At 41.5% G+C, this 144179-nt stretch overlaps 5 protein-coding genes across 7 annotated transcripts in view; 2 read left to right on the forward strand and 3 right to left on the reverse strand.

Annotated features, from left to right (window-relative positions):
- Positions 1–13268: 13268 nt before the first annotated feature.
- On the reverse strand, positions 13269–21900 carry buc (bucky ball). Its single transcript, XM_034171483.1, has 6 exons — positions 21885–21900; positions 21606–21758; positions 16100–17605; positions 15799–15900; positions 13410–13499; positions 13269–13336 (listed from the first exon to the last, which is right to left on the reverse strand). Exons 1-6 carry the CDS (start codon positions 21889–21891, stop codon positions 13305–13307), a joined length of 1890 nt encoding a protein of 629 aa, XP_034027374.1. The 5' UTR covers positions 21892–21900; the 3' UTR covers positions 13269–13304.
- Positions 21901–23945: 2045 nt separating this feature from the next.
- On the forward strand, positions 23946–60476 carry kbtbd2 (kelch repeat and BTB (POZ) domain containing 2). Of its 2 annotated transcripts, XR_004559921.1 has the most exons (5): positions 23946–24094; positions 26884–27434; positions 51936–52101; positions 58105–60127; positions 60159–60476. XR_004559921.1 is itself a non-coding variant. In XM_034167711.1 (4 exons), exons 2-4 carry the CDS (start codon positions 27262–27264, stop codon positions 59668–59670), a joined length of 1905 nt encoding a protein of 634 aa, XP_034023602.1. In that variant the 5' UTR covers positions 23946–24094; positions 26884–27261; the 3' UTR covers positions 59671–60476. The 2 variants fall into 2 exon arrangements, 1 of the variants encoding a protein (XP_034023602.1); XM_034167711.1 differs by having other exon boundaries at positions 58105–60476.
- Positions 60477–74981: 14505 nt separating this feature from the next.
- avl9 (AVL9 homolog (S. cerevisiase)) lies at positions 74982–122846 on the reverse strand. The gene is made up of 16 exons (XM_034167704.1): positions 122630–122846; positions 118248–118368; positions 112302–112387; positions 111909–111980; positions 109604–109693; positions 109447–109513; positions 106574–106614; positions 106449–106487; positions 106295–106364; positions 103523–104013; positions 102815–102949; positions 100943–101162; positions 97236–97353; positions 93863–93916; positions 77596–77684; positions 74982–76588 (listed from the first exon to the last, which is right to left on the reverse strand). The coding sequence occupies exons 1-16, from the start codon at positions 122711–122713 to the stop codon at positions 76461–76463; spliced, it is 1905 nt and encodes a 634-aa protein (XP_034023595.1). The 5' UTR covers positions 122714–122846; the 3' UTR covers positions 74982–76460.
- Positions 122847–125785: 2939 nt separating this feature from the next.
- lsm5 (LSM5 homolog, U6 small nuclear RNA and mRNA degradation associated) lies at positions 125786–129659 on the forward strand. The gene is made up of 5 exons (XM_034180524.1): positions 125786–125905; positions 128875–128970; positions 129085–129112; positions 129187–129259; positions 129406–129659. Exons 1-5 carry the CDS (start codon positions 125860–125862, stop codon positions 129436–129438), a joined length of 276 nt encoding a protein of 91 aa, XP_034036415.1. The 5' UTR covers positions 125786–125859; the 3' UTR covers positions 129439–129659.
- Positions 129660–135486: 5827 nt separating this feature from the next.
- psme2 (proteasome activator subunit 2) overlaps positions 135487–144179 on the reverse strand; it is a 14428-nt gene continuing 5735 nt past the window's right edge. Inside the window, exons 4-8 of one of the 2 annotated variants that reach the window (XM_034167714.1) lie at positions 136339–136406; positions 136173–136227; positions 136009–136095; positions 135835–135932; positions 135487–135758 (exon numbers count right to left, since the gene is read on the reverse strand). In XM_034167714.1, the coding sequence (XP_034023605.1) occupies positions 135852–135932; positions 136009–136095; positions 136173–136227; positions 136339–136406 (291 nt within the window). In that variant the 3' untranslated portion in view covers positions 135487–135758; positions 135835–135851. Of the gene's footprint in view, positions 135933–136008; positions 136096–136172; positions 136228–136338; positions 136407–144179 lie in introns of both variants that reach the window. The other variant, XM_034167718.1, reaches the window with a different exon arrangement.

Below are 144179 nucleotides of genomic sequence, written 5' to 3' on the forward strand. Positions count from 1 at the left end.
GGAGAATTTGGCAACAAAATTGAGGTGGACCTCACTTCAGCTGTGTGCATCGGCTCTGACTTAGGAGTTTCCTTTACAACACTCTCATCCATCAGAAGGGTGGTATGTTTTTCAGACACCATCTCATCCACAGTGGGGGTCATCTCCATGTCATCTTCCACCGTTGGAGTTAGAGGGACAACCTTTGCAGGAGCCTCATCTATGATAGCGTCCAACAAGGTCGCTTCAACATGTGTTTCATCATATGCCTCTATGCTGCCATTTTTGATCTCAGACTCTGGGGAACTAAGAGTCTCCATTATCCAGTCAGGGGATTCCATCTTCCTAAGTGCATCCAGGTACTTTGAGTCAAAGGGCAGATGAACCACTTTGAAGTGGATATTCTTGACACTCCTGCTTGTACTCTTATCTTTCTCACTTGTGTCTTCAGCATCACCCTGACCTCGTACCTGGCAGGAGCCTGTGTCAGAGGATGCACTCACAGGGTCCTTTTGGTTCCTGGATGCTCCTGTCGCAAAGCTTTTCTCACTGGTACTAGGTGTTCCAACTAACAGAATATCAGGACATGCTTGGAGAGACTGTTCAGACTGGTCTGCAGGAAGGCACAGCTCATCCTGCAGCACACCTCCCTGAAGGATGGAACTGCACTGCACGTCTTGGGAGAAGCCGTGAGATACTTCTGCATTGTCATGAGAATGCATGAGCTGCAGTCCCACAGGCATAGCACAGCATTCAATCCTCACCTCCTCAGTCTGAATTACAAAGCTACCATTTGGTGTCTTCACACTACTAGAAGGCACCTTATCCTCGACTTCCATATCTCCTTTGGGCACAGCCAAGGCAGGTGAGATTGGCTGACTGGTGGAGACACCAGTTGTGTTGCTGCTGCACACAGGAAATCCAGTTGAGTCCTCCGTGTCTGCACAATTGCCAGCCTTTTGTGTTGCCATCAAAGGCTCAGTCTGAACCTCAGAGCTGGTCATCTCCCGAGCTGGAGTGTTGTGCTGGTAGCGCAACCTTCGGGAATGGTAGGCCATGGTATGGTAATACTGGGGGTTGAGTAGCCGTCTGTAGTCCATCAAATGCAGATGAGTGTGGGGTACCACAAAGCCTGGTGGCTCAATGTATGGGTTTGGCTGGTAGTGGGGCATCACTGGCATACCATAACCTGAACATAAGACAGAATGCGGTTAAGGCTTGTAAATTGTTGTAGACTTAATTGTTAAGTAGACTGGTCAATGACGATGGCAGGAAGCAGTTATGTGTCATCACCCTAATATACATAAAGTTCCGAATTTGTCTTGTGACTTAAGCAATAACTACTTATAACTTTACACATATGCAAGACTTTTAGCAGAGAAAAACCCTTAGACTTCTGGACACCAACTCTACATGTTTTCCTGCTATGTATACAATTAAGCTCAGCCAGGTGTGTCAAATCTCAAAGTATTCAGACATTTAATGCAAATTACAGATGCAACTGTGCTGCACAATACAACCTTCAAGATTATGGAGAAAAAAAAATGAATTCTGTGTACATGTAGATTCTGTCATATGGACTGCTGGGGAAGTGCTCATTTTCAAGCTTTATGACAAAAGAATGCATATCTGCTTGCTCTGTGATTGGAAAAACAATGAGTTGGCCATGTGGAAGACATGCATCCTGCAGAAGCAACACTTAGGAAATGAGCTTCCTTTCTGCCAAAAAAAAAACAAACCTCATTTTAAGTTAGCAGAATCAGAGTTAGTTTGTTTTAATCATGTACACTAGGAGTCATGTCGATTGCCTAATTGCATAAGTCAATCCATATTACCAATTTTTGTCAACAGATCATTAATCATTGTTTTGACAACTAGTATTAAGTCTTACCTGGTATTGGATGCATGTGTCCCACACAGTTTGTGAACTGGGGCAAAGAGAATTTATACTTCTGAACAGAACCACCAAGGTTTCATTTACTTATGTACACGATCATCTGCTCTTGGCATGCCAGTCTCTTGAGAAAACGTCATGTTTAGGCTACAACATGAAAATTTCATGTTAGGAATTTTTACAGGATTTTTTGGGGGGACAAAGCAAAATCCATACAGAAGTTTGCATTAGTTTTGCGTTATCACAGTGAGTTTATTTGCAGATTAGCACTTATCAAACTAAGTTTTAAGTTAACTGTGGCCAACACCATACAGCATTAATGACTTTTCATGCATTTTTTTTTCCCCTTTTTTAGAAGTTCCAACTACCAGCACTCAAACCAGGAAGGAGTATGAGGAGCCTGGCCTTTGGCACCTACCCAGACCAGGATAGCCATAGTAGGGGCTGTAAGACAAGGGTAAGGGCACAGTCATCGGCCACTGCAGGCTCTGCATGTGCAGGTATGGCTGAGGAGGCTGTATGTAGAAGAAGGGCTTGTGGCACGGCTGGTGCTGCTCCTCAGGGCGCACACTTCCACAAGGCCCTGGAGCTTGTTGATGAAGTCCTTGGGCTTGCTGAGCTCCATGCGGTAGGTTTGGCCCTCGAGGGCCCAAGCCAGAAGGATGTTGCATTGTCGATGCAGCTGCTTCCATAACTGGAAAAGAAGAAATTTAAACTATATATATTGACTTTGATGAAAGCAAATTGAATACATTACAAAAAGATAATTATCATGTGCACATACATGTCAAAAGTTCAGAGAAAACTACCACAGACACACCAAAACTTCCATCTCAGTATGATTTAAATAGGAACTGAGTCCAACAATGAGAAGGTTTGTCAAACACTCCACTGATTGGAAACATTTTGGTTGCAGGTGATGAGCCAATTAGTGTTTAATGAGTGTTACTTCCAGCCAATGAAAAGTATTTACCACTGACTCCCTCCCACTGTGCTCCATTAGCTCACCTGAGGCATGCAGACCAAAAAAAAAGAAAAAAAAAAAGAAAAGAAATCTCAGCTTGGGGCAGACTCACATTTATTTTATTCAATATAGCCTGAAATCTGAAAACAGACAAGTGAGAAGCTGATTAATGAAACAGAGTTGCAGCACCTGACTGAGGGTGAAAATACTGTATACTTGGCTCAAAGTGGCACATCTCATCCATTTTACTATCTTTGTGGAACAAAAGGCTCCTTTAATTTGATATCACCTCATTTCAGAGCTAAAGTAAAAAAAAAAAAAAAAAAAAACTTTTCTGAAAGGCAAACCGTAAACTCTGCGTTCTTTATGTTTAGATGCAACATTGCTCCTTTAAGAACAAAGTACAAACTAAATGGGTCCGGTTTGATAGTTCTAAGCAGCTTTTAAAAAATATAAGCACCAACCCATGTTAATCCTTTGACCTCAAAACCTATAAATAACCCACAAATGACTAACTCATCACTGGATCTGTATGGAACAATCCATATATCCACTTCTTAATTTATTAACCACTAATCCACCATGCAGGCCCTGCAGTAAACTAGCGTGTTGCCCGTGGGGATCCATGGGATCTAGATTGGGTAGTGTTTTTGTGGCAAGTGTGGTAATAAATTAAGTAAAGCTTGCATAACGAATTAGAATGGTGTGTGAGTACAGAATGTTTTAGAACCTTAGACCTCAACATTTTTTAGAAGAACTCAACCCTTTTATTTCCTGTTAATTATGCAATTTTTTAAAATTTACTGTCTTTATGTATTTATAAATTGTTTAGGTTCTTGTTATATACACTATCATTTTATTTCTACTTCTATTTTGTCATTTGACTTTTAAATGGATCATAATAGAAATAAGTGTTTTCACTTTCTTGTGTCATCCATGTATTTTTATATTTTTAACGTATGTACAGTCATATTATGTACTTACACTGAACTTAAAGTCACTCACGCTTTTAATATAAAGGTGACTTACCGCCCCCTGCAGGAATGGCGTGAATCCAGAAACAGTGTTGCCAACTCCTCTAAAGAAAAGTAGCTATTAGCTGTCCTAAAAGTCGTTAGAAGTGACGTCATCGTCTTATTTGCATAGTATGTCAAGAGATGCTGTAGGAAAAAAAAAAACGTTGTAGGAGAGACCAGTGACACACTCACACTCTATAAGGAATTTTATTAAGATAATGTTAAAGAATCCATTTTCATTTGTTATTGTACAATTTATTTTTTTTCTCTCTCTTTATTTATAATGATAATACTGCAAATGTGGTCTTGTCCTTTATTCATTTACTGATCAAGTATTTGTTGAAATAAAGTTTTGCGGGGGAAAAACATTGTAGAAGACACCAAAAAGTGAGTAAAAACACTTTAATACTTAGAACTACAAATACTCTTGATTCTTGGTTTGTTTATTTTCCCATTAAAATTGGCCATCACTTCTCAAAAAAAAAAAAAAAAAAAACTTCTCAAGGCCAGGGCTTCTCAAAGTCTGGAGAATAATTAGTCACAGCACAGCAACAGTCTTGATTCAATGCGGGAACAGCTGAGGAGGATTGTAGATATCCCTCCACTCAGTGCTTTGCAATAGGGCTATATCGATACATGCTTTCACTTTTGAGTCACCAAACACCAGAAAAGTCTCTAGCGATGTCAGGAAACGTAGCAATGATTTGTTGCTAGTCGCTTTGGAGAAAAGTCGTCAAGAGGGTTTGGAAAGTCACCAGATTTAACGAGAAAGTTGCCAAGTTGACAACACTGCCCAGAAAATAGTTAGCAGCACGCACACACACAGGCACCACTGCTGTAAGCAAGTGGTTTTAAATTGACAAACGAAGACAGTGGCTGAAGACAGTAAACCACAACAGTTTTCACTCATGTAACCAACAGTCACTAATGGTAATAGCAACATGAGACTTATCTAAACTGTCTAAATGAACTGAGCTACAAAAGCAACTCTATAACACTAACAATACTGTTTAACAAACCACAATAACATTTAAAACCTCAAAACCTGAAAATCCAAAGGTGCATTGCAGCACAGCATCTATTGTTTATTGGTTAACTAAAATTGCTAATTTCTCCAAAAAAAAAAAAGTGTCCTATCAACTTTCCGTTTTTGCAGCGTTGATCCTTGACCCAAAATACATAAGCCCAATGGCAAATGTCAGCGCTCTCTGGTTTTTGCGTGATCAAAGCCATACACATGCACACAGAAGCCACTTGGCTATTATATAATACTATATAAAATAAAAATGGTGATGAAAATATAGAGTGGAGGAGGCAGCATTACATCTGTGCTAAATATACTAAAGTTTATTTTCAAGAATTTAGATTTTATGTCAATGTAAAACCTTTATTATAAGTTCAAACATATGACATATGTTGAGAAGAACAAGCATTTAACAAACTACATATTTTGTTTGACCAATTTATTTGAAAAAATCAGGTGTTGATTGATTTTTAACATGTGCCATTTTTCCACTGAATTCAAGCAAGACTGAAGGCAAACTAAAATCTGTCCAGGGTGCACCCCTAATCTCACCCAGTGACTGTTGGGATAGGCTGAAGCCCCCATACCTTGGAATAAGCAGGTATACAAAAGGTTTTGTTTTGAGCAAATGTGGTGCTCCCAGCCAACACAAAATGTTCATAAACCTCAAACTTCAATATTTAACAGAGTTTTGTCTTTGTCAAGAGAATGTGTGTACACAATTATGCAACTAAATGAACCAAAAAATGCCCACCACTTTATTCAATCATTTATTAGAATGATTAACAACTCGATATTAAAATGCACATTTCAGAAATATTCGGTGACAATATAAAGCCACCTTTCTTTTCAGTAACATTTCTCCATCCATGGAGTGTCATTTCTTGATCTGTTGAATGTCAAGTTATGCAAGAGCAACCACAGCCTCCCAAATGCAGTTGAAAGAGGTGCAGTTCTCCCCCCCCCCCATATTTTAGAAGTGTCCACAAGTTCTCAAAGTTGAAGTCAAATGAAGGGGGTGGTCACATCATTATCCTTTGCTGGCTAATTAAGCAGCGGAGTATTTGGGTGTATGTCCTGCGTAAAACTCATAGCCTTCTTGATTAATGCAGACTTTTCTGGATGACTGCTTGAAGAAAATCTTCTAAAAACTGGCAGCAGGTTTGGAGTTTAAGTCCATCTTTAACCCAGAAATGTCAAGACTAGCAGCCTACACCCGCATCCCTCCTCCACCTTGCTGGCGTCTGGTGCCATTTGTCCATGAATGATAGAGTTACAGGCCCAGGCATCTGGTCCATTCAAAGTTGTTCAGTTCTTTGGCCCATAGTAAGTAACTTTGGCTGCTCCCTTGGTTCACCAGATCAGAGTTGTCTCTGAATGTTGATTTGGCACAAGTTTTACACCAGATGCCCTTTGACAGCTCCACATTATATGGAGGATGGGCAGGGGCAGCCTAGAATCGGGAACCTTCTGCACTGGAGATAAGTGCACTTCACCACCTGTGCTCATTTCATCTGGCCAATTAACCTTTTATTAAAATAAGTTCAGATACTTAGTCTATTTCAACTTGACTTGTTCAATATTGTCATGTTGCGTCCTTCCTTACCTTGGCCCTCAGATTCATGTATACTCCCACCCCAAACTTACAGTACATAAAAAAACCTCATTGCACTGCATCTACAGTGGGGAAAATAAGTATTTCATCCACTGCCAATTTTGCAAGTTTTCCCACTTACAAAGAATGGAGAGGTCTTTAATTTTTAATCATAGGTACACTTCAACTGTGTGACAATCTAAAAACAAAATCACGTGATTAAGTAATTTGCAGTTTATTACATGAAGTATTTGATACAACAGAAAAACAGACCTTAACATTTGTTCGCCATTACGGAGGTCAGATGTTTCCTGTAGTTCTTGACCAATACGTTGCAGTTGTCCTGTCCCCTTTGCAGAAAAGGACACCCAAAGTATGATGTTTTCACCTCCATGGTTCATGGTTGAGACCGTTTTCTTGGGGTTGTTCTCATCCTCCAAACACAGCAAGTAGAGTCTATTTCAAAAAGCTATTTTGGTCTCATCTCACAACATGACCTTCTCCCATGTCTCCTCTGGATCATCCAGATGGTCACTGGTGAACTTCAAACAGGCCTGGACATGTGATGGCTTCAGCAGGGGTACCTTGCTGCCCTGCAGGAATTTAAACCATGACGGTGTCATGTGTTGCTAACGTAATCTTTGCAACTGTGGTCCCAGCTCTCAAGTCATTGACCAGGTCCTCCCATGTAGTTCTGAGCTTTCTCAGAAATCATCCTTACCCCACGAGGTGAGATCTTTCATGGAGCCCCAGACTAACGAAGATTGACAGTCATCTTATGTTTCTTCCATTTTCTAATAATTACGCCAACAGTTGTCTTCTCACCAAGCTGCTTATCTATTGGCCTGTAGTCCATCCCAGCCTTGTGCAGGTCTACAGTTTTGTCCCTGGTGTCCTTCGACACCTCTTTGGTCTTGGTGGTGGATAGATTGAAGGGTGTGGACAGGTGTTGAGTTCAAACAGGTGCAATTAAGACAGGTAAAGAGTACAGAATAGGGCTTCTTGAATAAATAACAGGTCAGAGCCAGAATGCTTGCTGGCTGGAAGGTGATCAAATACTTGTTATACAATAAAATGCAAATTTATTCAAAAATCACAATGTGGTTTCTCTCTGTTGAAGTGTACCTACGATAAAAATTACAGAACTCTTCCTTCTTTGTAGGTGGGAGAACCTGCAAAATCAACAATAAAATGCAAATTGTTCAAAAATCATAATGTGACTGATTTCTCTCTCAGTTGAAGTGTACCTATGATAAAAATTACAGAACTCTTCATTCTTTGAAGGTGGGAAAACCTGCAAAATCGACAGTAGATCAAATACTTATTTTCCCCACTATTAGAATTCAGAGATTGACTAAGATTTGTAAGTTTAGAAACTTACAGAATGGGGTCTTCATACACTTTGTCCTGTAATGATAGCAACAATTGGGAAAACTAACTGGGCTGCTAATCATTTTCCTAATCCAGCACTCTGACTTACTAATTTTATTCATCCACATACATATCTATACACACACACACCACGTTTTGTTCATTTGAAGTAGCCATTCTAAATATTCACTAGAAGTGTATTAAACTGAACCACAGCTGAAGGACAGATGCCCAGGCCCGGATCCACACTGATTTTTCTACGGCTCGTTCGTCATCGGTAAGATTTAAAAAAAAAAAAAAAAAAAAAAAAAACTTGAATAATCCCGAATAGTGCCGAACATGTCCCCGCGGTGATTTTCATGTCAACCTATAGTCCGTAAATTATACGTATTTTTCCGAGTTTGAGTCATACGGACGTACAAATAAAGTTGGATATTTAGGGTTTGGTCTGCAGCAGCTCTGTAATCAACCGTTTCTGCAGCGCGACTCCACTTTGAAGCCGTGAACCACTGAAGCAATGCTTCTATCCACTAGCTCAATGGTTCTTCGATCTCTTCAGAAGCAGCAAGTCCCCTTCTTAACCCCTCTCAAAGCATTAAAATACCGTGAGTCACTTTTGTGTGGATTAAAGTCACTAACTGGGACTCTTGTCGCAGTCAAGAAATGAGAATCGTCCTCCGTTCCGTTGTCACAGCTTCAAACGCTGCGCGGCTCTCTGCTGAGGCAGAGTCCAGTCGGAATAACTTCAAAACGAATTGCCGCTTTAAATAAAATGACACCTCTTTCCAAACATTGTAATACAGACAAGAAACTACAATCGACTAAAATGTTTTTCCTCCCAAAATGAAACGTGTATTTCTTTACAAATTACATCCTGAAGTGAAACACAGCAGCTTAAGAGCTCAGCAATATGGAAAGACATTCATGCCAATAATGTCTGAAAGGAAAAGCTTTTGACAAAAACTACAGATTGTTTATTCCTATTTATGTCCAGAGATCAAGGATTCACCATGTAGAGTTTATGTCGAAAGTTTAAGGATCCAGTGACCAATTTCATATTTACTTTAAGACTCAAAATGTTCCATTTAATCGGCTTATAAACTGCCAAATAAAATCTAAATATACTAAAACAAATACATCACAATTGTGATATGTATACAATTTTGATGTGTACAATTGTGATGTATTTGTTTTAGTATATTTAGTCATGGACATGATAAATATTGTTACCTGCTAGACTTTCTAATTTTGATTGGTATTAATGGATATGTCTTCTGTGACCTGGCTGTATCTCAATATATTAAGAATATATGCAGTCATTTTTTTATTGATTTTATCAATTGAAAAAAAAAAATTATAGATTCAGGTATAATTGAAAGATTTTGGCAATAAATTTGATCCTGTTTACAGTCAATTTTGTTAGTTTTTTTAGGACATTTATACAAATAAGTGTTCACTATGGTCCATGAAGTATAATAAATATATTAAAAGAAGTGTGACAGTGTATGTTGCACATGAATAAAAGAATGAAGACTGTTGAATAACAAGACTCGTACGATTTTTATTTCATCATTGAGCAAAAATGCATCTGTCAGATTTTCCACTCTGGATCCTGCCCTGGATGCCTTCCTAAAAAGTTCAAGGAAATGCAGACAAAACTTGTAGAAACGAGCCCTTTACAGGTCTGAAGACCGTTTGTGCCCGTGCTTATCCCCAGATTCTATAGAGTCAAGCTTAAGTGGATTAAGCATCTTGTCTATGGACACTAGCAACTAGTGGGAATTGAAATCAGTCTACATTTTTTAGTCCAGCTCCTTAACCATTGAACTACAAAAACAACTTATATTAACATACACATCTAAAGGTGCCCTGACATGAACATGTTTTTGATTTACAACCCGTGTCGTGCTGGAGAGTCAACTCATCTTTAATGGGTGCCGACAGGACGCCGGTGTGTGCCATTAATGCACAGAGAATTTTGAAATGTTTAAAAAAAAACCTTTCACTCACAAATGCCGTGCTATGTGGCACGATCTAATCAACACAACATGCAGCTCCTCAAGTGGAGTAAACAAGACGAGTGGTGATCTGGTGCAGATCGCATCAGAGCGCAGCTCGTCTGAAGGATTGTAACAAGTTAAATCCGTTATAAACATAAAAATAAATAGTTTAACAGCCGCACACAAGGAAAAGACATGCAACTGTTTTATCAAGCCCATGACAGTGTAAACAAGTCAAATTATTACCTCTAGATGGCTAAAAATGCTTTCTGCAGCTTGTTGGGCACAAGCATGCACGGCTCTGGCTGCAGCCTCCTCTGTGATTCAGGAAGTGATTAGAGCCATTTTCAACAGCCATCTTCGTCTTTCGGCTGTTCCAGTTGGGGGTCGCCACAGCAGATCAATCGTTTCCATCTCACCCTGTCCTCTGTATCTTCTCTGTCATACCAACCACCTGCATGTCCTCCCTCAGCACATCCATAAACCTTCTCTTTGGCCTCCCTCTTCTCCTCCTTCCTGGTGGCTCCATCCTCAGCATTCTTCTCCCTATATACCCTAGGTCCCTCCTCTGCACGTGTCCAAACCATCTCAATCTCACCTCTCTGACTGTCTCCAAACTGTCCCACCTGAGCCGTCTCTCTGATATGTTCATTCCTAATCTTGTCCATTCTTGTCACTCCCAAAGAGAATCTCAACATCTTCAGCTCTGCCTCCTGTCTTTTTGTTAGTGCCACCGTCTCTAAGCCATACAACATACAAGTAGCTGGTCTCACTACTGTCTTGTAAACTTTCCCCTTCACTCTTGGTGATATTCTTCGGTTACAAATCACTCCTGCCACCTTTCTCCATCCACTCCACCCTGCCTGTACTCTCTTCACCTCTCTACCACACTTTCCATTACTTTGAACAGTTGACCCCAAATATTTAAACTCATCTGCTTTCACCACTTATATTCCTTGTAACTGCACTATTCCACTGGGCTCCCTCCCATTCACACACACATGTACTCAGGCTTGCTTCTACTGACTTTCATTCCCATTCTCTCTAAAGCATATCTCCACCTCTCCAGACTAGACTCAACTTGCTCTCTACTCTCACTACAGATCACAATGTCATCTGCGAACATCATAGTCCATGGGGACTCCTGTCTGATCTCATCTGTCAACCTGTCCATCACCACTGCAAACAAGAAAGGACTCAGCTGATCCTTGGTGTAATCCCACCTCCAGCTTGAATGCGTGTCATTCCAACTGCGCATCTCACCACTGTTACACTATTCTTTTACATGTCCTGCACTACCCTAACATAATTCTCTGCCACTCCAGACTTCCTCATACAATGCCACAACTCTTCTCTTGGCACCCTATCATAAGCTTTTTTGAAGTCCACAAACACAATGCAACTCTTTCTGGCCTTCTCTGTACTTCAACAGTATTGTCAGAGCAAACATTGCATCTGTAGTGCTCTCTCTGCATGAAACCATATGGCTGCTCACAGATCTTTACCTGTTTTCTAAGCCTAGCTTGTACTACTCTTTCCCATAACTTCATGCTGTGGCTGATCAACTTTATGCCTCTGTAGTTACTGCAGCTCTGCACATCACCCTTGTTCTTGAAAATAGGAACCAGTACACTTCGTCTCCACTTCTCAGGCATGCTCTCACTTTCCAAGATTTTATTAAACAATCTGGTTAGAAACTGCCATCTCTCCTAGACATTTCCATGCCTCCACTGGAATGTCATCTGGGCCAACTGCCTTTCCACTCTTCATAGCAGCCCTCATTTCTTCCTTACCAATCTCTTGTGCTTCCTGATTTACTCTCACCACATCATCCAGCCTTTTCTCTCATTCATTTTCTTTATTCATCAGCTTACCTTCTCAGCACACACTCCTCACTTGTCAGAACATTACCATGTGCATCTTTTACCATCCTAACCTACTGCACATCCTTTCCAGCTCTGTCCCTTTGTCTGGCCAATCGGTACAAGTCCTTTTCTCCTTCCTTACTATTCAACTTCTTGTACAGCTCACAATATACCTTTTCCTTCGCTTTTGCCACTTCTCTTTTCGCCTTACACCGCATCTCCTTGTACTCCTGTCTACTTTCTTCATCTCTCCGACTGTCCCAAAACTTTTTCGCCAACCTTTCTCCTTATGCTTTCCTGGACCTCTTCATTCCACCACCAAGTCTCCTTGTCTTCCTTCCACTGTCCAGATGTCACACCCAGTACTGTCCTAGCTGTCTCCCTCACCACATCTACAGTACTTTTCCAGTTGTCCAAAATTGCTTCCCCTCCAACCAGTGCTTCTCTCACCTGCTCGCTAAATTTCACACAGTCTTCCTCCTTCAGCTTCCACCATCTGATCCTTTGTTGAGCTCTCACTCTTCTTCACCTCTCAAGTCATCCTACAAACAACCATCCTATGCTGTCTAACGACACTCTCCTGCTACCACCTTACAGTCTGATTTCTTTTAGCTTGCATCTCCTATAAAGAATGTAGTCCACCTGTGTGCACCTTCCTCTACTCATGTTATCCTGTGCTCCTCCCTTTTCAACGGCCAATTCGCAGGAAAAAAAAAAAAGATTAATCTGCCAAGAAATAATTATTTTATATAGGCAGTGTCCAGCAAAGAGTGCCTGGCAGCCGGTAGAACAAAGAACGGCCTCCAGCTGTGAGCACAGCGGGTGGGATCGTCACCACAGATCGTGCTATTGTGTGAATCAAAAACATGCTTGTGTCAGGGCACCTCAAGATGCCAGCAGCTTTGGGTCATTTACAAGTTTATGGTCCTGCTGCACCTTGTTTGGCCTATAATGAAGTAACAATATTCTGCATTCAGTAGCTTTGAAACAAAGCCTGGTTCTGCTCCCCCCCCCCGAATTCATTGCATACTACAGCCACAAGTGTTCATGTTTTGTGAGCGATTATGTTGGCCTTAGAGCATCTTAAATGCAAAGATGTTTTAAATCTTAATGAGAGCTGCTTTTGTTGGACACATCCACCTCAAACCCCATCGACCTGAATTACTGCGAGTGATGAATTTCAAAATGATACAAGGTTTAAATATGATAATACTTTATTGGACTGACCCCAAACAGTGGCAAATCATCTGCAACAAGCCTTCAGCCCATTTGTGAAATATACCAGTTAGTGCAATTTATACATATGATCTTTTGTAGAATTTTCTTTTAACAGTGTAGTTCACCCAGTGATTTAAATATTCAAAAACTTCAGGCTTGAAACGCAACACCTTTTAGGGGGACCTGAAAGATTAAAAAAAAAAAAAAAAAAATTGAAATACTCATTCAGATCACTGCAGAGAGAATAGTTTTCTTAATGATGTGAAGAATAGTCTTAGTTACTGAATGCTTAGAAGTATTTTACCCAACAGACTTAAATTTTTATAATTAGGGCATTTTACCTACAGCTCAAAATTGTTCAGAAGTCAGTGATGCGACATCAACATCTTGGTTCTCCTCTGACTGTAGAACCTAAACAGTTTTTAGAAGTTATAGTTAGATGACATGTTAAATTCATTGGTGCAGAATAAATAGTGATATTAACCTCTGTCCCAGTGTAAAGTTGGTAGCTCATCATCTTCTATTCCTTCATCTCGTATCCTGTGGTACATCACTTTCCGTTGAGCACTCCTCTCTGGTCCATGTAATAAGACAGCAGGAAAGATTTAAATCTACTAACAAATTTCAATATAAGTATATATGACTGAAATGAAAAGATAAACTCAAGTGAAATTTCACTATTACTGGTGTTACATCTTGTTGGATTTACCAAACAAACTTGGTTTTTCTAAGTCATTTGCTTTAAGGTTATTCACTGAATCAATACCTTCCTAAATAAAATGCATTACATGCAGCTCTAAGAATGTTTTGTATCAAGCTATGTAGCACTTTTGTGAAGAAAAAAAAACTTGACATAACTCAAATCCTAGGTTATTTTGATACAACTGATGCAGAGTATCAGTTACACAACTATTCAAAAGTATTTGAGGTAGTGTGGGCCTTTGCAGGTTTGATTCTTGCATGAATCACATTCAAGTCTTAAATATTAAGACTATGCAAAAAAAAAAAAAAAGTGGCACACCAACAGTCAATACAGCTTTAAGTCTAACTTATTGAAGGTAAATGTTACCCATCACCAACTGGCCTTGTGTGGGAAAAGCAGTGACCAAGTCATCCAAGAAGAATCCAAATCAAAAAAGACGTCCAAACTTTAAAGAGAGCAAAGTTTGGCTCACATTTCCCCACCAACATCTTTATAAATTTAAAGTTAAGTTTAAAATTTAAATTTAAAGTCTTTCAGAAAAATTTTCTGCAGACTGATAACTGAGAAGTTATAGTTTGTCAACATGACGTCCCTACTACAATGGGCGAAAATGAGGACAACTTTACTGGAGAGGTTAGTCCAGGCTCAAAGCCAATTGATGTCTATGTTGGGTCAGAATCGGAGGATTCCGTGTCCAGTGAGCAGGTCGTGGGAAAGGACGCACAGGAGATGACAGAACCTGAAGTTCATCATGCTAGTGCTTCTACTGTCAACGTCCCTTCAGCTGCGTCTGAGGCCGAGCCTGCTATGGATTATTTCAGCCGCCCTAACCGAAACGAGCTGTCTATTTTTTGAAAAACACCCAACACCCTGAATAAGTGATTGTGTTCCCAGAGACTGTCTGCTGTAAGACAAGATAAACTAAACCCACATTACCTTTCTCTCTCTCACACACACACACACTTTGGAGACACAAAAGCTTTTTTTCCCGCTTGTGTGCTTTTGCTTCCGTTTTGTACTATGATCAAGGTGAAATGACAGTGAAAGTGTGTGTTCATGGTGTATAGTATTTGTTCATTGGGGGTTCGGTATGGATGGGTGGGTGTGCGTGTTTGGGGGTGGATTCGTCAGGCCAGTAGTGGGCTGGTGCAAAGGAAAAATGCCAGGGCTGAAATTTGTTCCCAGTCCGACCCTGCCATGACTCCACAGTTTTACACAACCCTACACCAGTCCGGCGAAAATTCATTTTAGGTTTTTTTTTTTTTAATACATACTTGCAATGCAAGATTTTATTCATCCTGCTGAACTATGGCAGTGAAGCTTCAAAACCACAGAAGAGGCGGGCCAAGCTTCCACACCCACCAACTCCTCAGACAGATCGCGCACAATCACCGGCTGCAGCTCCACTGTCAACTCAAGTTCTCCCATGACTGGCATGTTAAAGTCCATTAACTCCTGGAAATAATGCATTCTGACTTTTTCCCCAATGTATCAAATCCATCTGCATGTCCAGACAGTCTGTAATAATGGAGCCAAGCTTCTCCCCCCCCCGCATGCAACTTTCGAACCATTCCTGCATACTAGATACGCAATACAATGCAACTCTGCGCAGGCCCGGTGTGAAAGGGGCTTTAAATGACAGAATTATGAGCCTTGTCCACTGAGAAAACATCAAGCAAGCCAACAAAACCATATTCTGAGAACCATGTACAGTATGCTGTTCGATCAATGCTACAAAGATGCAGTTCTGAAGAGGAAAACTGGTCCAAACCAGTACTTCCAAGGTTCACCCAATGACAGCAAGTGTAATTATGGTTATTCACATCTGAAACCTTGTTAAATACTGCTTCCCGTAAGCCCTGGACTTATTTCATGTCGACCTAGTTGTCAAATTGCTTCATTTCCAGCCACAGTTCCATCAACACATTGCCAGAACAAACAGGTAGACAAACATTTGAACACAAACTTTGCTCATTTGGCTGCAACATTTAGAACATTCTGAACTATTTAGACTGATTTAACAGGCATTTTATGCAGTTGTGGACATCCCAAATTGACTGTCAGTCTTTTGGTCAAGGCTTATATTCAATGTGAGGGGTTTTTTTTTGTTTGTTTTTTTTAAACCAGTTAGTGGAATTTCAAACATGCAATTTGCTGAATTTTATTAGACCTCGTCTTTGAAGAAGGGTCGACTGTCTCCTCCTGGAAATCACGTCACCTTCCCCCCACCTGCTTTGGTCTGATGTGGTCATGTCTTCTCTGCAGAATCTGTCTATAAAGAATTAAAGGCAGCAAAAGAAGTTCTCACAGGACTGAAAATACAAATGCCAAAAACAGTCTCCAGGAGCAGGGTTGGTGACTCCTGGTGTCAAATATGTAACGGATCAAAATGTACAAATATGCCCATAGTTGCCAATTCGCATAACCCACCTTAAGAGGAATTGATCCTCCAAGCCTTTTGAGAAACTTACCATGGCACGTTCTGCATTGCAGCTCATTGCCAGTTATCTCCACAATCTCCCCGTCACCTGGATCTTGGTCTTGCTTATAGAGGCTGTGTACTTCTTCCTGATCAACTGGATCTGAGAGCTCTTTATACTGGCCTTTTTTATATGAAGGTTTAGGCGCATGCCTCTGTGGTAGCGCATGAAGCCTCCGAGGTGCAGAATGCTTCCTCACAACCACTCTGATTGGCAGCTCACTGCTTTGACCATATCGACCTTCCTCTTCAGAGTCCGCATCTTCATTCCTGTACACCTTCGTGTTGTGCACTTTAATGCGACTGGGCCCTTTCGACAAGTTTTTCCCACAGCAGGCGCACATGAACCTCTTTGAACCTACTGGCCACACTTCAACCTCCTCAGTAGGTTGAGGGGACCTGCCGGCATCCTCTGCAAGCCTCCGGCCTGCATACACATGTTTTGGGAAGAAATCCATGTCTTCCAGATCAGTGGAGAACATTTCATCTCTGGAAGAAAGTTCATCCAGAGACGGACTAAGAACACTCAGCCGCTCGTGAGTAGTCTGCATGGGCAGACAGCTGTAACAGTAAGGAGCTGTTGGAGAAGAAAGCCCACCAGCTTGGGAAGCTCCAGCTGTCAGAATACACTCAAAAGGCAGCTTGAGGATCTGATAACAGGGATCTGTGCTCACTTCATCCCAGGATGCCTCTTGATGTTCTGTCCTTAGGCTTTGCACCCCAGTTTTGTCATCCTTGTCTGTTTGACTGCAGGGTAATGAAGGCACCAATGACTGTGTTGACAGGAAAGGATCCAGCCTCTGCTTCCTGAGCTCCGTGCTACATTTGGCAACACTGGATTCTATTACAGAGATATCTGGCTGGATATCCATGGCATCAGCTTTCTCAGGAGAGCAGCAAGGAAGGAACTGTTCATACCCTGCTTGTTCAATACCAGGACACTCTTCATGAACAGAAGAGCTGTCGAGGGGCAACACCTCATCAAATCCTCCTGACCAACACTCATGAGAGCTAAGAGCCTCCAAACTCCTTTGGCTGGACTCACCGTCATACACCGCTGTTGTGGAACCACTGAACGTCACAGCTGAGGATTCCAAGTGGCTGTCCTCAGACAATGAAGGCAAGATGTGAGCCACGCTCTGTTCTTCACTTTTCTTCTCTTCTGGAGAAATCATTTCCGAGGATTGGGAGGCAACACCTGAGTCCAGCTCCCTCTCCATGCCTTGAAGCTCACCTACTCTAATTTTATTGAGGCATTGGATGAGCTTGGTTATGGCATCACTCGGGTCAGTTTGAGCCTCTGAGCAAGCCATCTCTGGACGCCCTTGAGCCTGGGAGTGATGCTGCTGTCGAGGGTTTTCATTCCAGGTAGGAGAGTGGAAACGAGGTTCAAACATTCGCCTGTAATCCATCGGATATAGTGGGGCATGTGGGAAAACAAACCCAGGATACTGCATCAACTGGTATGGGTGTACACAGGGACGACCAATGTTAAAACCTGCAGAATGCAAGAGAGAATATCAAGATCAGAATTAATTTTTTCCCCAAAGTCGAGTCGATTAAATGCAACATGATTTACATGGAATTTTCACATTCTAAACTTGACAAAACAAGGCAGCACACAGACTGGTGCAGTTTTGGTGAAGTGGGTATTGCCTGTGGCAGGCACAGACTGTCCTATTCACAGCTAAGGGGCACATTCATAATGATGGCAACAGGCAAAGGGAACACTGATAGCTGTTTTTTTTTTTTTGTCTGTGAAAACATCACGGGCTCCTACATTCATGTAGTTTGGTCACTTTTCAAAGGAGTCAGACTTGTCAAGTAAATTAATGTACAATGGTTCATTTCAGGTCAGCTTTGTGTATAAATCTCATCATTCCAGGCAATGATAACTATCAAGTGGCTGTTATACGCAAGCTAGAGACAAAACCAAACCAGCTGATTTCAATAGAACAGCATGCAGCCCAAATAAGTTTTCACCGAGCCAGCTGCAGAAATACAAATTCACCACTTCACCAGAAGTGACGTGGCACCAACCTCGAGAATAGGCAGAGTGGACATACTAGAACTTGACTACATTCAGGTCCTTTGTAACCTAGTGACCTGAAGTGCCAGTGAAGCCAAGGCTCATTTACATACGTGCTGCAGCAGCTGTGTGTACATGTCAATTTTCATCTTCAAATTATTTCACAATTTCCTACAAATATGCTGAAAAGTTATTATTCCAGCATACCGTTTGTAGTCACATGACCACTGGGCTATGACATACCACCACCAACATGCATAGCTACTGGGAGATGTAACACCGCTTCAGAATTTACAGTAGCGTTCAGAATAATAGTGCTATGTGACTAAAAAGATTAATCCAGGTTTTGAGTATATTTCTTATTGTTACATGGGAAACAAGGTACCAGTAGATTCTCACAAATCCAACAAGACCAAGCATTCATGATATGCACACCCTTAAGGCTATGAAATTGGGCTATTGGTAAAAAAAAAAAAAAGTAGAAAAGGGGGTGTTCACAATAATAGTGTGGCATTCAGTCAGTGAGTTCATCAATTTTGTGGAACAAACAGGTGTGAATCAGGTGTCCCCTATTTAAGGATGAAGCCAGCACCTGTTGAACATGCTTTTCTCTATGAAAGCCTGAGGAAAATGGGACGTTCAAGACATTGTTCAGAAGAACAGCGTAGTTTGATTAAGAAGTTGATTGGAGAGGGGAAAACTTGTACGCAGGTGCAAAAAATTATAGGCTGTTCTTCTACAATGATCTCCAATGCTTTAAAATGGACAAAAAAAAAAAACGCGTGGAAGAAAATGGAAAACCACCATCAAAATGGATAGAAGAATAACTAGAATGGCAAAGACTCACCCACTGATCAGCTCCAGGATGATCAAAGACAGTCTGGAGTTACATGTAAGTGCTGTGACAGTTAGAAGACGTCTGTGTGAAGCTAATTTATTTGCAAGAATCCCCATCAAAGTCCCTCTGTTAAGTCAAAGACATGTGCAGAAGAGGTTACAATTTGCCAAAGAGCACATCAACTGGCCTAAAGAGAAATAGAGGAATATTTTGTGAACTGATGAGAGTAAAATTGTTCTTTTTGAGTCCAAGGGCCGCAGACAGTTTGAGAGAAGACCCCCAAACTCTGAATTCAAGCCACAGTTCACAGTGAAGACAGTGAAGCATGGTGGTGCAAGCATCATGATATGGGCATGTTTCTCCTACTATGATGTTGGGCCTATACGTATATCGCATACCAGGTATCATGCATCAGTTTGGATATGTCAAAATACTTGAAGACGTCATGTTGCCTTATGCTGAAGAGGACATGCCCTTGAAATGGGTGTTTCAACAAGACAATGACCCCAAGCACACTAGTAAACGAGCAAAATCTTGGTTCCAAACCAACAAAATTAATGCCTCGCAGATGTGAAGAAATCATGAAAAACTGTGGTTATACAACTAAATACTAGTTTAGTGATTCACAGGATTGCTAAAAAAAAGCAGTTTGAACACAGTTTTGAGGTTGTAGCATCGACAGCAGATGTTACTATTATTGTGAACACCCCCTTTTCTTTTTTTTAACTAATAGCCCAATTTCATAGCCTTAAAAGTGCATATCATGAATGCTTGGTCCTGTTGTATTTATGAGAATCTACTGGTACCTTGTTTCCCATGTAACAATAAGAAATACAAGTCTACTCAAAACCTGGATTCATCTTTTTAGTCACATAGCACTACTATTATTCTGAACGCTACTGTAGGTCTCACTTTCACCACTACCAGAAGCTGGGTACTGGTTTGCCATGATTTGTACTGACTGGCCATATCTAGCCTGAAATTTCATCCATTTGACATTTTATACAGGGGCACTGAGCAAGCTGGTGGGACTCTTGATTTTGTTCAAATATGCAAAAACGCACTGGTTTGGCATGTTCTGGTTTGGCACCATGCTCTTTACTCCAGGTTAATAGTTTTACTTCCTTGAGTATTCAAGACGCAAAAAAAAAAACCCACACACCACCACCACACAAGAGTTACTCGGTTAGCAATTCAGTTAGAAGTCTCACTTTCATAAGACTCACTTTATCCCTTTTTAATAAACCTATTTTTTCTTCACATCAGGTTTTCCATCCTGAGATACTGTAAGAGCAAATTCATAGAATGGAAATGCTTTCTCTCTCAATTTGGTGGATCACATGACATTGTACTCGTATATTCTACGAATATAAGAATATACACAAACATTCATTTCTCTTTGATATACTGAATATTCCAGTCGTGTTTTCAGATTTCTTTCACCTTTGTCCAGAAAATATTGAATAATCTTACTTTCACCCTGGCTGGTGTGGCTGTTTCATTTATTTTAGTTGATTTTTCGCAGAGAAGCGCTGTGTAAAAGCAGCACCACAGGTGGGTTAAGAGCCATCTTAATAATATCTTTAATATGATGCAAGCGTGTGAAGCTCTTACTTTTCACCACTGATTATTTCCCGTCTTTAACTTCATAATGAAATTAATTAAGGATCAGACGAGTATCTCGTGTCATGGCAGATATAGTGTATTTGACAAACTGATGGTATTATTTTCCATTTGAACTGGGATGGACAAATTCATTCAAGTCTGTTATATAAATGTGATCCTCTTCTGTATTTGTTTTGACAAATATGGGACTGAGTTTGAATAAATGTAACAGCACAGTAAAAGTGCAGATTTATCCTGAAGCGCTCTTAAAAACAGTGGTCATGCCCACATTGATTTCTGTTGATGTCTAGTTGTGAGACGCTAACTAAGATGGCGACACTCTGGTAACAGCCAGCGAATGAGCGGTACTCCATCTAGTGCAGGGGTGCCCAAGTTCGGTCCTCGAGACCGAACTTGAAGCCAATGAAAGGCTCATTAAAAGCCTGCGAACGAGTCTTTCATTGGATTCAGGAGTGTTGGAGCAGGGAGATAAGAGTGTCAGGAAGGTAGATCTCGAGGACTGAACTTGGGCACCCCAAGGATCCTCTGGTCTCAAGCCAGACGCTTTAACCACTAGACCATCACCTCCCCCAAATAAATTAAATAGAAATCAATAGCTTAATATCACACCACCACTGTGTTTGCAGAACATGGTCTTCATGGACATTATGATATATTTCACCAACAGAGGACATGAAAATCTGCAGGACATAAAAAGCAGATGACTTTGTAATGCAGACATATTAGCAGAATCATCGCTACATAATGTGCAGAGAACCTGTTGACCTCAAAGGACCAGTGAGGCACACCAAAACACAAATCCCTTGTGGCTTGTTTATAAATTAATAAAATATCAAATCACAATGATCCATTTTAGGTGTTATATAAAACAGATTTTTTTTTTCCCCATTCATGCAATGGGAAAAAAAAAGTCTTTCAGCTCATGAAATATTTTTACTATTGCACTCACAAACATTCATTTTGTGTATAAAATTACACACGCATACGAGATTCAAGGGGAAGTACCTCCAGGCAGACCGTAGGGGGCGTATGGGTTGTTGAGCTGCCAGTGCTGGTAGAAATAATAAGGTTGTGAAGGAGGCTGGACGTAGAAAAACGGTCTGGGATGCTGAGGTCGCTGTTGACCGCTTCCAAACGAAGGTGGCGGATTACTTCCTTCTACAGAAAGTCACATTATATATTAACACCAAAAAAAAAAAAAAAACTTTTTGCTTCTCATATCTAATATTAACAAAAGTGCAAACATATCTCTCAGATACTGAAAAACACAAATCAAGTCTTTACCTTCCATTTTCTTACACCTGCTTGCCGAAGTTTCTCAAAACTAAAACACCGCAGGTGGACAACAAACACATAAACAACCTCAAATTACTGACAAAAAAAAATGAAAGGAGGTTTTACAGTCAGTTCCTCATAAAACACGCGCGGCTTGTGCCCGAAATCCACATTATTACTGATGGAAGCGGTGAGTGTTTTCAATCAGCGCTTTAATAAGTCTCACCTGCGGGCGCGCGTGTGGCCTTCAGGTGAAAACGGACAAAACCAGCGGGTCAGTAAGTGTCACAGCAAAATTAAAATAACTAAATAAATAAAACTGAGCTTGTTCTCTAAAATATACAAAGCAGTTAAGTCTGAGAGACACAAAAAGTTAAATTTGGTGAGTAAAGTAATGCTTTGTAGTTGTATTTTGTTGTATATTCAAGTTGCGTTGTTGGGTGCTATATAATAACATTAAATATTGAAAAATGTCATCACCTTACCTTACAATTACCTTACCTTACAATTTTTCAGTGTAGAATATATATAGAATATAGGAAACAAAAATACTTTTCATGGAAAAAAAATGAAAATACATTAAATGTTAATTCGTTGAAATATTTGAGCAAAGGTGTAATTTTGATTTGATTTCTATTTAAAATGTTTTATTAGATATGATCTCCGAAAATGTCTTGAAAATAAGACATTATTAAGGGGAAAAAACATGTTTTGTGAGAAATTAGACAATGCAGGATCTTGATATACTGGGATAAAATTAAGATTGCTGGTCATCTACCAACTTTTGATTTTTGACTTCAGAAATAGGCAATGTGTTTGTGTGTGTGTGTGTGGGGGGGGGGGGTTATATACATAAAAAAAAACCTTAAGAAAACAATAAGATCTGAATTTGTCTTGGCCATGCAATACATTGGTGTCCTGTCCAGGGTGTATGACTACTGGGACAGGCTCCAGCTCCCCCTGCAACCTTTAATTGGAATAAGTGGAGATTTAAAAAAATGAATGAATGAATCTCTGTCTCTTGGCCCTGGGATAGACTGACATTCTTTCCAGGGAATCCCCTACCTTTCGCCCAATGACCATTGGGATAGACTGCAGCCCCCTGTGACTCTTAACTGGAATAAGAAGGTTGAAAAACTTAATGAATAAATTACTCAACTCTTCCCTGAACCAATGGCCATGTCTCCAGAAAGTGTGATCAAATTCACAAACAGACAGAAAAATGTTTACTTCAGCATTCCTCTGTTGGTTGACTGATCTACTAAGATAACTGAATGTCTCAATACGTTTGACACTTTCACCACATTTGGTCCATGGGGCCAAGTAGGTTTTTTGATCCCACTTAAGGGGACTAATCCACACTTCCACTCCAGTCTTAGTATACCATAACCTACACTAAAATGTATTGTGGTCATCCCAAAGTGGCCGCTATTGCCAGTTAGGGCTGAAGTACATGGGATCAACTTTGTAAACGTATTCCACATTATATGTCTGATCATAAAGATTCCAAATAAGTGTAGTTTGGACTATCTGTGACTGTATGGAGTTATGGTGTAAAAACAGCTAAAATTATCACGTCACAGGTCATATGTCATACAATTCAACTGGGAATTTCCCTTGTTTTGCCCATGGGATGGCCACCATACATTTGTGTAGGCCATGGTATGCTGAGGCTGGATTGTAAGTGTTATTTATTCTCCTTAAGTGGTATCAATTCTGTCAAAACTGGCTCCAGGATCATGGACTAATACAGATGCACTTTTGATGGCCAGGTCTGGGAAGTCATTGGAAAGCCTGCATCTTAGTCTTGATCCACAACAGTCATAAACTAAGACACTCCTGCTCGTCATTCAGCTTCTGAGAGGCTGCAGTCAAAGCATCCGTTGATTCTGCACTGATCACAGTCAGCATTATTTGTTGCATCACGTATATTGTAGTTTATTGCTTTGCACAGCTGTTTCTTCGTCACAGTCACCGTGGCGTTGTTGCCACCTGTCCACCAGAGGTCAGTGTTTGACTTTCAGAGTACAGGCCGCTTCGATTATGCGCATGCGCAGTATCCTGAGTTGGCCTGGGGCGCTGATGATGTGCTGAAAGGCTGCCCGCTGTTTAGCGCTTCTATCGCTTCTAAATTCGGCTTTTGGAGCTTGCTTGGCACTTTCTGATGAGAAGGAAAACACCAGCGACGGCTTACTGTGTGGAGTCTGCCAGCAGTTATCGTAAGAGTTGTACAATTCCTTTTGACGAATCGCCTGACTGGAAAAATGGCTCAGTTGTGTAGCTAGTTTACGTTTATTTGTATTAGCTTACGTAGCTATTAGCCTAGCCGCGTCTGTCTTAGCAGCATGACCGTTCTACAGGCTGCACATCTTTGCAGTTTCGGCGTTATTTCAGTACACGTTCTCGTGTTTAACCTGGCGTTGTTAAATGCTTACATTTTGAAGAATAACACTATGATTTATTTGACTGTTATATTACCCCGGAACTGTAGAATGCTGGGAAGCTAATGCTAATTCGCTGGTCGTCTTAAGTTGCCGCGGTTGGCATTGAAGCTTGTGTTGATGGTTACTGGCTAGTCGAGATAGCTACATCAAAGGTAATATTCGAATCACTGATTACAACTAACTGTTGTGTTGAAACTGTTCATTGAAATTAATTTGTAAAGTTAGTGCTGGTAGCTCAACCCACTGTAATGTGTATTTAGCAGCAGGCCGACAGTGTTTAGTTACCTGATGCTGCTCAGTAGCAACAGGTGAATACAACTGTTGTTTGCGTATATACATTTCATAGACCTGTGATTTGTTTTTGGTCGTAAGTTATCGTTATCGTGATAGATAGCTGTGCACCGTTAAGAATTTGGATATAATGATCACCTTTTGTGATGGTGGATGACTGATGGAGCTTCCTTGTTGGTTGGATGGGTAACAGTTTTGGCATTCAAAGTTGGTTGGATCATTTTTAACGCGTATGGGATTAGATCAGTTTGCTTTATCTGATAAGTTTGCTACCTCTCTACCAGAAATAAATACAGTCACCAAGATGGGCTGTTGTTGCAGGTCCAGACTAGTCCCCCCCTAAAAATCTGTCTGCCCTGCCTTCACTGCGCATGCGTCATTAGCAGCAGTTCACCAATTATCACATTGTTTCTGCTTAAAACTGCACTCCAGTCAATTGTTTCTGCTTAAAACTGCACTCCAGTCATCATCTGTCTCAGCAACAGATATCTGAAGCTTTTGTATAGCAATCATTTCCACGTAAATTCAGCATTATTTCATCATAAAAGATGGAAGAAGCGATCAGAGCGCTAGCTGATGTGTTCACTGCGCTTCTGTCATTTCAAAGCGTCAGCGAGTATCGCCTCATTTCTGCTTAAAACTGACTTTAGAATGATTTAAGAGGTTGATTTGCTCTGTGTACGTCTGATCTGTCAGATCTCAGAAGCTAAGCTGTGCGGGACTGGTTAGTACTTGGATGGAAGACCTCTTTGGAACACCAGCAGCTGCATGTGTTTCTCCAGGTAAAACTGGAGTTGCATCAGGAAGGGCATCCGGCGTAAAACTTGTGCCAGCTACCAATGCGGATCTGGTTGTATCCGCTGTGGCGACCCCAAACACAAAATGGGAGTAGCCAAATGGACAACAACCTTGTCATCTGATGGTCAATAATCCCATTAATCCATTTGATCGCTTTGGGTGAAGAGACTGTCTCAGACAAGCTGCTGAGTTCCAAAATGACGCATGCGCAGTGGAGGCAGGGCGGACTGTTCAGTCTGTGACACGAGCAGTGTCGCATGTTGTGTATTCTTACGATTTGGAATTATACAGCTCTTCCAGGAATGTACTAGAGCCTGAGGTATTTGGGGAGCTGATATTAGGGAGCTACTGATATATTGAGAATGCTGATATTAGGGACTGTCAGTGTGTGTGTACACTGAACAGAAATATGAATGCAACAGTTCTGTTTTTGCTCCCATTTTTCATTGGCTGAACTCTAAAGATCTGAAGCATTTTCTATGTACACAAAAGACCTATTTTATTCAAATATTATTCACGAATCTGTCTAAATCTGTGTTAGTGAGCACTTCTCCTTTGAGATAATCCATCCCACCTCACAGGTGTGGCATATCAAGATGTTGATTAGACAGCATGATTATTGCACAGGTGTGCTTTAGGCTGGCCACAATAAAAGGCCACTCTGAATGTGGGCAGAGATGCCGCTGATGACTGCACTATTTTCTACAATACTGTAGTGTTTTTATTGCCCTTAATGTCATTGGTTTAAATGAGTTAATATTCCTTGAATTTCCTTTAAATCTGTGTGATTACGACAGCATGCCATCCACTCCTTGCTGTCAGGCTTGTGGGCTGGTTGCATCCTTGTACCTGGCATGCCTCAGTTTCTGCATTGGAATTTCAGGGTTGACTTGAGCTTGTGGAAAATATGAGCAGCACCTTCATCTTTTACAGCCGATTTGTGGGGTGTTTTAACACCAAAATTTGGAGTAATGAGTTCAATAAACAGATTTCTTTTTCAGTCTTTGGCATAGTGGAAAACCCCAACTTCAGGCATATGGTAAACATTGTGGAGTCGTCGTATGCTATCTGGTGTCACTGTTTAGCATCAATAACAGAAGCATGCTGCTGATTTGATGCTGAATCAGTGACATGGAATCAAATGTGTACAGATTTAGATCCCGATAAAGGTGTAGTGTATAACTCTTGAGTTTTACTAAAGATTTTATATGAATAGCAGTTTTTCATTACTTTAGCTTACACCTGCGGGGCTCATGTAGATTTCAGGTGAAAGTGGACAAAACAAGGTCAATTTTCAGGGCAAAATTAAAAATAAATAAAATGCCATTTGTTCTCAAAAATATACAAAGGAGTAAGACCAAGAGACACAAAATGTGAAGTTTGGTGAGTAAAGTAATACTTTGTAGTTTTATTGAGTTTTAGCTTCCATGTGCATTGTACTTGCTGCTCATCTTTTGTTGTCTTGTGTGTTTCAGACAAGCGTTGATGTGCAGTGTCATGATGATGTCATACTTGCCTTTTTTCTTTGGCCCAGTGCATGACCTTTGACAACGGACCAACGGGGAGCCAATGGGGAAGAGGTCCTAGCCTCATCAAGGACCAAAGCCTCTGGACTCCTGATCAGCACTTTTTACCCACAACATCAAAACACCTCATCTCCAGTGGAAGAAGCATTATTGATTTGTGTACATGGGACAGGACACCTCCACTTGGGCACGTGGAGGTGTTAAAGAGCTCTTTCATTCATTTATCCGTTTTTGGTCTAATTTTCACATTTTCTCCTGGTTGGTTTAAGTCCGGTTCTGCCGGCTGTGTGACTTTCAAAACTGGGGCGTGATTGATGGGATGCAACCATGTCGGATCTCGGTGAGCGCAGGCCAGTCAACACGGACTATGCGGTCTCTCTGCTGGAGCAGCTCAAGTTCTTCTATGAACAGAAATTACTGACTGATGTTGTGCTGCTGGTTGAGGACAAGGAGTTCCCGTGTCACAAGATGGTGCTGGCCACATGCAGCTCCTATTTCAGGTGAGTAGAGCACACTGCTGGGGGCCCGGTTCTGGAAGAATGAATAAGTGTCATAAACATTGCATGATGCTGAATGAATGAATGTCGCAGTAATGTGCAGTTAATCTAATTTATGAAGTGTCAGTCATTGTGATTGTGAATTTTATACACACATACATATGTGTGTGAAATATTCTTATGAGTGTATGTGTTCACACACACACACACACCCACCCCCCGTATATTTACAATGAATAATTCAGCATGTCGCCCAGTGTTGTATACTCTTTATGTAAATGAAGAAAACAAGGAGACTGTGTTTCCGTACTTCCTCAAAGATGGGGCAGTCGCACACTCATATTTGTTACACTAGCTTGTCGTTCTTGAGAAATGTCCAACAAAATTTTTGGGACATTTACTGTTGTGAATGTGACATAGCTGCAACTGTCACTCTGAGAAGAGTACACCTGTACATAGCAGGAGGTCCCACGGGAACTGTCTGCACCCCCACACCATTTCCCATACCTTTTTTGCTCTGTACATGCACGTGTTCCAGAAAAGGTTCTTTCAACTTGACATGTCGTTCATGCTTGTCTCTCATCCCAATCTTTCCCCCGTCGTTCATGCACTCTTTATCTGGTGTGAACATGCAAAGCATTTCCCCTTTGGGGTTCAGACATATCTGAGCACTTCCTCCTAACTGTTAATGCTGCGGTATAATCCAAAACAAGAAGTTTCAGGGTGAAGAAGCGGCCTTTCATAGTTCGAGTCACATTGAATCAAGTGTTCTTTGTGTAGGACCTATCGTCAGATCATTTCTTTTACTTATTGTACTTCAGATTCTTTCCCAAATTGTGATTGTGATTGGTCGCTGTAATAATTTGGTTTGCCCAATTGCCACAGACCAGTAAATTGCCACTTCAGACATGAAAGTCAGTGCCTCACTTTCCCAACTGGCCAAATGTAATTTTCTACTATATATATATATATATATATAATACACACAAGGTCTGTTAGAAAAGTATCGGACCTTTTTATTTTTTTTCAGAAACTATATGGATTTGAATCACGTGCGATTACATCAGACAAGCTTGAACCCTCGTGGACATGCGAGAGTTTTTTCACGCCTGTTGGTTACGTCATTCGCCTGTGGGCTGGCTTTGAGTGAGGAGTGGTCTACTCCTCCCGTCGGAATCTCTTTGTCTGAGAACTTCCTGAGAGACTGACACTTTGCTTGATCAAAATTTTTTCAAAACCTGTGAGGCAGATCGAAGTGGACACCATTCGAGAAATTCAGCTGGTTTTCTGTGAAAATTTTAACGGCTGATGAGAGATTGACTGTTGCTGTCACTTTAAGGACTGCCCACAGAGCAGGACGTCGCGACGCGCCCTGAGCCGCCGCTGTCTGCCTGTTTCAAGCTGAAAGCTTCCAAATTTAAGCCTCTGTTGACCCAGGACGTCGTGACATAACAGAGAACTTTCAGAAGAGGTCGGGATCAGCAGTTTATCCGGATATACCACTGTTAAAGGAGATTTTGTAATGAAAGAAAGTGCAGACGGGTCCGCACGTCGGGACGCAGCCAGCGCCACCACAGGAAAAACACCTCCGTTGGAAGCCTTAAGGACAAGTTGGAACATGTCCAGCTGTTAAACAATTTCTCAGATACTCACTCAACTGAAAGCCATCAAAAGCCGCCTGGTTTTTACAAATGGTTATCAACACGGAGGTGTTTTTCCTGTGCCGCCGCACCGCGCCGGCTGCGTCCCGACGCGCGGACGACGTAACCGACAGGCGTGAAAAAACTCACGCATGCGCACGAGGGTTCAAGGTTGCCTGATGTAATCGCACGTGATTCAAATCCATATAGTTTTTGAAAAAAATAAAAAGGTACGTTAGTTTTATCACAGACCTCATGTGAGTGTATGTATGTGTGTGTGTGTGTGTATATGTGTATATATATATATATATATATATATATATATATATATATATATATATATATATATATATATATATATATATATATATGTATGTATATATATATATATATATATATATATATATATATATATGTATGAGGGCTGTCAATAAAGTATAGGTCCTTTTTATGTTTTTCAAAAACTACAACCCCTGGCAAAAATTATGGAGTCACCGGCCTCGGAGGATGTTCATTCAGTTGTTTAATTTTGTAGAAAAAAAGCAGATCACAGACATGACACAAAACTAAAGTAATTTCAAATGGCAACTTTCTGGCTTTAAGAAACACTATAAGAAATCAAGAAAAAAAGATTGTGGCAGTCAGTAACGGTTAGACCAAGCAGAGGAAAAAAAATATGGACTCACTCAATTCTGAGGAATAAATTATGGAATCACCCTGTAAATTTTCATCCCCAAAACTAACACCTGCATCAAATCACATCTGCTCGTTAGTCTGCATCTAAAAAGGAGTGATCACACCTTGGAGAGCTGTTGCACCAAGTGGACTGACATGAATCATGGCTCCAACACGAGAGATGTCAGTTGAAACAAAGGAGAGGATTATCAAACTCTTAAAAGATGGTAAATCATCACGCAATGTTGCAAAAGATGTTGGTTGTTCACAGTCAGCTGTGTCTAAACTCTGGACCAAATACAAACAACATGGGAAGGTTGTTAAAGGCAAACATACTGGTAGACCAAGGAAGACATCAAAGCGTCAAGACAGTCTGTGACCGAACTGTAAGAAACCGCCTAAAGGAAATGGGATTTACATACAGAAAAGCTAAACGAAAGCCATGATTAACACCTAAACAGAAAAAACAAGGTTACAATGGGCTAAAGAAAAGCAATCGTGGACTGTGGATGATTGGATGAAAGTCATATTCAGTGATGAATCTCGAATCTGCATTGGGCAAGGTGATGATGCTGGAACTTTTGTTTGGTGCCGTTCCAATGAGATTTATAAAGATGACTGCCTGAAGAGAACATGTAAATTTCCACAGTCATTGATGATATGGGGCTGCATGTCATGTAAAGGCACTGGGGAGATGGCTGTCATTACATCATCAATAAATGCACAAGTTTACGTTGATATTTTGAACACTTTTCTGATGTTTAAGGATGATGAAATCATTTTTCAAGAAGATAATGCATCTTGCCATAGAGCAAAAACTGTGAAAACATTCCTTGCAAAAAGACACATAGGGTCAATTTCATGACATAGGGTCAGTGTCAACGAGCAGCTGTGATTTCATGCAGGTGTTAGTTTTGGGGATGGAAATTTACAGGGTGATTCCATAATTTAGTCCTCAGAATTGAGTGAGTCCATATTTTTTTCCTCTGCTTGGTCTAAAAAAGTAACCGTTACTGACTGCCACAATCTTTTTTCTTGATTTCTTATAGTGTTTCTTAAAGCCAGAAAGTTGCCATTTGAAATGACTTTAGTTTTGTGTCATGTCTGTGATCTACTTTTTTTTCTACAAAATTAAACAACAGAATGAACATCCTCTGAGGCTGGTGATTCCATAATTTTTGCCAGGGGTTGTATATGGATTTCATTCATATGTTTTTACGTCAGACATGCTTGAACCCTCGTGCGCATGCATGAGTTTTTCCACGCCTGTCGATGACGTCATTCACCTGTGAGCACTCCTTGTGGGAGGAGTCGTCCAGCCCCTCGTCGGAATTCCTTTGTCTGAGAAGTTGCTGAGAGACTGGCGCTTTGTTTGATCAAAATTTTTTCTAGTGGACACGGTTCGAAAAATTAAGCTGGTTTTCGGTGAAAAGTTTAACGGCTGATGAGAGATTTTGAGGTGATACTGTCGCTTTAAGGACTTCCCACAGAGCGGGACGTCGCGCAGCGGTCCCAGGCACCGTCGTCAGCCTGTTTCAAGCTGAAAACCTCCACATTTCGGGCTCTATTGATCCAGGACATTATGAGAGAAGAGAGTAGTTTCAGAAGAAGTCGGTTTCAGCATTTTATCCGGATATTCCACTGTTAAAGATTTTTTTTAATGAAAGACGTGCGGACGGATTGCAGCGTCGGCTCGTAGCCACCGCGACGCTCCGCCACAGGAAAAACACCTCTGTTAGAAGCCTTAAGGACAAGTTGGAACATGTCCAGCTGTTAAACAATTTCTCATATACTCACTCCACTGAAAGCCATCAAAAGCCGCCTGTGCCGCACCGCGCCGGCTGCGTCCCGACGCGCGGACCCGTCCGCACGTCTTTCATTAAAAAAATCTCCTTTAACAGTGGAATATCCGGATAAAATGCTGAAACCGACTTCTTCTGAAACTTCTCTGTTCTCTCACGACGTCCTGGATCAATAGAGCCTGAAATGTGGAGGTTTTCAGCTTGAAACAGGCTGATGACAGCGCCTGGGACCGCTGCGCGACGTCCCACTGTGTGGGAAGTCCTTCAAGCGACAGTATCGCCTCAAAATCTCTCATCAGCCGTTAAAATTTTCACCGAAAACCAGCTTAATTTTTCGAACCGTGTCCACTTCGATGTGTCTCACAGGTTTAGAAAACATTTTGATCAAACAAAGCGCCAGTCTCTCAGCAACTTCTTAGACAAAGGAATTCCAACGAGGGGCTGGACGACTCCTCCCACAAGGAGTGCTCACAGGCGAATGACGTCACCGGCAGGCATGGAAAAACTCACGCGTGCGCACGAGGGTTCAAGCATGTCTGACGTAAAAACATATGAATGAAATCTATATAGTTTTTGAAAAAAATAAAAAGGACCTATACTTTATTGACAGACCTCGTGTGTGTGTGTATATGTATGTATATGTGTGTATATGTATGTGTATGTATGTATATGTATGTGTATGTATGTATATGTATGTGTATGTATATATATATATGTGTGTGTGTATAGGTATATATGTGTGTGTGTGTATAGGTGTATATGTGTGTATGTTTATATGTATATATATGTGTATATGTGTATATATATAGTTTGTTTTTTTTGTGTTTTTTTTTTTATTAAGTTGACAATCCACGATACAGCCAATAAGGTTGTGAAGTGAGACATCTTTGCTGAGGGGTGCGTGTGTGCAGTTCTGCACTGGGAAGTCAAGAGAACATGTTGATCCCACAGTTGCCTACATGCTGATGCTAAAGCATGAATTTAAATGTTAATAGCCAAGTTGCCACTGTGCATGTGTATGGCTTCAGTCCGAGCGTGCGTAGCATCGCAGCGATATAATAATAGCGTGTATATGATAGTAAGAACCTAACCAATTTATAAATACATTAAGACCAATAAAGTAACATTAAAAAATTACATAATTAACAGAAAATAAAAGGGTTGAGTTCTTCTGGTAAATACTCTTGAGGTTTAAGGTTTTAAAAAACTTCTGGAATCACACACTATTCCAGGTTGTGATAAAACGTGGCACAATTTACCATTTTAGAAAAACATCAGCTACCTATTTTAGAAACACTACCCAACCTAGAGGCCATGGATCCCCACAGGCAATTCGCTAGTTTAAATTATTAGGCATAATGCTCTACATTTCTGTGATGTTTGATCTTTGTGAATATTGTGACCTTTTGGCACCTGTTGCATCCAATTTGTGATTAGTGTCCATTGACCACTATGCATAAGGTCCATTTCACACATGGTGCGCATGAAGCAGGAATCGTGCAAAACGTGTAAAATCGTCTCTACCTCGAATGCCTCGTACACCTGTTGCAACAACTATTTGTGCACACCAGCGGCTGAAAGACTGTGTGCGCTGTGCAAACCCATTGATCCCTCTCGCGGCATGTGTCAGCCAAATTCCAACTGATGCACACGAACATCTAACACTGCTTGTTTGGCACTTAGAAAATGTGTGACCATTCGCACGACAACAGTCTGCAGGCAGTCACTGTTGGGTGACATGTGGTGCACCTTGCATTGTGTTCCTGCTCGAAAGACACCATCACATGCATGAACCCTCGCACCGGGATCATGCATGCCTGCCCATCAGTGTGATGTCGACCTGTTTCGTCGCATTCGACCAAACTTCGCACTATGTGTGAAGGGGCCTTTAGATTCGGCATCGACACACTGTTCCAATTTGGCACAGAAACTCTGTTCTAATGTGGCACAGGTTCCTTTACAGTTGTTGTTTACCAGACTGAAACAGAACACAGATTGCATTCACTTGGTATAAGTGCTTCGGACAGTGACATGGGCTTAATTGGGCATTACACAGGTTTGGGACTAGTGAGCTAACGAGTTCACGCCTATTTAATGTCCGGTGTGACTGATTCCAACATTTGTGTTGTCATGTACAGCTCATTTGGATATGGTCTGGATAAATTCAGAATTGGAGTGCATGTTTGAAAACTGCTTTAGATACCAAGTAACTCACATGTACAGGTCTTGAATTTAAAAATTGCAATATTGCCAGAAAAAAGGGGGTTTTCACAGGGTCCACCCTCCTGATCAGGGACAGGAGGTCTGTGGGTCTCTGCAAGGAAAGTGTGGTCACATAGGTCTTGCTTCTTGGTAGCATTACAGAGAAAGAGGAAAAGTGGGGGGAGGAAAATGTCAGGGTATGCCTGCAGAGTTGCGTAATGTGGCTCAGGCAGGTTTAACTCATGCTGTGAGTGCCACACACATCCCAAAACCACCATACTGAACAACAGTTGGTTTGTAGACTGATTGGTCTGAAACAGCTTTATTGATTCAATTCATACTTTAATCTTTTAATTTAATATTTAAAAATTAAATTAACAATATACTGGAACCCTGAAAGATTTCACTTAAGGTTTTTTGCCAGGAAAACAAGCATGTTCACTTTGGTTGGTTTCAAACAAGTACGCTGGCACGTAACCACATTGCCCAAGGCACTGAAAAGTCTCTCTGAGGGTGAGCTACTAGCAGGTATACAGAGGTATTTTCTGGCGAGTTTGATCAAGTGTGGAAAGTTAAGCTGATGGAGCTGCCACCAGGAGAGAGGGTTCTCGCCAGCATCTGGTTGGAGACACCAGGTAGCTGTTGAGCTCGGCCTCTACAGTGTGTGAAGGTACCACAGACGATGGAGCTGGAGAGGTTTTGAAGAAACCTGGCTAAGGACTTCCGGGCCTTCTTTTGAGTGGCTTCTGATGGTTCCATGTAGTCTTCACTGCCTGGGATTTGATAGATACTTTATTGATCCCAGAGGGAAATTCAAGGCATCCAGCAGCTTACACATTAGACAAGACACACACATTGCACCAGACACACAAAATAGGGTTAAGTAAATAAAAGAAAAATAGACTAATCAATAAAAGCTACTAACTAAAAATAAAATTTGTGTGCAAGTACAGCATCCAGTCTCAGAGAATATGACGGAGGAGTAAATGTAGTAGTGCAGTAGTGAAGAGGTAGCACAGATGTAAACAGTACACAATGTGAACAGTGTAGGTTGTGCAAAGAAGTAAGCAGTGTAAACAGTGTTGGTAGTGCAAAAGAAAGCAATAAAAGGTCAAACAGATGTGTCACAGGATTATTTCTTACTGAGATGGGAAGAGTTGAACAGTCTGATGGCCTGAGGGACAAAAGACTTCCTGAATCTGTCCATGTGGCAGGACTGGGACAGCAGTCTGCTGCTGAATGAGCTCCTCTGCCTGATGATGGCGCTGTGCAGAGGGTGCTCAACATTGTCCATGATGGCCAGCAGTTTACTGAGGGTCCTTCTCTCTGCCACTGATGTTAGTGTCTCCAGCTCTGTTCCCAGCACTAAACCAGCTTTCCTCACCAGCCTGGCCAGTTGCCCGGCGTCCCTCCTCTTCATGCTGCTCCCCCAGCAGACCACCACAGAGAAGAGAACACTGGCTACCACAGACTGGTAGAACATTCGCAGGAGTTTATGGCAGATCCTGAAGGACCCTAACCTCCTCAGGAAGTACAGTCTGCTCTGTCCCTTCCTGTAGAGGGTGTCAGTATTGGCTGACCAGTCCAACCTATCGTCCATAAGTGTCCCTAGATATTTAAGTCTGGACCACCTCCACATCGACCCCCTCAATGGAGACTGGCTGCAGAGTGGGCCCGGACCTTCTGAAGTCCACTACCATCTCCTTTGTTTTGGCAATGTTCAGCTGCAGATGGTTTGATTTGCACCACTCCACAAAGTCCTGTATCAGGTCCCTGTACTCTTTCCTGTCCCTCTCGCACACATCCCACAATAGCAGTGTCATCCGAAAACGTCTGCATGTGGCACGACTCCGAGTTGTAATTGAAGTCTGATGTGAACAGAACTGGAGAGAGCACGGTTCCTTGTGGCGCTCCAGTGCTGCTGATCACTGTGTCCGAGGTGCAGTTACTGAGTCTGACGTATTGTGGTCTTCCAGTTAGATAATCAGTGATCCAGGTGACCAGATGAGTGTCCGCCTCCATCTCCATGAGCTTGTCTCTCAGTAGCAGGGGCTGGATGGTGTTGAAGGCACTCGAGAAGTCAAAAAACATGACCCTCACAGCGCTGTTACCCCTGTCCAGATGAGAGTGGGCCCTGTGAAGGAGGTAGAGGATGGCGTCCTCCACTCCCACCTTCTCCCTGTATGCAAACTGCAGTGGGTCCTCAGCATGTCTGACCTGAGGTCTGAGGACGCTCAGCAGCAGTCGCTCCATGGTCTTCATCACATGGGATGTCAAAGCGACTGGCCTGTAGTCATTCAGCTCCTTCGGGTGTACCTTCTTAAGAACTGGAATGACACAGAATGTCTTCCACGTGACTGGGGCCTTTCCGAGACGCAGGCTTAGGTTGAAAACATGCTGGAGGGGCTCCCCCAGTTGGTTGGCGCAGGCCTTAAGCATTCTGGGACACACTTTATCCGGGCCTGCTGCCTTCCTGGGGTGGAGTCTCCTTAGCTCTCTCCTGACGTGGTCTGCCGTGAAGGAGGGAGGACGGTGAGAGTGGGTGCTTGTTCTGGCTGACTGTGACGATGATGATGATGATGGTGGTGGTGATGAGGGCTGATCTACTGTGGGTTTTGGTGCTGATGGTGAGGGCTGATCTGCTGGGGGTTTTGATGGTGATGAAGTGATAACTGCTGCGGGAGGGGTTGATGGGGGGTTTGCAGAGGTAGAACAATCAAACCTGTTAAAAAAAAAAAAAAAGTCGTTAAACTGGTTTGCTCTGTCCACACCCCCATCTACTGGGCTGCGGCTGCTGTTTTTGCAGCCTGTGATGGTTTTCATTGCATCCCAGACCTCCTTCATGTTGTTATCTTGCAGCTTTCTCTCCACCTTCTTCCTTTAGGACTCCTTGGCCTCTTTAAGGCGAGCCTTTAGTTCCCGCTGTACACGCCTAAGCTCTGTCCCATCTCCGTCTTTGAACGCCCTCTTCTTTTGGTTTAGAAGATTCTTGACATCGCTGGTGATCCAGGGCTTGTTTGGAAAGCAACGTACAGTTTTTATGCGAACAGCAACGTCCCTACAGAAGTTCAGGTAGCCCGTGATGCAGTGTGTCACCCCATCAATGTCCTCACCATGTGTGGCCTGCAGCACGCTCCAGTCAGTAGTCTCGAAGCAGTCCCTGAGAGCTTCTTCTGCCTCAGGAGACCAGACTCTGAATGAACGTGTAGTAATGGGCTGCCTCAGTACCAGTGGTTTGTACTGAGGCTGTAGAAAAAACAGATTGTGATCTGATTTTCCAAGTGGTGGTAGTGGAGTAGCTGTGTATGCTTCCCTCACGTTGGCATACATCAGATCAATAGACCTGTTCTTTCTGTTGGGACAGTCCACAAACAGATGAAAAGCAGGGAGAGTGGAGTTCAGTGTGACATGATTAAAATCACCAGAGATCGCGAAGAAGGCCTCAGGGTGTTGTGTCTGCAGCGCTGCGATGGTGGAGTGGATGACGTCACACGCCGCCTGTGCGTCAGCCCGTGGAGGAATGTAAACACACGTAAAGATGGCGTGTGTGAACTCCCTCGGCATGTACAACCCCTGGCAAAAATTATGGAATCACTGGCCTCGGATGATGTTCATTCAGTTGTTTAATTTTGTAGAAAAAAAGCAGATCACAGACATGACACAAAACTAAAGTAATGTCAAATGGCAACTTTCTGGCTTTAAGAAACACTATAAGAAATCAAGAAAAAAAGATTGTGACAGTAACGGTTACTTTTTTAGACCAAGCAGAGGAAAAAAATACGGAATCACTCAATTCTGAGGAATAAATTATGGAATCACCCTGTAAATTTTCATCCCCCAAACTAACACCTGCATCAAATCAGATCTGCTCGTTGACATTGACCCTATGCCATGACATTGACCCTATGTGTCTTTTTGCAAGGAATGTTTTCACAGTTTTTGCTCTATGGCAAGATGCATTATCATCTTGAAAAATGATTTAATCATCCCCAAACATACTTTCAATTGTCCAAAATATCAACGTAAACTTGTGCATTTATTGATGATGTAATGACAGCCATCTCCCCAGTGCCTTTACCTGACATGCAGCCCCATATCATCAATGACTGTGTAAATTTACATGTTCTCTTCAGGCAGTCATCTTTATAAATCTCATTGGAACGGCACCAAACAAGTTCCAGCATCATCACCTTGCCCAATGCAGATTCGAGATTCATCACTGAATATGACTTTCATCCAGTCATCCACAGTCCACAATTGCTTTTCCTTAGCCCATTGTAACCTTGTTTTTTTTTTCTGTTTAGGTGTTAATGATGGCTTTTGTTTAGCTTTTCTGTATGTAAATCCCATTTCCTTTAGGTGGTTTCTTACAGTTCGGTCACAGACGTTGACTCCAGTTTCCTCCCATTCGTTCCTCATTTGTTTTGTTGTGCATTTTTCGATTTTTGAGACATATTGCTTTAAGTTTTCTGTCTTGACGCTTTGATGTCTTCCTTGGTCTACCAGTATGTTTGCCTTTAACAACCTTCCCATGTTGTTTGTATTTGGTCCAGAGTTTAGACACAGCTGACTGTGAACAACCAACATCTTTTGCAACATTGCGTGATGATTTACCCTCTTTTAAGAGTTTGATAATCCTCTCCTTTGTTTCAATTGACATCTCTCGTGTTGGAGCCATGATTCATGTCAGTCCACTTGGTGCAACAGCTCTCCAAGGTGTGATCACTCCTTTTTAGATGCAGACTAACGAGCAGATCTGATTTGATGCAGGTGTTAGTTTTGGGGATGAAAATTTACAGGGTGATTCCATAATTTTTTCCTCAGAATTGAGTGATTCCATATTTTTTACCTCTGCTTGGTCTAAAAAAGTAACCGTTACTGACTGCCACAATGTTTTTTTTTCTGGATTTCTTATAGTGTTTCTTAAAGCCAGAAAGTTGCCATTTGAAATGACTTTAGTTTTGTGTCATGTCTGTGATCTGCTTTTTTTCTACAAAATTAAACAACTGAATGAACATCCTCCGAGGCCGGTGATTCCATAATTTTTGCCAGGGGTTGTAATACTGTCGGAGACTCACCGCCATCAGTTCAATGTCCCGACAACAGACAATCTCCTTTATGTTTACATGACTAGGGTTGCACCATCTGTTGTTAATAAACAGTGCAAGTCCCCCACCTTTACGCTTGCCGCTTCGCATCGTGTCCCTGTCCGCTCTCAGCATGGTGAATCCAGGTAGCTCCACGTTAGCATCCGGAGTATCGCTAGTGAGCCACGTCTCCGTGAAACACAGTAGACTACACTCCCTGTAGAGCCTCTGATTCTTCACCAGTCCCGCCAGCTCATCAGATTTGTTGGTCAGCGAGTTAACATTCCCCATGACCACCGACGGAACCGAGGGTTTATTTCACCGCGTTCTTAGCCTTTAGCCTGGCCTTTAGCTTAGCGCCGGCTTTGCAGCCCCGATACTTCCGCCTCAGCTCCTCCGGGATTGTGTGGACAATGCCCTCGCATCCCTTCGGCCGTAGGGCCAGCAGTTCTTCCCGAGAATAAACACAATATTCTTTGCTGGCCCGCCTGTATGAAATAAATGAAGTGCACATATCCATTGGATATAATAATATATTCACACCAGACGTGTGTACTAACTTACAAAGAGGGGGAAAAAAAAAAACTTAAGAAAGACGCACTTCAGACGGAGCTACTGGAGAGGCTGCCGCTCGCGTCGAGCAGCGCCACAAAAAAATAGAATATAAGAATATATAGAATATAAGAAATAAATAATAATTAAATCTTGTTGTGTATATATTTTAGTTATTATTTTATGCAAATGGACACTTACATTTGACACAAGTGCTTTGATTTCAGGCATCACTCTGGCTTTGATGTTGCGCACCTTTTCACCACTGATGTAGCCCGCTTTAAATCTGCGATCCACAAAGCAGGTCATATCCAGAAGTTCTTGTGTTACTGGATCATCATATTTGGTGTTCATGTAGTCCAGGATCTTTTTCTTTATGCACTTTGTCAGGTCACTATCTTCATCTTTTGCAGCAAGAAGAGAAGTATTCATCAAGTGAAGCACCGGTTTCACGTATGATACAGTCACATATTTTTCAGCAGAAAGGGCGTCAGTGAACTCTTGCAGAGGCTGGAGAGCCTGGTTAATTGATTCTAGGACATCTAGATCTTGCCAAGTTGGGACTAAATGTCTTGACTTCCTGTCTGTTGATAATACATCACATATGGCTTTTTGCTGCTCAAGAACTCTTTGGATCATACTTTGTCTGGATCCCCATCTGGTCTGACATTCTGTGATGAGTGCATGCTCTGTGGGGTGGTGTTCTTGCTGTGCCTTTCTCAGTGCAGTCTTCTCCTTCCAGCTGTGTGAGAAATGTCCTAACTTTTTACATAGTCTTACAGCTCTGGAAATGCACTCATCACCTTTAACAGTATTTTCTGTAGAGGGGATAAAAACAAGGGACAATTGCAGATTTAGTTTGGGCTGAAAGAACATGGTATTATCAAATTAAAATGCCTCTGAGGCAACTTGTAATGTTGGGCTATACAACAGTAAATTGATTTCAACTGACAGTCAAGTGAAGTTAAACAAATGTTAAATATGCAAATATTGTGTAAAAATGTACAACATACAATACAAGCACTCACCAGTGGCCAGATGCAGGCGGTGGTCAAAGCACTGTAGTCTGGCCCACTTGTTGAGTTCTGTAGCCTTTACCACATTAGCGCTGTTATCTGTCGTTATAGCCACTTGTTTGTCTTCATTCAAGCCCCAGTTTGCCAAAACATCCCGCAGAGCACTCGCTATATTTTCCCCTGTGTGGGATTCGGGGAAATACGTGACTTCCAGACATCGTGTTGTCAGTTCAAAGTCTTTGCTGAGAAAATGAACAATAAAGCTCATAAACGGCTCAGTTGTGCGACTGGACCATAGATTCGTAGTGCTGGCGTAAAAGTCCACTTGACTCAGCTCTGTCTTTACAGTCGCTACACATGCCTCGTACATCTGTGGAATGGCGACTTGAGAGAAGTATGTTCGCGATGAAACCTGATATCTGCGGTCTACTTCCTTCATTAGATCCAAAAAACTTTCTTTCTTCACGGTGCTAAGTGGTATCATGCATTTCGCGACGTAACGTGCAACAGCTGCGGTGATAGCTTTGTGGCGCTTCGAAGTTTTCTCTTAAGGAGTGACACTCGCAAAACTGTCATCTATGGTCGCTTGTGGATTTAAAGTTTTGCAACTTGCCTTCGTGTTGGTTGTTTTGGGAGTAGTTGACTTGAAAACTTCATATAGATTGTTGTGGTTGTGCTCCATGTGACTGTGGAGATTTGTTGTATTTCCCCTGGATGTAGCCACAACTTTTCGACATGACCTGCATAGCACCTGCGTCTGTGTTACGTCTTCTCTCCTGAAGACGAAGTATTCCCATATTCCAGACATGCTATTCTTTTTAGGTACAAGTTGTTAGTTGTTTTTGTCCTCGCTCAGTTCATTCTCTCCCGCGTCCGCCATGCCTCATTCAGAGGCCATGCTGAGGAGCTGCTCTAGCCAATAGGAAAACAGTATGTACGGGGGTGGGAGGCTGGGCGCATTTACGATTGCGTCTGATTGGTCTAACGCAGATAAACACACAACGCGTGCTACAAAGCCGAAACTGACATATAAAAATATGAATTTATCGCACGTGTCTGCGATAGACATATCGCACGTGTCATTATCACGATGACGATATTTTTGCGATATATCGCCCAGCCATACTCAGGAGTGGCCCCCTCACTCCAAAAGACCTCAGCCTCCTCAGGAGATCGAGGCGGCTCTGACCCTTCCTGCAAAGGGCGTCCATGTTGTGAGTCCAGTCCAGTTGGTTGTTCAGATGAACACCCAGGTACTTATAAGAGTCCACTCTCTCAATGTCCCTTCCCTGGATGTTCGCAAAGTGTTGTATTCCAGGGCTGTGCCTTGTCACCAATCCTGTTTATGATATTCATGGACAGTGTATCAAGGCGTAGTTGGGGAGAGGAGGGTTTCCAGTTTGGTGGGCTTAGTGTCTCATCACTGCTTTTTGCAGATGATGTGTTCTTGTTGGCTTCATCAGCCTGTGACCTCCAACACTCCGTGGGTTGGTTTGCAGCTGACTGTGGAGAGGCTGGGATGAGGATCAGCACCTCTAAATCTGAGGCCAGAGTTCTCAGCAGGAAACCGATGGATTGCCTGCTCCGGTTACGCAATGAGGTCTTGCGCCAAGTGAAGGAGTTCAAGTACCTTGGGATGTTGTTCACAATTGAGGGGACAATAGAGCATGAGATTGGCAGGAGAATCAGTGCAGCAGGGTCAGTATTGCATTCACTTCACCATAATGTTGTGACAAAAGGGAGCTGAGCCAAAAGGTGAAGTTCTCGATCTTCCGGTCAATCTTTGTTCCTACTCTCACCTGTGGTCATGAGGGTTGGGTCATGACCGAAAAAAACTACATCATGGCTACAAGCGGGTGGAAATAGTTTCCTCAGAAGGGTGGCTGGTGCCTCCCTTAGAGATGGGGCGAGAAGCTCAGTCATTCATGAAGAGCTCAGACTAGAGCCGCTGCTCCTTCATGTTGAGAGGAGCCAGCTGAGATGGCTTTGGGTGCCTCCCTAAGGAGGTGTTTCAGATGCATCCAGCTGGGATGAGACGCTGGGGAAGACCCAGGACTATTTGGAGAAAGTATATCTCCACACCTAAGGGGAGGTGATGGTCTAGTGGTTAAGGTGTTGGGCTTGAGTCCAGAAGATCATGGGTTCAAATCCCCACCTTACTGGAAAATCACTAAGGGCCCTTGGGCAAGGCCTTTAATCCCCTATTGCTCCCGGTGTGTAGTGAGCGCCTTGTATGGCAGCACCCTGACATCGGGGTGAATGTGAGGCATAATTGTAAAGCGCTTTGAGCATCTGATGCAGATGGAAAAGCGCTATATAAATGCAGTCCATTCACACTGGCCTGGGAACACCTCGGGATCCCCCAGGCAGAGGTGGTTAGTGTGACCCAGAAAGGAAAGTTTGGGGTCCCCTGCTCGAGCTGTTGTCCCCACCACCCGATCCTGGATAAGCGGTTGAAGATGTATGTATGGTATTACAGTTAAAAAATGTTATTTCTTTAGAACAAAGAATGTTTGTTTGTTTGTTTTATGGTGGTGTTCTTTGTCTTGATGCTTTGAGTTTTGGGGTGGAAGAAGAAATTAGCCTCTGCTGTTGTATATTATACAATAGCAGAGGCTAAAAGTCTTGTTCCAGTGCTCCTCAGCGCGCTCCTGCAGTTGTTCCATTTGCTGCTGTTCCTGATGTTTGGTTAAAAAGAGCGAGACAAGAGCCATGTGGAGCCACACATCTGGCTCTCTCCATCTCCTCCTCTCTGCGCCACTCCATGGCACAGAGCCCAGCTTAGCATGCAATCACAAAGTTCTTCTGCTGTGGATTTTGAGGCGCAGACTGGAGCAATCTGAATTGTTCAGCAACTGATGGTAGGATGAATATGGGTGTGTTTGTGGAGACAATTCGCCTCATTATTAATGATGCGCTGTTACGCATGATAGCGTGCAACAGTGCAGAACATTATTCTTGACCATGCCTAATGGTTTCTGTTAATTCTCCAGCAACATGTGCCATAATCATAACGCGTGGTAACAGGTTGCAGCAATTCCTTCGGACACCTGATGCCTCTGCCCTGAATAATCACATTTGTGATCAGCATCCGAGAATATATACTTCTTCGCATTCGTGACTTGACGTTGTTATGTGTAAATACAGGATTAGCCTCAGTGTTCGGGACACGATTTGGGATGGGATAACATTTTTTGATCGGAAAATGGACTGGATTTTATTTGTTTCCAGAACATGAAGTCAGCTGTCATTTGATAATTAACAGTGAATTCTCACACATGGGTCAACCTTTTGAGCAAATCCAGCATGGATTTATCTTTGGATTCATTTAGTGTGAAAGGTTTACTGAAGTGACAGTGGTTCAACTAAAAGGTGAGTTCAGAGGAAATCAGCTCACTGTGGCATTTAGTGTGTGTGTGTGTGTGTGTGTGTGTGTGTGTGTGTGTGTGTGTGTGTGTGTGTGAGAGAGAGCATGCTTGAAATGAGCATGATTGTAAGTTGTATTTTATCTCTGGAGTCCTACTAGGGTTGGGTATCGACAACTGGTTCTTTTTGGGTATCATTAAGAAATGATTTGATCCACCGATATCACTAGCCTTTTTACTTAATGATTCCCTTTTCGGTCCTTCAGAGCGGTCATTGTTTTTGAGGGTGTTTGTCGGGGAAATGATCATTTCTCTACGTTGATTACAGACCCTGTAGCGTGTCTGTAATCGACCGTTTCTGCAGTGCGGATCTGCTTTGAACCTTGAACCAATGAAGCAATGCTCCGATCTGCTACTTTGTTGGTTCTTTGCTTCGCTCCTCTTCAGAAGCAGCAACTCCGCTTCTTAACCACTCTCAAAGCCATTAAGATATGTAAATCGTGAGTCACTTTTGTGCGGATTAAAGTGACTAACTGGGACTTATGTCTTGTTGTGAGAAAGAAACGAGAATTGTCCTTTCCATTGCTCCAAATGCTGCTCTCTACTGAGTCAAGTTACAAAAATCAGTGACTACGTTTACGTGCAGCCAATAACCCTTTCATAACTGGAATATTAGCAATAACCCGATTGCACACGGCCATGTAAGCACCCGCAAAAACCTGAATATGCTCATATTCTAGTTTTTAAAAACCTGAATAAGACCCCTGGGGTACTCCTTTTCTAATCTGAATATCAGGTCATATAAACGCGCATCGGGATATCCCCATAGAAAGGAACATTATTTTGTGTTCTGCGCATGTCCTATCCGCAAGGAATCTTGGTCTTTTGAGTATGGTAACTACTTGTATGCGGCGCGCGCAACCCACCGGACACCACAGAAGCAGATGTAAACAGCGCATTGTGTTCTGCGTCCTTATCAGGCGGGCCGGTCGCGGCACCAGTCGGCATCACCGCGATTGCTGTCACTGCCTCCGATGCGCTTACTGAGTCTGCGGGCTCGGTAAACGCCACAGCGGGCCACTCACACCGCCCCCCTCTCTGCTGTGCGGAGGTGCACCAACTCTGGCAACAGGTCAGAGACTACGCTCACTGTTTTGATGCGGAGCGCTGTGGCAGCTCGCAAGGATAGATTTCTTGCTGAAAAATCCACAGCGCTGCAGGGTCTCGGTATGCCGCAGAGCTCCGTGTGACTTAGATTCTTTGTGGGTCCCGCATCCGTACCCCCGGAGGCAGTGAGCGAAGGGAGAGCATGCGCATTGTTCTGCGTGTGTCTGTTTATAATCTTCTCGCCCAGAAGAAAGAGTGTTTACACAGGAGAGAAAAGTGAGAAAATGTTAATGCCTGTTTGAGAAAAGTGTATAAAGTGTGTAGTGAGGGGTTTTACAGCCTTAAAACTTCTATAACTAGAAGCATTAGGAGAGTGCAAACCTCCGCCAAGGCTATGGGGTCACTGACGCCATAACATCTACACACCGTGGAATCATTGAAGTTAAAAAAAAAAGTCTAACAATGATGATTGCTAATAAAAAAAGTTTCATCTGCTGTGACTGGATAGCATGTATCCTTAGCGCTTGGCATCACAATTTATTGGAACTTGCACCTTTCCCAGAAGCTACTGTCATCTGAGCACTGATATTGATATTGCATGTGCTTATAGACAAAAAAAAAAGTGTTGCATGTGCTACACAAGGCCATAGGGTCACTGACCCTAAAGAGATAACCTCCTTGGCACAGTGATCTATTCAACAATTCAGTGTTACAACCAAAACTATGATGCATACACTTTTCTTTCCTTTATATTTGACATCCTTGACCATAAAAACATACCACTAGAACTTGGAATCACTTTTATGTCTTTATTAGTTCAAAAGTTATTGTATAAAAACGATTTTTCGGTAATGGCGGTTTTCTTCTGGATCTAGCTCCATAACATTTGAAGCTACATCAAATCTGATGACACCTTACTGAATCAGTACAGATTTAGCTACAATTTGGTGTTAGTTGTGCATCTCTAGCTTCATTTGTCACCTCACACTAAGGCTGTCCAGTTAACCGAATTTCGATCGCGATATTGATATTTGTATTAAACGAGCTCCAAACTTGTATAATTGAGTGAAACGATTTAAGGGCCTTTCATCAGACCAATCCGTCAACGTGTCCCAAGATGCATGATGTCAGACGCGTCGCTTCAGAAGCGGCAAGGGGGCAGAGATTGTAGCTACGTCACACTCTGGCTGTTTCCACAACCTGAAAAAAGTTCAGCGATCGCCTTCTTGAATTTGCGTCACCTGAACCACAAAAAAAGCTTTAAAAAACAGCAGTAGAACGATTCTCCCATCACCCTGCTGGGAGAAGCCTTTTTTTTTTTCCAGCTACTTTTCAGAGTGACGCCGACCAAGGGAGGACTGACGACTTGGTGGGATATCGATCGAACCGCAACAGCGGGCCGACCCCCACGGAGAAGCCGGCCTTCAGGCATCATTCCTGGGCAGAGCGAGGCAGGCAGCCGGGGTGATGGAGCAAACCCACTCAGTCCGAAATCTCCCACTTTTTGGACATATGCGAAGTCCCAGTTTGCCCAACGGAGTTTAGTTCTGCTGCTTTATCGAGGTGAGAATAATGTAAAAATAAAACGTGACGTTTACTGAACTGCTGTGAAGGTTTAATGATCGGCTAACATTAGCTTAGCCTTTTAGCACAGTTGATCTGAGTGAATGTTTTAATTTCTAAATGGTTCAGTCTTTTTTATTTATACCAAATAAAGCTAAAGGTTTTTTCAGACACCACAAAAGCTTAACTTTAAATAACGTATTTTTTCGGGCACATTTTTCCATTGTTTTCCCGTTTTTATATAAACTGTTTAGTGTTTCTTTATATTTAAAGAAATATTTTTATTTGTCCTAATCAGGAACATTTGCTGTGCAGACAACCAAACTTCCATTGATGAGCTGAACACCACGAAGTCCAGTCGAAAGAAAACATCTCTGCTCTTCAAAATAGGACAAAAGTGTCTTTCAGCAACACCACCAGAGTTCAAAGCTGCAGAAAAGACCTTCATCTGTTCCCGAGAATCCAGCATAACATCACCTGCTTCTAAATAAAAGGCTCTTTCAACAGCAACTATTTTATTATTTTTAAAAAAGCTGTTTCATTTTATATTTTAACAATAAATGAACGGATCTTTAAAAATGTCCATGAATGAAAGTCCAAAGACATTTGCACAGGTAGAAGCTCTCCACTTATTGTGCTCAAATTCATATTTTAGAAATGACTCTGTCCTGATAACATTAAAGGCAATTACATATTTTGGCGAAATTACAAGTTGAAATGACCATTTAAAAAAATTCATCATGATTCATGAGGTTTATGTCACAGAAATCCTACTTTACAATCACACTGCAGTCATTGTTAAATTATTTCCTGTTGCATTTATAATAAACATTTGTATTTATGTACAGTGTCTGTTTTTCTGGTTGAAATGAGATATAAATAATTATACTTAAAAAAAAATGTACAAATTTCCATGTTGTTTTGTCTAAAACTAAATGTCCGAGGTTCCTTATGTTAAACAAGAAATTATCTGATCTGAAATAACAGGTGGTTTTAATTTACAGATGAAAGGTTTCTAAAGAACCATTTATTGATTTTATTTAGCTATGTTAATTACAAGTGTTCTAAACTTTTTTTTTTTAAACAGTAATCAGAAATTCTGAGGTAAACAAACAGCAAAAAACATTTCCAAGGATTTTTCTTCAGAAAGCTGCTCCATAAATGAGCAGTCCTGTGACACATCTAACAATTTGTTTTTTTTTGTTTTTTTTTAAGAGTGAGAAATGCTGAATAAATGCATTGTGTAACTAAAAAAACAAAAACAAAAATAGTTTTAATAATCGTGATTTCAGTATTTACCTAAATAATCGTGATACTGATATTCCCCCCCCCCCCCCCCCCCCCCCCCCCAATAATCGAGCAGCCCTACCTCACACTGACACATTTTCTATTTTCCCTATATTTTTGCCTATTCTGGATCACAAGATCCGGAATCTGGATCTGATCATCACCAAACTTTGTTGTTTGATAGAACATTTGACTGTTACGCCCTAATTTTTTTTCAAGCCTTTCTGCCTTGTTTTTGTGGAGTTAGAAACTAGAATGTCAAAATTCCCCCTATCCCGCAATGATGAAGAATCCTTTAAAATAATTCCTGGATCCGGATCTGGATCACCACTAAAATTTAATCACTTGTTCCTCTTGTCATTTCCAACCACTCCACAAAATTTCATCAAAATCCGTTCAAAACGTTTTGAGTTATCCTGCTGACAGACAAACAAACACGATCGAAAACATAACCTCCTTGGCGGAGGTAATAAATAACAGTGAATTCTGAAATAGAACTATTTTTTAAGTGTTGCATGTGCTACACAAGGCCATAGGGTCACTGACCCTAAAGAGATTCCCTCCTTGGCACAGTGATCTATTCAACAATTCAGTGTTAAAACCAAAACTATGATACATACACTTTTCTTTCCTTTATATTTGACATCCTTGACCATGAAAACATAGCACTAGAACTTGGAATCACTTTTATGTCTTTATTAGTTCAAAAGTTATTGTATAAAAACGATTTTTCAGTAATGGCGGTTTTCTTCTGGATCTAGCTCCATAACATTTGAAGCTACATCAAATCTGATGAAACCTTACTGAATCAGTACAGATTCAGCTACAATTTGGTGTTAGTTGTGCATCTCTTGCTTCATTTGTCACCTCACACTGACACATTTTCTATTTTCCCTATACGAGGTCTATTAGCAAAGTATCCGACCTTATTTTTTTCAAAAACCATATGGATTTGAATCACGTGTGATTGCGTCAGCCAAGCTTGAACCTTCGTGCGCATGCGTGAGTTTTTTCACGCCTGTCGGTTGCGTCATTCGCCTGTGAGCAGGCTTTGAGTGAGGAGTGGTCCACCCCTCTTGTCGTTTTTTTTCATTGTTTAGGAATGGCTCAGAGACTGCCGCTTTGCTTGATCAAAATTTTTTCAGAAACTGTGAGGGACATCAAGTGGACACCATTCGAGAAATTCATATGGTTTTGGTGAAAATTTTATGGGCTTCAAAGAGATTACGGAGTGTTACTGTCGCTTTAAGGACGGCCCAGAGCGACTGGTGGTGCGCCGCGCTCCGAAGCCGCCATCGACAGGCTGAGCGACCATTTCATTTCTAAACGGATGGCTGTATGGATCCGTGACCATTGTGTGCAATTTCTCTGGTTATCACAAGAGCTGGACATCAACCATTTTCCAGCAGATTTCACTTTTAACAAGAGATTTTGTCATGGAAAGCCGAGCGGAGGTTTCGCGCGTCACGATGGATTCGCTACTGGAGCGAGACAAAACCACCTCCGTAAGACGGCCTGCGCTGATGTGCAGCAGCACAAGACCGTATGACTGCTGATTCCAGCAACCGTCTGAGTTCAGTTATTTATGTCCATAGATCAAAGATCCAGTGACCAATTTCATATTTATTTACTTTAAGACTCAATAAAATGTTGTTGACATAGAAAACCTGTAAAGCCTACTTGTAGTACACAAAATTCACAGGAGGTATCAATAAGGGAATCGATAAGGAGTGGGATCGATAAGCGGAATCAGTCATGGTATCGATATCAATTAAAATCTTATCAATGCCCAACATGAGGAAAAGCTCACAGATCTGATACACAATCCGGACTGATTGTCATGGCAGCGGTCTGATATGGGAAAATATTAGACCGGAAATCAGCCAATCAGAACGCGCGTACTGTCATAGCGATATAATGGAAATTATTAACCTGTGACTACCCTCAAAATGTGTTCCTAAATGCTTTTAATCCAGAGACATTAAACTAATACTGAAGAAATTGAACCTTGACCCCAGTCTCCTGAAAAATGAAAGTCAGATATCAAACCTATCATTTTGTTCTAAAGTCTTTGAAAAAGTAGTTTCACAGCAGCTTGTGGACCACCTTACTGAGAATAATATCTTTGAGCCACTGCAGTCTTCATGTACAACACACTATTCCACAGAGACAGCTCTTACTAAAGTAGAAAATGATCTCCAGCTCGCATTGGATTCGGTCACCACCACTGTTCTGTTACTGTCAGATCTTACCGTTCCATTCAACACGGTGGATCATCATATAACTACTACTTCATAGGTTGGAGAATCACTTTGGGATTGCTGGGAATGTCTTTGCATAGTTGACATCCTACCTAACCAGTTGTGTCACTGTGTCCTATACAATAACATCACCTCAAACCTTGTTCCGATGAAATACAGGGTTCCACAGGGATCCGTTAAGGCCCCTGCTTTTCTCCCTTTCATATAGCACCCCTTGGGCATATACTTTGATCTTATGCGATTACTTTTCCACTGCTATACTGATGATACTCAGTTGTACATAATGATAACTGTTGGTAATCTCATACACATCACGACTTTAGAGGATTGCCTTGCTTCAGTGAAAAACTGGATGTCTAGAAATTTCTTTCTTTTAAATTCGAATAAGACTGAAATGACGATCCTTTGTCCAGCAAGATATCAGCATCAGTTTGACCAGCTAACACTTACGTGACAAAGTGAGTAACCTTGGGTTGAGCTTTTTGTTGTTGTTGTTGTTTTTGATCTCACGTTATCCTTTGACCTACCCATCTGAGAAACCACCAGGATTGCTTTCTTTCACCTTTTGTAACATAGATATTCATCCTATCCTCTTTATGGCTGATACAGAGACTGTGATCTATGCATGTGTCTATTCTAGACTGGACTACTGCAGTGTTCTCTGGTTTACTGCAGTCCAGCATTAGGGGTCTCCAATTGTTTCAAAATGCTGCTGGCAGAATTTTCACTAGAAGTAAAAAGTTTGACCACATTACGCTGATTTTCGCCTCCCTTCATTGACTTCCTCTCTCTGTGAGGTTTGATTTTAGGGTTTTGCTACTAACTTATAAAATTATTCTTGGATTAGAGCCCCCCAACCTAGCTGACCTAATTACACCTTTTGTACCGCCCCATGCTCTGCGTTCTCAGGGCGACTTTGTGTCTGTAAGGTTAAAAAAAAAAAAAAGTCACCAGGGCACAGAGCCTGCTCTTATTGCGTGCCTGCCTTGTGGAACCATCTCCCTGTAGAGTTAAAAGGGTCAGATTCCATTGAGACATTCAAGTCCAGTCTATAGACTCATCTATTCTCCCTCTGGTATGGCTAGCATACCAGTGTAGTATGGAATTATGCTTCCTCTCCTTTTTATTCATATTATTAGCAATGGACCAGGTCCCTGCCTCACTATATCAGAATTCTGGGTCTGTTAGTGAAGCACAGGGCTAGCTGCCAGTGACCACCTTAGCAGTCGCTTTTCTTCTCTGTTCATTTACTGCTGCTGAATTAATGCCTCGGGTGCAGTTATTTCTGGTCGACTGATTCTGATCTTTTTCTCTCTGTCTGTGGCACCGACAATACCAAAGACTGATACTGGCCCTGCATGCCACAGCACTGGACTGACCTCGGGATGCCACGCCTGTTGCAGTGCTGACTGGAGGTCATACCCTGCAGCCATCCAGTGCTGGACATGCCTATATATTAGTGACCTAAAATGGACTCTACTTTAGTTTCAATTAAGGACTCTGCTTTTGCTGCTCTTCTGTTTGTAAATAAATTTGTGTGCAATCTGTAAAAACCTTGTAACAGTTAGAATGGCCAAAGCAGTGGGTCACCCCTCTGGGTCTGGTTTTCTTGAGGTTTCTTCCTTATTATCACCAGAGGGAGTTTTTCCTTACCACTGTTGCCTGTGTGCTTGCTCAGGGAGGTTTGGTAAGGTTAGACCTTACTCATGTGAAGTGGCTTGAGACAGCTTTGTTGTGATTTGGTGCTACACAAATAAAATGAAATGAATTAAATTAAAAATGGCCATATCTGCTCTTGACCAACACAGTGTCTGTAGAACTGCAGTTAGCCCCAAGTTGCAGGATTGGTGGCCCACTGCTCCTAGCAGTTGGGTCATGTCTAACTGTGAACAGAATAGGTTGATGATAATAAAGGCATTATCCTTCTTGCTTGTCTTTCCTCTATAGGGCCATGTTCATGAGCGGCCTCAGCGAGAGCAAACAGACCCACGTCCACCTGAGGAATGTAGACCCTGCCACCCTGCAGATCATCATCACGTACGCCTACTCGGGCAACCTGGCCATCAGCGACAGCACAGTGGAGCCACTCTACGAGACCGCCTGCTTCCTACAGGTCAGTGTAAACACATCTTTCCAAATCCTCATGTCTGTCATCATAATGTTTCAGTTAATATTGTCATCCCTGTCACATCCAGACATCTGTGCTTAATTTTATTTTTTTTCACTGCCAGGGGCTTAATCAGAGGAAAAGAGGACAGAAGCTCATAAATTGATCTATCTCAAATGTATCGCCTTGGCTCGACAGTCTTGTCTGCTCAACATTGGCGAGTGAATGTTGCTGGTGGACTCGTGCTTTATGCTTCTTTCTTTTTCTACGTGACGTTAATTTTTAGCTGCATTTAGAATGAAATCTAGTTTAACAGCATTATATTTCAAGAATGACCATATGGCGGTAGAAGCATTTTTCTGATTCAAGCATTGCTTTTACGCTGTCCTGACGTGAAATCAATAAGGCTGGACGCAATATATTATATGTACCAAGTCCCTTGGGATGCACATCTGAGTTGGGGTGGCGGGGGTAAGCATTATCTTTTGTCTCTCACAGTGCGGTGATGGCGTGAGTTTTACCAACATATTTTTTTACGCTTTGTTTTTCTCTTAAAATTTGTGCACCTTCTCTGGTGCACACATTGTACAAACGGGACCTGCAGCAAGTAAAAAAAAAAAAAAAAAGAGTGTTGCCCCCCCCCCCCCCCCAAACCCAAAGTCTTTCTGTGTGGATGACACGAGGTAGAGAGACACACATGGATAAAGCCTTCTTACCTGTCACTCAAGTACAACTTTCCACAAAAGTAAAGAAGTTTATCAGTATGTGATGTTTATTCCTGCTTAGCCTGTTACTTACTGTCTGTGACATTGGTGTAGGCAGCAGGGTGAAGGGCAGGAACAGTTCCCCCAACCCCCTTAGAGAGCAAAGATCCACTTTTGAAGATTCACTCATCTTGAATTGCTTATCGAGGAACGGGTTGTGAGGGCAACAGCTTCCCGTGGCACATTTACCACCTCCAACTGGTGCGTTCGCAGGCCATTGTGGAGATACAATCTCTCCACCTAGTCCTGGGTCTTCCCCAGGGTCTCCTCCCAGCTGGACATGCCTGGAACACCTCCCTATGGAGGTGCCCAGGAAGCATCCTTACCGGATGCCAGAACCACCTCAGCTGGCTCCTCTAAACCTGAAGGAGCAGCGGCTCTACTCAGAGCTCCTCACAAATGACTGAGCTTTACACCCTATCTCTAAGGGAGACACCAGCTACCCTTCTGAGGAAACCCATTTCAGGCGCTTGTACCCCCAATCTTGTCATGACCCAACCCTCAGGACCATAGGTGACAGTAGGAATGAAGATTGACCAGTAGATCGAGAGCTTCGCCTTTTGGCTCAGCTCCCTTTTCATCACAACAGTACGGTAGAGTGAATGCAACACCTCCCCTGCTGCGCCGATTCTCTGGCCAGTCTCGCACTCCATTGTCCCCTCACTCGTGAACAAGACCCCGAGGTACTTGAACTCCTTCACTTGGGGCAAGTCTGTATTCCCTACCTGCAGCAGGCAATCCAAGGATTTCTTGCTGAGAGCCGTGGCCTCAGATTTAGAGGTGTTGATCCTCATTTGGCTGCGAACCGGTCCAGTGAGTGTTGATAGATTGAGAGCTTCACCTTTCACCTCAAGTCCTTTTTTGTTACAACACTATGGTGAATTGAATGCAATATTGTCCCTGCTGCACCGATTACACTATGTAACACAGTTTTTGTTCCTGGCTTCTAAGTGTTATATTTCAACTGCTTATGTCTAAAGTCTATGGAAAAATGACAACATTCAGCACAAACTTTGATTTTATTTATTTTTTTACGTTCTAGAAAGTTCTAAAAGTTTCTTGAAATTTCTAGATAATTCTGGAAACTTCTAGAAAATTCTGGACAGTTCTAGCAGTTAAAGAATATTATAGATATTAATATAATATAGAAGACTACTCAGTAGTAGTGAAGGCGAATCGAGAATAGGGATGGGTATCGAGAACCGGTTCCTTTCGGGTATCGTTAAGAAATGATTCGATCCACCGACATCAATAAGCTTTTTGCTTAACGATTCTGTTATCGGTCCTTCAGAGTGGCCGTTGTTTTGGTGGGTGTTTGTCAGGAAAATGATCATTTCTCTACATTGATTACAGACCCTGCAGCGGGGCTTTGCTTTGAACCTTGAACCAATCGAAGCGTGGTTCGCAGATTGAAGCAGTGCTTCGGTCGATTGCTTTGTTTATTTCTTTCTTTCGCTTAATTTTCCCCTGCTAAAACCCTAAAGAGCATACGTCTGTGAGTATTATTTACCTTTTCTATGTTAAACCGACCTGTTATGGTCTTCTGAAACAGTTGATAGATGTATTTTATAGCTTAAAAATGGAAGCGATGCTAACGCATTAGCATGTCTATGGCATTTTCAATGTTAAAAGTTAGCATTTAGCAGTTGCAGCCGTCATCACGTTCGGGTGCATTTGTTTTCAAATTGTAATATTCCTTAAATTTATTTTTGCTTATCTAATGATTATTATATACAATTTTAGAGAAAGAGACACAAAGAACCTGAATAGAAACACAACAGAAAACATATAATATCAACTAACATAAATAAATAAATACATACAGAAATAAATGTTTCCTGTGAACACCTAGTGACTCTCACACCTTCATTTCATCCCTGTCTTATTTACGTTTGACAGTTTGTTTCGGTCAAACCATATTTTCAATGTGTTAATTTCTTCAGTGATTTCCTCCAGAACTATCTGCCAAACTAGAAAACTGCTGCATCCTAGTAAGAGCAGAATACTACTGGAATGAATTTGAATAAGGAAAGTTGTATTTTTTTTTTTTTTCTCACCTAAATGGATTCAGCACTCACTCCAGTTTATTGTCTGGAATAGTCCCAGATTGCATTTCAGAGCTAACTAGAATTCAAACATTTTCGTGCAGGTGGTGTTGGGGGGGTAATTTTGGGTTTGAGCTTTTTTGTTTTTCACCACTTTCATCCCTGAATATGAGTTGTGATTCACTTTTGTGCGGATTAAAGTTACTAACTGGGACTTCTGTCTTGTTGCGAGAAAGAAACGAGAATCATCCTCCGTTCTGTTCACACAGCTCCAAATGTTGCGCGGCTCTCTGACAAGTCAAGATAGAACGATAGAATTCAGTCTGAATTAATAACTTCAAAGCGAAACACAGTTTTGCTTATTTTTATTTATGTCCAGAGATCAAGGATACAGTGACTAATTTCATATTTATTTACTTTAAGACTCAAGGAAATACATAGAAAACCTGTAAAGCCTACTTTTAGTACAAAATTCACGAGGTATCGATAAGGGAATCGATAAGGAATCGGATCGATAAGCAGAATCGATAATGGCATCGATATCGATAAAACCTTATCAATACCCATCCCTAATCGAGAATATTCTTGAAAACAGACAAATTTCAAAATATCATTGTCCTGATCACAGAAGCAAAGTTTCTGTGGAATAACAGCTATTTTCTATTTATTTAAGGCACAACAGGTTAGGAAAACACACTGTGTACCCAGGAACAAAGCAGAAATAAAAATCTGTTACATAGTGTTATCTGGCGAATCTCATGTTCCATTGTCCCCTCACTCGTGAACAAGACCCATGAGGTGCTTGAACTCCTTCACTTGGGGCAAGACCTCATTCCCTACCTGGAGTAGGCAGTCTATCGGTTTCCTGCTAAGCACCATGGCCTCAAATTTAGTGGTGCTAATCCTCATCCCAGCCACTTCACACTCTGCTGCAAACCGATCCAGTGAGTGCTGGAAGTCACCAGGACCACATCATCTGCAAAAAGCACTGATGAGAACCTGAGTCCACCAAAGTAAAGACCCTCCTCCCCCAACTACACCTCGGTGACAAGGCGCAGCCCTGGCGGACAACCTCCACCGGAAACAACTCCAGCTTACTGCCAAGGACCCAAAAACAGCTCTGGCTTTGTGAGTACAGAGATCGGATGGCCCTGAGAAGGGACCTCCACACTCCCACAGCACCTCTCGGGGTACCCAATTATACGCCTTCTCCAAGTCCACAAAACACATGTAGACTGGATGGGCATACTCGTAGGCCCTCTCTAGGATCCTTCTGAAAGTGGAGAGCTGGTCGGTTGTTCCACGGCCAGAACATAACTTGTATTCTTCCACTGCAGTCTGAGGTTCAACTATCATCCGAACCCTCATTTCCAGCACCCTGGAGCAGACACGGGGCGATTACATTAAAATTGTAACAATGCTTTTTTTTTTTTTTTTGCAATTCTATGATTACAGTTGGAAAGTTAGATTACAATTAAATTATGATTACATAAAGTAAATTTCTTCTTAAATATGTTTTACAGAAATACATCAACTTCTTGTCATTCTTAAACATTAGTCTTTCATGCAAACATGCATCCAGTGACACTGAGGAGATGCCCCACTGACGCAGAGGTAGCTGGAACTTGTAAATGTCCTAATGCCAGAATAAACTTGAACATTACAAGTTCTTGTTGCATTTCAGAAACATAAGTCTCTCAAAGGTTGTGTCCTTCAGAAAGTACTGGTCTGGTCGAAAGATACATCCAGAAATACTAAATAGGCTCTCAGTTGGTGCAGAGGTGGCTGGAATTTGCAAGTGTTGCGAGGCCAGACATGCCAAGATGGGAAGTTTGAAGTGGTGGGCCTTCCAACAGACAAGAATGTCTAAAGATCGGGGCTCCAGAGGCTCACCGAGAAAGTAGGACTTTCTAACAAAGAAATTCTGTTTGTGCATGTCTGTCCAACAATTTATAGTCAAGCTGTTGTGGAGGATGCTTGGAGGGGCATTTGTTGCATTGTTCTGGAAAGGGTGTTATTGTTCATGGATGTAAAGTGTGGTTGAAAAAGTGCCCTCACTTGCACGACTTTGATATGCACACTTGCATGCACTTCGTCGTGAAAGTCCCACTCACTGTGTTTCCAGGTGGATGCCGCGCTTTGTGCGCTGGACATTGCGTATATAAAATAATTATTTTGTTGTGGAGTAATGATTTTCCCTCAGATTTGGCTGTTGAAAACACCTCTAAAGCCCCTTTCCCACCGGGCCTGCTTCGAGTTGTGTCATGACGATGCCAAGTTGATGCAAGTTAGTGCTGAGGTGACACAGCCTAACGCTACAATACTGTGAGGGATGCAAAGGGCGATGCGAAACGGACACCAAAAATTAAACCTGTTTAATTTTGTTCTACGTCGAGCACAGGACGCAGAAAGGAAGTAGTTTTCTTGCAAGTTGAGGCAACTTAACGTGAATGGATGCCACACCTATACAATATAACATCACCAGACGCCAATTTATTGCTGCTGTGCTTCATTGTTGCCGAGCTATAAATCACGTAGGATTGTTAAACTTTTTATACCATGGACACAATCCAGTAAAACTATACCGCTCAAAGAGCACATGTGAACAATTAAAAGAAAAAAAAAGTGCTCATTGCAGCCTGACTGCAGCTCCTCGCTCTCACCTCCTCAAGTTCTCTCACAATTGTGTTTAAATAAAGTCCATAAGTCCTGCTCACAGACTGATTGCAAGAGACAGGACATGTCCACATCCAGTATAGCCTCATCTCCACGTGCACTCGCGGACGGTTCGCACATGCGTGAACGCTGTCTGCAGCTCCGCAGTCACAGGAAGAAAGATACAGTATAATAGAAATCAGAGCGCACACCTCCTCATTTGTTTTACAGTCTGGTTGCAGCTGAGCTGAGCTCCTCAGCGCTCTCACCTCCTCACCACCCCAGTTTGCCACTCCTTTGGCACTGTCCCAGACCTCCATGCAATGTTAATGAGATGTCTCTTGTTTTATCTGTGGCTGAATATTGAAGATGTTTCAAGTTTCCTTTGGATCACATTCATGTTTGTCAGTGTTAGAGACTTTGAACTTTTTGGTGTATATCTGTGAGAATGAGGCATAAACTGCCTTCTGTCCTAGGTGCTGTTGTAGTGTTTTGTGTTTTATGGTGTCCCTTGATGGCTTGTCTTTTACCTCTGTTCCATTAAGGTGGAGGACGTGTTGCTGCAGTGCAGAGACTATCTGGTGAAGAAGATAAACGCCGAGAACTGCGTCCGCATGCTGAGCATTGGTGACCTCTTCAGCTGTAACGAGCTGAAACAGAGCGCCAAGCGAATGGTGGAGCACAAGTTCCCAATGGTCTACCGACAGGAAGCTTTTCTTCAGCTTTCCCACGAGCTGCTAATAGACATCCTGAGCAGTGACAACCTCAATGTAGAAAAGGAGGAGACTGTGCGAGAAGCAGCGATGTTGTGGTTGGAATACAACATGGAAGCACGTTCCCAACACTTGTCCTCTGTACTCAGTCAGATCCGCATTGATGCTCTGTCTGAGGTGACACAGCGTGCCTGGTTCCAGGGCCTGCCACCCAATGACAAGTCTGTGGTGGTGCAGGGCCTTTATAAGTCCATGCCAAAGTTCTTCAAGCCGCGATTAGGAATGACAAAGGAGGAGATGCTGATCTTCATGGAGGCCATGTCAGAAACACAGGGTGAGGCCTACGTAATGTCTACATCATTACCTACTACAGTGGTGTGCTACAGCCCACAGGCAGAAAAGGTCTACAAGCTGAGCAACCCTCCCGGAGACCTGCAGAAGGTGGGAACCCTCGTCACCCCTGACAATGACGTTTTCATCGCTGGTGGACAAATTCCTCTCAAAAACTCCATCACCAACCATGGAAAAAGTGGTCTGCCGCGGTCCTCTGCGGTTTACCGCTCAGTAGATAGTTTCTTCTGGTTTGATGCCCAGCAGAACACCTGGGTACCAAAGACCCCCATGCTGTGTGCCCGTATCAGGCCCTCACTGGTCTACTGTGAGAGTTTCATTTATGCAATTGGAGGCGATAACGTAGGAGGAGAGCTGAACAAGCGCACAGTGGAGCGCTACGACTCAGAGAAGGACGAGTGGAGCATGATGAGCCCATTGCCCTTCGCCTGGAACTGGAGCACCTCCGTGGTGGCACACAACTGCATCTACGTGATGACGCATGACCTGATGTACTGTTACTTCCCCCGAGCCGACACCTGGGTAGAGATGGCCATGCGCAAGTCCAGCCGCTGCTTTGCCTCTGCAGCTGCCTTTGGTGACCTCATCTTCTACATTGGTGGCCTCCACGTGGTCAGCAACTCTGGCATCCGCTTACCGACAAGCACCATTGATGGCTCCTCTGTCACCATGGAGATCTATGATGTTAATAAGAACGAGTGGCGCCAGGCTGCCAATATCCCTGCCAAACGTTATTCAGACCCGTGCGTGCGGGCGGTGGTGCTGCTCAACTCTCTGTGCATTTTCATGCGTGAAACGCACATGAACGAGCGAGCCAAGTACGCCATCTATCAGTACGACGTGGAGTTGGACCGTTGGTGCCTGCGACAGCCTGTGCCGGAGCGCGTGCTATGGGACCTGGGGAAGGACTTCCGCTGTGCGGTAGGGAAGCTCTACCCTTCCTGCCTGGAGGAGTCTCCCTGGAAACCCCCGACCTACCTCTTCTCCCCCGATGGAGCGGAGGAGTTTGAGGTAGACGGTGAGCTGGTGTCCCTCCCTCGTGTATAGCCCCACCCCATCCCCCCCAATACCTCACAGCTGTAATGCAGAGGGATGAACCTAAAGGTGGGGGGCATGGATCAGTACTCTGAGACCCGATGGTGTTTGTCTGTGCCCTGGAGGCAGTTACAGACTTCTGTGGCATTAGTAAAAGTTTCAGCTGTTGATTTTGAACAGTGCAGCCCGGCTTGGTGCAAAGTGATGCCCCTCAAAATATGACTAATTTGAAAGTGTCAGTCTGGGACTTTCCCCACCCCCCCAGCCTGTGGCATGTTAGTCATTATTACCAAATGTCACAGTGTTTCTAAAAATGTGGTCATCTAACTGTTAGCTGATGATGCATTTAACTGGTAAATCTTCTTAAGAGAAAAAACCCACCCCTCACTCTCTCACCACTATTAAAGGAATAATCCACTGAAAATCTGTTCTGATACTCAGCTATAAAGGAGGCTGGAGCTCCAATAAGGTTAATGTCACTGATATTTCAGTAGAAAGAGTTCAGACATTTATAAAATGCCAACAAAAAGTCCAAAATATGTTGTTTTTGGGAGTGTGTATAAACTGTAAACTTCAGATTGCTTTATGGTTGTTCATTAGAGCAAAACATTTGCTCTTAATTGTTCTGAGGTTTGGCCTAAATTAGAGTTGATTCATGACCAGAGGGTCATGGGTTCAGTCCGCCAACCACTCGGGAAAATGTGGGTGTGGAAGATGAAAGAAGAGGACTTGCTTCACTCTCATAACCGTCACTAAAGTGCCCTTGAATAAGGTGTGCCTGAACATGACGTACTGGGAACTACTTTGAGCGTCCAGGTCAAAAAAGTACAGTTACGATCGCCAAAGTATGTTAACGTGAGAGCACGAAACTTCACAGGTACAGTACGTACCCCGGTATAACATCTGGCGTCACCTTGAATACAGAGGTCCTGTAAGGTCTAGGCTAGTGCAGTCATACTTCCAGTTTTAAGATTAAATGTGTGATTTAATTCTTAATCATGGAGGTGTGAGTGGGACTCAGGCTGTTGAATAAAAAGAGCCTGTCATTTAGAATGCTTTTGTGGCCACCAGACGGGGGTGGGGGGGTTACACCTGGTACTAATTTCCATCGTGCATAAGATTCCCTGCAACTAAGATGCTTTTTGGATTGATGTGAGTTATCATGTTAGAAAACTGAACGCAATGGACTCATTTATCTATTAATGTACTCCTTGCATTGTACAGGGTGCATGCCAGTGCTTTTTCAAAGCCTTGAAAAAAATGCCTAATTGTAAGAATGCCGGTGGCCCACTTTAAAATCTGAAACTCTTCTCAGGCCCACCCAAACCTTTAATCATAATTTTGTCTTGCTTTTTTTATTGCTTGTAATTTACATGTACATTTTTAAATCATCTTTGTTAGGGTAATCCTCAACTTTTTTACAAAACTAAGAATCTGATGTTTTTATTTTTAATGACCTCTTGGCCCACCTGCAGTTCCTTTGCTGCCCAACAGGGGGTTGTGGACCACAGTTTGGAATTTGCTAGTCTCATTCATTGTCATATTAATTTTATCCACAAAAAACGCCTAAGATTCCTTTGTTTCTGCTTTGTCCCTTATACTTGTTTCTTAGAAGAGTCTTGGCAACACTTGGGGTTGTTAGTTTCAGTGTCATTGTTAACATCTTTTAAATGTACATCATAACATGTTGAGGTTCTTCATGTTTCCTGTTGATCAGAATCACAGAATGTTAATCTCCCTATGAGAGAATGGAGCAGTGAGCATACCAACATAAATATGGATATCCATCCATTTTCTATACCTCGTTACTCTAATTAAGGGTCACAGGGGGGCACCCTGGACAGGACGCCAGTCTTTCACAGCGCTACATACAGACACAATCACACACCTACAGTCAATTTTCCAATCCACCTAACCTGCATGTCTTTGGATGTGGGAGGAAGCCGAAGCACCCGAAGGTAACCCACGCAAACACGGGGAGAACATGCAAACTACACACAGGAAGGCCACAGGTGAGAATGAAACCCACGACCTTCTTGCTGTGAGGCAACAGTGCTAACCACTAATGCCACTGTGCTGCCCAATATAGAAATCAATGTCAAATTATTATTGGCTGTTTATATATAAATAATATACAGTTGTATGTAAAAGTTTGGGCACCCCTGATTTCCATGATTTTCCTTTATAAATCATTGCTTGTCTATCAGCAATTTCAGTTAAATATATCATATAGCAGACAAACACAGTGATATTTGAGACGTGAAATGAAGTTAATAGGATTTACAGAAAGTGTGCAGTAATTCTTTAAACAAAATTAGGCAGGTGCATAAATTTGGGCACCCTAACAGCCTAAAAATACATCAATATTTATATATCCTTCTTTGGCAGAAATAGCAGCCTCTAAACGCTTCCTATAGCTTCCACTGAGAGTCTGGATTCTGGTCGAAGGTATATCTGGCTTGTCTAAATGTGCTTTAGCATACCACAAGCGCCTCTGTTTGTGGCGTGTATGCAGAAAAGGCTTCCTCTGCATTACAACATCATACAGCATCTCTTTGTACAAAGTGCGCTTTATAGTTGAATGATGCACAGACACTATTTGTGTCAAGATCAGGTCTTTGGAGCAGGTCTGTGGGTTGACTATGACTGTTCTCGCCATCCTTCGGTTCAGCATATTTTTCTTGGCCTGCCAGTTCAGGCCTTAACTAGTACTGTGCCTGCGGTCTTCCATTTCCTCACTATGTTCCTCACAGTGGAAACTGACAGCTGAAATCTCTGCGATACCTTTTTTTTTTTTTTGTATCCTTCCCCTAAACTGTGATGTTGAACAATTTTTGTTTTGAGGTCATTTGAGAGTTGTTTAGAGGCTCCCATGTTGCCACTCATTAGAAGAAATGTAAAGAGGGGAAATGTTTGCAAATGGCCACCTTAAATGCCCTTTCTCATGATTGGATTCACCTGTGTAAGGAGGTCAAGGGTCAATGAGCTTACCAAATCAATTTTGTGTTCCAATAATTAATGCTAAATGTATTCAAATCAAAAAGACAAGGGTGCCCAAATTTATGCTCCTGCTCAGTTTTGTTTAAATAATTATTGCACACTTTCTGTAAATAATAGAAACATCATTTCACTTCTCAAATATCAGTGTGTTCGTCTGCTATATGATAGACTAGCTGGGGTACCCGGCACTGCCCAAGTTAAACTGTTTTAGACATAAGCCAAGTGCCAATCATTTTAATCAAAACAATTGCCCAACATTTGTTTTTGTAATGCTGATGTAATAGTTAATGGGCTAAAGTTTGTCCTATGAGGTGGACTCCCCAAACTAATTGGAAATATTTGGTTAAAAGGCAAACACATTTGAAGTCCTTCATGCAGACTTTGTTTTGCAGTCAAATTTATAACAAAATTACACACAAAAAGGTAGTTAATAAATGAAATGTCAATCAAAATTGAAGTAGCGGTGTATTTCACTGTTTTTACATTGCAATTTTACAAACATTGAATGTATTCAGACAGGAACGCAAACTGGGTTGCACAGGACACTCAGGTGCTTAACAGTTGAGAACATAAAGTAGCTGAAGGAAGGGATTAAATAAATAGAGGTGGCCAACACATATTCAGGGCTGGAAATTTGAATCTGCCTTGTATCCTCAGTCTAAGCATGTTGTTTTTCTGAGTGTGCTATAGAAAGGGATTAAATAAACAGAGATGGCCAACACATATACAGGGCTGAAAATTTGAATCTGCCTGGTCATACCCACAGCCAGCTATTTTGGGGGTAATTTTCAGTTCAACTTTTTAAAAAATAGTACCAGTTTGTTCCCCATGTCATGATTCGGACAGACAGACAGACGTAGCCCTTTATGTATATAGATTTAACTGAAATTTCTGATCTAGACAACCAATAATTTATAAAAGAAAATCATGAAAATTATCAGGGGTCCCTGAACTTTTGCGTGTGTGTATATATACTCAACAAAAATATAAACGCAACACTTTTGGTTTTGCTCCCATTTTGTACGAGATGAACTCAAAGATCTAAAACTTTTTCCACATACACAATATCACCATTTCCCTCAAATATTGTTCACAAACCAGTCTAAATCTGTGATAGTGAGCACTTCTCCTTTGCTGAGATAATCCATCCCACCTCACAGGTGTGCCATATCAAGATGCTGATTAGACACCATGATTAGTGCACAGGTGTGCCTTAGACTGCCCACAATAAAAGGCCACTCTGAAAGGTGCAGTTTTGTTTTATTGGGGGGGGATACCAGTCAGTATCTGGTGTGACCACCATTTGCCTCATGCAGTGCAACACATCTCCTTCGCATCATCCATGAAGAGAACACCTCTCCAGCGTGCCAAACACCAGCGAATGTGAGCATTTGCCCACTCAAGTCGGTTACGACGACGAACTGGAGTCAGGTCGAGACCCCGATGAGGACGACGAGCATGCAGATGAGCTTCCCTGAGACGGTTTCTGACAGTTTGTGCAGAAATTCTTTGGTTATGCAAACCGACTGTTCCAGCAGCTGTCCGAGTGGCTGGTCTCAGACGATCTTGGAGGTGAACATGCTGGATGTGGAGGTCCTGGGCTGGTGTGGTTACATGTGGTCTGCGGATGTGAGGCTGGTTGGATGTACTGCCAAATTCTCTGACACGCCTTTGGAGACGGCTTATGGTAGAGAAATGAACATTCAATACACGAGCAACAGCTCTGGTTGACATTCCTGCTGCCAGTATGCCAACTGCACGCTCCCTCAAATCTTGCGACATCTGTGGCATTGTGCTGTGTGATAAAACTGCACCTTTCAGAGTGGCCTTTTATTGTGGACAGTCTAAGGTACACCTGTGCACTAATCATGGTGTCTAATCAGCATCTTGGTATGGCACACCTGTGAGGTGGGATGGATTATCTCAGCAAAGGAGAAGTGCTCACTATCACAGATTTAGACTGGTTTGTGAACAATATTTGAGGGAAATGGTGATATTGTGTATGTGGAAAAAGTTTTAGATCTTTGAGTTCATCTCACACAAAATGGGAGCAAAACCAAAAGTGTTGCATTTATATTTTTGTTGAGTATATATATATATACACACAGACACACGTCTTGAGTCCTGACCTCCTGTTTACAAGTCTGAATCATCGGTGCTGAAGTTGGTCAAGCCACAAATCCTGAATATCGAAGTCCCAGACCAGAGTACTACAGGTCCAGCACGAAGTACAGACTTTCAGTGGACTGTTCCTTTGAAAACCCAGATTCCTCTGTTTCAAAAACCCACAGACTGGGGAAAGGGGCCACGGGTTTGGGAGTGCTGATGGGTGGGGGGTGAGTTGAGGGAGAGAGAGAGACGAACGCTCAGACTGCAGGTCCGGTCACATGTCTACTCTCCTCCTTGAACGCGACGCTGGCACCACCTCTTCCTCCTGCCCAAGCCCGTGTGCACACACGTCTTCCACACAGCTGCGGTTTTCAGTGCACCATCATGGTCACGTGGTCATGTTACATTCTTTGCACCCCCCCCCCCCAGTGCTCTCTGCAGACGGTCCACGTACATTTCGAGCCTCATGCATCATTTCATTTCCAAGCTGCTGAAATATAAATGATAAAATCTCTATTTTTCATATGTTTAGATGGCAGTGTGAGGGAAATAACCAAGTCTATTTTGTATTAGTGTATTTTTTTTTTTTTTTATTTAATATTGGATATTGCTGTAGTGTGGTTGTGGGTGGGCATCTTTTGTTCTCTCCCCCCCCCCCCCCCCAAAAAAACAGTGGAGGAATCTTGCTGCTGATTGGTTGTTCAAGGAGGGGGCTGGCTCAGGGCTGTTGCTATGGAAATTGTCCCAGCAACCACGAGCAGTGGTGGATGGACAGCGGGTGTGGGAGGGAACCTTGAAAACATGAGCACAGGTGCTTCATGATGAACTCGCATGTTTGGTTGCATCATATTCCGTTGGCACTGTATTTTGAATGAACGTTAATTTATTAAAAAAACATTTCTGAAAACGACTGAGTTTTTTTGTTGTTAAAAGCTTAGTAAATAAAATGTGTGCAGGTTGTGTTTGAGCACTGTCATCCTCCAGAGAGTTGCTGGTTCAAGTCCTGACAGGGACGGACACTTGGTGTCCCTCTTGTTGTGGCCCAGCAGTAAAAGGGGAAACCTGCGCCTGATCAGAGCAGGGCTGTGAAATGAAAATTGTGAAATCAGAGGAAAAGTTATAGGGGGTCTGGGGGGCACAGGCCCCCAGGAGCCGGGGTCTGAGGCCCCATGGGATCCCAGAAACCAAATTAATTTTTTAATCTAATACATGTTCAGCATCTCCTTGAACAAAAAGTCTAAAAATTAGTGCATATTTTGAGAATTACCCTGTATTCAACCTTTCCTTGGAACCAGCAGGTGATCATGTTGAAATAACAGAATATGACTTGGAAGTATGACCTGGAATGATTTTCCTTTTAACTGTAAACCAAATTATGCCTTAACTCAGAACAATTAAACTACATGAAATTCAGGAAGGCTGAAAAGACTGTTACAGCATTTCAAAAACCACAGTTGAAGCTTGGAGAATATTTTGAAAATATGGTAAAATATCAATAACATACTTTATAGTAAAACGCCACACATTCTTGTGTAAATTCCTGTAAATCCATTCAAAGCCAGTCTTTTTTTCCCAGTGAAAGAAAGTAGATTAATGAAAAAAGTCACATAATCTTGTCTAAAATCCTGTTTGAACAGCACAATGTTTATTTTCCAGAGAGAAAAATTCTTACTGTGTTTCCAGATGGCACAGTTCACTTTTCCCATTTCTTTTTTCTTTCAGAAGTGTTGAAGCCAGCGACAATTCCACGGATTCTTGTCCTTATCAGACTTTGTCAAACCGTCTTTCTCACCATCTTCTCTCTGTCCGACTTCGGTCCGTGACACAGACATGCTACACAAGTCTTCTTTTAAAAACTTTAGAGCTCTAAAGGATTGCGATGTCCACGTGCTACATTCAGCTTTAGCTTCGTGCAGGAGACACAGCGTCGCCGCAGCAACCAACCAGTCTCACTTTATGGCAAATGTCGCAACAGCCAGGCTTTATTTCTCCTCGAAACTCTGCGGATCCGAGCACACTGATTTGTGTCTATAACACACAGATCAGTGTCCGCGAATTTCGCGGATCAGCAGAGTTTTCACAGCCCTGTCAGAGTTGTTATGAGGTGACAATTTTCCACTTCATCCCAGAGCTCAGGACTGATTACATGAGTGATCTTAAAATGTTTATTCTAATCCAATTACATTTGTTCTGCAAATCTGATTGGTTAATCGTGAGATTTCAGACCATAAAATATCAGGTTGATGGTGGCAAAATATTCGAGAGTTTCACATTTGATGTATTACTCCGCGTCCTGTCCACATTGCTACACAAATGTCAGTAATGGCACTGTTAGCTGAGAGCGAGAGAAACTAGTGCAGCGATGACAATGCCAAAATTGGTGAATTTAATCTATCATACAACAGTATTGATGTGGAATTACTCAGTGTAGTTGACCAGATGGAGAAATGTGTGGGTCCAGTTTGGCATCAAGACTCTGTTGCATGGTAAGCTTTGACGAGCCGACCGCACCCTTTGACATCTTACAGAAAAATAAACTGCAAACGATGGAATTGGATTAGAATGGGAGTAACCCCCTTGTGTCTGATTTGCAGACGTTAATGCTGGATTACGGTCGCAAATATCCGTTTTACCAGCTCTGCTAATGCGTCACTGGTTAAACTCAATTTGCGACAATAAAATCCAGCATTAACGTCTGCAAATCATCAGACACAGCAGGGTTATTCCCTAATTGGAACTCCTCAGAACATAAGGTATCTTCAAATTATCTACTTTGTTTGACAGCTAATATCCCACAAAGACCTGAAATATAGAGATAAAGAAGTCAATAACTTCTTTATTTCTTTATTGTGAGGTAGCTCAGTGGAATATGGATTTGGGGCGGCAGAACTGTACGAAGAAAGTTTGTGCAGAAGTTGAACAAAATTGCTAAACAAAGCCCAGTGTATAAACCCCGGCACATTATACAATTATAGACTTTTGATGACGTGTACCCGTGATTATGCGGACCTGGTCAGGGGTACACCAAAATCAAAAGTCTATAACTGCTTTATTATAGGGTAAACAAGAAAATTGTGAATTTGTCAAACATGCTAAAACTGAAAAATCAATCTTAAGTTTCAACTCTATTATTACTGTCATACTGCACCAACTGACATCCCATCGATCAACTGGAGATGCCTATTTCACCATTTGCCTGTCTAGCTTCCGTGTAAAATCAACTCAGTCAATCATCCGTCTGTCATAAGTTTCAAAGTTGGGCGCATGTCCCTTTTCAGTGACATACTTGCGAAACAGGTTGGCTGCTGACTATTTCTGCGGGTGTTCTTCGCATCTTTTTCGTGTAAAATTTAAGTCAGCGACACTAACAGACGCAAATCTGTCTTCTGCCATCTTGTCAACAAACTGACAGCTAGGTGGGCGGATTGATCCTAATATCAGTAATATCAATAAAAGATCGATACTCAAGCTTTTTTTTTCTCTCCCACACGCACTGACTGCTGCACATGCAGATTCATCAAAGTCTACTTTCTGTAAGAGCAGCGCTACACTGTGTCACACAACACGGAGTAGCGCACCCTTGTATTGTGGTTTGTCAGCCCTCTACCTCAGGAGATTTTGTATTGAGTGATTTTTTTTTTTTTTTTTTAACAAAAATGTTTGTGATAAAGTATTTTGTTGTCATCTACAATGTTTGGCAAAATTCTATCCTAGGTCTTTTGGATCCTTTGGATCTATGAAGCTTAAATATAAAAAAGTATCTATCGGCGATACTGGGCCTGTATTTACTTGGTATCGGATCAATACCAAAATTCCCGGTATCGCCCAGCTCTACTGACAGCCAAAGTAGGCGTTGTATCGCGTTATCTGATTGGTCGATATTGATCAAAGGTGTCGCTCAATTAGCTAGCTCTATGCTGCATTGGTGGAGCTAGAGCGGAGGCCAGGGTTGCACTGCACTCCCCTGAAATCTGATTAGACAGATGATTGACATGTCACAGTACCACAGGTCTGGTTGAAAAGAGCTGCATTTTGAAATCAAATGGAGGTTCCTCCTGTCCAGCAGTTGGTGCTGTGTATCACAAAAAGTCCTAATCCACCTTAGTAGAAGAGAAAAGTTTGCCTCAGTTTTGAACTGAACAGGTCATTTGAATCATGGACTAATAATGACACCAAAGTTATATTAATGAGTTAACAGCTGTATTTAACGCCAGAAATAAGTACCAGGTTGTTAAAGTGGCATTTCTCCATGGGTTGGCTTATATATGCACTTGATATAAATTAATTAAAAATATAAAATACAGCTTCGTGATAAAGTGCTGTAAAGGAGGATTTTCTTACAAAGACCTGAACGTTCAGCTACAATTAGCCAGAAAGTACATCTGAAATGAAAGCCTAGATTTGATGGTTTTGCGAAAGAAACTTTTGTATTTCATCATAATTGATGTAAATAAAGTCCAAGACATATTCAGTAACTTAGAAATCTTCATGTTTCCATCACCTGACTTGTATGAAGAAAACTGGCAATAAAACTGATTATTATTTATAGGTATTATCAAGTTTGAGATTTGCTTTCAGTTTGAGGAAGATTTTAGACATTTTTATTCTTTATATTTTTTTATATTTCTTGTATTTGAAATGGCATAAAACAAATTAAAATGTGTGAAATAAGTGTTCCAATATTTTTTGGAGGGCACTGCATCCTAACCTTATGAGTGCAAAATGAGTGTAGTCTTATTGCTGTTTTAAGAATGTTTCATTTTCACTGTTGCTGCACTTTGTGTGAATTCATAGTCATATCATATATAATATTGATATGACAATATTGAGATATGATAGTACAGCCCTACTGTCAACTAGCTGAAAACTTTGAATATTAATTCCATCTACATTTTAAAAAATGTTTAAAGTGGCAGGGGTTAAGAAGGCTGTAATTAGGGGGGTCTGTGGGGTGGAACCGCCGCCCCAGAAAGGCAAAAAAAAAAGCTTAAAAAGGTGGGGAGTGGGGGATTAGCGGAACTGAAACCTTTCAGCTGATGCATTTACTACAAAAAGGTCTGAAGGACCTAAATGACATGCTGAAGAACTTCGCTCGTTCATGTCCACGATATATAAGTACATATTAAAATCCTGCCAATTTGTGAAAAATTGGTCCATGACTCTGTTCAAGCCTGCAAACCTAATTTGTCATAAAGGACCAGGAAGCAACAAAGTACCAATTGTGTTTCTTTTTGTTAAACTTCATCACTTTTCCTCTACTTGTTCTAGAAAAAATTACAGTAATTAAACCTTTCATGGAACCAGAATGTTGTTAGAGGTGTAACAAACGTAGGTTTACCAGAGGCTGTATTGTATAATAATGGAATAAAAAGCAGCAAAGTACATTTGTGACTGAAAATAACCACTGCACCATGTTAATTTAGATAATCAGTCTGAGTGAGTGCCAAGTTCTAAATACTGACTGTCAATCACAATCAACAGGCATGAGATAAACAAGTGGTTGAGGTGTTTGAGCATATCACGTAGAAGTCACCATTGAGGTTGCTGGGTTCATTTTCTTTTTTTTGGGGGGGGGGGGGGGGGGGGGGCAATAATACCAGCATTTTACTGAAAAAAAATAAGTCTGCAATAGAGCTCAATATATTTTTCCACTCAGCAACATTAAAAGCAGTCAAGAAAATAAATTGTGAATTTTCAAATTCACAATACATTAATATAATTTTTATACAAAATAACATATCACCAGAATAATTTTTTAAAGCCTCTTGATGAGGTGATACTGTCCAAAATATAATCCAGAAGACTAACTGACCAAAAGGTTTAAAAAAACAACAACAAAAGTAAACATTTAAAACACGTGCAGCCCTGAAACTGTCCGGTACCTTCAAACAGGATCCGTAATATGAACAAGATTTTTACAGTAGAGTTACACAATATAACGACACACGAGTACACACAGGAATGATGGAGACATAATTGTACATGGTTCACAGAAGCGCAGCGTGATGGTGCGTTAACAGTTTAAGTTGTTCTAAGTTATGTAACTTTAAAATCATCTGGGCTACATGCAGCTCTCCAGCAGAGAAAAAAAAAAAAAAAGCATGCATGAGGGTGAAGTTGAGCCTTTTCAACATCTGGGGAGAAAAATCCTTTAAAGTCATTGTGGCACTACATCTTGTAGAAATATAATTTCATCCAGTGTGTTTCTGTTCAACATAAGTCACAACAGTTCGCTCAACTGTAAATACAAGTTGGTGGAGAGAAAGGCAAAGATGAGGTCACATTTTTATTTGGATCTGACTCTGATTTTCTTTAAAATTTATTTCATGACTGTTTCCTTATTCGTCGTACTGTGAAATAGCACCCCTACTGCCAGCTGTACCTCACTGAGGTGAGGGCAAGTGCTTGTTTTCAAGTATTTTAGCATCCAACAAAGAGGCTTAGCCTACCATGGAGCCTCTCTGATATATTGGTTGGCTGATAAGATCAATATGAAGCTTTCATGAATATATCAGTATTGGTGTTATTTTGAAAACGTATCGAATAAACAATTCAGAAAAACAATTTGGCTGTTAGAAATAGTGTCATTACATAATTAGTTCAGGAAAGGGTGCTCAGACACCATTATTTACAATGCTGTCAAGCATAGTGGGGACCCTTATCACCCCTTGGTCACATTAGCTACAAGAAACCAGGAAAGCTACCAGCCACCATTCATTTTCAATCAGAATGGGTGTTTTGCACTGACAACAGATGAGCAATGACAAATGATAGTTTATTTTCACCAAACTAAAAGGTGAAAAACAGGTTTGTAATAAAACTTTCTGAAGTACCGCTGGGAGCATCTTTGCCTAGCTACAAATTCAAGTTGGTTGTAGATTTATTTTGTTATTTATAACCAGGGAATAACCCTGTTGTGTCTGATGATTTGTGGACATTCATGCTGGATTTATGGTTGCAAATTGAGTTTTACCGGTAAAACAGATATTTGCGACCGTAAACCAGCATGAATGTCCACAAACCATCAGACACAACAGGGTTATTCCCATTCTAATCCAATTCCATCATTTGCACGGTTTATTTTTCTGTAAGTACAGCGAATCGTTGTGAAAGGGTGTGGTCGGCTCGTCAAAGTTTACCATCGCAACAGCGTCTTCATGCCAAACTGGAAATTCTGTGAGCAGACTCACAGATTTCTCCATCTTGCCAGCTGCACTGAGTTAAATCCATCAATCAATTTAGTTAAATTCATTAAATCTACACATTTCGGGATCGGGGTCTCAGGTGACAGTGTCATTGTTGACACCTGTACAGCTACACAGTCAGGGGGCGGAGTAACACATCAAATGTGAAACAGTTTTAATATTTTGTCACCGTCCACGTGATATTTTATGGTCTGAAATGTCACACGATTAACCAACCCGATTCACGGAAAACATGTAATTGGATTAGAATAAAAGATGTCTAAACTGAAAAATATCAAGAATAGCCTCAACTGCATTTCTTTGTTATAAGGGTTTGATAACAAAATATTCATTGCCAAAAATCTATTTTATTATAATCGGTTGTAAATTTTTGACTCCCCGACGTCAGCATCAGACCCCCAAAAAACTCTGCATCAGTCAAGCTAAAATGTATTATACTGATATGCAACTCATGAACGTATTGTTTGTTCTAAGAAGAGTTCTGCAATGATCCAAATGGACCCAGCCATTATTTATTACTTCAATATTAATATGTTTTGATCATTTTTGTCAGTGACATTATTTTGATAAAAAGTGCAGGGTGGAGTGTCCACAGATATAAAGCTCATACTTCCACCAACGTTTGTAATTACAATTATTATTTTAGTTATAGATTTTCTGGACCACCACACATTTCTTGCTATAAATTATTCACACATACCTGATTTTGTTTATGCAAATTTGCTTCCATCTACAAAATGTAATCAGTTGTCACCAAAGATTATTAAAATCATTTTTGACATATCTGCTGGTGAAAACAATTCTTCCACAGGTGCGCCTCCTTCCTCCCACTTTAGCTGCCTGTGTGTGGACGCCACAAAACTAGAGATTACTAGATGAAGTAGGAGTTGCACAGTCGACCTTACTGTTGAGCAGTGATGCTTTATGCTCGACACCATGGGCGGTAATGCCAGAGAGACTCACACGCTGCATTCAGGCAGGTGGAACGCTGTTGGCGATTGGTCAGTATTACCAACTTTTTGTCCAGCTGAATACCGCCAGCACCTTCCACTTCCTGTTACTCCACTCTGGTGCATAGCAGTGCCTCACAGTACTCAGTATACCAAGCATGCTATAACAGTTAGCAGCTAATATGAGCGAATCACCACACAGCAGCGTGAAGCTTGCTCTTATGGTAGACGAAGGCAGAAATGGGAAATGGCACAAAACAATGCGGGAATGGCACAAAAAAATCTGCCCAGTGGAGCCACAAACCAAAACATTTTTGTAAAAAGCCGTAAACCAGAAATGAAGTGAAATCCTGAAGCACTTTGCTCGTTTATGTCCGTGACATATACATATTATGGACTATGACTGTGATGAATAATTTAAACACACAGGTCGACCAAGAAAACATGTTGTCATGCAACTTTTGAAAAGCCAGAAAACGGCAGCAGGTAGATAGACATCAGCCTTCACTGTTGGATTATTTCGTGACAACAACAAAAAAAGTGCAAGTTTGATAATGGATTTGTAGATGATGAGACCGTAGACCTTACAAAGGAGTGATGGTAAAGGATGATGTTCCAATTTTAAAAACTTCACATGGCCCGACGATCTACACACAACGGGCTGGATACCACAAGTTGAATATTCTCTTTTACATAACGCCTATATACAGTAGCGTTCAGAATAATAGTAGTGCTATGTGACTAAAAAGATTAATCCAGGTTTTGAGTATATTTCTTATTGTTACATGGGAAACAAGGTACCAGTAGATTCAGTAGATTCTCACAAATACAACAAGACCAAGTATTCATGATATGCACACTCTTAAGGCTATGAATTTGGGCTATTAGTTTAAAAAAAAAAAGTAGAAAAGGGGGTGTTCACAATAATAGTAGCATCTGCTGTTGACGCTACAAACTCAAAACTATTACAAACTGCTTTTTTAGCAATCCTGTGAATCACTAAACTAGTATTTAGTTGTATAACCACAGTTTTTCATGATTTCTTCACATCTGCGAGGCATTAATTTTGTTGGTTTGGAACCAAGATTTTGCTCGTTTACTAGTGTGCTTGGGGTCATTGTCTTGTTGAAACACCCATTTCAAGGGCATGTCCTCTTCAGCATAAGACAACATGACCTCTTCAAGTATTTTGACATATCCAAACTGATTGATGATGATGTGTTCTTTGGCAAATTGTAACCTCTTCTGCATGTCTTTTATTTAACAGAGGGACTTTGCAGGGGATTCTTGCAAATAAATTAGCTTCACACAGGCGTCTTCTAACTGTCATAGCACTTACAGGTAACTCCAGACTGTCTTTGATCATCCTGGAGCTGATCAATGGTTGAGCCTTTGCCATTCTGGTTATTCTTCTATCCATTTTGATGGTTGTTTTCCATTTTCTTCCACACGTCTTTTTTTTTTTTTTTGTCCATTTAAAGCATTGGAAATCATTGTAGATGAACAGCCTATAATTTTTTGCACCTGTGTACAAGTCTTCCCCTCTCCAATCAACTTTTTAATCAAACTACGCTGTTCTTCTGAACAATGTCTTGAACATTCCATTTTCCTCAGGCTTTCAAAGAGAAAAGCATGTTCAACAGGTGCTGGCTTCATCCTTACATAGGGGACACCTGATTCACACCTGTTTGTTCCACAAAATTGACGAACTCACTGACTGAATGCCACACTACTATTATTGTGAACACCCCCTTTTCTACTTTTTTTTTTAATAATAGCCCAATTTCATAGCCTTAAGAGTGTGCATATCATAAATGCTTGGTCTTGTTGGATTTGTGAGAATCTACTGAATCTACTGGTACCTTGTTTCCCATGTAACAATAAGAAATATACTCAAAACTTGGATTAATCTTTTTAGTCACATAGCACTACTATTATTCTGAACATTACTGTATATCAAATGACAAGGATCTATTTTAGGTGTTACATAAAATAATGAATGCTTTTTCATTCATGCAATGGCAAGAATATAACATGAGGTGAAAGTTGGAATGTTCCATCTTTTAACTTATGATATATTCTTACCATTGCACTCAAACAGCCATTATTTATATAATGTTGACATTTCTACCGTTCTTCTTTCACACTTATTTGGAAGTTACACAATTGTTGTTGCTACAGACATGACCGACTGTTAACATTTTTCCCCTTCAGATACAAATGACAAAACATTCCCTTACTCTGTGGTTTTATTAATCAGTTAATAACAACAGCAGTTACTCAACCTCAACTTGACTTATTAAAAAAAATAATAATAATCTGAAGTTGTGCAAGTATGTACAGTTGTTGTCAGACTTACTGACACCCCTATATTTTATATACACCTTTTAAAATATGGTCAAATAAATTCAAACAAAGCAATTTGTTTAATCAAATTTTTTTTTTAAATGTCAAAAGACAGATTTACTATAGAGTGCCATACTGTTTGTATTTCTTAAAGACTGATGTAAATGAAGTCCAAGACATATTCAGTGACTTGGAAATGTTCATGTATCCATTCCCTGACTTGTCTGAAGAAAACTGGCTGTAAAAGTGATGATTTATTGTAAATTTATCAAAGCATGCCATTAATTGTGTCCAGCATACATTTTATGTCTGGATTTTTTGTTTCACTTTATGAAAACATTTTGTTTTGTTCTTATTGCCAAATAACTGACATTTTTAAAAAAAATCTTTTGACTAACCAAATTGCTTTGATTGCATTTCTTTCTACCCATATTTTAAAAGGTGTACATAAAATATGGAGTCAGTAATTCTTACGACTGTACACAGTGGTAGGGCTGTTTTTCCTACACTTTCATTGATGTTACTAATGGTGAAATATTATGACTGTTTAAGCAGAGGTATTCACTCTCACCAGTACCCTCCTGTGTCAAGTGTCAAAAGTTTCTTCAGTGGCAAATTACGATATTGACTATAAAAGTGAACTGTGAGCTGAATGTATGTTTACACGGTTTATGAACCCTGGATTTAAAAATGATCTGATTGTATCCACCTTCGGAAGTCCTCGGCCTGACCTCTGACCCCTGGAGTTCAGCATGTGTCATACAGAAGCAACAGACATCTTTTATCGGCAGTGAAACTCAACTGTATTTCTGTGGAATAAAACTCGTCACAGAAAGTCATGCTGCGACTGCGACAAATATAGAAGATACTTTAAATACAACCCCGTTAAATCTGGGTAAAAACCTGTCAGCGATAAATACGCAGCGTGTGAACACCACAGACCCCACAACACATTTAGTGTCTCGTAGGTAAAAGCAGCGACGCAACTCCGGCATCCGGGCTGTGACATCAGTAGGTGTCCTCACTCACCATCACCAATCAGGAACAGGTCAGGTTTGTCCGGGTTTTAAGATTCAGATTTGTAACTCCCATGTCAGTCTGAGGGAAGGTTTTCCTGACCCTCAGATGTCACAGTAACCACGGTAACAGAGGACAAGAAGAGAGAAAAGTACAGCGAAAGGACAACTTCAGTTCATGGTTTGACCTCGGCGGAGGGCTCTGGACAGGCTGGGCTGGATACGGCGGCAGGCTGGGCCAGTGTGGAGAACCACGACGACATGGCCGACTTGGCGCTCGTTAAAGCTCCACCTACCGACTGACCTGAGTGCACAGGTGGAGAATAGTGCAAAGTTACAAAGGAGAAACTTTTTTTTTAGATGAATTCTCACTTGACATGTGGAAGGTGGTCGTGTGTGATTTAGGTCGCAATCCGTGATTCTGCTTAACACTGAAGCAACTTTCATGAGTAGCGACTCCGCACAGCTCGTATATAAAGCTTGTCTCCTATTAACTTTTGATACCCAACTGTCTACAATTTTGGCAAAAACAATAATAATAAACTGGGCCTGAAATCTGGTATAATCAGTGGTAAAAGTCACTTTGTGGAATATTGTTTTTGTTTTTAAAAATGGGGAAAATGATCCAAAAAAGTGAATAACTGGATGTAAATGTACAGATTGGGGATAATCTGGTGTAAAATAGGTGAAAGTGTGTAATCGGTCCAGTACACAAGGTTGTAAGGTTATACATTACCTTTGGGAAACGCCTTGTGGCGACGTGTTGTGATTTGGTGCAATGGAAATGATTGAATTTAATTAACTGAGACCTGTTGTTCCTCCGCCACAGTATGAACACATACACATTCTTGAGATTTTAAAAGACATTCCAGCCTTTTGCAAAAATATGGGGAAAATATGGAAGTAGTGTTTTTGGACAATGCCCTGGTGAATGCACACAGACAAATAAATCAAAATGGGAATTGTACATAATTTGATGTAGTCACCAAAAATTTGACGAGTTAGGAATTTGACAGAGTTCCCAAAAGTCAGGAGAGGTTTGTTAACATCTACCTATTTTGAGCACGTTCAAACGTTTTGTGAAAGTGTGTGCATGTCGAACAGGATGTCCGCTGGCTCAGTGGGCGTGTCGGAATCCACAGGTGTAATTTCACATCCTATGAAAAGTCCACAGACTTACACAAATTGTTTCTGGCTGATTTTTTTTTTTTTTTTTCCCCCACTTTTGTTCAAGAGGAAGCCACATTTAACTCAGCATTTTGTTTTTTGTTTTTTCTTTTTAATGTCAGGCGGGTCTCTGAGCACTCTTACCCACAGCCTTGCCCGTCTGGACCACACTGCGGCTGGTGGTGATCATGGCATTTCCAATCTTCTTCCCTCGCTCACTGTTTTGCACCGAGCTACATCAGACACACAGGACAAAAGACACTGAGGATTATAAAAGTGCATGTGTGCAGTGACCCTGGAGGAATTCTTGCCCTCATCCAACAAACACACTACACAAAGGTGTTGTTGCTAAATGTTATCCCGACCTGTTAAGCAGGATTACATAACTGCAGTGACTAGCAGTCGCAGGTGTCATATCTGAAGATCAGAGCTGACCTGAGAGCGGGAAACAAGCGGGCCGTATTTCACAATAAATCCTCGGCTCGGCCTGGTTTTATCTGAACAGCAGCCTGGCGCTAATCCAGCAGGCAGCCGTTCACATGGAGCCCCTCTAGTCTGACATTCAGCAGGAATTTCACTCCTGCATCATCTGGACCAAGCAGCGCCGCTGACACGGCCGGCGCTGGCACATTTCAGCAGCTGCAGAGCTGAGATTTCCGTCACTCTGACACCCGGTGGTCTTCCAAAGTCTAATGAGCCAATTATTTGTGCTGAAATTACACGCCGCGGCTGTGAGGCGTACCGCGGCATAGCGCGCCTCCTCGTAGCACCTGTCATGCTGTGAGGCTACAGAGTGTGACTGTGAACAAAACAAAAATATCACAGTCATCCTCCAGCATCGCTTGGGGAAAACCTGGAGCACAGCCGCATTACTAACGCAGAGGAAAAGGGGGCGCTGTTTCTCATTTGGAACTGAAAAGTATGAACATGCATAAAATTGATAGACAACAATTTAATACAACAAGCATCAGTAAAAAATGAATTAATTTTAGTGCCACTATGTCAATGTTAAAGTGCGCTCAGACCACCGTGTTCCCCACGCTGCTCAGAACACAACAAAAAATATGGTGCAGAACGGCAACTCTGAGGCAGCATCACCACTCGGGAAACAAGAGGATTCACAAAACAAACTCTAGTTATGAGGATCCTGTTGCTAGGATCAGCAATCCAGCTCCACAGATGCACATCCACCAGGAACCCAGAGTCATCATAGCAGCTTGCTTTCCTTTTTATTTTTTATGCGAGACATCCCGTGATGCGTCCCCTGTAGGACTGGGAAACTTTCTGTTTCAGAATTCTTATGATTAGATTAAAGACTATTTGCCATTTGTACTCTCGCACAAATGGATCGGGTACATAAAATTTTTTGCGCAGAGCTTTCAAAAAAATAAATTGTAAATTATAAAGGTATAAAAAGGATAAATTCTTACGCAGTGCTCCTAATAAATATATATTACAAAGTTTTTATTACAAATTTTACTTGGGCCTCATGTACAAAGTGTGCGTTTGTACAAAAACATGGCGTATGTCCTTCTCCGTGCTAACGTTTAGATGTATCAAAAGCAGTGGTGGGCACAGTCACACTAACCCACTAACAGCTAATTAGCGAAGCTAACTTTTTTTTTTTTTTTTTTTTTTTAGCGAATTAGCTTTTCAGCTAATTTTGAAAGCCATCAGTGGACCACTTAGCTTCCACTAAATTTACTTCCACTAACAGCAGCAAGCCCTCTCCATTCTCTTCTGCTGAGGGAGGAGTGAGCTCACAGCCGTCTGACTACGCAAGACAGAAGCTTTGGCTCATTCTTCGTTTTTGGGTTTGTGATCGCTTCTGATTTTACTCAGAAACCTCAGCGGTACTTGAACTCGAAACTGGCTTATAGTAGCTGACAGTACTAAAAGTTAGCAGTTACCTGTAACTTCAGCTAATTTTTTTGTGGTTTAGCGTTATAAAAGTTAACTTTTCAGTTAGCAGATATCAAAGCTGATTTTTTTGGTTAGCTGTGCCCACCACTGATCAAAAGTGAAATGGCCGTGTAAATGTGCATCACGCAAAAATCCTGGCTGGTGTACGCACATTTCTACAGCTATTGTTCCACTGGCGACACATAGAGGTGATGCTGGGAACCATTAATACTGTGAAAACATGAAGTCAGAGTGATATGCACACCAGAGACACACGTGAACAATTAACACACCAACATGTTTGCAGTTATATGGGTGGCCATAAGAGCATGCGCAAAGTGATGCATCAAATGGTATTAACAACGGCTGCGTTGGCATTGTTAGAGGACCATGCAAATGGTGCAATCCCACGTGAACGAGTATTCAGGGAATATGAGGATTTACTTGCAAATGACAATAATTGGCTCATAGGCCGATTAAGATTACCAAGGCCACTGTTACTGGAGTTGCAGAACTGCGGCCGGCCCACAGCGCAATATGACGAGGAGCCAGAGGTTGTCTGTGCCCACACAGGTGCTGACCATGCAGGGCGTCCTGGCAACAGGGACATTCCAGTGTGAGCTGGCTGATCAGTCAGGAGTGTGCCTGTCAACCTTGAGCTGAGCCATGCCAGCTGTGCAGAACGCAATCATCCAAATGTCATCCAGGTACATCACATTCCAACATTAAAGCGCAATTTGCAGTGAGAGACTGTTTCGCTAATGTAAACGGAGCTATTGACTGCACACATAAAGGCTCCAACACATGAGGAATTTGTATTTTTAATAAGAAAAAAGATCCACCTTGGATTTGCTGTGGCCTCCCTGAGTGCAAAACAAGGGAGCAGCCGAAGGGACTTACTAATGTTCAAATCACATGTGCTGAGCAAATGCATTGGGTTGTGACAGAAACAGGCTGGTACAGTGCGCAATGTATGGCTGTGTGGGTAAATAGTTTATTTGTGTAATTGTTCTGAATGAAAACCAGAGCGGGGCACATTTGGGCATCCACAACTCTACAGAGGCATTTACTGACAAATACTGAACACGGAGGCCTGGAGCCCGTTAAGAAGCTCTGCATCTCTACTTTCACCATGAAGCAAAACAAAAAACATTAATAATAACATTTAATTGTATGTTTGTATGTTGACCCTGACTGGGGATGTTGTTGGGCGGTGGAAGGAGTACTTCGAGGATCTCCTCAATCCCATCGTCACGTCTTCCAAAGAGGAAGCAGAGACTGGGGACTCAGAGGCGGACTCATCCATTACCCAGGCCGAAGTCACCGAGGTGGTTAGAAAGCTCCTCGGTGGCAAGGCTCCTGGGGTGGATGAAGTCCATCCTGAGTACCTTAAGTCTCTGGATGTTGTGGGACTATCTTGGCTGACACGCCTCTGCAACATTGTGTGGCGATCGGGGACAGTGCCTCTGGATTGGCAGACCGGGGTGGTGGTCCCTCTGTTTAAGAAGGGGGACCAGAGGGTGTGTTCCAACTATAGGGGGATCACACTCCTCAGCCTCCCCGGTAAGGTCTATTCCAGAGTACTGGAGAGGAGAATTCGACCGATGGTCGAACCTCGGATTCAGGAGGAGCAGTGTGGTTTTCGTCCTGGTTGCGGCACACTGGACCAGCTCTACACGCTCCATCGGGTGCTCAAGGGTTCATGGGAGTTCGCCCAACCAGTCCACATGTGTTTTGTGGATCTGGAGAAGGCGTTCGACCGTGTCCCTCGGGGCACCCTGTGGGGAGTGCTCCGGAAGTACGGGGTCCTTTGCTAAGGGCTATCCGGTCCGTGTATGACCGCAGCTTGGTTCGCATTGCCGGTAGTAAATCAAACCTGTTTCCAGTGCACGTTGGCCTCCACCAGGGCTGCCCTTTGTCACCGGTTCTGTTCATTATTTTTATGGACAGAATTTCTAGGCGCAGCCAGGGTGTAGGGGGGGTCTGGTTTGAGAACCACAGAATCTCGTCTCTGCTGTTTGCGGACGATGTGGTTCTGTTGGCTTCGTCAAATCAGGACCTTCAGTGTGCACTGGGGCGGTTTGCAGCTGAATGTGAAGCATCCGGGATGAAAATCAGCACCTCCAAATCCGAGGCCATGGTTCTCGACCAGAAAAAGGTGCTTTGCCCTCTTCAGGTCGGTGGAGTGTCCTTGCCTCAAGTGGAGGAGTTTAAGTATCTCGGGGTCTTGTTCACGAGTGAGGGACGGATGGAGCGTGAGATCGATAGATGGATCGGTGCAGCATCTGCAGTGATGCGGTCGCTGTATTGGACCGTCGTGGTGAAGAGACAGCTGAGTAGGGGGGCAAAGCTCTCGATTTACCAATCGATCTACATTCCGATCCTCACCTATGGTCATGAGATTTGGCTCATGACTGAAAGAACGAGATCACGAGTACAAGCGGCCGAGGCGGAGGATCAGCAGCAATCTTCCATTCCAGCTTATTAATTAATCAAAAACCCAGACAGAGCTTTAATTCATTTGAAAGCTTGACTCTTAGTCCTGTCCATCCAAATTGGAAGTCCCAAAAACCAGTTTTATTTGTTATCTATCGTCCTCCTGGTCATTACTGTGAGTTTCTCTGTGAATTTTCAGAACTTCTGTCTGACTTAGTGCTTAGCTCAGATAAGATAATTATAGTGGGCGATTTTAACATCCACACAGATGCTGAGAATGACAGCCTCAACACTGCATTTAATCTATTATTAGACTCAATTGGCTTTGCTCAAAATGTAAATGAGTCCACCCACCACTTTAATCATATCTTAGATCTTGTTCTGACTTATGGTATGGAAACTGAAGACTTAACTGTATTCCCTGAAAACTCCCTTCTGTCTGATCATTTCTTAATAACATTTACATTTACTCTGATGGACTACCCAGCACAGTGCAGAGTAGCTACCTAAACTCTGTAAGTGAGATAGAGTATCTCGTCAATAGTTTTACATCCTCATTGAAGAAGAAGGATGCTGTAGCTCCTTTGAAAAAGAGAGCTTTAAATCAGAAGTGCCTGTCTCCGTGGTATAACTCACAAACTCGCAGCTTAAAGCAGATAACCCGTAAGTTGGAGAGGAAATGGCATCTCACTAATTTAGAAGATCTTCACTTAGCCTGGAAAAAGAGTCTGTTGCTCTATAAAAAAGCCCTCCGTAAAGCTAGGACATCTTACTACTCATCACTAATTGAAGAAAATAAGAACAACCCCAGGTTTCTTTTCAGCACTGCAGCCAGGCTGACAAAGAGTCAGAGCTCTATTGAGCCGAGTATTCCTTTAACTTTAACTAGTAATGACTTCATGACTTTCTTTGCTAATAAAATTTTAACTATTAGAGAAAAAATTACTCATAACCATCCCAAAGACGTATCGTTATCTTTGGCTGCTTTCAGTGATGCCAGTATTTGATTAGACTCTTTCTCTCAGATTGTTCTGTCTGAGTTATTTTCATTAGTTACTTCATCCAAACCATCAACATGTCTATTAGACCCCATTCCTACCAGGCTGCTCAAGGAAGCCCTACCATTATTTAATGCTTCGATCTTAAATATGATCAATCTATCTTTATTAGTTTGTTATGTACCACAGGCTTTTAAGGTGACAGTAATTAAACCATTACTTAAAAAGCCATCACTTGACCCAGCTATCTTAGCTAATTATGGCCCAATCTCCAACCTTCCTTTTCTCTCAAAAATTCTTGAAAGGGTAGTTGTAAAACAGCTAACTGATCATCTGCAGAGGAATGGTCTATTTGAAGAGTTTCAGTCAGGTTTTAGAATTCATCATAGTACAGAAACAGCATTAGTGAAGGTTACAAATGATCTTCTTATGGCCTCAGACAGTGGACTCATCTCTGTGCTTGTTCTGTTAGACCTCAGTGCTGCTTTTGATACTGTTGACCATAAAATTTTATTACAGAGATTAGAGCATGCCATAGGTATTAAAGGCACTGCGCTGCGGTGGTTTGAATCATATTTATCTAATAGATTACAATTTGTTCATGTAAATGGGGAATCTTCTTCACAGACTAAGGTTAATTATGAAGTTCCACAAGGTTCTGTGCTAGGACCAATTTTATTCACTTTATACATGCTTCCCTTAGGCAGTATTATTAGACGGCATTGCTTAAATTTTCATTGTTACGCAGATGATACCCAGCTTTATCTATCCATGAAGCCAGAGGACACACACCAATTAGCTAAACTGCAGGATTGTCTTACAGACATAAGGACATGGATGACCTCTAATTTCCTGATTTTAAACTCATAAAACTGAAGTTATTGTACTTGGCCCCACAAATCTTAGAAACATGGTGTCTAACCAGATCCTTACTCTGGATGGCATTACCCTGACCTCTAGTAATACTGTGAGAAATCTTGGAGTCATTTTTGATCAGGATATGTCATTCAAAGCGCATATTAAACAAATATGTAGGACTGCTTTTTTGCATTTACGCAATATCTCTAAAATTAGAAAGGTCTTGTCTCAGAGTGATGCTGAAAAACTAATTCATGCATTTATTTCCTCCAGGCTGGACTAGGGTTTGTAAGAGTAGAATGGGAGGCAGAGCCTTCAGCTTTCAGGCTCCTCTCCTGTGGAAGCAGCTCCCAATTCGGATCAGGGAGACAGACACCCTCTCTACTTTTAAGATTAGGCTTAAAACTTTCCTTTTTGCTAAAGCTTATAGTTAGGGCTGGATCAGGTGACCCTGAACCATCCCTTAGTTATGCTGCTATAGACTTAGACTACTGGGGGGTTCCCATGATGCACTGTTTCTTTCTCTTTTTGCTCTGTATGCACCACTCTGCATTTAATCATTAGTGATTGATCTCTGCTCCCCTCCACAGCATGTCTTTTTCCTGGTTCTCTCCCTCAGCCCCAACCAGTCCCAGCAGAAGACTGCCCCTCCCTGAGCCTGGTTCTGCTGGAGGTTTCTTCCTGTTAAAAGGGAGTTTTTCCTTCCCACTGTCGCCAAGTGCTTGCTCACAGGGGGTTGTTTTGACCATTGGGGTTTTTACGTAATTATTGTATGGCCTTGCCTTACAATATAAAGCGCCTTGGGGCAACTGTTTGTTGTGATATGGCGCTATATAAATAAAATTGATTGAAAATTGATTGATTGATTAGAAAGTGGAAGAAACACAAGATGACTGTCAATCTCCCTCCGTCTGGGATTCCATGCAAGATCTCACTGTGTGGGGTAAGGATGATTCTGAGAACGCTCAGAACTACACAGGAGGACCTGGTCAATGACCTGAAGAGAGCTGGGACCACAGTCACAAAGATTACATTAGTAACACATGATGCTGTCATGGTTTAAAATCCTGCAGGGCAGCAAGGTCCCCCTGCTCAAGCCAGCACATGTCCAGGCCCATTTGAAGTTCGCCAGTGACCATCTGGATGATCCAGAGGAGGCATGCGAGAAAGTCATGTGGTCAGATGAGACCAAAATAGAACTTTTCGGAATCAACTCCACTTACCATGTTTAGAGGATGAGAACAACCCCAAGAAAACCATCCCAACCGTGAAGCATGGGGGTGGAAACATCATACGCTGGGGGTGCTCTTCTGCAAAGGGGACAGGACAACTGGACCGTATTGAAGGGAGGATGGATGGGGTCATGTATTGCGAGATTTTGGCAAACAACCTCGTTCCCTCAGTAAGAGCATTGAAGATGGGCCATGGCTGGGTCTTCCAGCATGACAATGACCCCAAACACACAGCCAGGGCAACTAAGGAGGGGCTCCGTAAGAAGCATTTCAAGGTCCTGCAGTGGCCTGGCCAGTCTCCAGACCTGAACTCAATAGAAAATCTTTGGAGGGAGCTGAAACTCCAAACCTGAAAGATTTGGAGAAGATCTGTATGGAGGAGTGGACCAAAATCCCTGTTGCAGTGTGTGAAAACTTGGTCAAGAACTACAGGAAATGTCTGACCTTTAATGGCAGACAAATGTTTCTGTACCAATTGTTAAGCTCTGTTTTTCTAGGGGATCAAATACTTATTTTATGCAATAAAATGCAAATTAATTATTTAAAAATCATACAGTGTGATTTACTGGATTTTTTTTTTTTTTTAGATTCTGTCTCTCACAGTTGAAGTGTACCTATGATAAAAATTACAGACCTCTCCATTCTTTGTAGGTGGGAAAACCTGCAAAACTGACAGGGGGTCAAATACTTATTTTCCCCACTGTATATATTGTATATTATAATATTTGAATGCACACATGTCCAAACGTGCTCATGCTGGTTTTCGTTCGGAACAATTACACAAATAAACTACATACTCACAAAGCAGCCACCCATCGTGCACTGTGCCAGCCTCTAGCCTGTTCCCAATCCAACCCAATGCATTTGTACATCACTTCTGATTTGAACACTAATGAAATGAAAATATTTCCTATTAACAAAAACAAATTCATCATGTGATGGCACCCTTATAGCAATATGTGTGCAGTCAATAGCTCTGATTACATTACGGCAACTGGCTCTCGCTGCAAATTGCACTTTAATGTTGGAATGTGATGTACCTGATGGCATTCGGATGACTGCGTTCCACACAGCTGGCATGGCTCGGCTCAAGGTTGACTGGCACACACTAACCCTGGCTCCTCGCCATATTGGGCTCTTGGGCTGACCACAGTTCTGTGCACCACTCCACTAACAGTGGCCTTGGTCATCAAAATCATCTTATAAGCCAATTATCATCATTTGCAAGTAAGTCCTTGCGTACCCTGAATACACGCTCACATCGGATTGCATCATTTGCAAGGTTCTGTAATGACGCTAACGCAGCCATTGTTAATGTCATTTTCTTCATCATTTTGCGCATGCTTTTACGTATTTCCACCCATATAAGTGCAAACATGCGGGTGTCTTAATTGTTCAAAAGTGTGTCTCTGATGTGCACATCACTCTGATGACTTCTTTTCACATTATTAATAGTTTCCCAGCATGACCTGTAAGTGTCGCCAGAGAACAATAGCTCTAGAAATGTGCGTACACCAGCCATGAACTTGGCGTGGGGCACTGCACTTCCACGGCCATTTCACTTTTGATACATCTGAAAGTTAGCATGGAGATGGATGTATGGCACATTTTTGTGCGTATGCAACCTTTATACATGAAGCCCCTGATCTTTTACTGAAGATCTCAAATATTCCAAACATATTCAATTTATCAGACAGAATTCAAGGGAAAACAACAATACCCAGAATGTATAATTGCACTAAAGGAGGAGAGGTTTAGGTTCCACACAGATACAACACAAAACCATCTTTAGTATCTTGTGAGTCCTGTGGTTTCACTGGTGTCCACTTTCTCTGAGCATTTCAGCCGCTGGCTGCTCTTTGACCAATGTTAGCTTCTCGTGTTAGTTCATCACATGTTCAAAATAAGTCCATTTTCCCCCTTGTGGAATATAAACAGAGGGGAGACAGTGGGACGAGGTTAAAATTAAAGTTTCCACTTCCCTTGTTTCCAGCAGCATCCCGTTAAGTGGGGAACATGCAGTTCACAGCCGTGTGTCCCACTAACCTCACTGTCCCAGACATCCTGCCTCAAGTCAAACAGACTCTTCCAAAGTCAACTTGCACAATTTGATTTAAAACTGAACATCTTCCTCAGGTTCCTGAATGCTCAGTAATGCTGGAGACACCAGATTAACCAGGTGACTGTGGCTTTATGGTAACCTAGTTTCCTCTACAGAGGAGGTTGCATTTTGCTTGCATTTGATTGTTAGATTGATAGATTGTTATTAACCCAGTCACTCAAAAACTAGTAAATCCAGTTCCACAGTAGTTGGGGGTACAAATCAGGATATTTCCTTTGTTTTTCTGTGGATGTTCAAAAACATGAAATGCTTTTTAAGTAAAGTTATATTCAAGAAACTGTGTGACAGAATGTAGAGCGGGTAGCCGTGTGCACAAGGAGACGATCTGTCAGTACATGGACCTGGTTTCGAATCCTGTTTCATGCCTTCATGCTACCTGTCTGTGTTCTTGGACAAGACACTTAATCTGCATCGTCTCAGTCCACATACGTGTAAAAATGGGTACTGGCCTCGGCTGGGGAAGTAAATGTGAAGCATTGTGATGCGCTTTGAGCATCTGCTAGCTAGAAATGCACTCCTTCACAAAATGGTGAAATAGATGTCTATGTGCAATACGTACAGTGTCCAGGTTTGAGCTTGTCCTGGACTGACTAACTCTTCAATCAGCTTTTCAAGTGCTGTGATCAGGGTATGCATTGATCCTGGAAAGATCAATCTGCCATTAGCTGGATTACAGAAAAAGCAGTCAAAAATTTTTTTTTTTAAAGTTTGTTACAAAAAAAAAAGAAAAAAAAAAAGTGAGTGGTTATAATAATGGTAATAAAAAATAATAGGTGCTGTGCTTCTATGGCTTTTCCACTGAGCGTTACAAAGACGCACACGTGTGGGCGGATGATGCCGGAAAAACATTCGTGAGAGCTTTAAAAAACCTAAGCTGTTGTGTTCTTGGACTTAATTGACCGTTTCTCTTTGTTGGGCTAAAAAGGACTTCAGATTCCCCAAGATGAGGCTCTGATGTTCTGACAGTCAATATACACTCGTCTCCGATGTTCAACATCAGAACAAAAGGTGAACGGTTTATCTGTCAAGCTGTGCTCGACAGAACACATGGGGCAAAAAAAAAACAAAAAAACACACACACCGGCCCAGGTTGAACTCCCCCCGTTTTACACGCATACACTGACAAACATATGAGGCAGGAAATGAGATGCATTTAATCCAGAGGAGCTCAGATGGCGCAGCACCTGCACATCCACACACTAGCCTGGCTACTCATATATCCAGTTTTATAGTGTGGGCAGTGGAGTCATGCCTCGTCACCTTCTTCCTGGTCCGTGAAACCACCAGCCAGGAGTCTGAACCCTGACACGACTTCACATCCACTCACTAAACAGAGGAAGTCCACATTCATCCACGTGGGTTCAGCACAAGGTTGACATTATGTGAAAAATTTATCATCTTACCAGATTTGACAGGCAGGATTATATTTTTAACTTTATTAAAGAGTTAATGATTACAACTCATGTCTGGCTGTTTACACAAAACTCAGAGAGAAGGTCTAACCTGTAATAACAAAAGCAACTGTATTTTGTAGTATATGTGCAACCCCCCCCCCCCCAAAAAAAAAAAAACATCAAGGGCAACACTGACCATAACCCGTCACCCAGCCCAACCTCCAACTAGTGCATGGTCTTTGAAAAACACATTCTACAGGAAGAACTCTGTCTCATCCACACTATGTTTCATGAGACTTGGCCCCCTGGTGGCCACAATTAGAATCAAAACATGCCCAACAGCTAACTTGTCCAAGGTCTTAGTGAGGTCAGCTTGTGTGCCAAGTATTATTTTCATACACTAGGTCTTTGTCAAGATACTGCGTACACAACTACATGGGCGGGCAGATGCACGCACGCACACACGCGAGGTCAAGCAGTCCTTGGTGCTGTTCTGCCTTTGGGAGTGCATAGTTAGGTTCTATTTTCAGATAAGTACACTACCTAAGGTATTTTCTGTTAAAAGCAGACAACAGGCTGATTCTTATGTATTTTGACCTGCAGAATTCAAATATTCTGTGACAGACTGGTGTCCTGTCCTGGGTGTACCCGCCTCACGCTCTATGACTGCTGGGATAGGCTCCAGCCCCCCCGCGACCCTTAATTGGACTAAGCGGTTGAAGATGTGTGTGTGCGTGCACAAATTCAAATATTGTTGTTAGCATGCTGTAGCTCTACTCCTTCACTGCCTAATTTGCATAAACTAAAATGGTCACCCGGTTTTTCACGTTTTCGCTGAAGAAAGGTGATGAAAACTCTTATCTTTGTGTTATTTGAACTGCTGAGTTCATAGTTTATTTGCAAGCTGTATCTTCTCTCCTTCATCCCTAATATGCATGAAACAACGTGGTCACCTGTTGTTTTCATACTTTGTAGAAGCTCGTTCTACAAAAGAAATTGATAACAAAACCAATTTTTCCCCCATGCCTCTGCTGTCAATCATACTTATCCTGGCCTGTTGAAAAACATCTCCTGTGGATTTAAAAATCACAATATCATTATACTCATTCCTTGATGGCATGTGAATGACTTATGTATTTTTTCATCACAAATGCTAAACAATATAAGCGCCTTGGGGCAACTGTTTGTTGTGATTTGGCGCTATATAAGAAAAAAGTTGATTGATTGATTGATTGATTGATAATACTATGTGAAAACCTATATAAATGGCTCAGTACAGCACAGATAATGTATATAGCTTCAACACCAGAGGGCAGGCCTCACTGGCCAGTGGCCAGGTACATGGTGCCACAGTGACTCAGCAGCAGCAGCAGCCGCCACAGGATAGATGTGGTCAATCAAACTGCATTGTTCCCTGATATATTTGTGGAGTTCATCCTTTCACACTCATGTTAAGGAGACTCTGAGATACTTTGTTCATCTATATCTGTGCATGTTTCATGTTCTAGTGTGATGGTTTGTGTGGACAAGTTCCAATCTTGTGGTATTGCTTTTCTCTGTTGTCTTGAATTGAAAAATGGAGGCCTTAGGCAGCATGAAACAAGATTCTTCAGTGGATGGCGATGTTTGCATTATTTGTCAGGACTGTACTAAAGAAAATCTTGTTCAGGGTAGTGACAAAGGAAAGGCTATATTGCAGGTTAGTCCAATAGTCCGTCACAAGCTCAAAGATATGGAGAACAAACTCATAACAGAGGATACCGAGCTTTGATGAGACACCTCTAAAATGGCATAGATCCTGTTATAGTTGATTCACCCACAAGACAAATATTAGACGACTAGAGAAAAGGTCAATGTCTCAAGACACCGAGGAACCCATTGCAGGTCCCTCTACTGGACCAGCTGCAAGACTAAGTGCCTCAGTACTTTCAAATGGGCCCTTTGCATATTCTAGAAGGCTGACAAGAATGAAAAGATACTGAAGGCTGCAGAGTTTGATCATAATCTGCACATTGCTCTTGCTGGTTGTGGTGATCTCATGGCAGCAGAAACAAAATATTAGAACAGTTTTACCCACATAATTATAGTGGATAATTATAATTATTATCCACTATAATTATGCAGTAACAAATTGGGCAAAGTTTGAATATTTAACAATACAGTTTTATTTAAACAGCCAGTTAGGCATAAAGGTTTTCAAAACCTGGTGAAATGGTTTGATCTAACCTGAAATAAAAACCCTTTAAATGTGGGAATAACAGGATTTTTTAGTTTTAAGGCTGTGTTGTTAAATAATAATGGTTTGATCATTTATTACACATTTTTAAACCTCTATAGGCACTATAAAATAACTGACTCCACACAATATGGCTAAATAAAACGGTTTATTGTAACTGGTTTAATGACACATTTCCTGATTTTGATTCCTTTTTCCAGTAGCCTGTTCTCCTCGATTCAATTCCCCGCTTGTATTATTACAGCTAATAAAAATCTGATTTCAGGTTTTCGTTTGTACTGTTTATTTGTTTCTTGTGGCCTTCCAACAAATGTTCACAGCGGCCGTGTCAGTAATCATCTGAAGGCAAAGTGAGAGCACGTCAGCCACGTTCTCACCGTAAAGTTAAGTTAAGCATGGAAACACCCTTGAGTGGGCGAGCTGGGGGGGGGCATTTATTAAATGTGTAACTGTAGAAGCGGCGCTCCAGCTGTGAACAGAGTCCCTTTTCATCCTCACTTCCTAGAATGAAACCCAAAGATGCACCAGCTCTGCTTTTGAGAATGAACCTCACTCATAATTGATGATTTAGAATAATATGAGCCCCCCGCCTCTGAACCAGTGAGCTGATCTCTGGAGTTACCTCACAGGCTGCCGGTCCCTGTTAACGCGCCACATGTACAGATGACTGTTAAAGTGCACCGCGTGCTTCAACACTTGGAAATTTAAGTGTGATTTCATAACATTTAACAAGACTGTCAGTAAATTACAGAAACTTTCTACACAAATTAATGGACTAGACTCAGTTTCATTTGGGGGATACTGAGGGAGGTGATGCTCTCATGGTTAAGCGTTGGGCTTCAGACCAAAGGATCCTGGGTTCAAAACTCAGCCAGACCTGAAAATTGCTAAGGGCCCTTGGGCAAGGTCCTTAATCCCCTAGTTCCTCTGGCTGTGTAGTGAGCACCTTACGTGGCTCCATCCTGAACTGTATCTGTGTGAATGTGAGGCATAAGTGTAAAGTGCTTTGAGCTCCTGATGCAGATGGAAAAGCGCTATATAAAATGCAGTCCATTTACCATTCATTTGGAAAAATAAGAACATTTAACATTTTCTACAAATGTTAAGCATATTCATTTGGAACTAAAGTGAAGGTGTTTTTCTGAACTGCTACAATTTCTCTTTCTCAGAGTTGTCAGGAACATATTAGAAGACCACCACAAGAGGGCAGCAGATGATGACTTAGTGCCACTTGATAAATGATAAAATTGATAACAGTGAAATATCATACAAGTAAAAATCTTTTTCATTTACAAATTTTGAAAGAAATGCTACATATTTTATTCTTACAATATGTAAGGAGCATCCTCATGATTATTCTTTGACTGTCAGACAGCACCTTATGTACAATACTGACATTGACAGGGTTTTTCTCTATATTGTCAATATATGTATTATCAAATATTAATGTCTTCACTTTGATGTACTCTCTGCAATCATGTCTTTGATTCTGTTCTCTGTTTTTCATATATACGTATATGCATGTGTGAAAGTTCATGTACCATTATTCATTTAAATAATTACTTAGTGTCAAAAGCAATCATACTGTATACGCTGAATGGTTCAAGTGGTCATTAAGACTGTCAAACGAGAAAAGTGAGCAGATGATCTTTGACCATTCAATGTACAGATTGTTTTGCCAGAATGTGCAGACTGGTTGGCTAGGGCCATGTTTGGCTAATCGTAGATGTGTACTTTTGATTAATGGTTCAGTCTTGAAGAAGAGCATTGTAACTGGAACACAGTTCAAGGGCTGGACATTGTTATGGAAAGCTTAGGAGACTGAGGGCTCAAAAGCCATAACAGTTTTCATATCAATGTGAGACCAGACTTTGTGTCTTTCCATTGTTTTGGGATATTGTCACTCCTATATGCTGTATGTAACGATATTCAATAAAAGGAGAGGCAAATGGGCGGGACCTTTAGGACGGACGACAGTTCTTTCTGAAGGAGCTTCTCGTTTGTCCTCTCCTGTACAGGACAAAGAAATTCAGTGTCTCTTGAGTGATCATTTCTGTGTGTGAGAAGTTGTTCGTTTCAGGTCCAGCTCTGACAGACATTATGATGTAATTTCCCAATAAACAATAAATTTATTATTATTTCTACTGATTATCTTAAATTATCTGCTGATTTTTGACACAATGTTCTCCAGACATGTTTTGATGAAACACCTTTTCAAATTTTCTTGCCAAAATGTCTTATTTTCCCCAAAGGAATTCTCAGCAGATGAGAAAAATCAATACAAAATCTTCAAGTGCTATGACGTCTACAGCAACATGTTTAATCATTTAAATCAAGGGAGAACACCAATCACTCTCTACCTCCAGATTCTCAAATAAGACATTTTAATTTTCCCTGTTTTAAGTCACATAACATTTTGCTCTGAGGGACCAATAGTTCAAAATGTTGACATTTCAGGATATTTTTTAACTGTTTCATGGACACGCGGTGGTAGCTTTGTTGGCCACCAGACGTAGGCTTTAAACATGAAAGAAACCGACTAGCTCATATCAAGCTACAAGCAAGTTCATCCACCTCTGCTTCTTTCAAGCACGTGATGATAAGATTGTTCCCAGCAACAAAACTAGAAACTTCCAGCAGGTAGCAGACACCCTGCATATTATTTAAACCACACCTGTTCCTAATTTCCACCCAGCAGCCACTAACCTTCAAACAGGTGGCAGACAAGTCTACAAGATATTACATAAGCAAAGTAAAGTTGCTTTTGTAACTGATTTGGTGCACTGAACTTCACCATATACAAATCAGTTTGACCTCATTATATGCCCTTTTAATTTGAAGGCGTACAAGATGATAGCATTTATTGATTTTCTGTTAGTGTTAAACTGGAAGAGATGGACTCAGTCATTTATCTTTTAATTCCCACCCTGCACTTTACAGTTAACGGAATTACTGTCACTTTGATGAATGCAGATTCGATCATTCATTCATTTTCAATCGCTTATCGCAATCCAGGTCGCAGTGGCAGTAGAGCACGCAGCCCCACCCACACTTCCCTATCCTCAGCCAAGTCCTGTAACTCTTCTCGGGAGATCTTAAGGAGTTCCCAAGCCAGCTGGAAAATATAATATCTCCAGCGTTTCCTATATCTTCCCCCGGGCCTCCTCTCTGTTGGCCATGCCTGAAAGAGCTCCAACCAGATAGATAAAGTAGAGCAATGATGGAATACTCACTGTGAGAGCCGTAGTTTGACATCAGTGACACTATACTGGCCCTGGAATGGGTGTCTGCAACACAAAAATGGTGCATCACTCACAAATATCCACAACTTCAAACCTTGATCATGACAGCACCCATTAAGATAGTATTTGTTTACTTCAATAAACCAGTAAGTCACTGGTGTCCAAATTATTCCAGAAAGGCTCGAGAGGGTGCAGGTTTTCTTTGCAGCCACTGACTCCAGAAGGTGATTTCACTGTTTAACATCCCTTTGAACAGATAGGATGAGTACATCAGTGAAATCACCTGCTAGAGCCAGTGGCTGAAAAGAAAACCTGCACCCTCTCGAGTCTTTCTGGAATAGTTTGGACACCACTGCAATAAGTGTAATGAAAAATTTGAAAATTGTGAAGAGAGAATCTCAAAATAGCAATAAAGGTTCATATGCAAGGAAAAAGATGAAACATAAAGTAGCAGTCTTGAATTACAAAAATTAACGCATATAATCTAAATTAAATGAAGCAAACTCATTGGGATATAATATTTAATCTTTTATCTTTGCAGTATAAAATTTTATGAGCACATACTTTTTGCTTTTGAGAAATTAGTACTTAAATATTCTTTTTAAGATAATGTTTCAACCACAAGCAACATATACACTCAACAAAAATATAAACGCAACACTTTTGGTTTTGCTCCCATTTTGTATGAGATGAAGTCAAAGATCTAAAACTTTTTCCACATACACAATATCACCATTTCCCTCAAATATTGTTCACAAACCAGTCTAAATCTGTGATAGTGAGCACTTCTCCTTTGCTGAGATAATCCATCCCACCTCACAGGTGTGCCATACCAAGATGCTGATTAGACACCATGATTAGTGCACAGGTGTGCCTTAGACTGCCCACAATAAAAGGCCACTCTGAAAGGTGCAGTTTTGTTTTATTGGGGGGGATACCAGTCAGTATCTGGTGTGACCACCATTTGCCCCTTGCAGTGCAACACATCTCCTTCGCATAGAGTTGATCAGGTTGTCAATTGTGGCCTGTGGAATGTTGGTCCACTCCTCTTCAATGGCTGTGCAAAGTTGCTGGATATTGGCAGGAACTGGTAGACGCTGTCGTATACGCCGGTCCAGAGCTTCCAAGAATTGTGTACAGATCCTTGCGACATGGGGCCGTGCATTATCCTGCTGCAACATGAGGTGATGTTCTTGGATGTATGGCACAACAATGGGCCTCAGGATCTCGTCACTGTATCTCTGTGCATTCAAAATGCCATCAATAAAATGCACCTGTGTTCTTCGTCCATAACAGACGCCTGCCCATACCATAACCCCACCGCCACCGTGGGCTACTCAATCCACAACATTGACATCAGAAAACCGCTCACCCACACGACGCCACACACGCTGTCTGCCATCTGTCCTGGACAGTGTGAACCGGGATTCATCCGTGAAGAGAACACCTCTCCAACATGCCAAATGCCAGCAAATGTGAGCATTAGCCCACTCAAGTTGGTTACGACGACAAACTGGAGTCAGGTCGAGACCCCGATGAGGACAACGAGCATGCAGATGAGCTTCCCTGAGACCGTTTCTGACAGTTTGTGCAGAAATTCTTTGGTTATGCAAACCGACTGTTTCAGCAGCTGTCCGAGTGGCTGGTCTCAGAGGATCTTGGAGGTGAACATACTGGATGTGGAGGTCCTGGGCTGGTGTGGTTACATGTGGTCTGCGGATGTGAGGCTGGTTGGATGTACTGCCAAATTCTCTGACACGCCTTTGGAGACGGCTTATGGTAGAGAAATGAACATTCAATACACGAGCAACAGCTCTGGTTGACATTCCTGCTGTCAGCATGCCAATTGCACGCTCCCTCAAATCTTGCGACATCTGTGGCATTGTGCTGTGTGATAAAACTGCACCTTTCAGAGTGGCCTTTTATTGTGGGCAGTCTAAGGCACACCTGTGCACTAATCATGGTGTCTAATCAGCATCTTGATATGGCACACCTGTGAGGTGGGATGGATTATCTCAGCAAAGGAGAAGTGCTCACTATCACAGATTTAGACTGGTTTGTGAACAATATTTGAGGGAAATGGTGATATTGTGTATGTGGAAAAAGTTTTAGATCTTTGAGTTCATCTCATACAAAATGGGAGCAAAACCAAAAGTGTTGCGTTTATTTTTGTTGAGTGTATGTAATCTATTTAGAAATACCTAATATTGTTAATATTAAAAATAAATAAATAAAACTTGTCCAAATACTTGATTGTCTGTGGCGACCCTGAATGCAAACAAGGGAGCAGTCGAAGGGGCTTTTTACTTTCTTTTATTAAATGGGTTGCACCCACAATTGATGTATTTAATGTATAACGGCTCCTCAAACACTAAATTATATAAAAGCATTTCTTTCATTTTATATTACTTCATACTGTAAACCACACAACCCTCTGGTGAGTTTGAAAGACATATTTCTCCTTAAAAAGAAAAAAAGCCAAAACTGCAACAGTTACAACAGCCAGAACTTGTTTAAAAAAAAATAAACTGTTTTTTCAAATTTCCAAAAGTCCTTGCACTAACCATGTGCCTGGAACCTTTGTGTCAGGAAAAACAACCAAATATAAGCCTAAAATTGTGAGATTTCAACAATACTTACACAGGTCACAAATCAAAATCCCTTTATTCTACCTGTCCAACTTAACATATTGCCTAAAAATTAATAGTTTGTTCCAGCCAGGCTCTTAAAAATAGACATTCCGTGCTCCTCAGTGCAACTGTGAAGCCTTGAATAACTCAGCAGAGACCATCAGTCACATAACAAAACTTCTGCAAATGTTTGAATTACAGGTGGTAGCAGAAAAGAGACGATGGAATTAATAGAGTTATGGAAAAAGTAAGAGTAGCACCCCTCCACACACCCCCAAAATAACAGCAACACTTCTGTACACTTGGAAAACGTGCATACAGATTCCATCTTTTTTTTATATCACATTTTTATTAATAAAGCATGTCGAATTTTCACAAAGTTTCATTCCATACAATGCTTTTGCTTTAGCAAATACATCTTTTGGTGTCAAAGAACAGTCTAATTTAAATGAGGGGGGCGGGGCAGCCAAACCACTATCCTATCTACCCAAGCATTAGGATCTCTACAACATCAATGATATAAAGCAGTAGTGCTCACAGACTCCATCCTTCATATATATTTTTGCATTCTACTTATTTCTGGCCATGACTGCAGGTGGTGGGAAAAAAAAGGCAGACTGTGGGGAAAATTCAACTTGGGGATTACTACCACATGGCCACTATTTGAAGTTGTTGCATTTTTAAAATATCCTTGTCAAAGTTTTTTTTTTTAAATGAAATACTTGGTAACCTACCCTGGGGTGACGGTGGACATGGCGGGATGTTTGTTACTACACCACACTCGGTAGTTGTGTGTGATTTTCCATGCTGTGATGAAAGGCACACCATAATCAGCCAGCAGCCTCTCGTTATCTGCATGGAAACGATGCAGGAAACAAAACACAGCAGAGAATCAGTGAATATGATAAAAAAAAATAAGTGGATTTACCGCGTTGTCTCTACAAAGTCAATTACGCCTGATGACAGCTGTGTGTTGACATGACAGAATCATTACGGCTCTAATCACAATAATCACTAAACATGACCACAGAATCAAACCAACACTAAATAAATGAACAGGTATCAAAGCTCCATGTTTGGACAACCGAAAGTAAAATGCATTTGAAGATATTCATTAGCAACATCAAGAAATACATTTAAAATGTATTTGTCAGCACTCATTTAATGCACCAGGGGTCAATAATCAACAGACATTCTGAAGAAGTGCAATAAGTGGTCCCTGTTGTTTGAATCAAAATGCATTTGTACACATCAACCGTTGTACCTCACCTTCATTTACTTGGCAAAGACATTCAGCAGCGTGTCCCACACAATTCTGTGGAAGATTCTGAGCAAAACAAGCTCTCCGGTGAAATTCATCAAGATCCTAAGGCTTCTCCATGATGACATGTCCGCCACAGTTCTGATAAACAGTACAAAACCGAAGCCTAAAATGGTCAATCAGGAGTAAATCATGGCTGTGTCATCACCCCTACACTCTTCATCATCTTCATGGCAACAGTCCTCCACCTCATCAAGGACAAGGTGCCACCACTAATTGATATCATGTACAGAATGGATGGAAAGTTCTTCAACCTGAACCAACTAAGAACCAAGAAGAAAATCGCCACCACTTCGCTCCTGGACTTCCAGTATGCAGTTATCAGCAGCATGTCATCCTTTATGAAAGAAGGTCTTTAGAAAATACTTGTAACCCTCAATGAAGCCTGCACCAACATTGGTCTTCACATCAACCTAAAGAAGACAGGTCCTGCATCAGCCTCCATCCAACACAGTCAGTCCAAAGCCTTCTGCTGTGAAACTGCATGGACAGGTCCTGGAAAACGCAATCTACTTTCCACACCGGGGCAGTCACGTGTCATTCGATGATGAGCTCCAACACAGACTCAAGTGTGCAAGAACTGCCTTCAGCCAGCTTCATACCTGTGTTTTCAACAACAGAGACCTTCGAAGTGAGACGAAAATCCTCATCTACAAAGCTGTTGTCATGCCAACTCTGCTGTACAGGTCTGAGACCTGGACCACCTACCACCACCATCTGAAGACCCTCAAGTGATTCCACCAACGCTGCCTGAGGAGTATCCTCCGCATCCGGTGGGAAGTCTACAATACCAACATCACCAGGCTGAAGCCAAGTTCCAGAGCACAGAGCCAGCTTCGGTGGGTGGGTCACGCTGTTAGGATGAATGACAGCCGATTTCCCAAGCAGATCTACTCCCAGCTGAGTGAAGAAAAACAGCCCAGAGGAGGGCATAAGAAATGCTACAAATACCTCCTGAAGCACAACCTCAAGAACTGCTTTACTGATTACAAGATCTGGAAAGAACAAGAAAGGGAGCAAGTCAGAAGTTTTCGAAAAAATGGAGATGAACAACACAGAGGACAACAGGAAGGTCCTGAGTGGCAGAAGCTACTGGCAGCAACCATGTTCAGTATCTGCATCAAGACTGGGCATGTTCAGTCATCGCCGCATCCACCATCCTGTCTGGAAATCGATCAAGAGACTATCTTCCTCACTATGATGATGGTTTGTGCACAATGTGTCAAGCAGCAGACATTCTCTGCTGTTTAAGACATCCATTAGTTTGTTTGGGGTTTTATTATTATTATTACTACTACTGAGGTTTTGAGATAATTAACTGCTGGAGCTGCAACCAGAGCATAAGAATGGGTGATATGAGATAAACAGCACAACAGAAAGAACAGTTCCCACCATTAAATTAAGAACTTTGATCAAAAAAGCTTTTTCAAATAATAAATGAACCAGAAATTAGAACATGACACAGAGATTCATTCAGAGAAGCAACTAAAAATTCCAAACTCCCATTAGGAGAGGGGGGTGGGGGGTTTCACAAATTTGATGCTGAGTAGGTAGGTCAGTGGAATAAGGACGTGGGCTATCAATAAGAAGATCTGGGTTTGAATCCCAGTCACGCTGCCTGTCTGTGTCCTTGAACACAAAATGTCACCTGCACTCCCTCAGTCCACCCAGCTGTAAATGTGTACTGATATTAGCTGGTTAGGAACCTGCAGTGAGAGTCAGATTCTCACGCTACAGAATCTGGGATAAGCACAGACACCAATGAGCCTCAGGGCCTAAATAGGGCACTAATCCTTTACCATCTCAGAGCTGCAGGTATTTCCAAACATGTAGCCATCAGACAAATGTTTGCCCAGTTTCTGTCTGCAATGATATGCTATTTTCAGAGTCACTCTTGTTGGTGTCTGAGTGCTAAAGATTTAAACAGAAATGACAAAGTGGAAATGCATCAAAAAATTCAGATTACACAACAGCTTATCCGACAGACAGAAGATGATGTGGATCAGAGATAAGTGGTGTAACTACACATCAGTGCTGCAGCGGTACTTTGGCTATTTAAAAGTTCACATGAAAAAGTGGTGATAAAAAGTGCACAAAGTGCAGAAAACTGTATAGCAGCTGTGGGTTGGATGTATAGGTGGTATGGGCTAGGTAATCCTCTTCCAACAATTACAACTTCACCCCCTGGAGGTGGAGTGAAGTATTGTCTTTAGTGACTATGTGTCCGTTTGTTTCTGCATTTCACAATATCTGCAATGGAGTATAAATGAAGAACTGATCGACAGAGCTTCATGACTGGTGTCGCAGACCGAATGCCCCCCCCTAAAAACTGGTCCACCCTGCCTCCACTGCGCATGCGTCATTTGGGACCACAGCACCTCGCCTGAGTCTGACTCTCTACACCCAAAGCGATCAAAGGGAATAATGTTATTATTAACCATCAGATGACAAAGTAAAACCTCTTAAACCATTCTATAGGTAGTTTTAAGCAGAAACGAGACAATAATCGGTGAGGCGCTACTGACGCTTTGAAATGACAGAGGCGCAGTGAAGGCAGTACCAGCAGCTCTTCTGGGTGCTGCGCTCTGATCACTTCCTCCATCTTTTATTACGATGTAATGCTGAACCCATGTGGAACTGATTGTTGTACAAAAGCTTCAGATATCTGTCACTGAGATAAATGATGACTGGAGTGCATTTTGAAGCAGAAACAATGTGATAATCGGTGAACCACGGCTGACGCACAGAAATGATGCATGCGCAGTGAAGGCAGGGCAGACCGTTCTGTCGGCGACACGGATCACGAGCCCAATTGATATTTTGATAATAAAAATACTTTTTTTCCATAAATTATTCAATGAAAATGGTTTTGTTAACTGTTATGTTCCACTAGTTGTGTGAATGGGGTGACGTTTGCTTCCTCTGATCGCATTATTTAAACAGCGTTTCATAAAAAATGGGTCATTTTTCAAGTTGTCCTGTTAAAGGTTAACCAGACAGGGAAGAAAAAAAAAAAAAAAAAAAACATACAACCTCCTGCATAACAGGTAAAATGACAAGAAACGAAAACATATAGAACTTAATGAAAATCAAAGTCACCCGCAAATTCAGTATTTTTACCTTCCTGTAACACACAGGACAGCAAGCTCTGGAGATAAAGAGTAAACTGAGCTCTGATCCACTCGTCGCCTCCCTCCCATCCCGTCCCGTCCAGGAAAACATCATCGCGATTCTCAGTCACATGTTTGACCAGGTAGTCAGCAAAGCGCAAGTCGGCTGTGGTCAGGCTCAGCAGCTTCCGTAATTCAGGGTCCTGGATCTGGATTCGAGTTTCATCAACCTACAACGCCAAATACTACAGTTCATTTTTCTATGAAAATGCAAATAAATAAATAAAGAAAATGTTTCCCAATTTTCCCCAGAATAAAACAAGGTGAAAACTTAATAAAGATACATTTTTGCAAACAAATCTGAAGCAAAATTTCTTGAATTTTCATCACCAAATAACTAAAGTAAAAAGGAATTACAAAGGGTTTTATCCATTCTGTGTACATTAAATTGTCATAAGTATAAAAACATACTAAATACTAATATAAAACATATTAAATTGGTATAATTAAGTATAAAACATTGTTTACTTATGATTGATGAGGGGGTACACTGAAAAAGAACCAACATAATTTGTTTCAATTGGTAACACCTGAATGAGACAAGTGCTTTGAAATTAAGTTAGTAAGTTAAAGTTGATCTAACTTACTAACTTAATTTCAAAGAACTTGTCTCATTCAGGTGTTCCCAATTGAAACAATTCAATTAAGTTGGTTGAACTACTGTCTTTTTTCAGTGTAGCTACTGTGGTTCTGCCGCCCAAACTGTCTAATGAAGCATGAAACTGACTGGACTTAACGGGACAACATGTCCAAGAACAAATTCACAGAATCCCTTCTTTCTGCAGACTGAAAACAAACCACGTGACAAGAAATAATTGAGAGACACACCACAAACCTCAATACCGCTTTGAGATATGTACCCCCAACTGAACAGAGATAGCAAATATTGAAAATCTACAGCCTGTGAAAGACCATATTGACCTCAGTATAAAATGGAATACATTTTTCCTCTTTAACTATGGAAACTGAGTCTCAGTAGTTTATTCAAAGAAAAAAAAGGGCAAATTTCATTTCAGCATGTAACAATCACGTCGTCCAACCTTTCTTTGGAATAATATTTCCAAAATACATGATACAGAACATCTGCCCATACTTGGGCTTTTAGAAATTTAAATTTCATTATCCCATTTTGGTAAGAAAAAAAAAAAATCTAAATTTAAATCGAACACAAATCTCTACAACATGATATAAAGTATAAAAGCCTAAATAATGGGACGCATAAGTAATGGAACTTATTAGTATAACACAAGTAAATCATGGCTTTCATAGATAGTTTTCTTCAGACAAAACCAGGGAGGATACATGAACATGTCCATGTCAGTTGGAATGCCTTGGACTTCATACATCAATCAATAAGCAATAAAAACAATATGGTACTGTAGGGTAAATTTGTCTGGAATATTCAGTTCTCAACAAGAGAACCCGCTCATATGTTAAGTTGGTGTATGGTTTTATAGCAGAGGTGATAACTAAGTCTGGAAATTATTTCTATAGTCAAAGACTGGTGTTTTAAAAATGGTATATGGTCCATTTGTATCACGAAATATTACTACTTTATGTGGTATACTAACCCCATTTTCAGAAGAATGCTTTTTTTGAGCCTCCCCCAATACACATCCCGCATCAATAAATTTGATGCGGGATGAAATACCACTCAAGATTTTTCAAATAATTTAAATATCGTCTGCTTCACACCACAAAATCTGCAGATAAGCAGGAACACCAATGGGTATCAGGACCTATATGGGACTTACTCCTCCTTCCAACAGCCTAAAAGCTGAAGTTTGCAGGCAAGATGTAAGCACTGCAGACCAGGACTCACCTCTACAATAGCATCACTGAGGTGCCTCTGCTGGCGGAATAGGATGTTGGTCGCACCGCCAACGAAGCCGCGTACTGTCACATCTGACAGGAGGTGATGCTGCTGCAGGGCCATGTAAGGAAGGCACAGGTAACCCTGACAACAGAAGCAAAGGTCAGTTTCTACATGACATCTGCCAGTAGCTTATTGTCAGAAAAAAAGTGATCCAAACACATACATACACACACATACAGATGACAAGAAGCCGTTGGAGCATGAAACCTGTAGCAATATCCTGATGCAATATAAACCCAGCTGCAATCACACACAGGTGAAAGTGTTTCAAGTACACAGTCAATATCAGAAGCTGGTTGGGGAAAAAAAAAAAAAAAACTAAAATACAAATTTCCTTAAAGTTACTGTGTGTAGGATATAGTGTCAGCTAGTGGTGAGGCTGCAGAGTGCCATCGCTGGTCACGATTTTGTTTCCCTACATGTTTTCACTTCTTTGTTGTTATTGATGCTCCCATGTCTTCTGTTGTGATAAGCAAGATATATGATCCAGAAAAATTAACAGAGAAATGGTCAAGTTAGTAAATGTCAAACTCAAACACAGATTTGTGTGGTTATACATTATGAAAGTCATTTTTGTGACACTGAAGCAGCATACCACACACATTTAAGGACTCAAAGTAAGACACAGTCTGCATTTTATCGCCTAAAGATTACCTTTGTGAAAATGGCGAGAGGCAGCCCGTACTGATCCTCCTTCAGACCCGACACTAGTCCCTGAGTGACTCCCCCCTGCGCTCCAGCTGCCTGAGGTTGCACAGTGATGGGCGTACCCGGTTTGGAGTCAAAGGCATCAGGGAGGTCTGACTCCGCCTCTTTCACCTCCTCCGACCCTTTGGCATTGCCCTCCTCTAATACAGTGGGATCCAGGGTTTCCCACTCACTCTCAGAGGACTCCAGAGAAGTGCGTGACGGCGGTTTGAGAAGACTGTTATCTCTTTCAGCACTGGTGCCAGAGGACAGCGACACACCAGCATGCTGAGCAGTCTGCTCTTCCTCAGGCACCCAAGTGTTGTTGGCGATGTCTGTGACGGACACGGATACAAAATCCTCAGGTCCTGAGATGCTGTCCACCAAACTCAGGTCCTCCGACACGCTGCTCTTCGGCATGTAATGTGAGGAATCCACCAGGCCATGCTCAATCATACCTGAACAAATAAGATCAAACTTACTGCATTCCTCTTAAGCAGCATTACTATAACATTTTAGGCCTTTAGTTCTACTTTTCCATAGTTATTTCATTCATTCATTTATTTTCAACCACTTATCCAGATCTGGGTCACAGTGGCAGTAGGGCAGTCGTAATTATTACAATATTCGCCAATCGCGATTATTTTTCATATTCGCAATTATTTTTCATATTCGCGATTACCGTGAATTATTTATTTTATCCACAAAGCATAAAACGACTCAGAATCTGCCGTCACTGTGCTGCAGCCTCACTCACCCTGTTTCGCTCTCGTCTTAAGGCAGGACAATAACACAGAGGCTGAGGAGCGATCCGTCCTGCCGTTTGGATAAGACGGGAGATTAAAACAGTGGCCGTCTTCTTTAAAGCCGTCTAAAATGCAGAGTTTACTGAAGGAGCTGTCGGTGTGTGCGTGTGTCTGTGTGTGTTTGTGCGCGCACAGAGTCAACAGGCTGCAGACTGCGAGGGAGGGGGTGGGTGAGGGAGATTCCTGAATGGAGGCACGACACGCTGCTGAGAACCATCAGTGCACGTGAGACAGCGAGCGCGGAGCAGAGAGAGGATTTTAACCCGAGTGAACATGTTAAAAAAACAAAACCAAAACCGTGGAGCTGCCTTTACTTCTCTCTGAACTTTCTCTCCCAGTGTGATTCTGCTGTTACCGTCCTATTCACACCATGTGCGCATCGTATACTGAATTTATGAGATCATGAGATGAAATAAACGGTCAAATATCTTTAAAAACATATTTAAAAAAATGAGAATATATGAACTGAGCAAAAAAAACCGTGATGTGGAGAAGCTGTGGTGATGTTCAGACGCACAGATCACAAAAAGCAGGTGAGAACTCTGAACTATAACAGCTGTTATTTTCCAAAGGTATTTATTTGTTCAATCTTGAGCTTAATGTAGTGTTTAAGCACAAAATGTGACTGATGAGGAGAAACAATTTCAGATTTGTGGTGAAATTTCAATTTCACCACAAATCAGAAGAAGATAAAAATAGAAATGTTGCACTATTCCCAGTTTCTCCACTCACAGAAGCCAAACATTCTTCCAGAGTTGTGTAGCCTTGTACTACGATAGTAGAATATAAAGAAGGGAAAAAAGAGGAAAAAAAATAGACAATATATTCGTCAATTGCAATTATTTGTCTGACAATTAATCATCTCCAGAAATTCCTAATCGTGACAGCCCTAAGTGGCAGCAGAGCAAGCAGCTCAACCCACACTTTCCTATCCTCAGCCAAGTCCTTTAACTCTTCCAGGGGGATCCCAAGGCATTCCTAAGCCAGCTGGGAAATATAATCTCTCCTTCGTGTCTTGGGTATTCCCCAGGGCCTCATTGAAGTTGGAAGTGAGGAAGACACCTTTAAGGAGACAACCAGGGGGCATCCTCACCACGTGCCCAAACCACCTCAACTGGCTCCTTTCAATGCGAGGAAGCAGCAGCTCTACTCTGAGTCTCTCCCGGAAAGTTGAGCTTCTCACCCTGTCCAGGAGTGTAAGCCCAAATACCCGACAAAGGAATCACATTTCTGTCGCTTGTATCTGCGATCGTATTCTTACAGTCATTACTCAAAGTTCATGACCACAGGTGAGAATAGAAGCATAAATCGACTGGGAAATTGAGAGCCTCACATTCTGGCTCAGCTCCTTCTTCACCACGATGGACAAATACAGCATCCGTAAGATTTCAGATACCGCCCAATCCATCTATTGATTTCATGCTTCAACTAACTCCCACACATGAGCAAGACTCCGAGATACTTAAACGCCTCCACTTGGGGCAGTGACCCAGGGGGGACAATCCACTGTTTTCCAAGGGAGGACCATGGTCTGAAATTCAGAGGTGCTGATTCTCATCCCAGTCACTTCACACTGCTCAGTAAGCATTGGAGCACTGCCTGATAAACACAACAGAACCACATCATTTGCAAAAAGCAGAGACGCAACTCTCAGGTCACCAAACTAGCCACCCTCCGGCCCATGACTGCCCCTTGAAATCATTCAAGATTATCTTAAATAGGATTGGTGACCAGGGGCAGCCTTGGCAGAGTCAAACACCCACCAGAAACTGGTCTGAAATAATGCTGAGAATGCAGGCACAGCTCCTACTTTGGTCATATAGTTTCTTTATTTCTATATTCAAATTGTAAGGATTTTTTTAAAGGCATACTTATACCAACACCAACATCATTCTTTTGCTACAATTATTGCTTTCCTTGTGGACTTTCTAACCTGGAAACAGTGATAACACAGTCATGAGAGATCCTACTAGTCTGCTGACAGGAGACACATAGAATAGAACCTGCAAACAAACAAATGCAGAGTTTGAGGTTTGGTGCCATACTGCAACAGAGGAGATGAGAATGGTGTGAGATTTGATTCCTACCTTCTTCTCCAGTAAAATAAGCTTGAATAAAATGAGAACCTAAGAAGACAAAAATACAGAATATGCAATATATAGCAATGCTGTCCTCATTTTTAAAAAGTAAACTGAATGTTGCTGTGTTCTACCTTATGTCGAAAGTGTAGGATTAAATCTCTTGGTGATAATCCTGCACAGAGAACATCAAAACAGTATCAACAGTGAGGAGCTCAGTAATAATTTAGTATTACACAGACTGAAAACACAATGTACTGACCACAGGCCAGAGTCCAATTTAGACATTTATGGATTATTGGGTCCCACCGCCATGCATTTTATTACCAGCCCTGATTAGAGTTACGTCTCTTTAAACATACAACATTGTAAATATATGACGTAATCATTGGATTTTACCAAATTATTGTTGTACCAAGACTGAAAAGTATATTTGGATTCAAGAATGAGCTCACTGAGGTTATACTACAAAAATGACAGGCTGTTAAAAATAAGCATCTTACCACCATAAATTATGTAATCTATAATTACTACATAAAAGTAGTAATAATACAAAAAAAAAAAAAAAACACAACAGCTGGAGAATGGGCCTCTCAAATAACAAATGCATTATGTATGTGGCAGTTACACACCAAATGCATCCCAGTGTGCTTTGCACCATTTTGTGAGTCAATTAGCAATTAGCATTAAATTCACTATAATAATGATATTTTGCATGCCTAGAATCACATTTTTCCAACTTTCAGGCTTTTTTGAAGTATACTAAAGACATCCTAAAGAGGAAATATGCTACAGTCAGGTCCAGAAGTTCTCTTTAATACACACATATATACAGTGAAGAAAATAAGTACATAAGTATTTGAACACCCTGCGATTTTGCAAGTTCTCCCACTTAGAAATCACGGAGGGGTCTGAAATTTTCATCTTAGGTGCATGACCAATGTGAGAGACATAATCTAAAAAAAGAAATCCGGAAATCACAATGTATGATTTTTTAATAATTTATTTGTATGTTACTGCTAACAAATAAGTATTTGAACACCTGTGAAAATCAAAGTTAATATTTGGTACAGTAGCCTTTGATTGCAATTACAGAGGTCAAACATTTCCTGTAGTTTTTCACCAGGATTGCACACACTGCAGCAGGGATTTTGGTCCACTCCCCCACATAGGTCTTCTCCAAATCTTTAAGGTTTGGAGTTTCAGCTCCCTCCAAAGATTTTCTATTGAGTTCAGGTCTGGAGACTGGCCAGGCCACTCCAGGACCTTGAAATGCTTCTTACAGAGCCCCTCCTTAGTTGCCCTGAAGAAGAACAACAGGGAGATGTGAAGTGGCATACAGTATCGTGTTGAAGCGTGGGTGGGCTCACAATAGCGGACAGTAGCACAGCGCTGCGTGTACTCGCATGAAGGCTCCATGCTGTGCTGTACGTGAAGAAAATTAAGCAGGTTTAATTTCTTCCATCCTGCGCATGTAGCCCTCAACATACTGCTGCGTATTGAGAAAAAACCCCTCGTGAAGTGGGCGGAGAGCTGCTCATTACAGCGTAGATGATACGCTGTAATGAGCAGCTCTACAAATATGCCACTGTGAAAGCCCCTTTACGGAGCCCCTCCTTAGTTGCCCTGGCTGTGTGTTTGGGGTCAATGTCATGCTGGAAGACCCAGCCATGGCCCATCTTCAATGCTCTTACTGAGGGAACGAGGTTGTTTGCCAAAATCTCGCAATACATGACCCCATCCATCCTCTCTTCAATACGGTCCAGTTGTCCTGTCCCCTTTGCAGAAGAGCACCCCCAGAGTATGATGTTTCCACCCCCATGCTTCACGGTTGGGATGGTTTTCTTGGGGTTGTTCTCATCCTCTAAACATGGTAAGTGGAGTTGATTCCGAAAAGTTCTATTTTGGTCTCATCTGACCACATGACCTTCTCGCATGCCTCCTCTGGATCATCCAGATGGTCAATGGTGAACTTCAAATGGGCCTGGACATGTGCTGGCTTGAGTGGGGGACCTTGCTGCCCTGCAGGATTTTAAACCATGACAGCATCATGTGTAGTTCTGAGCTTTCTCAGAATCATCCTTACCCCACAAAGTGAGATCTTGCATGCAATCCCACACCGAGGGAGATTGACAGTCATCTTGTGTTTCTTCCAATTTCTAATAAATAATCATAACAGTTGTTGTCTTCTACCAAGCTGCTTGCCTGTTGTCCTGTAGTCCATCCCAGCCTTGTGCAGGTCTACAGTTTTGTCCCTGGTGTCCTTAGACAGCTCTTTGGTCTTGGCTATGGTGGACAGGTTGGAGTGTGATTGATTGAGTGTCTGAACAGGTGTCTTTTATACAGGTAACAAGTTCAAACAGGTGCAATTAATATAGGTACAGAGTGGAGAATAAGAGGGCTTCTTAAAAAAAAAAAAAATGAACAGGTCTGTGAGAGCCAGAATTCTTGCTGGTTGGTAGGGGGTCAAATACTTATTTGTGCAATAAAATGCAAATTAATTATTATAAAAAAAAAAAAAAAAAAAAAATCATACAATGTAATTTTCTTGATTTTTTTTTTTTTCGATTCTGTCTCTCACCGTTGAGGTGTACCTACAATAAAAATTACAGACCTCTCCAGGTAAAGTGTGCAGAATAAGAGGGCTTCTTAAAGAAAAATTAACAGGTCTGTGAGAGCCAGAATTCTTGCTGGTTGGTAGGGGGTCAAATACTTATTTGCAGCAGTAACATACAAATAAATTACTAAAAAAAAAAAAAAATCATACATTGTGATTTCCAGATTATGTCTCTCACAGTGGACATGCACCTAAGATGAAAATTTCAGACCCCGCAACTCCAGTTTTACCTGGAGAAACAACACAGCCGCTGGTGTTCCTTTGTCTCTGTACATGACCATAAACCCTTGAATTGAAACTGAAAGGAACCTTTGTCCAGGTACCTGGACAAATAAAATGCAACAATTATGTAAGGATAATATAAGGATTAAGTATAAAAGTGTACCCCACCGAGGTAAACCTGTGAGCCCTCTAGACATGATCCTTTGAGGGAGCAGTTCATGTGATCATACAGCTCCTGTGCACACACAGGATACAGGAGGTTAGTTGAACTGATAACGTTTAACAGTTGTGTTCACGCAGGCCCTCCATCAGAACACATACTCACCTCTAAAATGGAAATCTGCGAAAAGTCTTTCTCCTCAAAGTAGGCATGTGTGATGAGCTGCAGTTTTGCTTGAAGCAGACCGTAGAGTGGCTGTAACCCAGAACAAAGACTGTCCCTCATAACACAGTTATTGCATCAAACTAATTATAGTTTTACCTGCAGAAGGTCTAAAGTTCTACAATAAAGTGCTTCAACAAAGACTCTATTGTGTGCCAGGTTCATCACTGCTCATGATCCTGATTGTCCAGAGGTTTTCACACGCCCATTTTATGCACATTACGTAACAGTCACAACCTCAGTCAGACCATTTAAAATTTGATTCAGTGTAATTAGGCCAGGATTAAACCATGCAGGTGTTTTGAACATCCATCCATCCAAATATGTCTAAAACCAAATGGATCTCAGCAAATAGATCAGCTCTGTTCATTTGGTGCAACACCTCTTCAGAAAAAGAGAGAAAATGGTACATGAAAGTCTGAAGGCCTAAACTGTGAAATGCAGAAAAACAAAACTGCTCAGGTTAGCATTTCTCCTTTTTCCACACAATTTACTTTTTAGTTTTTGATGCATCATCCACCTGCAGAGGTTTTTGTATGACTGCCATTGTGGGCTGCATCTGCAGTGACCAGGAGGCTGAGTGCAGGAGTGTGGTGGACAGGTTTGTGGAGTGGTGTGAACTCAACCACCTGCAGCTCAACGTATCTGAGATGAAGGAGCTGGTGGTGGACTTCAGACGACAAAAGACCCGTCCAAACCCAGTTACCATCAATGGAACTGAGGTGGACATTGTGGACTACTACAAGTGTCCACATAGACAACAAACTGGACTGTAAACACAGATGCTGTGTATAAGAAAGGTCAGAGCTGACTGTACTTCCTCAGGAGGCTCAGATCTTTCAATGTCTGCAGAAATATGTTGCAGATGTTTTATCACTCAGTGGTCTCCTGCATCACTTTCTACACTGTAGTGTGCTGGAGCAGCAGGCTGAAGGCAGCTGACATGAACAGACTCAACAAGCTCATCAGGAGAGCTGGCTCTGTCCTGGGAGTTGAGCTGGAGTCTGTGGTGGAGATGTCAAAGAGGAGGATGCTGAGGAAGCTGCTCAGCATTTTATATGGGGGGGTATAAAATTAAAAAAATAACGCAATGCTAAAATACCCTCGGCCATATCAGCATTGTCTTCTTTATAATTTGCAATTCTTCAATTGGTATCACAGTGCAAACTATTTGTATAATTAATACATTTATTGCTATTTACATTAATTAAATGCTACTGTCTTATTTACAATTTATACATGTTCAATCAAGCCCTCTATGTTGTCACATAATTTCAAAAGGACCACAATGGAAATAAGTGTTTATACTTTATTGTGTTATCAGTGTATCGCTGACACATTCACCTCTGTATGTTTATATTGATGTGGCAAAATAAACTCAATCAAATCAAACATTATTTTAGTTACCTTTGAATGGCATATGCAGGAGGGCGTGCGTGTACACATACATGAGCTTTTGAAAAGAGCAGAAGTTACCTTTCACCGCGTGTGATGCGCCTGCACGCTGACATCCATCAAATGTCTTGTAAATTACTCCAGAGGTGTTATCAGGTTACAGAAACAGCATTTTCAGTTTTAGAAATGTTTATTTGTTGCTAGCTTTTACATAATATATGAGAAAGATGTTAGATTTACCCAGAAACGCAGCGGCCAGCCAATGATGCCACAGTCCCTCTCTACTCTGATTGGCCATCATCCCCGCCCCCAAAACAAAGGGGATTTGCATGATTCATAGCATAAAAATAGGGAACATAATGTGATCTTTTGATCTCTTAAAATTAGCAAAGGTTAGCCATCTTTGAACTTGTCCAAGGTCTGTGTCCCAAGAATGTTCCCTGTCAATTTGAAGACTTTGGCAGTAATAGGACTGGACTTATGCTGAGCACAGATGGATCTCATTATCAGATGGCCATCGAGAAAAATGATGAGACTTTGGTACAGTAAATTGCAACTAAATTATTATTTGGTTGGATTAATGCATCTTTAGCATTTGAGTAAATGTCACATTTTATGTTATAAAACTTAAGCTGTAATTCATAACATTTAGTGGAAAAGAAGCAGATGGATAAATATGTCTCCAAACCGCTACATTTATAGTGCCACTGCGTACTTCCTGAACTTGATTTTATTTCACATTTTCTACATCTTCTCTCCGTTTCTGGTCACAGTCATATTTCACGCCCCAATGATGGACCCTTGTAAAGCGACTACACCCACTAAGGGCCGTGCTCACACCTGACTGACTTACCACTCGACTGAGGACGCAGACGCTCTTCTGAACAGTCTCCCTGGTGACGTCAGCCTGTCGGACCTTTAGGGTCTGAAGAGGGATTAAAAAACACACACACACACACACACACACAAAAAGGGAAACAGATTTCAGTGAGTCACTGTGTGACTAAGTGGCTCTGAGTGAATGCTCTGCAACCAGCCTCAAAACTCATGACTGGTCTGCTTCTGTCACCAAAGATTAAAAACAGAAAAGAGATGAGATCATTTTACATCCCACATCTGCTTTCAAACTACACTCAGTGACAATGACCATCACAAGAGAGAAGTGATGGATAAAAATGGAAAACAGTCATAATATGGAAGGAAACAAAGATTTACGCCTCTATGAGAAACAATGACAAATGCTGACCTTTGCTTCTATTTGGCGATAACACGAAACTCCGTAGACACACCTCATCTCTCCACTGAGGGGCGGCAGGTGAAAAAACACAGTGTCTGAAAAGCAAAAGCAGCCATATGAAAAAGAAAATTGTTTATTGGTTTGATTTCTACTACAACTGGGTCCGTCCATCTGTGCATTTGTGTGAATGTGTCTATAACAAGCCTGAAACTGGGTGACTATAGCTGAAGTTAGACGTCATTCAGACTGGGTTGGGAATCCAGCTCAAGTCAGATTCGGGCCAAATTCAGCTTAAGATGGGTAGGTTTTTTCTGAATCTGAATGGTGCTATTCGGATTTAACTCATTTTATTTACCATTTTGAACTGGCTTCACCGTGGTCTAAATGCAAATGTAGTTTGAATCCGGCTAGCTGGGGGATCATGACATCATACTGCCAGGCTCGAGGTCAGTACAGTGGTCCTTCGTTTATCGCGGGAGTTACGTTTTAAAAATAACCTGCAATAGGCGAAATCCACGAAGTAGTCAGCGTTAGTTTTTACAATTATTATAGATGTTTTAAGGCTGTAAAACCCCTCACTACACACTTTATACACTTTTCTTAAACAGGCATTAACATTTTCTCACTTTTCTCTCCTGTAAACACTCAAAGTTCAAACCTTAGAGGAAAAATAAGTCCAGTATTATAGAATGAAACCAAAGATTAAAACCTGTTTTCAGGCCCAAACATTTTGAGAAATAAAAATAGAACATTTTCCTATAAATAATTATGATGGCTTTTAGGACTAGAGAATTTAATTTTAATTATCAACCTACGAGGTTGGACACATAAGAAATTATTAATAGTGACTGACCAGTATTTCACAGTTCCTCTGACTGTGCCTCTTCATCCTGGCGCTGCTCCGCTGTAACGTCTTTTTCCACTGAGTGACACCTCGGTGCAGGTGTCTTTTTCCGAGTGAAGAACACAGTTATGGGTAGTTGTTGGCACTCTTTTTTCTTCTGGGCGAGAAGATTATAAACAGACACATGGAGAACACAATGCGCATGCTCTCCCTTCACTCACTGCCTCTGGTGTTACCGTTGCGGGGTACGGATGCGGGACCCGCAAAGAACCCAAGCCATTAAAAAGATGCAAACCTCTCTCAGTGGCCACGGAGCACTGCGGCTGCGGTTACCGAGACCATGCAGCACTGCAGATTTTTCTGCAAGAAGTCGTGCTTACCGAGTCCGCAGACTCGGTAAGTGCATCGGAGGCAGTGAGAGCAATCGCGGTGATGCCGATCAGTGCCGCGACCGGCCCGCCTGATAAGGACACAGAACACAATGCGCTGTTAAAAAAAGAAAAAAAAAAAAAAAAAAAAGAAGCAGCAGCATCATGCAAAATTGCACTAAAAAAAAAAAAAAAAAAAAAAAAATCAGCGAAACTGCGAGGCCGCGTTATAGCGAGGGACCACTGTATTTGGTTCGTGTCAAATTATGAAGTTAACTTCATAATTTGTATAGTGTCTTGTTTGTCTTTGGTAGTAGTTAGTGATGGCAATAAAACAATCTGGAGACCAGGAAATGCACAACAAGTTGGGCAGAAAAATGAATTCAAGTCTAATTGCGGCAACGCTATCAACTCATGGGTACGAGAAGATAGCAAGCCAGTACCGGGACAAGATGAAGAACCTCAAGGCCAAGTACAAAAAAGTGAAGGATGGCAATGCAAAAAGAGGAAGAATTCAGCCTGAGCTGGATTGAGTTTGGACGCACGTGTCGGATGAGCTGGATTTGAAAAACAGCTCTGAATGGTATTAGACTAGAAAGCAATCTGGATTTAATCCAATTTGAGCCGCATTCCCAACCCCTATTTGAACAGGGTTTTAATCTAGTTGAAGATTGAATAATTGTTTTGTATATTCTTTACATTTTTTAATGGCCAGTTTCCATTAAAACAAGGGATTGGTTGCACTCATTATACCAACAATTCCTAAACTGAGGGACGGGATCCCGGTGTGACACAGACCCATTTGATCCGAGGCCCAGTTATAGAATAATTACAGTGAGAATAAGGACAAATTTGTTTCATGAGGAGGGCGGCTCAGCAAAGCTCTACCTCTAAGCTTCAAGGCAGCAAAATCTCTAATGCAGGGATGAGAGAGCATTTTTTAATATGGTTATTTTCTTCTCTGGACGAGATGGCAAGGCAGCCGCAAAGGTCAGACAGAAGCTATTCAGCCACTGATGGACAAATCAGAAGGTCAAGTCTGATCAGTGATTTCAAACCATGTGCCACAAGCGACCAACGGTCTGCAGGGGTTTTTTTATACAGACTGAGCTCCGCCCCTCCACCGAAGTCAGATGGTGCAGTATCCGTTTACCTTGAAAACCTTCTCGTTGGCCCTTCATAGTACACTGTGTGAGATCACGAATAGACACAACGGTAACAGTGATAATTACTTGAAAATTCAAATTTAAACTTTTGCTTTGTTCTTGCTCTTTGTTAGTGGAGGACATTATGAACACTAGTGAACCACACGATTGTCACATAAATGCAGCCTGCAGAGCAGACTCGACACAGGTGTGTCCCTCTTTTAGGACCACGAAATTCTCTTCAGTTCAAATGTGATCAAGGTTCCTGTACCAACATTAAACTAAAGACAATTTGGGGCACACATACATATACACACATATATATACACACTCAACAAAAATATAAACGCAACACTTTTGGTTTTGCTCCCATTTTGTATGAGATGAACTCAAAGATCTAAAACTTTTTCCACATACACAATATCACCTTTTCCCTCAAATATTGTTCACAAACCAGTCTAAATCTGTGATAGTGAGCACTTCTCCTTTGTTGAGATAATCCATCCCACCTCACAGGTGTGCCATATCAAGATGCTGATTAGACACCATGATTAGTGCACAGGTGTGCCTTAGACTGTCCACAATAAAAGGCCACTCTGAAAGGTGTAGTTTTGTTTTATTGGGGGGGATACCAGTCAGTATCTGGTGTGACCACCATTTGCCCCTTGCAGTGCAACACATCTCCTTCACATAGAGTTGATCAGGTTGTCAATTGTGGCCTGTGGAATGTTGGTCCACTCCTCTTCAATGGCTGTGCGAAGTTGCTGGATATTGGCAGGAACTGGTACACGCTGTCGTATTCGCCGGTCCAGAGCATCCCAAACATGCTCAATGGGTGACATGTCCGGTGAGTATGCTGGCCATGGAAGAACTGGGACATTTTCAGCTTCCAAGAATTGTGTACAGATCGTTGCAACATGGGGCCGTGCATTATCCTGCTGCAACATGAGGTGATGTTCTTGGATGTATGACACAACAATGGGCCTCAGGATCTCGTCACGGTATCTCTGTGCATTCAAAATGCCATCAATAAAATGCACCTGTGTTCTTCGTCCATAACAGACGCCTGCCCATACCATAACCCCACTGCCACCATGGGCCACTCGATCCACAACATTGACATCAGAAAACCGCTCACCCACACGACGCCACACACGCTGTCTGTCATCTGCCCTGAACAGTGTGAACCGGGATTCATCCGTGAAGAGAACACCTCTCCAACGTGCCAAACGCCAGCAAATGTGAACATTTGTCCACTCAAGTCGGTTATGACGACGAACTGGAGTCAGGTCGAGACCCCAATGAGGACAACGAGCATTCAGATGAGCTTCCCTGAGACGGTTTCTGACAGTTTGTGCAGAAATTCTTTGGTTATGCAAACCGATTGTTTCAGAAGCTGTCCGAGTGGCTGGTCTCAGACGATCTTGGAGGTGAACATGCTGGATGTGGAGTTCAAGACATTGTTCAGAAGAACAGCGTAGTTTGATTAAAACGTTGATTGGAGAGGGGAAACTTATACGCAGGTGCAAAAAATTCTAGGCTGTTCATCTACAATGATCTCCAATGCTTCAAAATGGACAAAAAAAACAGAGACGTGTGGAAGAAAACGGAAATCAACCATCAAAATGGATAGAAGAATAACCAGAATGGCAAAGGCTCACCCCATTGATCAGCTCCAGGATGATCAAAGACAGTCTGGAGTTACCTGTAAGTGCTGTGACAGTTAGAAGACACCTGTGTGAAGCTAATTTATTTGCAAGAATCCCCCGCAAAGTCCCTCTGTTAAATAAAAGACGTGCAGAAGAGGTTACAATTTACCAAAGAACACATCAACTGGCCTAAAGTGAAATGGAGGAATATTCTGTGGACTGATGAGAGTAAAATTGTTCTTTTTGGGTCCAAGGACCGCAGACAGTTTGTGAGACGACCCCCAAACTCTGAATTCAAACCACAGTTCACAGTGAAGACAGTGAAGCATGGTGGTGCAAGCATCATGATATGGGCATGTTTCTCCTACTATGGTGTTGGGCCTATATATCGCATAGCAGGTATCATGGATCAGTTTGGATATGTCAAAATATTTGAAGAGGTCATGCTGCCTTATTCTGAAGAGGACATGCCCTTGAAATGGGTGTTTCAACAAGACAATGACCCCAAGCACACTAGTAAACGAGCAAAATCTTGGTTCCAAACCAACAAAATTAATGCCTTGCAGATGTGAAGAAATCATGAAAAACTGTGGTTATACAGCTAAATACTAGTTTAGTTATTCACAGGATTGCTAAAAAAGCAGTTTGAACATAATAGTTTTGAGTTTGTAGCATAAACAGCAGATGCTACTATTATTGTGAACACCCCCTTTTCTACTTTTTGTTTTTTTTTACTAATAGCCCAATTTCATAGCCTTAAGAGTGTGCATATCATGAATGCTTGGTCTTGCTGGATTTGTGAGAATGTACTGGTACCTTGTTTCCCATGTAACAATAAGAAATATACTCAAAACCTGGATTAATCTTTTTAGTCACATAGCACTACTATTCTTCTGAACACTACTGTATATTTCCCCCCCTCGGACAGTCTTTGGATGTTGAAACAATGTTCAGTTGGTAGCAAGGAACTAAAAACTGGCAAGAAAATATCTCGATAGGCAGAAAGGATTCAAGCTTTCAAGTTGAGTATGCCAAATTCTGATGCTACAGCAGAAATCAAGATTGATCAGAGCAGCCAACATTTTTAAGCGTGCAAGCACCTGCAGACATACCTGTCCTGTACGTCTGCAGGACAGGTATATGTCTGCACACTGCATGCATGTCTGTGTTTGTTAAAATATCTCAAAAGCCAACGGAAGAATTTTTGCCAATTTTTTCTTTGTATATTAGTTAAGTTCCACCCAAGGTTGAACAAATTAACACTTCAGGTTCAGGAAGCAAAGATCAAGGTCACAGTGCAAGATCAAAAATTTTGCCCAATGCAAATAAATAGAGATAATTTTTGTAAGGTTTGTAACTCACAAATAGACTCATGGGTAATATTCGACATGAACATTTCAAAATAAACAGCTGTTATTTCACCTTGAAAGTGACAGTGGGCTTTGCACTCATGTGGATGTCCCAACCTAGTGCCAAACTTCAGTTGCCCAATTTTGTTGAGCCCATGTCCACTGTGGCCTTCTGGTGTGGTTTTCTTGCCACTGCAGGAGGCAGTGGCATCACCTTCAAGGTCCATCAGGCTGTGCAGTTATTCAAGTTGCTGGTGCTTTTGTATCAGCTCAAATCAGTTTGATCGTTCTTCACTGACCTCTGCCGAAAACAAGGCTTTTTTGCCAGAGAACAGCCACTAACGAAATGGCTGTTCATGAAAATACCAGTAGATAGATCAGCAATTCAGTCTGAACAACTCAAAACAGCCTATTTATACAACAGGCTTTCCTTGCTCCCAGTCACATCAGTAGATGAATTCACAAATCATCAGGACTTTAATTGGAGAACAGAAGCTCATCAGCCGCCTCCTGAGGCGATCAGTTATCATTATAGCGTGTACCTTCTGCTCTCTTGTTGCCCACCTGTGGTACACACAGGACTCTGTACATGTGACATACCTTCCTGGTAGTTATGTGCCCCATCAGGAAGTGCAAGAAAAGGGAGATACTTCCACTCTTCAGGCAGCAGATTACTGTCATGACCCTCATCTGGCATGAGTGGTGGGTACGAGAACTCAACCTAAGGATCGAGGAGGAGGAAAAAAGTGTCAGAACTGATGGATTTAAATATGTAACAGAGTATGAACGTCAGGTAAAATGTGTATAAAGTGCCTCTGGATCATATAACTTGGCCATCACCTACATGGACACAAAGGTACACAAAATGAATTTTAACAAAAATGGAGATGTATATGTGTGTGTGTGGGGGGGGGGGGGGGTTCATCCAACCTCAGTATCTCCTCTTCTGCAGTTGCTACAGATGTTTTATTTCAACAATGGCAATAGTGTACCAGATGAAAACACAGTGATGAACCACACCAAAAACAATTTTGAGCCTGAGCAGGAGTCTCAAAGTCAACAATGTGTAAGAGGAACAAATGCAGATTTTTCACATCATTTGATGAATATCTTGTACGGTGTTTGTGTTGTTATTATTACAGCAGGTGTTCAAGCAAAAGTGAATTCAGACAGTGTCAGTTATTCTCTGACAAACCACACCTTTGCTGATGAACCTCCCAAACACACACACAAAATAATAATTCACTTAAAGGATAAAGAAAGCTCGTGCTGCCTCAAAAAAAAAAGACATGCTTCATAATAAAGTGCTCAAGTGTTTCCAGACACAGATGGGAAGCAGGTGAAGGAGGGAGACAGACACTCATAAGAGAAAAGGAGAGGGACACATTAGAAAGCCGGGAACCCAATCTTCTGATACCCAGTGTGAGATCGTGACCCCTATCAGGTATCCTCCATCACCAGAGCCAAAGCAGCCGCATGACCTGAAACAAAAACTGTCTGTGCGGGGGTACTCACTCTCATTTCTCCTTTAAAAGAGAAAAAAAAAAAAAAGCTGTGGGTTTTTTTGTTTGTTTTTTTTTTTTTTTTATTGTTCACATCCCACAGCAGCCTTTTACTGGACCACAGAAAGAAACCACCACCATCCCACAGACAAGAACAACAACAATGCAGAAAAGTCTGAGTTTACGATCAACAGTAGACTGGAAGAACATGATACTTTTGGGAAAACACAGAGCTATTTTACCTGAATGCTTCACATAAATGATCACTACTACTTTTTTCCTCATCACAATAAAGGCCACAATGTCATCGACAAACATTAGAGATAAGCCCGGTTAAAAGAGGTTTACAAAGACAATGACTAACATTTAAATGAGTGATGGCTTAAATTTTAATTGTAAAAAAAAAAAATTTAAACAAAAACAGTACACCCAAGTAGTCACATTCACAGGATTTAGGTTTTCAGGTATGAGGACTACAATTAGAACAGATTAGTCAACAGGAAAAAGTACCTACTATCCCGATGAACTGTTTGAGGAATATGATGAAAAATGTCAAGCCTCTGCTCCGGGAAAGCTCAAAAGACATTTCAAGTGATAATGAAAACAACAGTTAGCCACAGTCCTTGACACAAAGCATCGTCTCAATGCTCTAAAATATTTTACTGATGATACAAGCTGTACTGGAGTGAATGCCTTTGTCTGCTGTGCCATCACTTGCACATTTTCAGCTGAAAAATTAAAGCAACAACACTGGTTTGGATTAAAAAAAATTTCACTAAACCATCTAATGCTGGGCTGGTCAATATTTTTACTTCAACAAAGGTTTTGCGAGAGAACAGCCAAGTGCCTGTAAATATTTTGGAACATGTCCCAAAGCGGGACAAGTTTAATCATCCAGGTCCAACTCTAGAATTTTCCACTTTCACAAACTGCGTAGAACAGATACGGTACTATTGTTGTTGACAGAACAATAGATCTGCGTGACATTGCATCAGTTATCAAGTCAAGTCAACTTTATTTGTCAGTTCTGCAATGCATACACAGAAATACTGAGAATTAAAATTTCATTACTCTCGGTCAGGGGGGTGTTAGGATCCAGAGTTTATGTGTGAGAGGGCAGCAGGGGCAATGGGGGAAGAGCAGGGATGGAGTTGAATACTCTGACAACCTGGTGAGTGAAACTGTCCCTCAGTCGGCCGGTCCTGGCCCAGAGACTCCACAGTCTCCTCCCTGATGGTAGCAGGCTGAAGAGGCAGTTTCATGGGTGGTTGGGATCCCCCGCGATGCAGATGGCATTGCAGGTGAGGCGGGTGTTATATATGTATTGTACCAGTTTCAAATTGCTTGAAAGCTAAAAATTTGACCCTCACAGTTTTTCTAATATGTTATACATAACATATGAGGCTACAATTTTCATTAAAGAGTATCGAAATGTAATTTGTCCCAATTTGTTAATTTCAAGGTCAAAAAGTAGGTCAAAAGGTCATCATGCCTAAATTTTATCAGATAATAAAATAAATGTCAGATTTGGATTCCTTATGTAAAATCCTTTCCAAAGATTTTGAAAATCAGACCATTTTTTGCTGAGTTATGGTTATTTGAATTTCAGCTGCTGTGCCTTTTTAGTGAAAAAGTGAAATGCCGATATCTCAAGACCCGTTGGTCAGATTGAGCTGAAATTTGAAAAGTATCCTTTTCTCACCAAAGACTACCTATATACCAAATTTCATCAAAATTTGAGGAGGTGATGTTTAAAAAAAATCACATTTTGGGGGTGGGGTGGTGATCTGAGAAGGAATGACCCTTAAGAGCCCTTTTCATGGTCATATAAAGTAAGTCCCTTCGGCTGCTCCCTTGTTCGCACTCGCATTCATAAATTACATACAGGTGCATTTACTGGAGTCAATTTTTATGAAACCTCTGGTAAGTGAATTTGACTAATAATGTCGTTTGTGTGGCTCAAGCAGTGGTGGGCACAGATAACCAAAAAAATTAACTTCGATAACAGATAATCAGATGATTTTATCAAAGTTATCTTTGATAAAGATAAAACGATAAACCACCCAAAAATGTATCGGAAGTTACAAATAACCGATAACCGATAAATTCCAATATTGTCTCTGGTACATTTGCAACTACTAATAAACTGAATTTGAGTTTTAACGCCACAATAGCTTCTAATAATATTAAAAGTGACAACAAACCCAAACAATGAGGCCACACTTTTGTCTTTGAACATCCTGCCCCTGCTGGAAGCTCTTGTTTACTACACAGCTTCCGACACAGAGGCACCCTGAGAGCAGCCATAAAGCCCAGCTCTCTATCAATCACAACGCTCCGGTAAGGCAGAGGTCTTGGAAAATAAAGTCATGCTGACTTTTCGGACAAAAATGTATCGGAAGATAATTAGTCCGATAATGATTTTTAAAGTTATCTAAAAAGATAATCCGATAATGAAAACATTATCTTTGATAATTATCTGTTATCAGATTATCATAATTGTGCCCACCACTGGGCTCAAGAAAACTTATTTTGGGAAAGAGAAAATAGATGAGTCCAGTGATCACAACGTGGGGAAGTGCTTGTCAAGTAGTTAAAGTGACCACAGGATCCTCAGTTCAAATCCCAAAAAATTCAAAAAATTCACTAAGGGTAGGTCCTTAATCCCTAAATTGTTCCCAATGTGTACTTGAGCATCTTGCATGGCAGTACACTGACATCGGTATGTGAGTGAACGGGTGAATGTGAGGCATCACTCTGAAGTGAGCATGACCGCTCCGTATCTCAAAAGACATCTAAGAGTTGAAGTGCAGAGTCTCTCAAATGGACTACAACTGACAAGCCAGTGTGCATACAGATGCCAGCTCAGTCATTAAAGAGGACATTCCGCAGTTTTCATCCACATGATCCCTAACCCATAGGTATGCTGCTTTTTCCCTTCACACTGTCACCATTTAGCTTGCTTATGTGGGTAAGGATTAAACCTTACTCATGTGAAGTTTCTTGGGTGGTGTGATATATCGCTGTATGAACAAATCAACTGGAAAATAAATAAATCAATCAAAAATAGGCAGTGTGTGAAGCATATTTGACCTACTGCACGTGTAGCCAGATGTGAGACTTCTACAATTTTTTTGTTTGTTTCATGTATGTTTCATATACCTGTTACTTCAAATGCAAAATAAAAATCAAAGGCATAACTGATTAGTCTAATAACAGGAATATTCATATATTCATAATATTTGCTGCTTCTCAGAGATTTGGGCTGAAGTTGTTCAGTGAAACTATTAAAGTAAAAATCAATCGATCGCACAGGACAGTGTGAACCCAAAGCAAACAGCTGACATTAGAACTTGGTACAGGATTAAGCAGGTTCAATAAAATAAATTTAGACGAAAACATGAAGAACTGTAGAATTGTTCTTGTAGACAATTTATTTAGCAGTTAGCTGTGATTAGCTTATTGCAGCGGTTCAAATACCTGACAGCCCTTTTTGTGGTGAAACCCAACAACAACAATGTGCAAAACGGGTCCCTTCGACTCTTCTCTGCCTTCAACCTCCATGTCTCCCCTCGACCTCCGTGTTGTTACTCAAAAACACAGCAGAGAGCGGCGAGCCGTTGTGCCTGAGCCTGAATCAACACCAAGCAACGCAGGGCTCGTCTTCCGCTTCGAACCGTCAGACAAAAATCAGCACAAGAGAAGTCCCGCTGGGGCACTTCTGCTTCGAACTGTCACATCTTAAATAGGACAAGAGAACGCCAACGACCGCACTTCCGTCTTCGGCCTCATCTTTCTCGTTGATCTTAATAACTTGCGGCACATTGCTGCCTCTCAGTGTTTAAGGTCGGAACTTCAGTTCACGGTGTCAGCTAACTTGGCCTGTTCAGGTTGTTACAGCCTGCTCAATAATTTAGTCTTTGATTTGCATTTCATGCAAAATGTGTACAAAAGAAAAATTACAAAAATAAATACGTAAATAAATTGTCACTGTCCAAGTACAGATCTGACTAAATTAAGTCCAAGACATATTCACTGACTTGGTATATTTGTTCATGTGTCCACTGCCTAACTTGTATGAAGAAAACTCGCCATGTCAGTTTTGATTTGCAGTAATATTAATCCTTTCAATAATTTTGTCCATTTATATGGCCCCTAAAAATAGAAGGTAAGCTTATAAATGGACTGCATTTATGTAGCACTTTTCCATCTGCATCAGATGCTCAAAGCACTTTGCAGATGACTCACATTCACCCTGATGTCAGGGTGCTGCCATGCAAAGTACTCACTACACACCAGGAGCAACTAGGGGATTAAGGACCTTGCCCAAGTGCCTTACTGATTTTCCAGTCAGGCTGGGATTTGAACCAAGGATCCTCTGGTCTGAAGCCCAAAGCTTAGCCACTAGATCATCACCTCCCCTTATAAAATTGACTAATTCATGATTGTTTAAAGTGACTTATTTGTAGACCTTTGGATTAAAGCTAAAAGGGTATGCTGCAAATACTTCGTCATTGTTTAGTATCAACTCCACTATGATGGTTTTCAAAGGCAAATTTGTCACTGTCCAAATACCTATGGACCTGAGTTGCTCACATACACTCAAGAAGATGGTTTGATCCGTTAAAGAGTCCGGCACTGATGATCACATGACTGTGTTTGTGCTTTTGTTGTCCCACAGAGTTACATATATAGAGCGGAGAAGGATTTTCTTTCACCAAAACAGATTAAATCTAGGCTTGTATCTCAGTCGTGCCTTCTGGCAATTTGTAGCTAAACTTTCAGGTCTGTTTTTTTTTTTTTTTTTTGTTTTTTAAGAAAATCCTCCTCTATAACACTTCATTATGAAGCTGTATAACTGGTGATACAATATGCAAAGCTTGTATTATGCATAATTTCTCCAATCATAGCCACAGAAGCCTATATCGTCTGGATTTTCTGAGTGTCTTGGTGGCTTTCCTCACTCTTCTTCTTGCACAGTTACTCAGTTTTTGAAAACTGTCTACTCCATCCCTATTTATCATAGAGCATCATACTGTTTGTATTTCTTCCTAAATGATGGAAATAAAGTCTAAGACATATTCAGTGGCAGTTTTACCATCAGAGAGCCTCGTCCACAACTACCACAAAAGACTCCAATTTGTCATTGATGTTAAAGGGGGTAATACACTGTATTAAGAACAGGGGTATGTAAACATTTGATCAAGGTCATTGGAGTAGTTTCTGTTGTCATTATTCAATTTAATTTATTTAATTTATATAGTGCCAAATTACAACAAAGCTGTCTCAAGGCGCTTCACACAAGTAAGGTCTAACCTTACCAACCATTATGATTTAAAAAGTGTAAACACAGATGTTTGACAATAAATGGCTTCACCCCACCACTAACCATGAGTGGAAAAAAAAAAAGGTTTTGTGTTATCATTTATATTCTCTGAAAAAATAACCAAAAACCGCAAAAGTTTTGCCAGGGTACGAGTATGTAAACGTTTGAGTGCAACTGTACTGCAGACAGATTTACCATACAGTGTCAGTTTTTTTCTTTATGACTTATGTAAATGAAGTGCAAAATATATTAGGAGACTCAAAAATGTTCATGTATCGAAAAAACTGGGTGTAAAAGTGATGATTTGTAGAAACAACCCTTCTATTTTCATTGTCCAATTACTTTTGGACTCTAAAAGTTGAGGTACAGGGAATAAAAATGGCTGTAATATCTATGTGGTTCATGCAATATCTCTGTTAAACCCCTTGGATTAAAGCCAAAGGTTCTATACTACAAGAACATATTGATTGTTTCCCCTGCATGAACAGAGGAAAAAATGGCCTAAATTGTGTCATTGTCCAAATACTTATGGAGCTGATTGTAAGTAGGTAAGATTCATTATATCTTTGTGGAGGTTTAGAAGTATTTTGGAGAAAGGGAAGAAGTAAAGTATTTAATTTCTACAATTCCAAGAAATTCTGTTTGTGGAGAAGAACTTAAAATAAGTGTTTGTTCTATTAGACATGATCTTGTAGGTATAACATTAAAAAAAAAAAAAAAAAATATATATATATATATATATATATATATATATATATATATATATATATATATATATATATATATATATATATATATATATATAAACACTATCTTTTGAGATTTAAAAATAGATTTTAAAAAAGTCATCCAGTACAATTTCTCGGTCTGTTTATCTTCCTTCATTCTTTGTTCTTGAAGAATTACATCATACGTTTGACCCCTGCCACATGATAAAAATGTATTGTTGAAGTCATTCCGATTTGTAAATTAATTTGTAATTTTTCAGTGTTCATCTTCAGGTCTTTGCTACCGTAGACGTTTGTTATGTGAATGTTGTGACTGATGTGCCCAAGAACATCAGGATGGACAATAGACTATGGACTATGTTTGGATTGTCCACAGCCATAGCCAGTGTAGTATGTTCTCATGTACTGTAATAAATATTCCAGAGAAAGGCAAGAGAATTTCTGTAGGAAGGGTCAAGTGGGAAGGACAAGTGTTGACTTTTTAAACACTTGAAAGGCACTGGACTCGAGAGGATTTAGTGCTGCTATAACTGACTGATGCAGAAGGTGGCAGCAATGCAGCAATAAGGATCCCGGCTGCCGTTAATCTCCATAGAAGAAGAAGAAAGTTCTTCTTTCGATTGCTTTTGACTGCGCTCAGACTGCGTTGAGTGAACATGGCGGCTAATCAAACGTCGAATCCCTCGCAGCTGCTTCCACTCGGTTTGTGCTTTATGTGTAACAAAGAATTTCCACTTATATTTTTGAACTTAGTAGGAATATGTCCTTGTTAACCATCGGGGGAGGTTTGGACGCGTTTTCAGGCGGGAATTTGACTATTGGTGTTATTTTGTTAGCGATTATTAGCGTCATGCTACTCTTGCTATGTCGCCGTCAAAAGCACATTCGTCTTATTTTATTTATTAACTTTGATTAATGTCGTCAAACATAGCTCAGTTTGAGGGGGGAAATCCCCCAAAATTCTCTATCCTTTTCCGCAAAGTATGCAAATTTGAAGTATTTCTGACTTGAACCTGGTATTCTGCGCAACACTTCAGGGAATGTGCAAAACCTTGGTCCAGAAGCAGAAATGTTTGTCTATCTTTCAGCTGCCCCAGTTTTGATTAAATTTGTCACAGTGGATCCAGTACAGAACCACACTGGGATTTGGTACAGGTTTTATGCCAGATGCCCTTCCTGAGACACACACACCCTCAACTTCAGATGAGTTTTTGTTTGTTTGTTTGTTTTGTCTTGTCAGTGCTGCGACATGGTACCAGACCAAGTGAAGGTAATGTGGCAGCTGCATGACATACGCTGGTTGGTTGCGGAAACAAAGTAATCCAAGATGGTGGAATATGCTTCCAGACAGGTGTATTTCTGTATCAACTAAATATGTTTGGCATTTTTTCCTCATATTTGGTAAAAGTTAATGAGTAATAAACTTTTTATATAAAAAAAAAATACTCTCTAATATTGGGAAACCCACACACAACAAATCCACTTCTCATTGGCTTCCTGTTAATTCTAGAATAGAATTTAAAATTCTTCTTCTTACTTATAAGGTTTTGAATAATCAGGTCCCATCTTATCTTAGGGACCTCATAGTACCATATCACCCCAATAGAGTGCTTCGCTCTCACACTGCAGGCTTACTTGTAGTTCCTAGGGTTTGTAAGAGTAGAATGGGAGGCAGAGCCTTCAGCTTTCAGGCTCCTCTCCTCTGGAACCAGCTCCCAATTCAGATCAGGGAGACAGACACCCTCTCTACTTATAAGATTAGGCTTAAAACTTTCCTTTTTGCTAAAGCTTATAGTTAGGGCTGGATCAGGTGACCCTGAACCATCCCTTAGTTATGCTGCTATAGACTTAGACTGCTGGGGGGTTCCCATGATGCACTGAGTGTTTCTTTTTGCTCTGTATGCACCACTCTGCATTTAATCATTAGTGATTGATCTCTGCTCCCCTCCACAGCATGTCTTTTTCCTGGTTCTCTCCCTCAGCCCCAACCAGTCCCAGCAGAAGACTGCCCCTCCCTGAGCCTGGTTCTGCTGGAGGTTTCTTCCTGTTAAAAGGGAGTTTTTCCTTCCCACTGTCGCCAAGTGCTTGCTCACAGGGGGTCGTTTTGACCGTTGGGGTTTTTACGTAATTATTGTATGGCCTTGCCTTACAATATAAAGCGCCTTGGGGCAACTGTTTGTTGTGATTTGGCGCTATATAAATAAAATTGATTGATTGAAATTGATTGATTATTCAAAATCCCCTCAGTCATTACAGGTCAGTCTCATTGTGCTCGTGCACACATTATTTTCTTGAAAGCTTGACTTCAGGCCTCCTTTTGAAGAATTTCAAAACAACCTGGTTCCAGACATGGCCTGAGGGCCGCAAAATCAGTAGCCCTGATTCAGGTGCTGCCCATCGGCCAACTTAAGCTGCTGATCATCAAAGTTACTTTTTTAATAACACTTGGCCTTCAGTAATGCAGATGTTTGGTGTGAGCCAGGAGTTATTCAGGGGTCTATGCACCAACAGCTTGTGCACACTGTGAGAGCATTTTGTAACAAGACCATGTGCAGCGCATCAGATTCCAGGAGAGTGGAATCTATCTATTATGTAGATAGGCGTCAAAACCTGTTGAGCAGATGCCAGATTCTGATGTCTGCTGCCTTCTATTGAAAACTTTGACTGCTAGCTTTAATTAATAGTGGACAGCGGGTTCTTTAACAGGACTGTTTAACATTAAGCAGTTGTCAGTTGACCTCTGGTAAGGTTAAAAATAATAAGCTGATTAACATTTTGTCAGATCATGTCCACAAAAACTGTTACTCCACGTAACAGTGTGTGTTAGAGAAAGCCACAATCAAAGCAAGGAGGTGTGCTGAAATTATTGAGATCCAAATTAATTAATATGTGGCAATTATTAAAAACTTTTTAAATTTTGTATATTTATTTAGTGTTTAAAGACCAATTGTTTAAAGTCTGGCTTATTTTTCAGTTGGAAAATTAAACAGACTAACAGAATAAGCCTGGCTTATTTAGTAATCCTGTTTTATGGAAGAGACCCCAGAAGCGTACAGCCCCATTCCAGAAATAGTCATATGTTGGAGTGCAATGATGAAAAAAAAAAAAACTGGAGGTCAATCTCCTTGGTCTTCAGGTCCAAATTCCGTCATTCATAAGTCCTTTGATGAGGCATGTTGGGCATTCTCCTTTGAGAAAAGAATAAGTTGCTTCTTGTGTACTTTTCCCAGAAGGATCTGAAAATTCAGCGTTTTAAAATGGTAGCCTTCTTGAGAATGTGTAGCTCAAACTGAGTTGGATAAGGCACTCAGATTCTTTTCTTTTACCTGCCATTTCTGAAATAAAAGGCTATGTGAATGCATTAAGCATATTTATTACTGTCAAAAGTGTAAATTATTTTGGAAATGTGCTTGATTTTGCTTTTTAAAAAATCCCATTTTCATGTGTTTAACTTGTCATCAGTTAACTAACATTTTTTGCAAATTTTAATAATGTATTCTGATACATCTGAAGATGATTTGACAAAAAAAAAAATGGTGGTGTTTCTAAGCATCCATCATCCAAATGTAGCTGTTCTTCTAAACACCAACATGTCAAAGTTTCACAGGAAGACCTGTACAAAAAATATAAAACTGAATTCACTCACTTTGTTTTTCATGTTTATCTTTCAGAGCTTGTGGATAAATGCATAGGTTCTCGAATCCATATCGTGATGAAGACTGACAAAGAAATTGTTGGTACCTTGCTTGGTTTTGATGACTTTGTCAGTATCCTTCCCAGATTACAGTAAAATTAAATATCTGTGATTTTCTGCTATTTAATGGCTGATTTTTGTTCAGGTCTTTTAATTGTCCAAGTTTTTCCTTCATGAGATGTTTTAGACATGGTCCTTGAGGATGTGACAGAATTGTAAGTTCGTCTTTAAGCAGTGTCTTTCACGCCGACCACAAATGTAATGTTCTGAATGAATGTTTCTGTTTCAGTGAAATCACCCCAGAGGGACGGAGGATAACCAAACTGGACCAGATCCTTCTCAATGGCAATAACATCACCATGGTAGGAACATAAGAATGATGTTCAGTAACATGAGATTCTTTCCATTGATAGACTTCTGTCATAGTATACTGCCAGATTTAAAAATAATCTGTCTGCTGTTTAAACCTCCAACTGAAACCCATGTTTTCACCCCCTGTGTTCTGCAGCTGATTCCTGGAGGAGAAGGACCTGAAGTATAATTAATACTCTGTGCTGCGGAGACACTTTTGTGTTGTAGATACATATGTTGTGCTCTTTATGATGGATTTTGTTGTTTTTGTACTCCATCTTGATTTTTTTTCCTCCTTTTTCTGAGGGGTGGGGTAGAATGCTCCTGAGGATTTGGTTTAAAGAGTTGTTGTGAGTCATGAAAAACGAGGACTCCCCTCACACACACACAATAAATGGCAAGTGAACACAATTTGAAGTTGCTTTCTCTCTTCCCACCCCCTTGTGTTCTTACTATTGAGCTAAAACAATACTAACTAATCTGAGCTGGTGTTTGTAGCTGTGTAAAGTAAGAACAACAGAGATCCTACCCACTGAATGTGGTTTTGGAATATTACACGTATTGTGGTCAGGTATTTATTGTACTCACTATGGATACCAACTGATATATAAAGTCAATGTAAAATCTGGTGGGATGAGAATGTTAATTTGACGTCAAAAACGTTGACATCGTCCGTCACAGGGCAACGAAAGGGGCGTCATAACATTCATTTTATCGTCCATAATACATGGAATACTTCACGTACAAAAGTTAATAACGTTTATTTGCTTTTCTGCCATGTGTTGAATACCTTAATTATGTGCCTTAGTTCACACAGTCTCCACCAGGGGGCATTTTAAGGATGCAGCACAGACAATGTAAAAGGAAGCCGGCGGGATCGTCCATCTGTGCATGTAAATCTTTGTCACAGAACAATGAAAGGGGCATCATTTATTTTATCTTGGGCAATACCTTGATCTCTGCCGGGGCATTTCAAAGATATAGAATGTACATCGTCACACCTATATGCTTTGACTCTACATGTGGTTGTGTAATGTGGTTCTTTTCAGAGTCTTTTTCTTCATTAGGTTTATAGTTCTGTGTCAAATTGCTCCTTATATCATCTGCTACCTGGAAGCAGTGGCTACCACACTTGAATAAATTACATTAAATTCACCCTTTAAAAAAAGTTTTAATCACCTGGAATACATTTGGATTTTCTTTCACCAAAACATCAAATCTGGGCTTCCATCTCAGATGTACCTTATGGGAAATTGTAGCTGAACTTTCATGTCTTTTTAAGAAAATCCTCCTCTACACCACTTCATCATGAAGCTGTATAACTGGGGATACAAAATGCAAAACATGCACTATGCACAATTTCTGCAATCACAGCCACAGAAGCCTCTAACTTCTTGTGGTTGTCTTGGTGGATTTCCTCACTTGTCTCTTGAGTGAGGGGAGGTGATGGTCTAAATCAAATCAATTTTATTTATATAGCGCCAAATCACAACAGTTGCCCCAAGGCGCTTTATATTGTAAGGCAAAGCCATACAATAATTACGGAAAAACCCCAATGGTCAAAACGACCCCCTGTGAGCAAGCACTTGGTGACAGTGGGAAGGAAAAACTCCCTTTTAACAGGAAGAAACCTCCAGCAGAACCAGGCTCAGGGAGAGACGTCTTCCGCTGGGACTGGTTGGGGCTGAGGGAGAGAATCAGGAAAAAGACATGCTGTGGAAGAGAGCAGAGATCAATCACTAATGATTAAATGCAGAGTGGTGCATACAGAGCAAAAAGAGAAAGAAACACTCAGTGCATCATGGGAACCCCCCAGCAGTCTAAGTCTATAGCAGCATAACTAAGGCATGGTTCAGGGTCACCTGATCCAGCCCCAACTACAACCCCTTGCAAAAATTATGGAATCACCGGCCTCGGAGGATGTTCATTCTGTTGTTTAATTTTGTAGAAAAAAAGCAGATCACAGACATGACACAAAACTAAAGTCATTTCAAATGGCAACTTTCTGGCTTTAAGAAACACTATAAGAAATCAAGAAAAAAGATTGTGGCAGTCAGTAACGGTTACTTTTTTAGACCAAGCAGACGAAAAAAATATGGACTCACTCAATTCTGAGGAATAAATTATGGAATCACCCTGTAAATTTCCATCACCAAAACTAACACCTGCATCAAATCACATCTGCTCATTGACATTAACCCGTTGAAATTGACCCTATGTGTCTTTTTGCAAGGAATGTTTTCACAGTTTTTGCTCTATGGCAAGATGCATTATCTTCTTAAAATGATTTCATCATCTGTACACATCAGAAAAGTGTCCAAAATATCAACGTAAACTTGTGCATTTATTGATGATGTAATGACAGCCATCTCCCCAGTGCCTTTACATGACATGCAGCCCCATATCATCAATGACTGTGGAAATTTACATCTCTTCAGGCAGTCATCTTTATAAATCTCATTGGAATGGCACCAAACAAAAGTTCCAGCATCATCACCTTGCCCAATGCAGATTGGAGATTCATCACTGAATATGACTTTCATCCAGTCATCCACAGTCCACAATTGCTTTTCTTTAGCCCATTGTAACCTTGTTTTTTTTCTGTTTAGGTGTTAATGATGGCTTTCGTTTAGCTTTTCTGTATGTAAATCCCATTTCCTTTTAGGCGGTTTCTTACAGTTCGGTCACAGACGTTGACTCCAGTTTCCTCCCATTCGTTCCTCATTTGTTTTGTTGTGCATTTTCGATTTATGAGACATATTGCTTTAAGTTTTCTGTCTTGACGCTTTGATGTCTTCCTTGGTCTACCAGTATGTTTGCCTTTAACAACCTTCCCATGTTGTTTGTATTTGGTCCAGAGTTTAGACACAGCTGACTGTGAACAACCAACATCTTTTGCAACATTGCGTGATGATTTACCCTCTTTTAAGAGTTTGATAATCCTCTCCTTTGTTTCAACTGACATCTCTCGTGTTGGAGCCATGATTCATGTCAGTCCACTTGGTGCAACAGCTCTCCAAGGTGTGATCACTCCTTTTTAGATGCAGACTAACAAGCAGATGTGATTTGATGCAGGTGTTAGTTTTGGGGATGAAAATTTACAGGGTGATTCCATAATTTATTCCTCAGAATTGAGTGAGTCCATATTTTTTTCCTCTGCTTGGTCTAAAAAAAAAGTAACCGTTACTGACTGCCACAATCTTTTTTTCTTGATTTCTTAAAGCCAGAAAGTTGCCATTTGAAATGACTTTAGTTTTGTGTCATGTCTGTGATCTGCTTTTTTTTCTACAAAATTAAACAACTGAATGAACATCCTCAGAGGCCGGTGATTCCATAATTTTTGCCAGGGGTTGTATATGCTTTAGCAAAAAGGAAAGTTTTAAGCCTAATCTTAAAAGTAGAGAGGGTGTCTGTCTCCCTGATCCGAATTGGGAGCTGGTTCCACAGGAGAGGAGCCTGAAAGCTGAAGGCTCTGCCTCCCATTCTACTCTTACAAACACTAGGAACTACAAGTAAGCCTGCAGTCTGAGAGCGAAGCGCTCTATTGGGGTGATATGGTACTATGAGGTCCCTAAGATAAGATGGGACCTGATTATTCAAAACCTTATAAGAAGAATTTTAAATTCTATTCTACAATTAACAGGAAGCCAATGAAGAGAGGCCAATATGGGTGAGATATGCTCTCTCCTTCTAGTCCCTGTCAGTACTCTAGCTGCAGCATTTTGAATTAACTGAAGGCTTTTCAGGGAACTTTTAAGACAACCTGATAATAATGAATTACAATAGTCCAGCCTAGAGGAAATAAATGCATGAATTAGATTTTCAGCATCACTCTGAGACAAGACCTAATTTTAGAGATATTGCGCAAATACAAAAAAGCAGTCCTACATATTTGTTTAATATGCGCATTGAATGACATATCCTGATCAAAAATGACTCCAAGATTTCTCACAGTATTACTAGAGGTCAGGGTAATGCCATCCAGAGTAAGGATCTGGTTAGACACCATATTTCTAAGATTTGTGGGGCCAAGTACAATAACTTCAGTTTTATCTGAGTTTAAAAGCAGGAAATTAGAGGTCATCCATGTCTTTATGTCTGTAAGACAATCCTGCAGTTTAGCTAATTGGTGTGTGTCCTCTGGCTTCATGGATAGATAAAGCTGGGTATCATCTGCGTAACAATGAAAATTTAAGCAATGCTTTCTAATAATACTGCCTAAGGGAAGCATGTATAAAGTGAATAAAGTTGGTCCTTGTGGAACTCCATAATTAACCTTAGTCTGTGAAGAAGACTCCCCATTTACATGAACAAATTGTAATCTATTAGATAAATATGATTCAAACCACCGCAGCGCAGTGCCTTTAATACCTATGGCATGCTCTAATCTCTGTAATAAAATTTTATGGTCAACAGTATCAAAAGCAGCACTGAGGTCTAACAGGACAAGCACAGAGATGAGTCCACTGTCTGTGGCCATAAGATGATCATTTGTAACCTTCACTAATGCTGTTTCTGTACTATGATGAATTCTAAACCCTGACAAACTCTTCAAATAGACCATTCCTCTGCAGATGATCAGTTAGCTGTTTTACAACTACCCTTTCAAGAATTTTTGAGAGAAAAGGAAGGTTGGAGATTGGGCCATAATTAGCTAAGATAGCTGGGTCAAGTGATGGCTTTTTAAGTAATTGTTTAATTACTGCCACCTTAAAAGCCTGTGGTACATAGCCAACTAATAAAGATAGATTGATCATATTTAAGATCGAAGCATTAATTAATGGTAGGGCTTCCTTGAGCATCCTGGTAGGAATGGGGTCTAATAGACATGTTGATGGTTTGGAGGAAGTAACTAATGAAAATAACTCAGACAGAAGAATCGGAGAGAAAGAGTCTAACCAAATACCAGCATCACTGAAAGCAGCCAAAGATAACGATACGTCTTTGGGATGGTAATGAGTAATTTTTTCTCTAATAGTTAAAATTTTATTAGCAAAGAAAGTCATGGTCTAGTGATTGTTATACTTGAGACCAGAGGATCCTTGGTTCAAATGCCAGCCTGACTGGAAAATCACTAAGGGCCCTTGGGCAAGGTCCTTAATCTCCTAGTTGCTCCAGGTGTGTAGTGAGTGCCTTGTATGGCAGCACCCTGACATCGGGGTGAATGTGAGGCATTATTGTAAAACGTTTTGAGCGTCTAATGCAGATGGAAAAGTGCTATATAAATGCAGTCCATTTACCATTCTCCTTGCACAGTCAGTATTTGAGAACTGTCTCCACATAGAGTTACGATAGAGTGCCATACTGTTTGTATTTCTTCATAATTGATGTAAATGAAGTGCAAGACCTATTCAGTGACTTGGAAATGTTCATGTATCCATCTCCTGACTTGTCTGAAGAAAACAAGCAATAAAACTGATTATTTACAGGTATTATACCAAAGTGTTCCATTACTTATGCAACCCATCTTTTTGGCTTTTATATTAATGAATTCATATCAAGTTGTAGAGATTTGCTATCAGTTTGAGTTTAATGATGATTTTAATTTTTCTTTTTTGTATTTGAAATGGCATAAACAAATTAAAATGTGTGAAATACCAAGTGTTACAATACTTTTGGAGGGCACTGTACATAAGGGTTCAGTCTTTGTCATGAAACTCAAAACTGAGCTCGGGTGCATGCCGTTTCCACTGATCATCCTTGAGATGTTTCTACAGCTTAATTGGAGTCCACCTGGGGTAAATTCATTTGACTGGACATGATTTGGAAAGACGCACACCTGTATGCATGTAAGGTCCCACAGTTGACAGTGCATGTCAGAGCACAAATCAAGCATGAAGTCAAAGGAGTTGCAGCAAGGATTATAATACTGATCCTCACTTTTTCAGCCATTTTATTTTCAACAAGTCAGGCAATTTGTACACAAACATTTTCAAGTCAGTGACTATGTCTGGAACCTCCATCAATCTCGAAGAAATATGAACAGTACTGCACTTTTGTCATAATTAGAAGGCAGTTTTTGAAAACTGACAAGACTAGTGAGGGAAGCCACCAAGAAACTCACAACTGAAGTTGTAAATCTACAGAAGTTCATCTTAATTGTTTTTAGCTGAATTGTGGTGGTGTAGAGATGTAAAATTACAAAAAGCTATTGTCACTAATAACTTTGTAATTTCACTACTGCAGTTTTTCAGTGTTAGCACTTATGGTCCTAACACTGAAAAACTGCACAGTTTGGTTCACCCAAAATTTTATTTGAAAGAGTTGATCCCTGATCCAAATACAAATAAGAGCCACCCTGACCCAAAGAACATAAGTTGATATATAACGACGACCATTAAAAGTTAGTCATTTTATTCACAATTAAAGGCTGCTGTATTTCAGCCATGGTTGTAAATGTACCAGTACTTTAGCTATGATTAGGCAAGTGCACAAAATCCAGCTTTAATTCAGATAAAGAAAGAGAAGTGTCATCACACCACAGGCCATTAAAGTTTGCTCCAGTTATTTTGTGTTTACTACTTTATAAAAGTGAAGCTGAACAATGAAAGTGGATCTGATGTGACAGCAGAGAGCTGTATCTGATAGATGCCACATCCTGTATCAGTACATGGATGACTTCTCTTCTCCTTTGGGATTGGTCACTTTCTCAAGGTTTTTGTTTATGACGTCATAAAGCTCGAGCTGAAAACAAAGAAAACAATCATTAATTCACATGGTGTCAAGGTGAAAACTTCATACATCAGTCAGTATGACTTACGTAGTAGCCACGGATATCCAGAAGAATGACTCTGATTTCAGAGTAGGCGGCCATGTCCTTCTCGTGGACAAGTGAGCGATAGTCCATCTGCAGGTAAGGAAAGCTCTATAAAACTTATCATTTAATACTTGAGACTTGAAGACAATTATACCGCAAACACTCACCACATGAGTTTCTTTGGACGCTTTTCCAACAGCATCGCCCCTCTCTAAGAAGTACCTAACAAGATAAAGTTACAACAAAGCTGGAAAACTTTGCAAATGACACTTAACTTGCTAAGAAAATACAAATATCCCATTGCAACAGTTCCTATTTTTAGATCCAGCCTACTTGTTTATGGTGGTCTGGAAACCTTCAGCTTTGGTCTTCACTGCAGCAATTCTCTCCAAGATTTTCTCCTATGATGGAAAACAGTATTTGCAGCACATTAAACCTTCATAGAACTCCATTACTACACATACAAAGTATGCACTAGTGCACGTACAGGACCTGCCCTGAACGTAGCCTGTAAATAGGAAATACAGAAATTCACATAGATGCACATTCGTGAACCATCCAACAAGGTGTGAACACATCACGTCTCTCTTTTTTTGTCCAGTGTGTATATATATATATATATATATATATATATACACACACACACACACACACAGTCTATAGTTGGAAACCGTCCGCTGTATCTGGTAACACTGATAACGATCATGCACTGCTAGTAGAACAGGGACAGGTTTGTGAGAAATAAAAATAAAACACCTGATGCACTACTGTAAAGGTCATTTATTTTTTAGTTTTCTTCAATAACACATCCTAGTTTTCTACAGGTAAATTATCATCTTTCGCTTCTTTTGGCTGTTCCCGTTAGGGGTCGGCACAGCAGTCAATCGTTTCCATCTCGCTCTGTCCTCTGTAACCTCCTCTGTCACACCAACCACCTACATGTCCTCCCTCACCACATCCATAAACCTCTTTGGTCTCCCCCTTCTCCCTTTGCCTGGTGGCTCCATCTTCAGCATCCTTCTCCCTATATGCCTTGGGTCCCTCCTCTGCACATGTCCAAACCATCTCCATCTTGCCTCTCTGATTTGTCTTCAAACCGTACTACCTGAGCTGTCCCTCTGATATGTTCATTCCTGTCCATCCTTGTCAATCGCAAAGAGGATCCCACATCTTTAACTCTGCCACCTCCACCTCCAGCTCTGTCTCCTGTCTTTATGTTAGCGCCGCTGTCTAAGCCGTACAACATAGCTGGTCTCACGCCGGCCTTGTAAACTTTCACCTTCACTCTTGCAGATACTGTTCTGTCACCTTTCTCGACTCTGCCCGCACTCTCGTCTTCACCTCTCTACCACATTGTCCATTACTTTGAACAGTTAACCCCAAGTATTTAAACTCATCTACTTTAGTCACTACTACTCCTTGTAACCGCACTATTCCACTGGGCTCCCTCTCATTCACACACATGTACTCAGTCTTGCTCCTACCGAGTTTCATTCCCCTGCTCTCCAGAGCATATTTCCACATTTCCAGGCTAGACTCAACCTGCTCTCTACTCTCACTACAGATCACAATGTCATCTGCAAACATCATAGTCAATGGAGGCTCCTGTCTGATATCATCTGTCAACCTGTCCATCACCATTGGTGAACAAGACAGGACTCAGAGCTGATCCTTGGTGTAATCCCACCTCCACCTTAAATTAATCTGTCATTCCTACTCCACATCTCACTGCTGTTACACTATCCTTGTACATGTCCTGCACTACCCTCACATACTTCTCTGCCACTCCAGACTTCCTCACAATACGACAACTCTTCTCTTGGCACCCTGTCATGAGCTTTCTCTAAATCCACAAACACACAATGTAACTCCTCCTAACATTCTCTGTACTTCTCCATCAGTATTCTCACAGCAAACATTGCACTGTAGTGCTCTTTCACAGCATGAAACCATATTGCTGCTCACAGACCTTCGCCTGTTTATGCTTTATGTCTCTGTAGTTACTGCAGCTCTGCACATCACCCTCATTCTTCAAAATAGGAACCAGCACATCTCCACTCCTCAGGCATCCTCTCACATTCCAAGCTTTTATTATACGATCTGGTTAGAAACTCCACTGCCATCTCGCCTAGATATTTCCATGCCTCCACTGGAATGTCATCTGGACTAACTGCCTTTCCACTCTTCATAGCTGCACTAACTTCATCCTTTAGTAATGGCTTGCATATCCTGATTTACTCTCTCCACATTATCCAGGCTTTTCTTTCTCATTTTCTTCATTCATTAGCTCCTCAGAATATTCCCTCCACCTTCTCTTCTCGCTTGTCAGCACATTACTGTTGTGTGGGCCGCTGAAGAGGAGGTACTGCTGGCCCACCACCACCAGAGGGCGCCCTGTCTGGAGTGCAGGCTCCAGGCACCAGAGGGTGCTGCTGCCTCACAGGAGCAGCGCCTACGACAGCTGTCACCAATCATCTGATCAGCAGTGGTATATCAGCAAGACGACATCTCCACCTCTTTGCCGAGATATCGCTCTACCTAGGAGGTACAGTACTCAGCCGACTGTTGTCTTTTTGACATTAACACTTTGTTACTTTTGTGCGTTAAATAGCAGACATTCTTCCGGCGAGAGGTGGAGGTGGTTTTCCCGCCATACGGGTTGCTGGGTGCAAACGCACCCACATTTAACTGTTTTTGTTCCTCGCCAACAGTACCAGATCCGACACGCGGAGGCAGTGGCCACCTGGGAGTTCGGGACTTGGCGGCTCCAGTATTCCCGGGGTTCGGTGGCGGAGGAAATCGTGTGGTTCCGGTTCTGCTTTGGACAGACGTCTCTTATCTTCGAGCCTGCCCACGTGACACATTTTGTGAATTGACTTCTTTGTCTACTGTTGTAATCTGTTGTGTTTGTTGTGCTTATTCACAACAGTAAAGTGTTGTTATTTGACTTCCTCCATTGTCCGTTCATTTGCGCCCCCTGTTGTGGGTCCGTGTTCCTACACTTTCCCAACAATTACCCTCTGAATCTTGTACCACCGGGCGATTCCATATGCGTCGTACAGGACATTCAGAGATGCATTTCCAGCCTGGTCAGACAGTGTTAGAGCAAGTACCTACATTTGGGTGCAGATAGGTTGTGATACCACTGGGCAATATTGCCTTGTGCATACTTTTTAATCAGAAATGTTTTTGGGGGAAACAGGCAAAAAAAAAAAAAAAATCAAACATGTCGAACGGGACACAGAAAATTGGTAAAATTCTTACCAGTAAATTCAACACAAAAAGTCTGTGAGATGAATGGAGACAGATTCATGTAACCATGCTGGAAATGTTCCCTAGAGTCTGAAAAGAAGCCAAATGAAACCTTTTCTCATATAAGACTATTTTTTTTATTAAATGCAGAGACTTTACAAAAGTACAGGGCAGTGTGTCGTACGGGACGCTCTGAAAAATGATAAAGTTAATCCCAAAACAGTTCTACAATCTGTCATTTCAGTTAAGGTTGTTGCAGCATATGCTGTAGAATATCTAAATGACTGATTTTGTGCTTGATAAATTATCTTATTACCATGTGTGCAGGAAAACTGAGGTAGTATGTCGTACGGGACATAAGTGTCGTATGGGACAAACGACAACATGTAGGTTACAAGGCTACAAACACCTCAATCCTAGCAGGTTTCAAGCAACGTACATTTTTAATACAATGGTCTTGAACCTAGAATAGAAAATTGTTTGGTTTTGGTAAGAAGACAGATAATTATAAATTGAATTCTTAGACAAAATGTGAACATGAGAACAAACAAACAAGATTTTAAAAATCTATGAAAAACTCAACTTTCATTGTCTACCGGTACCATGGTATGTCAAAGCTACACATAAGCCCCTTTCACACCGGGGCTGCTTCGAGTTGCTTCATGTAGCGTCATGACGACGCAGGAATGCCTGCGTCAGGTGCGCGCAGCAGGGGGGCAGAAAGGAGGTGAGGACGCAGCCTGAAGGTTCTCTGCACAGAAAAATCAGAGTGCACAGTTTGGCTGCAGCCAGACTGTGCACTCCGATTTCTCTTTTAGTTTATATGTGTTCTTGTGCTGAGCTGCAGGTCTGCGTTCTGACATCTTTTTTCCTACGACTGTGAGCTGCATGCACGCGTACGCCAACGAACAGTCCGTGTGTAAATGTGGAAATGTCTTGAGTTATACTTGATGTGGACATGTCCTCTGGCAGTCAGTCTGTGAGCAGGACTTATGTCCTTTTTTGTCCTTTAAACACAATTATGAGAGAGTTTGAGGGGAGAGCGAGGAGCTGCAGCAGCAAGCCAGTTTTTTGTTTATTGTTCACGTGCGCGCAAACGAACCGTCTGTAAGTCGACTGGAGATGTCTGGACTTTTTACTGGATGTGGACATGTCCTGTCTCTGGCAATCAGTCTCTGAGCAGGACTTTTATGGACTTTATTTAAACACAGTTGTGAGAGAAGAGTGAGTAGCTGCAGCAGCTGTCAGGCTGCAATCAGCATTTTTTTTTCTGTGCTCTTTTTGAGCGTATAGTTTCACTGCATTGTGTACACGGTATAAAAATAATCCTGCGTGATTTATACTTCGGGAACAATGGAACACAACAGGAATCATAAATTGGCATCAGGTAATGTTGTATTGTGAGGGTGTGGCTTCCAGTCATGTTGAGTATCGTCACATTGCTCTGACTTGCGCTGAAACCACTTAATTTCTGCATCCTTTGCTTTACGCATAAAAAATTAAACACGTTTAATTTTTGGCGTCCGATTTGCTTCGTCCTTTGCCTCCCTCGCGCTCTTCTGGCATTGAGCTACATCGTCTCGGCACTGGGTTGCTTCCACATGGCGTCGTCATGATGCCACATGACAACTTGAAGTGGGCCCGGTGTGCACATAACTGGTACTCATCATGCTCATGTGTGCTAAAAAAAAAAAAAAAATCACTGATGCACAGCAGACAGGACATGACCCCAAACCCCCCATCGAATGACAATTTCTGCCAAATGCAGTGAAGTCACATGATCAGGGGGTGGGGTGGATATAGCCAGTGCCCTCCCCTATTGACTAATAATGAAAAAGCTGCAGCAATTAACTGTTAAAAAATGTGAGACAAAAGTTACAATAATCTTATTTTTCAGAATTTGAGAAAATTCAAAATTCTGCCATTTTGCCCCAAAATATCCAATTCCTGGTAACTGGCAGGAAAAAAAAAATGGTCTTTGAAGTTTAAGTATTTCAGCACTCAATGCATCAGTCATCAGTTATTTTTGAGTAATTTTTAAATTACCTTTTTTTTTTTACCTTCTCATGTGGAATCGCCCCACCCTAACCTGCTGCACATCCTTTCCAGCTTTGTCCCTTTGTCTGGCCAATTGGTACAAGCCGTTTTCTCCTTCCTTACTCTTCAACAGCTCGCTATATGCCTTTTCCTTAGCTTTTGCCACTTCTCTTTTCACCTTACGCGACTATCTCAATACTTTTTTGCCTACCTCTTTCTCCTTATGCTTTCCTGGACATCTTTATTGAGCAAATAAATGAGCAAAATGAGCAAATATTTGCACAAAAACAATAAAGTTTATCAGTTTGAACATTAAATATCTTGTTTTTGTGGTGTATTCAACTGAATATAGGTTGAAGAGGATTTGCAAATTATTGTATTCTGTTTTTATTTACATTTTACACAACGTCCCAACTTCATTGGAATTGGGGTTGTACGTCAATAAGTCTCCTTGTCTTCCTTCCACTGTCCAGATGTCACACCCAGTACCACACCAACCCCCAGAGCAAGCACACAGGCAACAGTGATAAGGAAAAACTCCCTCCAATGATTTGAGGAAGAAACCTCAAGCAGACCAGACTTAAAGGGGTGACCCTCTGCTTGGGCCATGCTGCTGACACAACTTACAGAACAATTCACAAAACAAAAATGCAGGATATGTTGCCGGTACACAGGACAGGAGGGTACAGAAATAAAAAACAGACACCACACCCATCTCTGGATGGAACCGCACTGTAAACAGAGAGAGAGGAAAAAAAAAAAAACAATCAGGCATCAGAAAGACAGCAAATTTGTCAGCATTAAGCAACAAGAAAAACAATGGAAATATTAAGGTGACCGTCACTAGCTCTAAGCTTCACTAAAAGACCCAGAATGTATTTATTTATTTATTCCCCCCCATCTGCATATATATTAATGGTGAATGCCACACTGGCAGAACCATTTATGAACATTAATACACATATATGCAATTTATTCTTGCAAGACAGAAGATATGTAGTGCGTGAGTGAACATGGTGTGTGTGTGACCCCCATCCACTCTTCCTGATCAGCCTACAACATCCTACTCAAAGCCAACTGACAACTTCTATCAGGAAGGGCCGACCACCAAAACAACACAAAGACAGACAAGAACGAAAGACAAGTGGTGAGAAGTGACACACCAAGGAGATGGGGCCCCAACCATACAACGTACCAGGATAAACAACCACACATGAACAAGCAGTGACAGCAACAGCCTGTTGTCTAATTAGTGAGCATCCATACCCTAATCTAGGACACCAGAGTCTTGAGCCCCTTGAGAATACCCAAAACCGAGTTGTGGTGATGGCCACAAACGCATAACTATCCACACACAGAGACCCAGATCACCTAACTATCCGATCACTACTGTGGCTGGTGTGTTGGGCCAAAACAAAAGTACAGAACCTTACCATATGACATGGTCCACTCCGGCATGTCAGAAGCCATATGGTTGACTCCACGCAACAACGGAAATGGGTCCAGGACGCAGGGTTGCAGGAGAAAAAGGGCAGCGGAAGGGCATAGATGCTAGGAAGCAGCCACCAGAGCCACCAGGCAGCATGACGAACCACCAGGGTAACGGCCCGGCGGCGCCAAACCCCCCCCCCCCCACCCCCCACGGAGGCACAGGAAGCGACCCCATACCCAAGGGAAGCACACAGGGCGCTGTCATGGGCCCACCAAAAAGGGGGGCCCTAGAACCACACCATGGCCCCCAAAGGGAGGAGTGAGCGACAGTGGGGACGGGGGGGCCAAAGGAGCCACTGCAACCCAAAGCGCGGACAGGAACCACTGAGCCATATGAGGGCGGGCCCGGCCCCCAGACAAGAGGTGAGACCCAATCCCCTGGGCCAGGAAGCACACGAGGCTCCCCCAACACCCAAGACTCCCCCAGCGCAGCCAGCAGAACCCCACCAAACACAGCCTGATCTGCAAACCCACCACTGCCTAGTGACTCCGACTCTAAATTAGTGAATGTGTTTAATAAATGTGTAGAAATAAAGTGTGTGCATTAAAATGGCAGGGCAGAAGTGGCGGATGGAGATCACTGTGGGAGGCTGCAGCGCACGCTGCGCCACAGACTGCCCTGCAAACCCATCCCCAACACCTGACCGCAAAACTATTTGAACCCTATAATGTGCTACTTAAAACCCAATATGATGTGCGTGCATGTACTGAGCTGGTGAAGTGCATTAAAAGGGTGTGACTTGTGAAGCCCAACCCCAAGCAGCCAGCGGAAAGGACAGGCGTGGTGCAGCTAGCAGCCCACACACACCGGCCCCACCTGGCCCCCTGGCCCACCCACAGACCCAGTGGAGGCGTCAGGGAAACCACAAAATGGGGGGATGTGGGCAGTCTCAGAGGAGCACTGGAAGACCAGGGGAAGAACAAACCAATGGGGGGGGCAGGGAGCCAGGCAACCGGAGATGGACAAGCCACCCTGCCTGGCAGTCCCCAAACCAGTAAAGGCACGAGATGAGACCAAAGAGTGGCAGGGGCAGCTAAGGAGCCAGAGGGAGACAGGCAGGCCCCACAAACCTGGAGGGAGAGGCAGGGGCACGGAGGGCCACATATGATCCGAGCCCCAGGGAGAGGCACCACCCCCCAACCCAGGCACCGGACCCCAGCCCACCAACAGCAGAGCGCCCAACATGAAAAGGAACGATGGCCGCCCAATTGGTATGGTATTTAAAGTTACTTGGTAAACTTGTTTTGTAACGTACGTGGTGCATTTGACAAGACAGAGCTGAAAGTGGCTAGTCTTGTGTCGGTCACTGCCTCCACTCCGGTCAGGTTTTTTTTTTTTTACCGTTTGTTTGCTGACTGGTGATATAAAGTCCGTTGAAAAAGTTTGCTCATAC

This window comes from Thalassophryne amazonica, chromosome 1 (genome assembly GCF_902500255.1).
Source record: "Thalassophryne amazonica chromosome 1, fThaAma1.1, whole genome shotgun sequence".
In the NCBI taxonomy this organism is placed as follows: Eukaryota; Metazoa; Chordata; class Actinopteri; order Batrachoidiformes; family Batrachoididae; genus Thalassophryne; species Thalassophryne amazonica.

Coding starts and splice junctions, on each gene's coding strand:
- buc (XM_034171483.1), bottom strand. Junction 17,606..21,605: donor CCCCTACGGTCTGCCTGGAG/GTACTTCCCCTT, acceptor TGCATTCTGCAG/GTTTTAACATTGGTCGTCCC. Junction 13,337..13,409: donor AACTTTACACTGGGACAGAG/GTTAATATCACT, acceptor AAAACTGTTTAG/GTTCTACAGTCAGAGGAGAA.
- kbtbd2 (XM_034167711.1), top strand. CDS start 27,262: ATGTCGGATCTCGGTGAGCGCAGGCCAGTCAACACGGACTATGCGGTC. Junction 27,435..51,935: donor ACATGCAGCTCCTATTTCAG/GTGAGTAGAGCA, acceptor TTTCCTCTATAG/GGCCATGTTCATGAGCGGCC. Junction 52,102..58,104: donor AGACCGCCTGCTTCCTACAG/GTCAGTGTAAAC, acceptor TGTTCCATTAAG/GTGGAGGACGTGTTGCTGCA.
- avl9 (XM_034167704.1), bottom strand. CDS start 122,713: ATGGAGGTTGAAGGCAGAGAAGAGTCGAAGGGACCCGTTTTGCACATT. Junction 102,950..103,522: donor CTCTCGCCATTTTCACAAAG/GTAATCTTTAGG, acceptor TTCTGTTGTCAG/GGTTACCTGTGCCTTCCTTA. Junction 77,685..93,862: donor GTCAAACTACGGCTCTCACA/GTGAGTATTCCA, acceptor TGTCTGATGTAG/CTCGGTGCAAAACAGTGAGC.
- lsm5 (XM_034180524.1), top strand. CDS start 125,860: ATGGCGGCTAATCAAACGTCGAATCCCTCGCAGCTGCTTCCACTCG. Junction 128,971..129,084: donor TGGTTTTGATGACTTTGTCA/GTATCCTTCCCA, acceptor GAGATGTTTTAG/ACATGGTCCTTGAGGATGTG. Junction 129,260..129,405: donor ATGGCAATAACATCACCATG/GTAGGAACATAA, acceptor TGTGTTCTGCAG/CTGATTCCTGGAGGAGAAGG.